The following is a 119,623-nucleotide window of genomic DNA, read 5'->3' on the forward strand; positions in this document are numbered from 1 at the left end:
TGTGTTTTATTTTTGTTCTCCTGCTTTTAAAACAAGTTTCATAATTTTATTAAATTGTAGACATAGGAGGAAAGGAGCAAATGAAATAAAAAATATTGATGCCTAGATACAGAATCCCTTGTCCTCCATCAGGCTGTTAGGGTGGGATTTGAGTCAGCCCACAGGGAATTGGACTGGTTGGGATTGTTGCTACAATTATCGATGGAGCAGCTAAGGCCCCATATTTCTCTAGGGTGCCTTGAGCTCAGTGTGGGCACTCAGATGGCATGTGGTTTTACTCAGTGTTCTCATCCCGTTTACCTTCAGCTTCCAGTCATCCCTACACACTCTGCTTCCCAGAATCTCTCCAGGCCTGTGATGGATGGCTGGTGCTTATCAATCATTGCTCCTATGGTGTGTGGGGGCAGGGCAGCACATATGTCTGTTGTTCTGGTCCAGCCTGAGTCTTAAGCATGGCCTGTGCACCTGGGCCTGGGGATGTGGACTTTCTCAGTAGGTCTGACTGTACTAGGGTTCTCAAGAAAACAGAAACAGGTGGAAAGATACCAATATCTATACCTACCTATCTCTATCTATCTCTCTATCTCTCTATGGATGTAGATATATATGTATATCTATAGATATTGGTATCTTTCCACATTTGCACTTTGTAACTGGCATCTAATCATATCCTACCTTATACTTCCACTAGCTCCTAGGAATATACACACAATAATGTGCAGTATTTATTATTGTGAATAATACCTGTGGAGTATGTATGAGTGTGAAATGTATCTGTTTATGAAATCTTTTTTTTTAATTTTGAGTATTTACTATTACTAAAAGTTTCCTCTTGGATTTGATGATTCTGTATCACAGTTTTATGGAATGTAACCTACAAAGTGGTTTCATCATATTATTTCATCATACACGAAAGCTATCAAGATGAACATTAATGTGATCATGTCAATAAAGAAACGGAACCCCTTTCGGCCCCACGTCTTGGAGCAGGTGCATAGGGATGGCTCTGAGACAGACACAAGTGCGGGGCCACGAGCCACACCCTGCTCTCTCTGCTACTCCTTCTAACACGCCCTCGCGATGTCCCAAGTAGGGCTTTTTACCCGTGGGTGTTGAAGCTGTCTTTTGATTCAAGCATACATTTCCGTATGCGAATTTAAAAGCCATAATACTTATATTTATTTTAAATCCCATTTCTATATGCAAACAAGACAGAAACAAACAACAATTGGAGGGAGTGTGTGGACACATGTGCACGAGACAATGAGAAATGAAAGAATGACGGGTTAAAGTCAGCCCCACAGTGCGTGCTCCTGAAACGCGGCCCTGGAGGCAGAGCTGGGGACAGCGGCCGTCCCCCATCCCCGCCCCCCTCCCTGCTGCCCTGCGGGTTCCCGAGTTGCAGGGCTACCGAAGGGATCCCGCATGGCTCAGAGACCCCATGTGAGCCCCGCAGGGCTGCTGAGGACCCTAAAGACGGAGATTAATGGCGGACTTCCGCCCAGCGGCACTTCACTGAGCCCAACTCACTGCAAGGGCCATCAGGGCCCTCAGGCCTCCTGACCACAGCTCACTACAACCCTGAAGTCCAACCTGCCACTCCCACTCTGGCGCCCCAGGAACTAGTGGCATGGCGGGCCCTTCTAATCCAGGTGGAACTGGGATGGCCCTAGGGGTCCCCCACCTTCTCCACGTGGAGCTGCACCCCCCTCCCGCCAACATCACCTTCCTTCCAGCCCCTGAACCCTGGGCCAGGTGAGTAGGTGCCTCCTGTTGCATCCACACCTACGGTCTAGAGCATGGCTGATTTGAAGAGAGGAGCCAACTTCCTTGAAAGTGTTTTGTCACATTCTGACAGAGCAATAAGGAAACCCTGTGGGTTTGGTTACACAACCTAAGGATGTCATCTGATTTTCTAATGATGTGGCAGTCAAGCACTTTCATGGGCTGGCCTTCCCCCATTGAACTCCATGGGACCACCATAGCAGTGGAATGTCGGGGTCTGAGGCTTTCCACCAGTGCACCTGTGGCTCCCTCTTTCTCCATTGTGTGAGACGACCTCTGGGATTTGTTTTGTTTAGTTTTGTTTAGTTTGTTTGTTTTGTTTTTTTGCATAGTAATCCATTTGAGAAGCACAATGAAGACATTCCCCAAATTTCGACTTCACTTTGGAAAGACATCAGCCATAATAAATGCTAGAAACTTGGGAACTGTGTTATTTTCACTATAGTTATTTCTCTTTTTTGGCAGTAAATTATTGTAAAGGAAATAAACCGATATTTCAGAAGTAAACATTAATATGTATGACCCTGACATCACTTTCACCGGTGATAATAAAACATCCAAGGGTCACAAAGGGCCAGATCTAGCTGGGTATGAGAGCTAGGACAGTATTAAGGAGGGTCAGTGTCTGCTTTGGTTGAATGTTTGTGTCCCCCCGCAAGTTTCATATATTGAAAATTTCGTGCCCAAGAGGATGGTTTTAGGAGCTGGGGCCTTTGGAAGGTGAGTCAGTCAAGAGGGTAGATCCCATATGAGTGAGAATTGTGCCCTTCTACAAGAGGCCCCAGAAAGCTGACTCATCCCTTCCACCATGTGAGGACACAGCCAGAAGTCAGCAGTCTGCAACCCAGAGAGGTCTCTCACCAGATCCTGACTGAAATCACATCTCCATCTTGGACCTCCAACCTCTAGAACCATGGGGAAAATTCTTCTTCTATTTATAAGTGGCCCAGTCTGTGCTTTTTTTAATTTTATTTTTTATTTTTTAATATGAAATTTATTGTCAAACTGGTTTCCATACAACACCTGGTGCTCATCCCAACATGTGCCCTCCACAATGCCCATCTCCCCCTGCGTCCCTCCCACGCCACATCAACCCTCAGTTTATTGTCAGTTTTCAAGAGTCTCTATTGGTTTGGCTCCCTCCGTCTCTAACGGTTTTTTTTTCCTTCCCCTCCCCCATGGTCTTCTGTTAAGTTTCTCAGGATCCAGATAAGAGTGAAAACATATGGTATCTATCTTTCTCTGTATGACTTATTTCACTTAGCATAACACTCTCCAGTTCAATCTGCGTTGCTACAAAAGGCCATATTTCATTCTTTCTCATTGCCAAGTAGTATTCCATTGTGTATATGAGACACAATTTCTTTATCCATTCAGCAGCTGATGGACATTTAGGCTCTTTCCATAATTTGGCTATTGTTGAAAGTGCTGGTATAAACATTGGGGTACAAGTGCCGCTATGCATCAGCACTCCTGTCCCCTTTGGGTAAATTCCTAGCAGTGCTATTGGGGGTCATAGGGTAGTTCTATTTTTAATTTTTTGAGGAACCTCCAGTTTTCCGGAGCAGCAGCACCAGTTTGCGTTCCCACCAACAGTGCAAGTGGGTTCCTGTTTCTCCACATCCTCTCCAGCATCTATAGCCTCTTGATTTGTTCATTTTAGCCATTCTGACTGGCATGAGGTGGTATCTCAGGGTGGTTTTGATCTGTATTTCCCTGATGAGGAGTGATGTTGAGCATCTTTTCATGTGCCTGTTGGCCATCTGGATGTCTTCTTTAGAGAAGTGTCTGTTCATGTTTCCTCCCCATTTCTTCACTGGATTATTTGTTTTTCAGGTGTGGAGTTTGGTGAGTTCTTTATAGATATTGGATACTAGCCATTTGTCTCATATGTCATTTGCAAACATCGTTTCCCATTCTGTTGGTTGCCTTTTAGTTTTGTTGCTTGTTTCCTTTGCAGTGCAGAAGCTTTTTATCTTCATGAGGCCCCAAAAGTTCATTTTTGCTTTTAATTCCCTTGCCTTTGGAGATGTGTCACGTAAGAAATTGCTGCGGCTGAGGTCAGAGAGGTTATTTCCTGCTTTCTCCTCTAGGGTTTTGATGGTTTCCTGTCTCACATTCCGGTCATTTATCCATTTTGAGTTTATTTTTGTGAATGGTGTACGAAAGTGGTCTCGTTTCATTCATCTGCATGTTGCTGTCCAGTTCTCCCAGCATCATTTGTTAAAGAGACTTTTTTCCATTGGATATTCTTTCCTGCTTTGTCAAAGATTAGTTGGCTATACTTTTGTGGGTCCAATTCTGGAGTCTCTATTCTATTCAATTGGTCTATGTGTCTATTTTTGGGTCAATACCATGCGGTCTTGGTGATTACAGCTTTGTAGTAGAGGCTAAAGTCTGGGATTGTGATGCCTCCCGCTTTGGTCTTCTTCTTCAATATTACTTTGGCTATTCAGGGTCTTTTGTGGTTCCATACACATTTTAGGATTGCTTGTTCTAGCTTCAAGAAGAATGCTGGTGCAATTTTGATTGGGATTGCATTGAATGTGTAGATAGCCTTGGGTAGTAATGACATTTTAACAATATTCATTCTTCCAATCCATGAGCATGGAATGTTTTTCCATTTCTTTGTATCTTCTTCAATTTCTTTCATAAGCTTTTTGTAGTTTTCAGCATCCAGATCTTACGTCTTTGGTTAGGTTTATTCCTAGGTATTTTATGCTTCTTGGTGCAATTGTGAATGGGATCAGTTTCTTTATTTGTCTTTCTGTGGCTCCATTATTTGTGTATAAGAATGCAACTGATTTCTGTACATTGATTTTGTATCCTGCGACTTTGCTGAATTCATGTATCAGTTCTAGCAGATTTTTGGTGGAATCTATCGGGTTTTCCATGTATAATATCATGTCATCTGCAAAAAGTGAAAGCTTGACTTCATCTTTGCCAGTTTTGATGCCTTTGATTTCCTTTTGTTGTCTGATTGCTGATGCTAGAACTTCCAACACCATGGTAAACACAGCGGTGAGAGTGGACATCCCTGTCATGTTCCTGATCTCAATCCCTCAGAAATACAAGCAATTCTCAGGGAATACCATGAAAAATTATATGCCAACAAATTGGACAACCTGGAAGAAATGGACAAATTCCTAAGCACCCACACACTTCCAAAACTCAAACAGGAAGAAATAAAAAATTTGATCAGTTATCAAAAATCTCCCAACAACTAAGAGTCCTGTACCACATGGTTTCTCTGGGGAATTCTACCAGACATTTAAAGCAGACATAATACCTATCCTTCTCAAGCTGTTCCAAAAAATAGAAGGGGAAGGAAAACTTCTAGACTCATCCTACGAAGCCAACGTTACTTTGATTCCTAAACCAGACAGATACCCAGCAAAAAAAAGAGAACTACAGGCCAATATCCCTGATGAATATGGATGCAAAAATTCTCAGTAAGATACTAGTAAATCAAATTCAACAGCATATAAAAAGAATTATTCACCATAATCAAGTGGGATTCATTCCTGGGCGGCAGGACTGCTTCAACATATGCAAATCAATCAGTGTGATACATCACATTAATAAAAGAAAAGAAAAGAACCATGTGATCCTGTCAATCAATGCAGAAAAACCATTTGACAAAATTCAGCATCCTTTCTTAATAAAAACCCTGGAGAAAGTTGGGATAGAAGGAACATAGTTAAACATCATAAAGGCCATTTATGAAAATCCCATAGCTAATATCATCCTCAATGGGGAAAAACTGAGAGCTTTCCCGTTGTTTTTTTTTTAATAGCAACTCAAGCTGACTAAGACAGTGGCTACGTTTTCATAAATGCTCACACACACAGAAATGTTTGCTTCCCTTTGCCATGAATCCACTTTCTACAACACACTACCAGTCATTTCACTATTTTTTCAAGAAAGAAAAATTCATCCAAACTACTAAAATGAATTAAGGACATTTGAAAGTTAACCACATTTATTTGAATAGTGTACATATAGTCAAAAGTGACGTTGAAACGCTAAAAGTCAACTTGAGCCTTTGCAAAGTCGATACAGTATCCAAGGTGTCCTGAGTCATTAAGACTCCCCGTCTGAAACTCCAGGCTTCCTTTGAAATTGGTTTTAAGTCTCCCTCAGCGCCTTGTACCCAGCCCCTTTACCCTCCAGGCTCCCCGCGTTTGGAAGGGCAGCGCCTTCAATCTGGGTCTGGGGACCCACCACGGGAAAAGCAGCAGGACAGGTAACAGTTCCCCCCCCAGGAGCTGGGGCGCCCGCCGCCACCCCTGCCGCGGGCCTCCAGCCAGCGCCGCCCCGGCCCCCGCCCCAGATCGCGGGCCGCCAGCCGCGCGGCCACCAGGCGGAGCGTGTCCTCCGGACGCGCGTGGCGCCGGTCCCACGCCAGGCCGTACACGTCGTCGGTGAAGGGCGCGCCGTCGTGCTCCAGCGCCAGCCGCTCCACCAGCGCCAGCAGCTCGCCCACCTGCGCATCGCGCTCGGCGCCCCCCGCCCGGTTGTCCAGGGCGCACACGCGGCCGCCGCACTCGGCCACCAGGGCCCGCAGCGCGCGGTTGTCGGTGGCGCGCACGTAGTCGTGCAGCGAGCCCCCCTCCAGGTCCTCCCGGCGCGTGAAGACGAGCACGGCGCGCGCCAGGACGCCGGCGCCGAACAGCTCGCGGACGCCGCGCGCCGCCTCCTCGTCCTGGGCGGTGAAGCGGCCCAGCTGCGTGACCAGCAGCAGCGCGTGCGGCCCGGGCGCCGAGAGCAGGTAGCAGTTGGCCCGCTCGGTGCAGTCCGGGTCCGCGTGCCGGCCTTGGGCGGTGAAGAGGTCGGGGGTGTCGGTGACCTCCACGCGCCACCCGGCCCAGCTCCGGCTCCCCAGGGCGCAGCTTCTGGTCACCGGGGTGGTCGCGAGCCTGGACGGGAAGAGGCTGTGGCCCAGGATGCTGTTGCCCGTGGCGCTCTTGCCCACTCCGGTCCTGCCGGCCAGGATGAGCCTGAGCCTGCGCTCCTGCGCGACCGGCTGCTGCTGGTCGTCCGGGTCCTGGGAACCTGTGAGGACAGAGTAGGCGTGGGCCGCCGGCTTGAGAGCGCGCGTCCCGCTCCACCGGGGCTCCGGGGTGCCTCCTGAGGGAGGAGGGCAAGGATGCCTCCCGCTTCTGCTTGTCCAACAGGCCTTTCCCAGGCGCTCTGGTTAGAGCTTGTGCGACTCCGGGGCATCTTTAGCCACCTTTCTTCCATCTTTGGCTCCAGTGCGTGCACCTGCCCCCCAGTCCATGCTCCGGCACCGGGTGCACACTGCTCTGGAGGGTCCCCCTCGACGGTCGCAGGCCATGACTTCAGCTGACATTACCTCTGGTCGTCCGCACCTTGCAGAGCTGCTCCGTGCTCGACGACTTCCCAGGCCTCTGCCAGACTTCTCCCAGGGGCCATCCCAGCGAGGAGATGCGGGAGGGCACAGAAGGCCTGGGAGTGAAGGGCTGTCTGGAGTCCCAGACACCCCGGGTTGGAATCACAGCCCCGCATGTGCCAGCTGTGGAACCTTGGGCGAGTTTAGTCTAAGCTTTCAACGTCTTCTGCATAATGGGAGGGGTGACAGAGAGTTGTGTCTCCCAGGGTTGCTCAGAGTATTAGATGACAGGATCTCTTTCCTTCTTCCCTTCCTCCCTTCCCCTTCTCCTCCCTCTTCTCTCTAGTAAACCTGCTTCCAGTAAGACACAGTTAACCCTCCATCCTTGTTCACGGACACAGTCTACCTGGTAAACCGTGTTCCCTCTAGTCCATGATCTCCACCCTCCACATCTTCCGTGGGGATCGAGTAGATGTATTGTCCTCATTGTACCCTTTGGGACCCAAGCCACAGTCTGGTCAAGGCACTTAATATCCTACAGTAGGTCAGGGGCAGAGGTCCAGCAAAAATGCAAAGCTGGGGCTCTAGCTGTTTCACCCCAGCATGGGGACATGTCTGGGATTTGTCTCTGCTCAGTCTTTTGTTTTTTTTTTTTTTTTAATGTTTATTTTTGAGAGAGACAGAGACAGAATGCGAGTGGGTTGGGACAGAGAGAGAGGGTGACGAATCTGAAACAGGCTCCAGGCTCTGAGCTGTCAGCACAGAGCCCAACGTGGGGCTCGAACTCACGAGCTGCGAGATCATGACCTGAGCTGAAGTCAGACGCTCAACCGACTGGGCCACCCAGGTGCCCCAATGTCTCTGTTCAGTCTTGAGTTAGCCCATGGCCTTGGGACCCAGAGCTGACGCCTAGGGGCAAGTACATACTGAGATCAGTTCTTACCATAGGCATTCTCTTCATCTCTGGCCATCTTGCGTCCTCCCATGCCCACCTGAAAGAGTTCCAAACACAACCTGTTCGTTCCTTCATTCCTTCAATCATTCATTCGTTTATCAAATAGGTATAACTACCTAAGGTGGCTCAGGCAAGGTCCAAAGAGCTGGTGACATCCCAATGAAAGGTCATGCTTCCTGCCCCTCCCTGAACATCAGAATTTGGGGAGGAACCCCGGAAGGACCTGGTTGGTGTTGGAACCAAACCATGAGAACCTTTGGTGAGCCTTGTTGGTCCTTTCAGGGACCCTGAATGCAAATGACAGAATGGAAGTGATAACCCGTCCTCTGTGTCAGTGAGTGAGCTTTAGCTGAGAATTTCCCAGGTAATTTATGTCAGTGGCATTAACTGTAGGCACAAAGTTTTCCCAGAAGATTCCACAGCCAGGGGAGACTTTGGAAAACCCTGAGAATCAGAAATTCTGCTCAGTGACTTAGGGAACCACCTTAGGGCTGTTGGCCGGGGATGGGCGGGGGTGGGGGTGGGGAGACAAGAAGAGAGTTTGCAGTTTGCTTTTGAAAATTGGGAAAGATACCTATCTCCCGTGCTGATCTGAAGAACCTGTGTTCTGCTCTCCGAAGACCAAAGAATTCGGCTTGTGTCATTTGTGTAAATATGACCTGTGTGCTGGAGAGATGGGACACTCCCTTCCGGCTCCTGGTGTTCCTGCCCCGAATCTGAGGCCTCTCAAACTAAGCGATGACCCCAAGTCCGGCAGGATTTACTACAGAGAGCCACTCAGTGATGCAGTCTGCTTGATCTCACGAGGACCTGGTCACAAGGGCGCCGCTCTGCTCTGTCTGCTTCGCCAGCCCTGTGTCCCAATCACTCCCCTTCTGGGTCAGCTGCTCTGCAGAGGACAGGTTTCAGGGCCTTTCCAGCCCACCTGTGCGCTCACCCCCATGACCACTCCTTCTCTCCCACGTTTCTGTCTGAGTCCTGTCTGTGCTCCGCCATCCATTTCAAATGCTACCTCTTCATGGCAACACCTGGCTACTGTGGGTGACCGTGCTGTGTCCCATGGGCAACACACAAGGACAAGCAAAGGGAAAGGTTGATTGATAACTTGTCTCTGACCAGTTAGATGACAGGTTTGTCTTCTGTGTAATGCCACTTTCGGCTCCCCAAAGCCCTTGGTAAAGTTGATCCCACAGGCTTCAGGTGAGTAGTGATCTTGTGTGTAAAAATTAGCAAACTCCCATAACTGACTGCACAGCAGAACTGAAGAAACGGCCAGAAGATTCAGTGCAAAGAACAAGAATTTAGCTAAAGCAAGAAGTCCTTATCGATGAGGGAACTGACCAAGTGTGCTCTAGGAAATCCACTGGACTCCTGGCCCCTATGGGACTTCCCAAAGGTTTGCGATGGTTTGGGATGGGATTTGAAAAATTCTTCCAGAGTTTCTGAGAGCTGACATCTGGGGTTTAGAGCTTGGAGTCATTGACTGATGTAGAACATGGAGACTCCTAGCATCTTAAATGCGATTGGATATTATGTAGTCCCCTGCTTCCTGAACCTGCTATCTTTTGGAGGCCTCTATGGGAGTCTTTAAAATATATATTTGACATTTTGTTTCATAGATGTGTAGTTTAATAAGAAAAAAGGGGGTGCCTTTGTGGCTCAGTCTAAGTCTCTGACTCTTAATTTTGGTTCAGCTCATGATCTCATGGTTTGTGGGTTTGAGCCCCTCATCAGGCTCTGTGCTGATAGCACAGAGCCTGCTTCGGATTCTCTCTCTTTCTTCTTCATGTGTGCCTCCCCTGCTCACATGTCTGTCTCAAAAACAAAGAAACAAACAAATAAATAAATAATAAACTTAAAAAACGGTATCTCTCCCCCTCTTCCTGAGGGATTTCTTTTAAAAAAAAATGTTTTTTTTTTTACTGTTTACTTATTTTCTTGAGAGACGGTGAGACAGCGCACGAGCAGGGAAGGGTCAGAGAGAGAGAGGGAGACGAAGAATCCAAAGCAGGCTCCAGGCATTGAACTGACAACACAGAATCCATCCCAGGGCTCAAAGCTTAATGGACCAAGCCACCGAGGCACCCTCCCCAACCCCCTGAGTGATTCTAATGCATTGGGTCCCTGCTCTGAGTTTCTGAGCTATTCATCCTGTCCAAGCCCTTCATTCATAGCCAGTGTGTGGGGATGAAGCTGGCTCCCAGTGCACAGAGCCCTGGGCAGCCAGGGTGGGGGAGGGATGTGCAAGGACACACAAGCACGTGTACTGCAGAGGTCTGAAGACCATGTTCATAACTCTTGCTGGCTCCTGCAAGTCCCTGGGGGTGCACAGGGCTGAGGAGGTGGAGGGTGTGAGTGGGGTTCGGCTCACAGACACGATTTTCCACTCTGCGATGTGTTCTGAGGTTAGACTCACTTGTTTGTCCTCAGAAATGTCTCTCTCCTTGGCTGCACATGCCCTCAGAGGGAGTGTCTGCAGCCTTCTCCAGCGTGCTCAGCCCTGGCAGTGCTTCCAGCAAACACCTTTCTGACCAGGTGAGGAGCGGGGCAGGACGAAGTACGTAGTCCCAAGTAAAAGTGTGCGCACTCCACGGCTGGAGAAGATGCTTACCATTTCTTCTTCACCTGCTTGTTTTGAAACTCAGAGCTCCCTGAAAAGCCTGCAAGGGTGAAGTTATTCTTTCTAGATCCCGCTCCCCTTCCTGGGAGGTAGCAGAATGCAGGCGCCCACTCAGTGAGCTGCAACCAGGCCCTGAATTCCTTAGAGCCCCCCTGCCCCCCTCCACTTCGTCCACTCCCCCCTGCCCCAGGTGGCTCCCTTCCTCCCCGTGTGTGCTCACCTTCCAGCAGAAGTGGTGACAGGCTCTGCTGTTGGCTGCAGAAAACCGGGACCTGGTGCTGTGCCTTGGGTTGTGAGTACAGAGGCTGTTCCTGCCAGCACAGCACAAGGAGGAAGTCTCAGAGCCCAGGGAGGGAGGGCCCAGTGGTGCCGATTTAAAGGGACAGGACATGGGCCAGGTGGGCCAGTGAGTGGTGCCTTTGGGTTCTTTTCACTGCGCAACACACCCTTTGTTTGGGACTGTGATGATGCTTTCCGAAGATCACTGTGGCACCACATCTTGTTCCCGGGAGGGGCTGTTACCTCAATGAAGGGCAGTTTAGATTTCTGAGGCCTGTTCTCAGTTTTGGCCTCTGCCCACTACTCTTATGTCCAGTTGCCTTTTGCTTTTTGGGTGTTTTCCTAGAAAATGGCCTCTTGAGAGTCTCCTTCCCCAGGAATCAGGGAGGAATCCTTGGCTGGACATCAGTGTGGACAAGGCCACCAATGTGGTCCTCTCTGCCATCTCCTCATTCCTAAAGAAAAAGAGGTCTTTTCAGCTATTAAAGGTCAGACAGCAGGAAGAGGATGGAATTTTCATAGGACTTAGTCTAGCCTCAAGTTGGTATCTCTGACCCAAGTGTCTGTTTCTCCTCTCAGGAGGTCATGAGAGGAAAATAGCCGTGAGTAAAATAGCCAGACTTTGTGTGGAGAGAAGGCTACAACAGTGTATGGTGCTATGTGCCCTGGACCTGGTTTGTTCTGGAATCAACTCTGCGATCTTGCCTAGCTCACTTACAGTTTCTGGAGTCACCTCTCCCCGTGTGTAGTGAGGGCTTTCACTTAACCTGAACCTAATACTCTGGGGCCTGATTTTTAGCCAGTCTTGCCAGTTCATTCTCTCTAGTGAAGATACCTAACCCATGGCCCTCCCCCTTATCCCCCCACACCGTATCCAGCTTTATGGAGATATAATTGAAATGTAACACTGTAATTTTAAAGGGTGCAATGTGTTGATTTGATACACTGTATATTGCAAAATAATTGCCACCATAATATTATTAGGTAACACCTGCATCACATCACATATTTACCATTACTCTTTTTTTGAGTGAGAACATTTAAGATCATCTACTCTCTTAGTAACACTTAAGGTATGATACAGTGGTAATGAGCTATAGTCACTGTGCTGCACGTTAGATCCCCACAACTTAATCATCTTATAACTGGAACTTTGTACTCTTTGACCAATGTCTCCCCATCCCCCCATCCCCAAGACCCTGGTCACCACTGTTCTACTCTCCATTTCTATCAGTTTGGCTTTTTAAAATTCCACATAAGGGTGATATCATACAGTATTTGTTTTTCTCTGTTCGACCTGTTTCGCTTACGATAATGCCCTCAAGTTCGACCCTGTTGTTGCAAATGACAAGATGTTCCTCTTTCTTTTCACAGAACAATATATATATATACCCATAGTTGGACCCTTAGGTTGCTTCCACATCTTGGGTATTGTGAGCAATGCTGCAGGGAGCTTGTGAGTACAGATCTTTCTTTGAGATCTTGCTTTCCTTTCTTTTGGATAAATACCCAGAAGTGGGATTGCCGGATCAAATGTAATGCTACCTATAATTTTTGGAGGACCGTCCATACTGTTTTCCACAGTGGCTGCACCAATTTGCGTCCCATGCACAGTGCACAAGGCTTCCCTTTTCTCCACATCCTCCCTAACACTTGTTACCTCTTGTCTTCTTGATGATAGCCATTCTAACAGGTGTGAGGGGACACCTTACTGTGGTTTTGATTTGCAATTCTCCTGATGATGGTGATACTGAGCACATATCCATGCACCTCTGTGCCACCTGTGTGTCCTCTTTGGGAAAATGCCTGTTTACTTCCTCTGTCCTTTTTAAATAAATTGCTCGGGTTTTGCTATTAATTATGTGAGTTCTGTATGTATTTTGGGTATTAACCCTTTATCAAATATACGATTTGCAAATACTTTCTCCCATTCAGTGGACTGCCTTTTTGTATTGTTGATGGTTTCCTTTGCCAGGCAGAAGCGTATTAGTTGGATGTAATCTCACTTGATCATTTTATCTTTCGCTGCCTTTGCTTTTGTGGTCAAATCCAAAAAATTATTGCCAAGACTGATGTAAAGGAGCTTACCCCCTGTTATACTCTAGGATTTCACGTCTCTTAGATTTATTGAGGCTCATTTTATGGCCTATTGGTCATATTTAGGAGAACGTTCTCTGTGTACCTGAACAGAATGCATAATCTACTTCGTTGGGTAATGTGCTGTAATGTTAGGTCTGGTTGGTTTATCTGTGGGTCACATCTTCTGTTTCTGTTTTGACCTTCTGATTAGCTGTGGTACGCGTTGGTCAACGTGGACATTGAAGTCTACAGCTTGTTGTTGAATTGTCTATTTCTCCTTGACGCCCGTTATTTTTTGCTTCCTGTGTTTTGGGGCTCAATTGTGAAGTTCATGTGTGTTTATAATTATTACATCTTCAAAATCACTGAATCTTTGTTCTAGCCATTCAAATCTATCGTTGAGCTCCACTAGTAAAATTTTCATTTCACTCATACTTTTCGCTGCAGAATTTCTATTTTGTTGTTTAAAAAAGCAATTTCTGTATTCTTATGGACACACAGACAGCAGCAAATCAAGGCCTAGAAAGGCAGAAAGGGAATCAGTATCCAGATTCACTACACGATGTTACCTAAAATACCCAGTTCTTAACAACACCTGTAAGATGTACAACGAAACAGGAAGGTGTGACCCATATACTGGAAAAACTCAGGCCACAGGAATTGCCTGGCAGAGGCCCTGGATATTGGATTCAGAGACAGGGCTTCCAAAGAGCAGTTCTAAGCATGTTGAAAGAACTGAAGGAAATCAGTGTGAAAACTCCCACCACTGGTACCATACTTGATGAAAGACTGAGAGCTTTGCCTCTGTGATCAGAAATAAGACAAGGATATCTGCTCTGGCGCTTCACTGCAACTTTGTGCAGGGGGTTTGCATGTTTGGCTGGACTCTCCTGGTGAAGCCTGCTTCCCCTGCAGGGTGAAACCTTTGGTGTCTCTCCTCAGAGGGTGCAGCCTGGGCCTGCAGAGTCCCGGGAGTTGACAGTTGTCTAGCCCCACTCTGTGCGTCTTTCCCTAACCACTCTGTCTGTCCATACTATACCCGGTGGTTAAACCCACTGACCTCCAGCTGATTCCTCCCAAGATACTGTTCTCTTGCTGGAAGGCTGAGAGGACAGGGAGCCCCAGCTTCTCAGCCACACCTCCCAGAATGCAGTTTCCTTCCAGAGAAGCTGAGTGTGTGTTGGAAGGGAGGAAGCAGCTTATGGTAAGTGTCACAGACTCACTGTTCTTACTACTATTTAGTAGACTTTTTTTTTTAAATAGGTTTCTTCGTTTGCTGAATGATCTTAGAACAACTTTAAGAGACTTTAATATATTTTTGAAAATATATACTTTGTACCACTTATGGCTGTCCCACCAGTACTAGGTCTGTAGGGTTCTTCCAGGGCATATGGAAGCCTGTCCTAGTTTTGGGTCAAAGTCTGGCCACATTGCCAACTCCCCTCTTCTTCCTTCCTGCTGGCTTCCTGGAGTTTGCCTCGTTTTGCCTTCCCCTTGTGGTGTCTTATTATAGTTAAACGAAACAGCGTCAAAAGAGAGCCAGGCAGCAGTTACCACCGTGCTACCAACAGCCGTCTTTATACGGAGTCCCGCTGTCCTACTAACTGCAGATATGGTGAACTTGCAGAGGGTGAGAGAGACGCTGGCCTCTCCCTGTATTTCCAAAGAGTCGTTTATATTCTTTCACAGCTTGGACATGAGTCATTTCAGTGCAACTTTCAAGTACTATTTCTTCCTGATAAATAAATAATAGTCAAAATAATAAGGCTGCTCGGCTGTTTGTTTGCTATTTATGTTTTGAGTGAAAATTTTTTAAAACTTGGGGGGACATGGGGGGCTCATTTGGTTGAACATCCAACTCATGGTTTCACCTCAGAACGATGATCTCACAGTTCTTGAATCAAGCCCTGCGTCGGGCTCTGTGCTGGCAGGGAGTGTGCTTGGGATCCTCTCTCTCCCTCTTTATCTGTCCTTCCCCTCCTCACTCTCTCTCTCAAAATTAATAAAAAAAACTTTAATCAATCAATCAATCATTCACTGAACAAACAACCAGTAAAAAAATTGGTCAAAATTTTGGAAAATAGCAGCATCCGTGTGCACCTGTTCTAATAAAGAGCAGAACTGACTTGTTCAGCCCATGTCAGGGTCAAAAGATCTAGCTGCTGTGCTTGCTTTGAACGGGTCCTGGTTGGAGATTCCCAGGAAGACGTCCACCTCATCCTCAGGCCAGCACCAGCCTGGGGAGAGATGGGAAAAGCTACCTGTGCAGAGGCCTGTGAGACCTCCATGGTGGGGTTCCTCCTTCGCCCCGCCTTCCTGCCCCAGTCCCTTTTGAGCACAAGAGCAGCCACAAATGAGAAGACATGAACCTGTGACCTTGCCTTTGTGGCCTGATGAGGAAGACAGACTCGGGAGAGGTGAGGCAGGAAATTGCTGGGGCTGAAGTAAGATGTATGTTTTTCTGTGCATGAGTGAATTTACGAGAAATCACCCTGTTGCCCATTTCTTGAAAATGCAAGGGACTGTGGGAAACAATAACAGAAAAACTGTGCTGTGATATGGTGCCATAAATATAACAGTCTTTCCTTTATCCCTCGTTAAAGATTTACTTACCGTGTTTATCATTTGTAATAAAGCACTCGAGACACTCCACAAAGATGTGAGTGAAGCAGTAAAAGATGTCAAGTTGAAACCAAAAGAAAAAAATGAAGGTAACAGCAGAAACTGTGCCAACTTTGTTGTAAATCCCAGAGAGGGCAGATCACTGAATGCTGTCAGCTGGTCCTGGCAGCCTGTGAGTTCTTTCCCTGACCCCCATTCTCCCAAGCCGCCTCTTCCACCATTGGTACCGAGGAATGGCTAAGAATCCAGGGGCCATCCAAGCAAAGGCTGTGGGGTTTGGAGGCGTGGGACTGGAAAGTCTAGGCGGATGAGTGAGGAAGGATGCTGTGTGTGTGGAGAGTAGCAGAGAACTTGGGTTAAAACATGCCTGTGCCTTTGCTTCTTGTGTTCATGGCTGTTGGTGCTGGCTGGTAAATAAAGGTGATGTCCATAACCATCTGTAAGTGTCCATTACTCTGATGGCCCAGGGACACCAAAGCCCTGGGGAAAGAAGGTCCATACTCATATTCACACCTGGGTCCTCCAGCCGGGAGTCTTGGGACTCGGCCCTCCTCAGGGTCTCCCTTTGGGGGCCACAGGCCCGTGTTCCACCAGGAGATTTATACCTACAGCCAACCAACACCTGAGAAATTGTGTGGGTACGTGAGCCCAGGGTCATGAATCATGCCGGGGGGGGGGGTGGGGAGAGTCCTGGGATTCGTCCTCATTGGGAGAGGCCCAGAGAGTCTCGCATGATGCTGTTCTGTAGGAGGCATTGTATTGAGACAATCTAGGACTTCTTATCCATAAAGATAGTGGGGCACATGGGGATTGTGGTTTTTTGGGGTCTGTTTGTGTATGGGTTTTCTCCAAGCCATAGATCTTGATCATGGCAGAATCAGGCGCACACACTTTTCCTCTGAATGATTTTCATATATTAAGGAGACATTTTTGCTGATTAAGAGAAAATAGTCCTTTTGTGCGGTGTTGGTATTCTGTAAGAGTGAGGGATTGATTGTTGCTGCTGGGACAGGGGCCTGCTTTTACCTCTGACCCCCCGCTCATGGTGCCCTGATAGTCTGCCTGTTTGCCTTCAGATTTCAGGAGGCCTTAACCTCACTCCCAGGCCTTAAATTCCTGTGTGTCTCTTTAAAAGAAACAATTATTAGGTTTTGTTTTGGTGTTGTATAATTGTTTCCAAAAAGAAAATTCTTCAGAGAACTGAAATCTAAGTTCTGAGAAAGCCCCAAGCTCTCTCTCATCAGGGAGTACCGGGGTCCATCTGGGCCAGAAATGTGGTGGGAATGAGGAAGAATGTAGTCTAGAAGATTTGCCCTGTTCACACTATACCACAGAAGGGGAGACCTTTGGGTTTCTCAGAGGATGGGACAAGAAAGCAGGCAGGGGCAAGGTGGAGGGGACATGCTGGATGCCTAGTACTGCACGACAGGTCGGCCAAACAACAGTTGAAACAGTTGAGACATGGATTGTGGTAGCTCCTGGAGTCCAAAGTCAAGATGCCAGCAGAGGCGTGTGCTCTCTGAAGCCTTGAGGGGAGGACCTTGCTTGCTTCTTCCTGGGCTCTGCTGGCAGCTGGCCATCTTGGTGCTCTTTGGCTGGAGATAAGCCACCACTCTCTTTCCTCACGCATTTCATTAGAAGCAGCAAGGAGACACCAGGCCACATCTTCCACATTGTTCTCGGGATTCTCCTCAGCTAAATATTCAAGTTCATCACTTACATGGTCTACTCTCCACCCAGCAGCCCACCTCAGTTTAGCCCGCCTCCCTGCCTCCTGTCATTTTATAGCAAGTGCCATCGTCCCTCCAATGTCCAGCAGCGTGGTCCCCACCTCTCTCTGGGACCTCACCAGAAAGTGACCTGGATGTTCATCCTACCACCGACATCCTCTTAGGCCTTGCTTTTTATCATGTACCTCAGAATTCTTCGAGCCTCCATGCATTACTCAATTTCAAAACGACTCCTACATTTTAAGTAATTACCAGAGCAGGACCCTGCTTCTTGGCCTTAAAATCTATATTAGTTCCCCCAGGAGCTGCTGTAACAAATGACCACAAACTGTTGCTTAAAGAGCAGAAACTTACTGTCTCATTGTTATGGCTACTGTCTCACTGGCACAGGCTACAAGTGCCAAACTGAGACGTTCCCAGGGCCATACTCTCCATGAAGTCTCTGGGGAAGGATCCTTCTTTGCTGCGTCTTAGCTTCTGGTGCTGGCTGTCGTGCTTTGTTCTTTGCCTTCTAGGTGCTTCAGTCCAATCTCTGCCTCTTTTGTCACACGGTGTTCTCTGTGTGTATCTCTGTGTAAACTTCCCTCACTCTGAATGAAACAATTCCAGGCATTGGAGTAGGGCTCAACCTTAACTTAAAGACATGACATCACAGAGACCATGCTGCAAAGAAGGTCACATTCTCAAGTACCAGAGGTTAGCCCTTCTTTAGAAGGACACAATTCAACCTACAATATGGTAAGAGAGGGACAGTGTGTGCAGTGTGAGGGTACAGTACCCCTGATCTCTTCCTCTCCAGTCCTCGTTGCAGTTACCAGGTTAAGCCCATTGGGATAGTTTTCTTAGGTCTCTGCTTCTTGGAAATCTACTGTCTAGGGCTTAGAATCCACATTCCTTGGCCTGGTATTCAACAGTCATTATAATCAGTCTCAACTCTTCTTCCAAGAATGAGATTTTTCTAGATATCATTGTTCCCATTAATATCCATTTTATACTTTTGTAAGAAACAAAGGTGATAATGATATGGAGGTCAGTGCCTGGGACGCAGTAGGCCCTCAGTAAAGGCTGGTAATGATTCCTGCACTCCAAATTGTTAGCTGTTCTCTGCCTGTGTCCAGTGTTATTTCCACCTCCAAGGCTTGGATCATGCTATTTCTCCCTCTCTTTTTATCTGCAGTTTTCAAAAAAAGCAAACTCATGACTCCTGGGTAAGGATAAACACATCAAAGATTTGGCTCAACTCATGGCTTAACTAGAGAACCAGTTTGATTCTATAATTGGTTCAAAGTTCCTTTGGGTGGCTCAATCAGTTAAGCGTCTGACTCTTGATCTCAGCTCAGGTCTTGACCTTAGGGTCTTTAGTTTGGGCTCCATGCTGGGTGTGAAACCTAGTTAAAAACAAGCAAATAAGCAATGAATAAAACAAAAAAACACACAAACAAACAGAAACACAAAGTTCATTTGAAATCAAGGGTTAATGTGTTCAAGAGAGTAGTAACATGTAATTTTTGAGTTGCATATTCCACCAGACAGAAAATTCGCTGAGTATCTCCAAGGCAGAGATGTGCAAAAATTCTCTCTGTCCTTAAAGTGTTGTAAAATATCACAGCGGATCATCAAGCACAGCACCACACAGAACAATAGAATACTCCAGTAATCTCTCTTGCCTATTTCTAAGTTTTGGATCATTTTCATAGCGTTCTCTACTTTGTGATCATAAACAGTCTCCAACAAGTATTGTTGATCCTAGAAGATTGTTTTTACTATGCATGGCCTGATTATTTATACAGATGCAGCAAGAATCTTAATTAACCGGAAAAGCCTCCTTAAGTTTGCTTGGGAAATCTAGAGCCTAATCATATGAAGCAACTATCAATTCCAAAGGATAAACTTCTTTTGAAATTTTCAAAATGAGTTTTGAATCAGACTTTTCAAAGCCCCTGCCATTCTTCTATCCTAGGAGTAGGAAACCAAGGCCCAAACACTTTCTCCAGTAAACTTTGCATGCTGTACCCATAAATATCTGTGAATTTCCCTCTTCCTGATGTCTCCAAAATTTGCCTGTGTTTCTGGACTACCTGGGAGTGGACTTCCTTACTCCCAGAGACTGAGATCCTGGAAGCCAGACATCATATTCGTTTTCTTATGAAGGTTTTGGAGACATTAGCTCCACATGTAACACCAATAATTGCTCCTTAGCAGTGGCCTGATGGTCTTTGATTAAACAACAATCACTCTCAGATATCACACTGTACATATGGCCTTGCTCCAGAATTGATTTTTCCAATGATATCTTTGTAAACAAGAGGACAGATTTTTATTAAACTTATGCACATGGTTCTATTAACATGAAAGTGAATGAAACTCAGTAGAAACATTTGTTTCTGAATTTTGAGGGTAGGTGAAGATGAGGTAATGTTTAAAGACGGTTGTTGTGGGTTTACAAACACACAGTCTACTAATTCATTTAAGGAGAAAGAAATAAGGTTTCCACAAATAGCCATATAAGTAGAACATCAAACAGAATGCCATCAATATTGCAAACAAATAACCACAATGGCACATCTTGAATCCGTTCACTCAGTCCTATGTCATTACTTCTCACTCTGCTGGATCTTGAGTCAGTCGTCTGATTTCCTGAGGTACATATGCTTCCAGCCTGAGAGTCCCAGTAGTCCTGGCTTTGCTCACTGGCACAGTCTGAGCATTGAGTCAGTGCTGCCATCTTGGAAACCTGCTCTGAAGAGTCTCTTTGAGGCAACAGTAGTTCAGAGCACGTCCTACAGTTTTTCCCCTGAAGCTCCAAGATTGTGACCTCTGGTGAAGACACAAATTCTGAGTGGTCACTTTTGGTAGATCTTCAGAGAAGCCTTAGGAGGAAGCAGAGACCTGTTTGAGAACAGGACTGAATGGTTGTGGTTCATAACGGAATATAACATCGTGGAAGACAGTAAAAGGCTCTTTGGGGGGCATGGTCTTTATTTCATGAGGGTTTGGTCAATGTTTCCTTTGAGGGATTCAGCCCCAAGTGCACTGTCACACCTAACACCTCTACCTCTTTTGTGACACGACTGCCGTGAGGCTGCAAGAGGCAGCTCTTCTTGCACATCCGTGGATCCAGAAGACCATTTCATTAAAGACATGTGAGAGCAGGGGTGTAGATAATCCATATCCCTTATCCTGGTAGACAGGCTGTGGAGGTGCTGAGTCTTCCTTTTCATGCAGTGCCCTTTGTGGGTGGAGTGAGTGGGGAGAAACAAGGAAACCTTGAGTGATGTCCACTTAAAAGAGATTGTTACAAAGTAGAAGTGACTAGTTTTATGTGGCACCAAGAGAGAAGGCACCAGAATCCCTAACCCCCAACATGATGGTATTTGGGGGTAACGTAAGTGGGTTTCCATGAGTTCATGAATCTGGGATCCTCTTGATGGGATTAGTGCCCTTGTAAGAAGAGATAGCAGAGAGTTGCTTCCTCGCTCCATCATGTATGGACACGGTGAGACAGTGCCATTTGCAAATCAGGAAGTGAGCCTTCCCCAGGGAAACAAGTTGGCTGGCCCATTGGGCTTGGGTTGCCCAGTCTCCAGAACTGTGAGAGATTAATTCCTGTTGTTCCTGCTCCCAGGCTGTGGTATTATGGCTGTCCACGCTGACTAAGACAGCATCTATAATGTGTAGATGAGCCTCAGGATGGTAATCTATGAGACTAGCATAGAGGGTTCTATTACTTCTTCTAACTAATACCTATTGATCACTATGGTTTGAGTACCACTTCATGTGCACAAATTTATCTGGTTTCACAATGACCGTCTGAAGTAAGCATTCCATTTTATTTTTTTTTTAATTTTTTTTCAATATATGAAATTTATTGTCACATTGGTTTCCATACAACACCCAGTGCTCATCCCAAAAGGTGCCCTCCTCAATGCCCATCACCCACCCTCCCTTCCCTCCCACCCCCCCATCAACCCTCAGTTTGTTCTCAGTTTTTAACAGTCTCCTATGCTTTGGCTCTCTCCCACTCTAACCTCTTTTTTTTTTTTTCCTTCCCCTCCCCCATGGGTTTCTGTTAAGTTTCTCAGGATCCACATAAGAGTGAAACCATATGGTATCTGTCTTTCTTTGTATGGCTTATTTCACTTAGCATCACACTCTCCAGTTCCATCCACGTTGCTACAAAAGGCCATATTTCATTCTTTCTCATTGCCACGTAGTATTCCATTGTGAATATATAAACCACAATTTCTTTATCCATTCATCAGTTGCTGGACATTTAGGCTCTTTCCATAATTTGGCTATTCTTGAGAGTGCTGCTATAAACATTGGGGTACAAGTGCCCCTATGCATCAGTACTCCTGTATCCCTTGGGTAAATTCCTAGCAGTGCTATTGCTGGGTCATAGGGTAGGTCTATTTTTAATTTTCTGAGGAACCTCCACACTGCTTTCCAGAGCGGCTGCACCAATTTGCATTCCCACCAACAGTGCAAGTGGGTTCCCGTTTCTCGACATCCTCCCCAGCATCTATAGCCTCCTGATTTGTTCATTTTGGCCACTCTGACTGGCGTGAGGTGATATCTGAGTGTGGTTTTGATTTGTATTTCCCTGATAAGGAGCGACGTTGAACATCTTTTCATGTGCCTGTTGGCCATCCGGATGTCTTCTTTAGAGAAGTGTCTATTCATGTTTTCTGCCCATTTCTTCACTGGGTTATTTGTTTTTCAGGTGTGGAGTTTGGTGAGCTCTTTATAGATTTTGGATACTAGACCTTTGTCCGATATGTCATTTGCAAATATCTTTTCCCATTCTGTTGGTTGCCTTTTAGTTTTGTTGGTTGTTTCCTTTGCTGTGCAGAAGCTTTTTATCTTCATAAGGTCCCAGTAATTCATTTTTGCTTTTAATTCCCTTGCCTTTGGGGATGTGCCGAGTAAGAGATTGCTACGGCTGAGGTCAGAGAGGTCTTTTCCTGCTTTCTCCTGTAAGGTTTTGATGGTTTCCTGTCTCACATTCAGGTCCTTTATCAATTTTGAGTTTATTATTGTGAATGGTGTGAGAAAGTGGTCTAGTTTCAACCTTCTGCATGTTGCTGTCCAGTTCTCCCAGCACCATTTGTTAAAGAGAGTGTCTTTTTTCCATTGGATGTTCTTTCCTGCTTTGTCAAAGATGAGTTGGCCATACGTTTGTGGGTCTAGTTCTGGGGTTTCTATTCTATTCCATTGGTCTATGTGTCTGTTTTTGTGCCAATACCATGCTGTCTTGATGATGACAGCTTTGTAGTAGAGGCTAAAGTCTGGGATTGTGATGCCTCCTGCTTTGGTCTTTTTCTTCAAAATTACTTTGGCTATTCGGGGCCTTTTGTGGTTCCATATGAATTTTAGGATGGCTTGTTCCAGTTTCGAGAAGAATGCTGTTGCAATTTTGATTGGGATTGCATTGAATGTGTAGATAGCCTTGGGTAGTATTGACATTTTGACAATATTTATTCTTCCAATCCATGAGTAGGGAATGTCTTTCCATTTCTTTATATCTTCTTCAATTACCTTCATAAGCTTTCTATAGTTTTCAGCATACAGATCTTTTACATCTTTGGTTAGATTTATTCCTAGGTATTTTATGCTTCTTGGTGCAATTGTGAATGGGATCGGTTTCTTTGTCTTTCTGTTGCTTCATTGTTAGTGTATAAGAATGCAACTGATTTCTGTACATTGATTTTGTATCCTGCAACTTTGCTGAATTCATGTATCAGTTCTAGCAGACTTTTGGTGGAGTCTGTCGGATTTTCCATGTATAATACCATGTCATCTGTAAAAAGCGAAAACTTGACTTCATCTTTGCCAATTTTGATGCCTTTGATTTCCTTTTGTTGTCTGATTGCTGATGCTAGAACTTCCAACACTATATTAAACAACAGCAGTGAGAGTGGGCATCCCTGTCGTGTTCCTGATCTCAGGGGAAAAGCTCTCAGTTTTTCCCCGTTGAGGATGATGTTAGCTGTGGGCTTTTCATAAATGGCTTTTATGATCTTTAAGTATGCTCCTTCTATCCCAACTTTCTCAAGCGTTTTTATTAAGAAAGTGTGCTGGATTTTGTCAAAGGCCTTTTCTGCATGGATTGACAGGATCATATGGTTCTTCTCTTTTTTTTTTTTTTTTTATTAATGTGATGTATCACGTTGATTGAACCAGCCCTGCATCCCAGGAATGAATCCCACTTGATCATGGTGAATAATTCTTTTTATAAGGCATTCCATTTTAAAGATTAGGGAAGTGAGTTGCAGAGAGGTTAACTCACCCAAATGTGGCAGGCTGAATGGTGGCCTCTGAAGGATGGCCACACTCTAATCCCCAGAGCCTGTGAATATTACCTTATTCCATAAGCATCTTTGCAGATGTGATTAAGTTAATGACTTTGAGATGGGGAGATTATTCCGGATTATCTGGGTGGGCCCCAGATGTAATCAGAAAGGTCCTTCTAAGGAGAGGCAAGAAGGCAATGTGATGAAGGCAGCAGAGATTGGTGTGATGTGGCCACAAGTCCAAGACAGCTGGCAGCTTCTAGAAGATGTAAGAGGAAAGGGATGGATTCTCTCCTGGAGCCTCCAGAAAGAACCAGCTCTGCAGGACCTTGATTTTATCTCCATAAGACTAATTCCATGCTCTTGTCCTCCATAACTGTAGAAGATGAAGTGTATATTGTTTTAGGGTACTAATGTTTTGGGAATTTGTTATGGAGGCAATAGGAAACGGATCCACCAAGGTTACAAAGACGATGTGTAGAAGAAACAAGACAATGGGGAATGATTCTTTTAAACTACTGTTATTATTTCTGCACTATTTTAATAAGTTGAGCTTTGAGATTATCTAGATCTGAGCAGCAGAAAACACCCTGAGCCCCACATGAAGACTCCTATAGAATTCAAAGAATGTCTCTTAATGACCCCACACCTTTTGAAAATTCGTTATATCCACATTTCTGTGTGTGTGAAATGGAAAGAATCAAAGGAAAACAAAAAAGGAAGCTGTGGCTTTGTCCACATTTATCTCTCTGCTTCTGACTATGTGGAAGGAGCAAGATCCTGGGTGGAAAGTTGTGTTTCCAGGGTTGGAGGAGGAGACAAGCGGTGGAGAGGCCTGTGGCTCACAGCATAGGTGCAAGTGGAAGGAAGCCCTCAATGATCAGGAGCGTGGCCAAGTGAACAATTCAGATATGGGGCTACACTGCTTCTATCCAGAATCTTCTAGAAGGAGATCACTCCTAACTTAGGGCTCAGGATGGGACTGATGGGGGCCACATGCTCCTTTTTGACCAATGATCACAAGGCTGTTACCATTTGAGATCCGCATCTGATTTCTTGTGGCATCCATGGATTCTGTGTCAACTAGTCTCCTGTTCCCTCTAGGGAACTTAACAGCATACCTGAGCATAATACCTGGAGAAGCAATTAGCTGACCATGAAAACATCCAAGGACTAGTTTCACTCAAGGAATATGTAGCTTGAAATGAAACTAGGAAATGGTAGAGATATTTTGAGGAAGAAATATGATTCTAGCTCTCCTCTAGACTTTTATGTATGCGGCCTCATCAAGACCAAGTTCGTGGGTATGTGACCTGTGCAGTTGCACAGGGCCCTGTACTTAGAAGGGTTTACTGTTCTATTGATGTCATCTTGAAACTCTTAATTTTTTTTTGTTTGTTTTTGACAAAGGGCCTGGCATATTCCTTTTGTGCCAGACTTTGCAAATTACATAGCTGGTCCCGGTCTGTGTCTTTATTGCAAATTGGAAAACAGCTACCTGGGGCCCTCCAAGTCATTAGCACCAATAACTGGTCTAATGATATGGACCAATAATATAGTATTAATACAATAATTTCCAAATCTAGCTGCTTCCCTCCATGGGTTGCATCCCCATTGGCCACTACTTCCTGCCATATTTAGTTCTCTTAGTACCCACCTTCAAGTGTGAGCATCAAGTAATCCCATGTCTCAATGTAGTGAACAAAAATATATAATCAAAAACATTATAATTTCATGATGATGCAACAGACAATTGGAACAGCTGGTCAACCATGAGAGGTTTGACCATCTGCCTATCATCTCAAAGTTTCCAGAGCAGGTTGGAGTGGAGGCACTGGCTAAATCTGGGAAAATCTACCTGTGCCTGGGTCTGGGGTAGAGGAAAGTAGGAAGGTTGTAGGGGAAAGTTTGATCTCCACCCTGGGTGCATCTTTTGTTGTCAGGTCATGCATATTTTGGGGCTTGAAAGAACCATATGAAGAAAACCAGAGAAGGTGTACAGTCATTGGAAGACTTTTTCCAGGCCACATCTTCCTTTTTTTCTCTTGGCTCCCAATGGTTTAGACTCTTGGCTTTGTACCTGAAGGCTGGTAAATTCTTAATGAGTAACTTGAGACCTTCATGAAAGACTATCATGAAAACCCATATGATACAATCACTGGGAAGTATCCCAGGCTCTAAATTTGGACACATCTAGCCACCTATTTGAGTTTCTTCTTCTTAGAATCACCCCAGAGTCTCCCACTCCATGCAGGGAAGATGACCCAACACCATGCCTGGCTCTGTGTGCATGATTTGTGTCATGTAATAAGGGCCTTTGGGATCCACCAGTATAACCCCAAACAACAAATATAGGTTTGTAAAATTTGGTGTGACAGCAGGCACATGGAGAAAAAGCTTACACCTTGGTAAAACTAAAGCACTCTTTCAATTATAGGGCAATATGTCTGTCTCTTTAAAGCCAAAGAGTTCCTTCACTAGCTCCACCCAATCTGAGCTTCCTGCCTCAGAGGTTTGAAGGGTGCAAACATATTTTCCTCCCAGTGAAAGCAAAAGCAGCAGCTCAAACAGATTCTTTGGAGAACAATGGGGAACTCAGCTCCTTCAAAAGAAGGTGAGCCTGGCCTTAGAGCAATGGAGCCGTGAGGGGCAGCAGGACATAGGGGTGTGCATGGGTGTGGGTTCTGGTCTGAGAGGGGACCAAGTACCGTGCCAGCAGCCCAGCAAACAGGATGCTGCCACAGGGGTCCCGGGGGAGGAAGAGTGGGAGTAAGGAGGTTGATTGCCCCATGTCCACACATCTCCTATTTAGCAGGACAAACTTGCTGAACAGCATATCTTCCATCAGTTGCTGTCATGACAGAGTGAGTGCTGCCTGACACCCCATCCATTTCCCTTAGTGGGAAACTAGTGTCCTCAAGGCAGGTCTTTAGACCTGGAAGGCAATTTAGAGACCAGTCTGTCCCAATCCCTCTTTTTCCTGAAAGAAAATCTGAATCCCAGACGGTGTGCGTGTGGTTTTATCAAATTCCCCGGGATACCCAGGCCACAAATGGCACAGGAAGTCTAGAATTCAGCCAGCTGTGTCCTTTCCAACATGTAAGAGAGAAATGGTGTGATCGACAGTGTACAGAGGAGGTAAGGAAGGGGTGCCATGGGGAGAGAATGAACTATTCTGTAGAAAACAAATGTGCGTGAAGCCCTTTGGTTTCCTTCCTTAATTCCAGGGTTGCTACCAGTTCATGTTTCTGGACAGAGAGTGAACTCCTCCCCTGGCCTCCCATGATCTATTTCTGATCCAATGTAAACAGAAATGTAGAATCAAGGATCTCAGAAGGAACCAAGAAGAGACCAGAGCGTGCAAGGGTTATGCATGAGTGTAGGGTCAGACATACTTTGCATTGGATCTTTTGTCTGCCCAAAGCCCATTAGCGCAGAGACCTTGGGCAACTTTCTCAGCATTTCTGAGCTACATCAATCTCCTCATTTCAAAAATCAGAGTGGGGGCGCCTATCTGGCTCAGGGGGAAGCGCATGGGACTCTTGATCTCAGGGCTGTGAGTTTGAGCCTCATGCTGGGTGTAGAGATTAAATACATACATACACTTTAAACATTAGAATACTAAAAAGTATTACATTACTAGAATACTAAAAATTTTATCACTTCATCAGTATTACTTACATATGTATGTCTGGAAGATAAAGGTATTAAAATACACCATGATCAGAGTTCAAAAAGCAATTAGAATTTTTAAAAAATTACCAGGTGTATTCCAATTCCCAGATCGTCTCCTAGAATTTAAAATTGAAATCACCTCCAAATACGGTTCATAAATTTCAATTCTTTCATATCTCTTAAATTTAATTTGATAAATAAGTTTTCACCTTCCTGTTTCTTTTTGTAAAATGTTTTTGGTTAAGAAATGGTTGGTCCTTTTTCCAAGAGAAGTGGACAGTGTACTTTTTGCTCATTAAATCCTCAAGACCTCATAAGACATGTTCTTCTAGTTTCTGTGTTTTGTATATATTTAAATTTAAGGACAGGCTTGATCAGACTAAGGCTTGCCTGGTTATTTGGGTGGCAATATTTCATAGGTGCAGTTGTAAACGTCCAGCAGAAGGCACCTTATATATTCTTCTGTCTCTTTCTGTAATGTAGCAGACAGTAATGATAGCCTAGAGTAACTTTGTTTCATTAAGGGTCACAAAATATAATATTATAATTCTATCATTCTTTCTTCATTTATTAGATGGCATAATCCTTTAAAAAGAAAGTTCCCCTGAATCATACCTTCATTTCCATAAGGTGTAGTTAATAAGACAAAAGGAATGCTTGATTTTTTTTTTGTCCATGTTCAGACTGATGACATCATTTCCTAGCATACCCCAAAAAGAACACTTCACTTCTTTTGTGATGATGGTATTTTTTTAAAAAAAATTTTTTAACGTTTTTTATTTATTTTTGAGACAGAGAGAGACAGAGCATGAACAGGGGAGGGGCAGAGAGAGAGGGAGACACAGAATCGGAAACAGGCTCCAGGCTCTGTGCTGACAGCTCAGAGAGCCTGACGCGGGACTCGAACTCACCAACTGCAAGATCATGACCTGAGCCGAAGTCGGCCACCTAACCGACTGAGCCACCCAGGCGCCCCATGATGATGGTATTTTTATGAATTCATGAACTTCAACATATTTGATGAATTTTAATCCATTGAAATTATTATTCTCATTGGTACTCAAATTACCCCATCTCTGTCCAGTCAGCCTCTTCAAGTTGGCCCTGTACCCCTTTCGGTAAGATCCAAACATTTTTTTTTGGAAGTAATCTCTGCACCCAATGTGGGGCTAGAACTCATGAACGTGGGATCAAGAGATGCATGCTGTATTGACAGAGCTAGCCAGGTGTCCCACGGTCTGAGTAGTTTTTGATAGAATCCTCACTTTCTAGTATGACTAGATAGTCTAGGATCCACTTGCACGTTTCTTGGCCCAGATCTGGAATCGGTACGTTCTCCTAAGATTCTTAATGTTTTTGGTGGGAAATGACATTTGAAGGGCACAGTATGGGTGCTAAGGGTGTTCATTGTCACTGGGTTTGTCCTTGGGCTTCAAAACTACACATGTGCACAAAAAGCTAAGAATAGGACAGGATTCCTGAAAGCAATTTAAGATTTTCTTGACGTTTTTTCCCCCTATTTGGCCTTACACTATATCCCATTAGGACAATAGCCAATGAAGCAACTGCATTTTCAAGTTTCTTGGACCAATTCTTTGTGTGGTTTGTCTATTACACCAAATACTATGTATTTAATTTGCTTTTGATTTTTACTAGTTATCTGAAAATATAGTTTTTGTTTATAATTATGAAGCTATTTACAGATGTTCCTCACTTTCCACAAGCAGAACGTTCCTATGAAATCTTTTATGGAACAAAATGACATAAAGGAGAGAAGCAATTACCATCAATGTACATGGAAAAAGGGTGCGCATTCCCAGATCTCCCCCAAATAACCTCCCTTATGTGTTTCTGATACTTTTAGACACAACTTGTTAACAGATGCACAAATTCAATTGAGAGAAAGCCCACGTGCTCATCTGGCTCACAGCTCTGGTGACTGGATGGTGAACCCCTGTGTGAGGTTCCCGGGGAAGGTGATTGGCAGCTGGTGTGGACAACTGCCCACTCGGCCTCTCTATTAGCTCAACTGGCTGTAAAACAAACGCGGAACGCTGTATTCATGTTCAGCTTTTTTTTTGTACAAATGAAAAATCCTCTTTGAATGTATTTCAGCTAGCAACAACAGGTACACATGTAGGTCTTCCATAAAGGAAAAGAGCTGTAATTCGAACTCTCAAAAAGAAGGAAGTACATGCTTTCAAGACAAATCTATGAAATCTAAGTATATTCAAAGTAGTTTCCAGCTTCTACCCTGTCCCCCGCCTTATTCCTCCCATCCCTCTGTCAGCAATTTCTTTGGTGGCAGTTCAGATGATCTGCCATTTCTTTACCATGTGCATGAAATATATGTTGTATTTTGTACCTACAGTTCATGTTCCTCCCCACTAGAGAAATGACAGTAAAGTAAATATTTTCTTCACTTTGCCTTTTTTTTTTTTTTTTTTTTTTGGCTTAATGAAATATCCTGGAGATCTCTCCATCCCGGCATAGAGAGGTATTTCTTATTCCTTCCTACAGTTGATTAGTACATCGCTGTGTGTATGTACCTTAGTTTATTCAACCAGACTCCTACTGGTGGGCATTTGGTAGATTTTTGGTCTTTAATTATTACAAATAGTGACGCAGAGAATAAACATATGCCTAATGTTTTCCTATGTTTTTGTCAGTGTAGCTCTGGGACATAAGGAAGGGGAAATTCTTCCTCTACCCTTCAAGGTCTTCCAGCTGCACTAAGAATTACTTTTACTTGAGGCAGATTAACAAGAGAAAAAAAAAAGCAGTGTGCACAGATGCTCAGTAATGAAACTAAAACCAAGAGAAATGACCAAGGCAGGCAGTTTTTATACTTTTTAGGCAAAGAGATGATGGATCTGTGAGGGATTGACAAAACATGGAAAACTTAACTTTGGGAGCATCTGTTAGGGAGGAATTCTAAAGAGACTTTGGGCTGGGGTAGTAAATTAGTAGAAAGTAGTGGGCTGTTTATACAGTCTTCTTGGCTCTAAATCTCCCATCCCTGGTCATAAGGGTGTCTCTTTACCTCCTGGGACAGGAAGGGCACCTTTTACACGGGAGATTTGTTTCCTGCTTGCAGGGGTGCAGAAGAGGGTCTTAGTAATTTTCCCACATAGGTTGTATCTTAAGTTACTTTTATTTAAAATAGTCAGTATGCCAGGGTGCCTGGGTGTCTCAGTCGGTTGAGCGTCCGACTTCGCTCAGTTCATGATCTCACAGTTCGTGGGTTCAAGCCCAGCGTCAGGCTCTGTGCTAACCGCTTGTTGGGAGCCTGGAGCCTGCTTCAGATTCTGTGTCTCCTTCTCTCCCTGCCCCTCCCCCGCTCATGCTTTGTCTCACTCTGTTTCTCCAAAATAAATAAATGTAAAAAAATTAAAAAAAAGAAATAGTATGCCAACATCGCACATTTAGGTGTGATCTGCCCTTGACCACTACAGGCATAAATCCTAAAATTGGGACTCAGAATCCAAGAATAAATGTATATGTAATTTGTACAATATTGCCGATTTCTCCTCTGTAGGTTTTAGACTGTTTTTCAATTTCATTAGCCATGGAGAAGAGAACCTGTTTCCTCTAAACCTTTACTGACTGATTATAGCAGCAAATTTTTGGATTATTATCAAATCAGTAAGTGGAGAAATAGTATCTCAGTGTAATTTTAATTTACTATATTTAGTTATTTTCTTTTCCTATATTGGATTTTTCTCTACTTTAAGTGAGTGTTCATATATTTTTACATAGTTGAGGAGCATTGGCATTTCTTTTTTTTCTTTGAACTGTTTATTCCTATGTCTTGCTCCATTTTCTATCGAGCTGTTGGAAATTTGTCTCTCTACTTTTAGGTATTGTTTGTATAAGAGGAGAATTAACCCTCTTTGATATAGTCTGACATTCGTATTTTAATTGTCTGTGATGTTCGTTGTCTCCCATTGTCTTTTAGGTCTTTATGCAGTCAGATGTATGAATCCTTTTCCTTACAATCTTTCAAATCTTAGAAACAGTTGCCCCGCCCCTAGGTTACAAAGGATTGGTCTGAGTTTCTTCTAGTATTTATGTGGATTGATTTTTAGTGTTATGTTTCTAATGTATTTACCATGTGAATGGCATGAAGACGTGGGTGCAGTTTTGTCTTTTTCTGTGTGGTTTTGTAGTTATCCCAATGCTGCTTATTAGTCCATCTTTCTCCCCATTGCTGTGAGACGCTGCCTTACAGACGATAAATGTAACGTACTACAATTGAACTGGATACTCATGAATATAGTAGACCAATTTGGTCTATTTCTGAATTGTCTGTTTTTGTTTTCCGTTCTGTCTCTGTTCACACACATGTCATACTGCCTTAATTATAGGGGCTAAAATATTTTACTATCTGGTAGAGATGGCCCTCCCTCATCGTTCTTCTGTTTTTTGACTCTACAGGCTAATTTTCTTTCTTCATTCATCCAAATGAAGATTATAGTCAACTATATTAGCTACAGAGAAAAAATGGTGACAAATTTGTTAAAATTTATATTTCTATAAAATCACGTGAAAGAAGTATCTATTAAAACAGCGTTGAATTTGGGGAAATGTCTGTTCTGCATCAAAGTACTTTTCTTCTTAACTCTACTAAAGAGGATGTATTGTAACAATCCATTTTCTCATATTGAACCACCCTAGTATTTCTGAAATAAATCACATTTAATTATGGGGTATTACTTTTTAGTGTCTGACAATTTATTTGGGATTTTTGCATTAGTATTCACAAATGAGACATGTCTGTAGCTTTATTTATTGGTGAAATCTTTGTTAGCGTTTGGGATCAATATCATACTTTTGGCATAGAAAGAACAGGAAAGATTTCCTTCTGTTTTAAGTCATCAGGAATAGTTTAAGAAAGTTTAAGTGAGATCCCCATGAAACCATCTGGACCTGGTACTCTTTTGTAGGGGAACTCTTTAACTACTTTATTGTTTCTTCCATGGTGAGTGAATTGTTTCATCTTTTTGTCTTTATGGGACCAACATGGATAGTACACTACTGCAGGTTTTCATGGAGAAACACAAAGGAGATAAGAGGAACGTGATGGTTTCCACTTACCTTCGTTGACTTTTTTCCTTTTCCTTCTCTTTTTTACACCCCACAGCCGCTGGTAGTGACATGGAAGACCCTCAGGACAACACTCTGAGGATTGTTTTGGTGGGGAAAACTGGAAGTGGGAAGAGCGCAACGGCAAACACCATCCTGGGGAGTAGAGTCTTTGAGTCTAAAGTTGCTCCCCATGCTGTCACTCCCAAGTGTCAAAAAGCATCCAAGGAATGGAAGGGGAGGAAACTTGTTGTTGTTGACACCCCAGGGCTCTTTGACACCAAGGAGTCTCTGGATACCACGTGCAGGGAAATCAGCCGGTGTGTCCTCTACTCCTGCCCTGGGCCCCATGCTATCGTCTTGGTCCTCCAGCTGGGCCGCTACACGGATGAAGAGCAGAAGACCGTGGCATTGATCAAGTATGTCTTTGGGGAGCCAGCCTTGAAGCACATGATCATGTTGTTCACTCGCAAAGATAACTTGGAGGGGCAGAGTCTGAGTGACTTCTTAGCAGGTGCAGATGTGAAGCTAAGAAACATCATCAGCGAATGTGGGAACCGCTACTGTGCCTTCGACAACAGAGCCTCAGAGGCCGAGAAGGAAGCTCAAGTGCAGGAGCTGGTGGAGCTGATAGAGGAGATGGTGCAGAGCAACGGAGGGGCTTACTTTACCGATGCCATTTATGAGGACACAGAGAAGAGGCTGAGGCAACGGGAAGAAGACCTGAAGAAGATCTACACCGATCAATTAAATAATGAAATTCAACTAGTAGAAAAGGAATATGCTGATAAATCACAGGAAGAACGGGAGGAAAAAATAAAATGGCTAAAGAGGATTTATGATGAACAATTAAAAAATATCAGGGAACAAGCTGAGAAGAGCATATTTGAACATGTTTTAGATGAGATTAGGAAGGTGCTTTCACAAATATGGCATATGTTTTGGTAGTAAAGACCATTTCATTTTTTCTTTTGAATTTATGATGATTTGCGATAGTGATAGATTGTAGTTTCCATAGACAGCTGTGACAGTAGCTTTTACTTATTCTTCCTATAACCTGACCCTGTTACTCCTGCCACTGACTCGTGGGGCCTGAGTCTTCTACCTTGGAACTGGGCAGATCTGGGACCATTTCAATTAATAGCAGATGGTTGAAGCAACACCTTGTGACTCTAAGGTTACATGTGAGCAATGCTTCCTTGCCCTGTTGGGGTTCTTGCCCTTGGAACTTGACTGTCATGTTGTGAGAAAGCCCAGGCTGCCTCTTGAGAGGCCCCCAGGCAGAAGGCTTGAAGTCACTGGCCCACTTCCCAGCTCACCTTTCATTTGTGACTCACACCAACTTGCCCGCCATGCAAATGAGGCAACACAGAAGCGGGCCCTCTGGCTGCCCCGCCATCTCAGACGAAGTTGCAGAAAGCAAAGATGATCCATTCCCACTGAGTCCTGCCCAATGACAGCTTTATGAGAACAAATAAATGATGGTTTTTGTTTTTAACCACTGAGCTTCAGAATGGTTTGTTATGCAGGGAGAACTAACCAGAATGAAACTGTTTCCCAGCTCTCAGTCCCCACCGCCCCCCACCTTGCCACCTGTCCCTCTTCACACAAAGTTGGCATAATCAGGCAATGGCATATAGAGTTCAAAGACTCAGGAAAATTCAAATCAGAAATCCTGCACATGTTAAGTGTCTGAACCACTGGTCACATGCGTCGTTGCACCGCATGGCCACAAGTACTATGTTAGGGAGGTATCGGGTTTCTCTGGAAAGATTGTTCTGTGGTTCATGGAGATCTGAAAGTCACAGGATTCTCTTATTGTGTTTCTCTCACTTCTTTTTTAGGGACCATCCTAACTTAAAATGTCTCCACTTGTATCTGAAAAATCCCATCTGGGCCACATAGTCTTCATTTGCCTCTGCAGAATCACACTTCACCCAGCTCTTTGCCCCCTGAGGCTGATCTAGTTGCACTACATCGGTGGGATCTCTTGCTCTCTGACTTCTGCCTGGCTGGCCAATGGGAAGTCCAAGTCAGAGGCCCTGTGGAAGTAGAAAAGCAAGGTTGGGGTGTCCATTCCCCCACCTCTATCTCTGCAAGGCCATCTCTGATTAGCTGCAGTCCTACACCAAAGGTCACTGCTCCTCCCTTGGTGGCCTTTCCACCCAACTCTTCTGCATTGCAGTCTTTGTTCACCCCTTCAGGTGGGATTTAATTTTCTTATCGATACTTTCAATGTCCCTGTGGTTTCCAAATTCCCTGTGTCCACAGTGTTTAAGGCCCCTTCCCTAACCTTTCTCCAAGCACCTAATGAGAGCAGATTATCTTTTTCCTGTGAGATTCTGATTGATAAATCTTATGGTACCCAGTTCTCTTTCAGAGCATCTTTATTGTTGTTGATGGTTTTACATTCCCTCTAGTGCTTGTTTTCTGACACCAGAAAAATCTCTCCTTAACCTTCCATGCTGTGACATTTGCAGTAAGTAGATGAAAGGTTCTGTCTTGCTAAAATAATAGAGAAATTTCAAAGTTAGATGGGTGACTGTCAGTCACTCACAAGGATTGCAGACATCCAAAATCCAAATTATTAGAATTTATTTGTCCTTTGTTTTGTCTGTGAACATGACTGATAGTATTTACCATATCAGCGACTTTTTGGGAGATGGATTAGAGATTAAGTCTGGAAAACTTAAGATTCTAAATACCCGCTCATTCTAAGATTCATCACCAGTATTCAGAACGCAGTAAAAGCAACACGGAAGAAAAATCCTCTCCTGAGAAAACATGTGTCAAAGACAAAGTGAGACCAAAGTACTCTTTGCCATCATGCAGTTCTTATGTTCAAAAGTACTTCCTTGTAAGTGACTCATCTGTGTGATGGTATCTCTAGAGAGCAAAGTATTCATGCTCTCTCCTGACTTTTTTCATTTCAGAACCATTTAAAAGATATTTTCGCTCAGAGATATGCAGAAACATTCTTAATACAATTAACCTGTGTGAGGGCTGTTTGAATGTGCAGCTTACGTGAGCTAATTTCTTTTTTCCCAACCTTAGGTTCTATTTTGGAAGGTAACACATACCCAGAGTAAAAACGAGTAAATCAAATAAATCATTATCTCTTCACTTGACAATTGAAATATTGCTCACTCACTTCTCTTAACATATTTTATGTCCCAGTTTTCCCTGAAGATGGTTCTATTTCAGTGCTGAAGACTGTGGTATTTCCAGCGCTTAATGTGTGCATGATCCCTGTTGTTGAAATATGTGATAGTCATGACTCATGATGGGGAATTTAAACAAGGATTTATAGAAGAAGACCTGAGGAAGGATTTAGGTGTGAAGTCTACTGTGAAGGATGTGTAGGATGTGTCCATGTGGGTGATGGGTAGGATGATCATACTTCTGTTCAGAAACAGGAAAGTTCAGGGTGACAGGTAAGATTTTCAGGGGAAGGGTAGAGTCAGGAGCAACAACGTTCAGTTAGGTTTGTGACAAGTTGAATATCAGATGTCAAAGGTAGGGTCCAATATAAATGACCTGCATTAGCTTGAAATCTGGGTCCGAAGGTTATGTGAAAGGCTTGGGGTAAATGTGGCAGGATGTTAACATAAATATCTCCAATTTCAGCTTAATCTTTCTAATTGCCAATACCCCACAGTCAAAAGCTATATGCCAGAATATCCACATAGGATGACCAAAGGGAGAAGCGAGAACAAGTTTTGTAAGATTTAGTCCTTCAACTAATTTGATAGATATTTGAAGGGGTCAAGAGGAAAAGACTTTTTCTTTTTAGGTTTTATTTAAGTAATCTCTACACCCAACATGGGGCTCCACCTCATGACCCTGAGATCAAGGGTCGCATGCTCTTCCAACTGAGCCAGCCAGGCACCCCAGGAGGAATGACTTTTAAAAGAGAAGGCTTCAGTTATAGGGACAATGACAAATTTGAATTGGTCAATTCTTGGGGTTCATCTGTAGAGCAATCATCCCCCCAGTGCAGAAGGTGACCCAGGTGTAACCGTGTGACTATATAAGGGAAGCCCCACAGGGACTCCTCTCTGCGTGCCATGTCCAGCGAGATGGAGGTTCCCTCTTCCCAAAAGCTAGTGAGGTGGCCTCAGGACTTTGATGCTGCCAGAGGGATGTGGGTGGTGTATGTTAAGAGACTTAATGTGTGTCCTTTGGAGTTTGGCTTTGCTGCTTGCTGGTCCCATGGGATACATGAAGGCTATTGCTGTGTTCTGTGGAGGGAGCAGGGTGCACACAGTGGTGGCTGTCTTGGAAGCAGTCAAAATTTTCACTAAGGGGCGGGGGGTGGCAAAAGCATAGGTTCTTCATATCAAATGTGGGCCACACAGTAGGGAGGCAGCTAAAGCCAGTTTGAAGGGGACTTGCCCAGGGGCCCAGCAGGGATCCCAACAGCTTCTGTATGGACCAGAGCTCTGGAAGTCCAGGCACCAGGAACAGACATGGAAGCAACCGGCGGGAGGGGAAAGAGTGGCCGTCTGTTGGACTTGTGATTGCAGATTCCCGGGAAGACTCTCTAAAGACTCATTAAAGGTCTCCTGGGCGGGGGAAGAGCCACTAAGTATGTTGCCACCATCCCCCACCTCCACCAAGGCCAGACTACACCTGACTGGTCTTTAGTGTTCCTGCCTCTTCTCCCCCAGCCCATGAGCAATCAGAGCTAAGGCAAGGACAGGAGGAGAAGGGCAGGATGGGGAGAGCTCTAAGGAGCCCTGTCTACACTGCAGGTTCTTTTCCAGGAGCAGGAATATGCCAGGAATTGTACAAAATTTACCCTTCAGTGAAACTGAATAATTTTTTAAAGTGTTTATTTATTTTTGAGAGAAAGAGAGGGAGACAGAGTATGAGTGGAGGAGCGGCAGAGAGAGAGAGACACAGAATCTGAAGCAGATATGTATTTTGCTGATTAATTTTCATTCTTTCTCTTTCTTAATACACACTGAAAGCTAAATTGTAATTTTTCATATGTTTTGAAATGCAGTAATTTAATTACACTTCATTCCAAATATTGGTCAATTTCTGTTTTTGTCTCTTTTGACCCATCAGTTATTTAAAACTGTGTTCTCCAATTGCTAAACATATGACATTTTATTTACTTTTCTTTTAATTACATTGTGGTCAGAAAATGTTGTCTATGTTATTTCAAAAATTTTAGAGCATTTCTTCATGGACAAACATAAGAACAACGTTAATAAATTTTTCCTATGTACTTGAAAACAAGTGGCTCAGAAATTTCATTAAATAGTCTACATATGCTCATTAGGTCTAACTTGTCAATCATGTGGCTTAAATCTTCTGTGTACTTTTTGATTTTTTTGTATCTGCCTGTTGTAGCAATGAGAGGTGTGTGTTAAAATCTGTCACCATACATGGAGATTTGTCTGTTTCCTCTTGTGATTTGATTATTCCCTTTATACATGTGATGCCTCCCTTTGTGGTGCATATCAATGTAAAACCGTGTTTTGTCTTGACGAGTGGGACTACTTACACTTGATAAACAGGGCAGGTGTTTCGAGACCGTGGTGTGCATTCAACTCATCTTCTCTGCTCTCCCCCCTCCTTACCCTCCCTCTGTGATTTTCCTTCTTTTACAAGGGAACATCTCATATCTTTTGTAATTTACAAATTTGTTTTTTGTTCATGTTCTGCTCCTTCAAGGACCACTAAGCGATTCAGAAAGGAAGGATCCTTACCAGCTCTCATTGCTGATGTATTCAGTTGCCCAGAACAGTGCCTGGCACATGATAAGCTCTTGAGAATTATTGAATGAAAAGTCTATGTAGTTTGATATTTTGTTCTTATTTGTTTAGAATGTGCTTGTAGGTTTACCTACACTTTTGCTTTCAAGTTTTCCCTCACTTAACGTTTTTGATTTGGATTTCTTCTTCAGTCCCCTCCAAAACTCCTTATTTTTTTAAACTGAAAACATTGGTGCATTTATCATAATTAAAACTTGTGACTTATGGGGATGCATATTTAAAGTTTTAGTCTTTGCTTTTACTTGTCCAACCTGTTCCATATTTCTTTTTCTTCCCCTTCCTCTGTGTGGTTTAACTTGAATGATTTGGATTTTTTTTCCACATTTTGTGTTTTTCTCTACTAGTTTGGAAATTACGTGTGCTTTTCCTGTAATCACCCAGTGATTACAACATACATTCTTAACTGCTTAAAATCTCGAGAAATCTGTTTTGATCTTCTTCATATACAACAAATTAGAACATTTTAATTCCATTCCCACCCTCAACCCCAATCTATATATCGTTATTGTTGAATATTTAATTTTCTCATTCTCCCCCTTTAAACCTTAGGAAGCATTAGTATTATTTTACACAGTTTGCATTTGTTTAAACTTCCTTTTTTTTTTTCACCTGTGATTTACTATCTGGATGAATTTCCTCTTGCCTCAGATACATTCTTTACAAATTCCTCTAATGAGATTGTGCTAGAGATTGTGTCAAGAAATCTCAGTCTGTGTTGCCTGAAATGGGTGTATGTATTTTGCGCTTAGTTTTGACAGCAATTTTCTCTGAGACTAGGATTTCAGGTTGACTGTCATGTTCTCTCAGCGCACTGAAAACCTACCTCCACTGTTTCCTGGCTCCTCTGTTGGGCACCTGGCTGGCTAAGTTGATATAGTGTTTAAGTCTTACTCTCAGGGTCATGGGTTTGAGCCTCATGTTGATGGGTGTAGAGCTTACTTAAAAAAATGGATGTAGAGCTTACTTAAAAAAAAAGAGGGGCACCAGGGTGGTTCAATTGGTTAAGTGTTCAGCTCTTGGTCTGGGCTCAGGTCATGATCTCACAGTTCTTGGGATCGAGTCTTACAGTGGGCTTTTCACTGAAAGCACAGAGCCTGCTTGGGCTTCTCTCTCCCCCTGCTCCCTCCTGCTCACTCTCTATCTCTCAAAATACATAAATTAAAAAAAATCAGCATAACTCCAACTATTTCTTCCTCAAAGTTCATCTCTCTGTTCTTTCTGACTCCCTTTAAGATAGTCTTTCTGCTTTGATGGGATATAATTTTACTATGTGCTAAGGTGTGAATTCTTTCTTTCTTTTTTTAAAAAATAATTTATTTATTTTTAAATTTACCTCCAAGTTAGTTAGCATATAGCGCAACAATGATTTCCGGAGTAGATTCCTTAATGTATTTTACCCATTTAGCCTATCCCCCCTCCCACACCCCTCCAGCAACCCTCTGTTTGTTCTCCATATTTAAGAGTCTCTTAGGTTTTGTCCCCCCCCCCCCGTTTTTATATTATTATTATTTTTTAGATCAATTGCATCTTTAATTTAAGCATTTTCCATTATAATAAGGGCTTTCATTTCTCTGCTTGGTTTTTTTTTTTAATTTTTTTTTTCAACGTTTTTAATTTATTTTTGGGACAGAGAGAGACAAAGCATGAACGGGGGAGGGGCAGAGAGAGAGGGAGACACAGAATCGACAAAGCATGAACGGGGGAGGGGCAGAGAGAGAGGGAGACACAGAATCGGAAACAGGCTCCAGGCTCCGAGCCATCAGCCCAGAGCCTGACGCGGGGCTCGAACTCACGGACCGCGAGATCGTGACCTGGCTGAAGTCGGACGCTTAACCGACTGCGCCACCAGGCGCCCCATTCTCTGCTTGGTTTTTAATAAAAGCCTTGTGCAGGTGTCTGCAAAGCTGGAGGCTTGGAAATCTAAAGCCATGGTCAGAGCCTATATAACTTACAAATCCAGTCAATTTTGGATCATATGGTAGGAGATTAGGCTTGAGGCTCTGGACAGTCTATGTTACTTCAAGACTAGTCTTTGGGCACTGCCTACACAGACTGGTACTAACAATTGAAAACTAGAACTTAAAACTCCAGTGCTCCATAGCACACATGCTGTGTAAAGAACCCACTGTAAAAGAAATGATAGAATTAGAAAAATCATCATTTTGCAGCCATTACAAAAAATAATAGGTAACAATTACCAGTGAATACTAAACTGGTTAGATGAAAGACCGATGGGGAACTTTCTAAGAATCCACTGGCTGTCAACACCTGAGTGGACTGTCAATTCTCACATCCCTAAAACTGGTACATGGATATTACGTGCCTGGTGTGATACAACAGGGATAGAACTTCTTACATCTACCAGTCTGTAGGAGAATGGGTGATAGAGGAAAAAAACTTTATCAATAATTTGAACACTTCATTTGTGATTTGCATGTCTTCCTTATTAAAAAAAATTTTTTTTAAAGTAATCTCTACATCCAACATGGGGCTCAAACTCATGACCTTGCGATCAAGAGTCACATGCTCCACCAACTGAGCCAACTAGGCACCCCACATGTCCTCCTTATTATAGATAACATAGTCTAATGAAATGAGATCATTTATAATGATTACATAGTAAAACGTTATAGCCAAAAATACAAAAAGTCCTCACTTTATTTTTTAAAAAGTACTTTTGAAAAATTTTATTTCACCAGGGTCTAATCCTTTGCTGATGTTCAAATTTAAACAATTTTTCTGAGTCTGTCTCATAAGCGAAAAACATGAAAAGTTGCTTCTGTGGCATTTTCTTCTAGTTTTTCAAGCCCTCATGTAGTAGCAACTGGTTCAAAATACTGGTTTGTTTCAAAGCATGCAGTTTAGATGTATCTTCACTGATGATGGTGATATTTCCATTTTGTTCCTGAGCTGTCAGGTCACTTTCACTGTCAGACAGTGTACATAGTAGAATATCGTTTTCATAGGTTGGAAAATAATACTCTGGTTGATCCCATATCTTTCTTTCAGGAAGCAGTGATGTATGTTTAGTCTCTTCCATGTGAGTCCTTAACTCTGCTTTGGACTTGAATTTCACATGGCAACTATAACATCTACATTGGTGAATTTGCCTTTGAATGAAATTGACCAATTTTACTTGCTGATAGAAATTCAATCCAAGTTCTGACTTTATTTTGAGGAGATCAAAACCATGTGCTTCCTCCATGTGGACACATAATTTCTCAATTGTTTCTGCTTGCTTTTCACAAAATAGGCAGACAGCAGAGTCAGGGCGCTCTTCCCAATCAGACCAGTCGTCTTCCTGATGGCCTAGCAACTCCCGATCATCTTCCAACTGAACTTCCTCCCACGATTTTCCAAGTTCCAAATAATTGATGACATAAAATCGGTCATATTCTCTGTTCTTAAGATTGATCCTCCGATGCTGTTTTTTCCTCATATGATCTTTAAGCGTATTTTTGTCCCTGAAGGTCTTCTCACAGTATAAGCACTGCAAGTTGTCAAGCTTTTTCTGTAATGTGCACAGAAATTCATTGCAGTTTGCAATGTCGTCTGGCTAGACAATGTTGAAAGCATGTTCTCTGGCCATGTGGTTCAAAAGAACAGATCTGTTCCTGAAAAACTCCTCATTGCAAAACATACAAATACCATGAAAATTGTTATCATTTCTTTCTTGCTGCTGTTGTTTCAGAATTTCTTTCAGTCTTTGTTTCTGAAGTTCCTCTCTAAGTACTCTATCTTCTGGTAAAACATAACATAAAAAAAAGTAATTGTCTTCTTCTTCAAGTGGAGCTGTGGATTTGATTCTTATCACATTACAAAAATCTGTAACGGGCTGTTCAGTGAACCTTTTCCTCCAATATAAAATGTACCTTTGGAAATCAGCAACCAACTTGACATCAGCTGTGACCATCTTACGTTCAATAATCATGTGCTTCAGAAGTTTGTCTTGTTCATCCATAGGAAAATGTTCTTCACAGAAAATACAAGGCACAGAAAATACAAGGTTCTCACAAGATGGAGAACCTTCTAAAGCGGTGGTGCCACCTGGACTTTCTGGCAGGGAAAGCAGCTCCAGGATACAATCCTTACCTCATAACTGACACTCCCAGATTCTCTATGGTTGCTCTTGCAGTCCTCCTCCCCTCAGGCAGCAGCCCTCTGGGTCTCGGGAGCAGCCATTACAAGGCAGAGGAGAAAAGGGAGGGCACCGTTTTTATATTATTTTTGCTTCCCTTCCATTATGTTCATCTGTTTTGTATCTTAAAGTCCTCATATGAGTGAAGTCATATGATATTTGTCTTTCTCTGACTCACTAATTTCACCTAGCGTAATGCCTTCTAGTTCCATCCATGTAGTTGCAAATGGCAAGATTTCATTCTTTTTGATCACTGAGTAATACTCCATTCTATATATATATATACACCACATCTTCTTTATCCATTCATCCATTGATGAACATTTGAACTCTTTCCATACTTTGACTATTGTTGATAGTGCTGTTATAAACATGGGGGTGCATGTGTCTCTTTGAAACAGCACACCTGTATCCCTTGGATAAATACCTACTAGTGCAATTACTGGGTCATAGGGTAGTTCTACTTTTAATTTTTTGAGGAATCTCCATACTGTTTTCCAGAGCAGCTGCACCAGTTTGCGGTGTGAATGCTTTCTTAATTATCTTCTTTGTGATTTGTTAGAGTTTGCAAATGCATGGATTGGTGAACTTAATCAGTGCAGAAACAATTCAACTATTATCATTTCGAAGATGTCCTCTGCCCCTATCCTCTTCTGATTTCTCTCTTAAAGCATCTTTGCCTCTTTAAATTGCTTTCTGCCCTTTTCTTTTTCAAACCTATCATCTGACCCCCTCAGCAGAAGCCACGGGTTTCTGAGTCACCCCTCACTGAGGGAGGGACCCAGTGGGGTTTGTGTTGAAAATCCCCCCCAGCAGACTCCCCGCTCCAATCAGATCTGGCCTTGACTCTCATTTTTATGTCAGGGTGGCTTTGAGAAGTGAAGGTTAGGTTTCGAGGTTGCTAAAATACCCTTCCGGTGCCAGCTGGCTGCTCTCCTCCCCGACTCTTCTGGGTTTCCACCTCCATTAGCCCCAGGTGTGAGACAGCGTATCTTGTTGCCTGTTCACCCATGGTTTTAAGAAAATATATGTAATACTTTTCAGTACTTTTAGTTGATTTCACTGGGAGGATTGATAATCTAGATACCTAAAAGAGAAGTTTATTTTCATGTGTTTGGTTAGTTTTGGCCTGTTTTGTTTTCTGACTTAATGTCTCTGGTAAGGGTGATTTTTTTCTGTTTGTCTCTGTCTCTTCCTGCTCCCTTTTATCTTGTAATCTTTCCTCAGGTGTCTATTCTCCCTGCTATATATTTGATGCCATATTTAAGTATAAATTGCTAGAAAAGGAGTTCCATGTAACCAGTGAGGGGTTGTAACCATAGGCTCCATCTGAGGTGACAGAGCATGGCAGGTTGTCCCTCCAAGGGGACCCTACAGGGCGGCTGGCAGAGGGCTTCCTCTAAAGATGTTCTAAGTCTTCAAGAAGAACCCTCTAATTGCACACTTGGGGAGAGATACTTTGAAGTGTGAGGTTCTTTTTAAAATTTTTTTAAAAATATCTTTTTAATGTTTTCATTTATTTTTGAGAGAGAGAGACAAAGTGTGAGCTGGGAAGAGGAAGAGAGAGAGGGAGACACAGAATCTGAAGCAGGCTCCAGGCTCTGAGCTGTCAGCACAGAGCCAGATGTGGGGCTCGAATTCGTGAACTGTGAGATAATGACCTGGGTCAAAGTGGCACACTCAACTGACTGAGCCACCTAGGTGCCCCTGTAGTGTGGGGTTCTGAATTAGGGGGAATGAAAAGATCATGGAATCACTGCACACAGCCCCGTCCACAGCAGCTGAAATTTCTGAAGCTCCACTTCCACAGGGTTTCCCTGGTGACGTTGGTGGCTGCCTCCTCTGTAGCCTACCCTGGGGTCATGTGGCCTGTGGACCCCCTGACCCAGGGCCTCTTATCAGATACATGATTTGCCAAGATTTTCTCCCATTCTGTAGGTTGGCCTTTTCATTCTGTTGAAGGATTCCTTTGCTCTGCAGGAGCTTTGTAGTTGGATGTAGTCCCCCCCTGCCTACTTTTGCTTTTGGTGTCAGATTCAAAAACTCATCACCAAGATGAATGTGAAGGAGCTCGCTGTTTGTTTTCTCCTTGGGGTTTTGTGGTTTCAGGTCTTACATTCTCTCTGCCTTCCAGAAACCTGTCGAGACCTCTCGTCACCGATGCTCATACACCCAAGCTCTCCATGACATGGATTCCTGAGGTTTTGTAGAAAGAGAGGATGTCTGTTGTCTACAGTTTCTATTAATCCATTTTTCCACAATGGTTCATGTATGGCCAGTTTGCCATCTTGACTTTGAGATACCCGATCTCTTGTTGAATAGAAATAAAATATAGTGAGAGAGAATGTGCAAACTACTTTGATGTTACTTACATGGTATCATTTGTGCCCATTCACAACTTGGAAAAAGAGAAATCCTAATTCAAATTACCAGTTGTCATTATTTCAAATAAGCAGTAATAAATGGACCTATTAAATTTTCCATAAGCAGCTTGGGCTTTTAAAAGCTCCATTGTCAGGGGGCACCTGGGTATCTCAGTCGGTTAGGCGGCCGACTTCGGCTCAGGTCACGATCTCGCGGTCCGTGAGTTCGAGCCCCACGTCGGGCTCTGTGCTGACCACTCAGAGCCTGGAGCCTGTTTCAGATTCTGTGTCTCCCTCTCTCTCTGACCCTCCCCTGTTCATGCTCTGTCTCTCTCTGTCTCAAAAATAAATAAACGTTAAAAAAAATTTAAAATCTCCATTGTCAAGACTCTGAACGTCAGAGTCAAGAGGGACAGCCCGCACTGGTCATTTTACTCAGTTCAAGCCAGTCCTTAATTAGGCTTCCATGGCAGGTCTGGGTAGGACCTTGCACTTTAGCCTTATATCCTGTGAGGTGCTCAAAACAGAAGGAGATGTGGCAGGAAATGCTTGTGGTGAAGACAAGAAAGAAGTGTGGCTGTGCACAGGTAAATTTAGAACAAACGTGCTTGTTCTGTTGAGAAGGTTCTGGGTGGGGACTTGGTAACATTAACATCGAAGGTAGACTACAGACTTTCTAAGGACTGAGCTGTGAGGTGCATAGGGATCATCTTCTCGTCTGTTTACTATGTCATTTCTAGTAGAGGGTTACAGATATTTTTAGATGCATGGGAAGGAGGACATGGGTTGAAAAAGGTGTCAAATTATAAAGCAGAAACAAGAAATGCATAAAGGAGCTCACATTGTAAAAAGGCAAACTGCAAAACCTTTGAGGCTTTGAGTTCCAAGGGCATAGACTCCATCTGTGGATGAGAAAAGACAGAAATTCTTATTGTAACAGGGCACGGACACAGGTAGTGTGACACCTTGTGGCCAGTTTTATATGATTGTAAATCATGTTGGGGCATCGGGGTGGCTCAGTGGGTTAAATGTGGAATGTTGATTTGGGCCCAGGTCATGATCTCATGGTTTGTGAGTTCAAGCCCTGTGTCAGACTCTGCACTGAGAAAACAAGTAGCAAAATATAAACTTTTCAAATAATTAAAAACTTTTTTAACGTTTATTCACTTTTTAAAGAGAGAGATGGAGTGCAAGTGGGAGAGATACAAAGAGAGAGACACACAGAATCCGAAGCAGGCTCGAGACTCTGAGCTGTCAGCACAGAGCCTGATGTGGGGCTCGAACTCAGGAACTGTGAGATCATGACCTGAACTGAAGTCAGACGCTTAACTGACTGAGCCACTCAACCACCCCACTTTAAAATTAATTAAAAAAAAAAGAAAATAAAGATACTTGGAAAACTAACATATAGAAAAAAAATAATGGGATCCGTGTCTCTAGGGAACTGGGACCCCCTCCCCCGCTTGACAATACTCTCACAGTTTACATTTTCCTGGCAGGTAGAGTCAGATGTTAATGGTTAGCCTATTGCAAATGGTCTGAACACCATCTCACAGGGTAACTTTGGACCTATCCTAATTAGTTAAGATAAGCTACCTTCTCTGGCTTCAACCAGATAATACCTTGGAAATAACAACTCTCCCCTAGTCCCAGGGAGGAAGGAGAGGACATAGTGGCTGCCTACACTGATATAGACCTAAGCAGTAGGAGCAGACGTTGGTCTGAAAGACCCCTGTTGTGCTGAGACGTGGGGTCAGGGAACACAGGCTTTTCAGAGCTGGCAGCTCTCTAGTTTTGACTCAGCAGTTTTTCCAGAATGTCACAGCATAACCCTTATTTTGTCCTTCCTGGTAGAGTCTGCATGGATGAACATGGTATCTACAAGGCAGATGTGGTTGTCTAACTTTAAATTAGTTCGAATAGAGGTGCTTGGCTGGCTCAGTCAGTGGAGTATGCAACTCTTGATCTCCGGGTTGTGAGTATGAGCCCCATATTGGGTGGAGAGATTATTTAAAAATAAAACCTTTACAAATTAATTCAGGTGAAATAAAATTAAAAATTCACTTCTGCCTTCACACTCATCACACTTCATGTTGTCAACAGCCCGTGTGGTTAATGGCTAACTTATTGTACTGCAAAAATGAAATCATTAATTACAGGAAGTTCTATCTGAGAGGCTAGATGACGAAGTGGGCAGGTCTCTTGCAAGAGCAAGTTTGTACAGCTCCTCCTCTCACATCCTCTCTCCTTTCTCTCAACTTCTTAGCTTAGCATTGTCTTCAAAGTTAGAGAAGGGAGCAGGACCCAAACTTTCCAGGTAAGAGAAAAGGGGTATTTGGGGGAGGGAACAAAGGGTAATGTGTGATTTTGATGGAGAGGGGACCTCTCCCCCGGACGTACGTTTTAAACCTCCGGGCAAACATGCTTTCAGACTGTATCTTTCTTGTTGGTTCCTTTTTCCTGTTTTTTTCTGACTTTAGGTTGTAATCTGTTTTGAGGGCTGAGCCCTACAAATCAATTGTCTTTCAGGGCTTGCTGCCCACAGAATACTTGTACAAATGTTATTCCCCTCATTATTAATAGAAAGTATAAATAAACTTGAAGTTTTCAGGGATAGAGTTGGGTGAGCAGACAGAATGAGCTCTATGGGGAGGAGCAGATGGGAGATGAAGAAGCACAGGTCACTGTCCCTTGCCCCAAAGCCAGCACCCAGGTCAGGATCAGAGGCTCTGCTACCCAGCTGTCTGCCTGCTCAGGGCTGCCCCTTTCTGAGCCTCACTCAGAGTTGGGGAAGAGGAACCTCCCCATGCCTTTAGGAGGCAAGATGAGGGAGATGCCCCTCATCTCTAGGTGACCCTCGGCAGTTGGGGAGGAGCTGGGGACCAATGGATGCCTGTTCGTTAGGCAGTAGGAGAACCCAGCCACCCAAGGTCAGCACCCCAGAAGTGTAGTCTTTTGATCTGACATCTGAGCTGGGATACATAGCCCAGAACTTCAGACTGAAGAGAGAGCCCACAAGCTAGAAGAAGGACCTTATGAAACACCGAAATACTTTTTGTTTCCCTATTTCTGTTATCCTCCCCCTCCCTAACACCCATCACCAGCACCAACGTTGTGCCCAAAAATGATTTTTAAAAATTCTGTGCTTTCTCTTCTTGCTTTACAAGAAGCTCTTTCCTATTCCCTGTCCTTAAGGGATAAAGAAAGAACTCTTCTTACAAGAGAAGGGTCTGTCTTGCTCACAGTGTTGTATATTTGTTTTGATGGCTTCCCATCAGAAGAGCTTGTCCTGAACAACGAGCATTTTCAGCCCATCCTAGTCAAAGTCTGCTCCAGTAATTTTGTTATGAAACAAAATTCAGCCAAAAAATTGGTTTTATGGAAGATTCATGAATCAGGCAGCATCCTATCCTGCAAATTGAGGGGTGCTCCACTGAACTACAGAAGAAAGGTCTTTAAAGGCAGGGAGAGGGCATTAAAAGAGAAGACAATGAAAGGAATTTATTAGCAAGGAATGCGTTGTTTAGGCAAGTCTGGCTTCTTAAGGGGAGTGGAAGGGGTCTGTCAGTAAATCCTCAGTATCCCAGGGGAAGGCCACCCTGAAGGAGTGCTAACAGACCACTGGAAGTGCATGATTGTGTGAAGAAAAGGGAACAATCTGAAGATGAGCCCAAATGTGGAGAGCAGAGAAGTCTTGGGAAATAGGGCAGGGAAACCAAGTGGCAAGTGTGCAGAAGAGAAGAAACTGTTGGCTACACGAGGTTGAGGCTTCCAGTACCACTCACCTCCCTAAAACCACACGTTCTGTTTCTCTATGGCAGGAATTCACACTGCAATGGCAACCCCCAACAGCGATCCGTGCTGCAGCCCCGGTGGCCCCAGGAGCAGCTGCGGTGAGATCGGTGATATCCTGCTTGGGTCCCCCCGGGCTGGGTGGGGGAGGACAGCGAGCAGAGGGGTTCTCTTGTGCTGACAGCCAGCCCTCATCCGGCTGGAGCAAAATGTTTCCACCCCTGTATCTATCTGATCTCCTCTTCATGTCCTCTGCTCTTTCTTTCCTGTCCACCCTGTCCACTCTCTCTGGGTAAAACGCCTTTCTGTTTCTCCTCCCGTGATTTCCCTCCTCCTTGCTAGGCAGATGCCCTCAGGCTGTCCCAAAGTTGGAGCCTTGCATAGGGATGCTAACTAAATGATAATCTGAACTCCCATCCACACGTTTCCTTTGATAATCTTAGCCATTCTGTATTCAGTGTTCTCGGTTTCTGGAAATCTACCTGTCTCAGGCCGGGATCTGGTTATCATGTGTGAACTCTGCACTGGGGATGATTTGCTAATCCTTGGAAGGAGGTGGAGACCAACTACAGATTTTGTGGAACCCAGAGCTGGAGCTTCTGCAATATCTCTCCTCTGCTCCACTGGCATTTTTAAAAGAGTATTCCAATTGACAGAGTAGATGGAAGGGGGCCAAATGGAAGCAGAGAGAACAGCTGGGAGACTCTGGAGGCCTGGATGCTGATGGTAGTGGGAGCTAGTGTGGTGGCCTTCAAAGTGGAGGGAGAAAAGTAGACAGATTTGCAGGTGGAGCTCAGAGAATGTGCTGATATGGAAAGGAAAGGGAGAGCAAGGGAAGGGAAGGGAAGGGAAGGGAAAGGAAAGGAAGGGAAGAATCAAGGGCAGTTGCTGGATTTTGGGTCTAAGGGACTGGATCAATGCTGTTGCTGTGTCTGACAAATAAAATGCTGTTTATAATAGTGTCTCTAATGTTGTGAGTATGATAACATATGCATTATGTTCAAGCAGAAAAGGATGGCCATAATACAGGATTCCCCATGCAGGAATCAGCCTCACTTAGGGTTATGCTGTCAGGGTCTGTCTCCTCAGAGGTACAGGCTTTCAAATGTGATTTCCACCTATGTTCTATAGGGTGGTGGTGGTGGTGGGGAGTTCTGTGTTTAACAAATCCTGAAGACAGAGACTGTATAGACACCATAAGGAGGTATGCAATGAATTACTGAATACAAATGCATAACAGTTGTATAGATGATTTGTTGTCTAACTGAAGTCACAGTTATTCTGAAAAATGTGAGAATTGCTGTGCTGAGCTGGTATTATCTGTCAACCTTCCTAGGAAGTAGAACGCTTAATCTAGTGAAGCTAAGAAAATATAACTCTACTGATGCTCTCAACTGTATCCATTTTTATTTCATTAAGAAATTTCTTTTATATTTATTCATTTTTGAGAGAGAGAGAGAGAGAGACAGAGAGACAGAGAGACAGAGTGGGAGCAGAGAGAGAGAGAGAGGAAGACACAGTATCTGAAGCCGGCACTGGACTCTGAGCTGTCAGCCCAGATCCTGGTGCAGGGCTTAAACTCATAGACCTCAAGAAGTCGGACGCTTAACCCACTGAGCCACCCAGGCGGCTCCCCAAAGAATTTTTTTAATGTTTATTTAGTTTTGAGAGAAAGAGAGACAGAGACAGAGACAGAGACAGAGACAGAGACAGAGACAGAGAGTGAGCAGAGGACAGGCAGAGAGAGAGGGAGACATAGAAACTGAAGCAGGCTCCAGGCTCTGAACTGTGAACAAAGAGCCCGATGGGGGGCTGGAACCCATAAATAGTGGGATCATGACTGGAGTTGAAGTCGGGCACTCAACTGACTGAACTACCCACACGCCCCTCAACTTTTTTAAGAGAGAAAGAGGGAGAGGGACAGGGGAAGAGGGAGAGATAGAGAGGAATAGAGAGAGATAATCTTAAGCAGACTCCATGCTCAGTGTACAGCCTGATGTGGGACTCAGTCCTATGACCCTGGAATCACAACCTGAGCCAATATGAAGAGTCCAATGCTCATCTGACTAAGCCACCCAGGGGCTCTGTTTCTTTTATTTTTTATGTATCAAGAGATTTTCTAATAATTTTAGAGATCTGTTGATATTTCCTGTCTATAACTCTTTAATGTCTTAATTAAGAATATGAAAACTTCACTGGACTCTAAGCTAAGGTTTTTAACCTAAGGTTTTTAACTTTAAGTGTAAATTTTATTGTTCTCTCTCGTTTCACAATCCCTGACAGAATGGTTGCACACAGGAAATAGAAAAAGACACTTTCTCTTTCCACACAAGCATCCCTTTTGTACCCTGCAAGGATGGGTTGGCTTGTGTAACCTGCCTAGCTGGCTTCTTAATGGGAGAAGCAAAGTTCCATTCTGAATATAAATGGGGAGGGGAGTCTCCCACTTAGATGCCCCAAAGTCAGATTTTGTGTTACTTGCTGCATTGCCCTTATGAGGAATAGCTACCAGCAGCAGCAGCAGCAGCTCAGAATTCTCTTTGTAAACTACAATATTTTGTTTCCTCTTCTGTGGGCTACTTAGCTACAAAAAGTAAGAGTAAGAAGCTCCAGGAAATCCTGGAAAGTACTTGGGCATTCCCCAAGTATTGCAAGAGAACTTCAGGCTTTCTATAGACTTTGAATAGGCTTCTCTAGAAGGGCCTTCTATAGAGTTCCTGGGAGTGCAGCAGTCACTTATGGGAGGGGACCCTGGGGCAACAGAGGAGGGGTGTGTGTGAGGGGAAATGGGGGGCCATGCAGGAGAAGCAGCTGGATTACCATCCTCATGCTGTGGCTTTTGTTTCCTGATGTCCCAGGGTTTAGAAACCAAGATGGCAGAGATTCACAGCTGAGACTTGTCTTAGTGGGTAAGACTGGAGCAGGGAAAAGTGCCACAGGCAACAGCATCCTCGGAGAGAAAGCGTTTCGTTCCAGCATTGCGGCAACATCAGTCACCAAGACCTGTAAGAGGGGGAGCAGCAGGTGGCAGGGAAGAGAAATTGTGGTCGTGGATACGCCTGGCATTTTTGACACCGAGGTACAGGATGCTGACACCTGCAAGGAGATTGCTCACTGCATCTTCCTGACCTCCCCAGGGCCCCATGCTCTGCTCCTGGTGGTCCCGCTGGGCCGGTACACGCACGAAGAGCAAAAGGCCACGGAGAAGATCCTGCAAATGTTTGGACTCAGAGCTAGGAGATACATGATTCTCTTATTCACCCGGAAAGATGACTTGGATGGCACCAATTTCCGTGATTACTTACAGAAAGCACCCAAAGATATCCGAGAGTTGGTGGGCAAGTTTGGTGATCGCTACTGCGTGTTCAACAATCGGGCAACAGGAGCTGAGCAGGAGGCCCAGAGGAATCAGCTGCTCACCCTGGTCCAGCGCATTGTGGCCGAGAATGAAGGAAGATGCTACACTAACAAGATGTACCAAACGGCTGACAACGAGATTCAGAAACAAATGCAAGAAATGCAAGAATTTTACGCAGCAGAGCTAGAGAGAGAGAGAGTGCTTATAAGAAAGGAGTTTGAAGACAAAATCAGAAAGCTGGAAGATAAACTGGAGCAGCAGAGACAAATGGAACAAATGGAGAGGGAATTGGCTGAGAAAGAGGCATTATATGCTGTAAAGCTGCAAAAACACACAGATGAGAATCAGTATAAGATAGTTGACTTGATCATGAAAGCTCTGCAGATGGTTTTTCCTATCTTCTCTCACCTGTTTATGGAAGATTAACCTGAATGAGAAGATCTCCTTATTTGCTACACATTTTCTGCTGGCCCTGCCAAGCCCCCACCCCAGAACTCATTCACCAACCTTGAAGCACTCTCGATTCTGTCTCTCAGACTCTTAGGACGAAGGGGTATAATCAGATTCACTGGTGGTGATTGGTAGATGTTTGATTGACTTACCAGGGGAGGGACACATTCTCAGTTTGTGGAACTCCAGAGTAGAAGGTATTGATGCTCTTCTAAGAAGATGACCCCAAAATTTCTCTATTTGTCCCGAGTGAAATCCAGATTCCTTCTAGATTGGTGGATCCTCTCCCTTTGTTGCTTCTACTCACTTATTTTTGCTTTTAGGACATGGCAATCACCTTACCCATATGGTTTGTTACAAAGATTGGTTCTTCATGTTAGGTAGTCTAATGATAGAGATGCTAATAGAATTCTTTCCAGATGAATGGAAATTTATTTAGTTACATTTTTACAGAGGGACTCAAGTTGTTCCTTATCAGCTGCCCACTGAAGAACAAAGAGTTGTCTGGAAACTAGACCTCTCAGAACTCAACTAAGTGAAATGCCAGAAAGAGCAGTTGAAAGACAAAGATTCAACACAGAAGAGAACAACGGTTTGCTGTATTCAGATATATCTACAGCAACTCTTTGACAGACTTTAATGCAACATATTTGCTGAATAACCAGTTCTCTCCTTTTCATGTGAAACTAACTGTTGCCACTTCACCTCCATCACCTCAGACCTTCATACCTTACTGCACATACCACCCTCTCCCAGCTGAACTGCTTGCTAGTTGGTATTATAATAAAAGTTTTCTGTTCCGTCATATTTCCATAAATTTGCAGTCCACTTCTTCTTGGAAAATACCTTTGATATTTATTTTTCTTTATTATTTTATTTAAAATTTATTTATTTATTTAGAGGCATGAGCAGGGGAGAGGCAGTGATAGAGACAACCCCAAGCAGGCTCCACACATCAGTGCAGAGCTTGACGCAGGGCTCAAACCCACAAACCATGAGATCATGACCTGAGCTGAAACTGAGAGTGGGATGCTCAACGGACTGAGCCACCCAGGTGCCCTACGTTTGCCACTTCTTCTAAGACTACAGGTGTGAGTTTCAGTTTTTGGTAACAGTTCAAGATGATTTCAGAGCTAGTCTTGCTCTACCCTCAACACATCTCTCCTCCTTTTCCTTGGAAATTCCCAGCCACATTCTCAACCCCTCTGCCAGTCAAACACCACCTTCTCGTTGGATTCATTCATTATGCACTGATAGAAATTATGTGTAAACAAGGCTTTAGAGACCTTTCTGGTTTTCCTGGAGCAAAAATCCCCTTTAATATATGGATAACAGTCGGAGGTGTCTCTCTTTATCTGTTTTCTACTTTTCTATTTGGTACTTCTCACGTAATCCATGCGAAGGTTTCCCAAAGCACATTTCCATGTTCTGCCAATATGTTCTGGTGGTCATATGTGACTCATGGCAACTCTCCTCACTCTGCCATCTTGACATTGGCTTGTCCATGCTCAAAGCCATTTTGCCCAAAGGGACATATACCTCTCCCAGTTTTCCTCAAACACCCATGAGTTTAGACTGTACTTTTAATTAATCTCGAGGATAAGGGAAGCACACCACAAAGAAGCTCACAATCCCTCACAATCCCTTCTCCCCAGGAGAAGGGACCAAGATGGTGGAGTAGCATGGAAGTTTTCTGCTTCTCTCATTCCTGAAATTCAGCCAGATCAGCACAAAAGCATTTTTCACACTAGAAAATTTATCTGAGGATCAACATAACCATCTGCGTAACCTGAGCCACAGAACTTGGCAGGTACACAGCACGAGAGGTGATTTGGGGGAGAGAGAAGCCATGGAGGATAGGGAGTTGTTTTTGCTTGTGGAGATAGGACAGAAACAGGGGGTAGAATACAGGAAAACACTCCCCCAAAAGGCAACTGTAGAGAAAGAGAAAGAGTGGAAACACCCAAAAGGGACTGAACAAGAAAGCAAGAAAGGAGAAAGTAGATTTTCAATACCATTAAGAAGAAGGGCCCTATAAACAAGGGAGCCCAGAGTTGGAAACTCTGTATCTCGCTACCTGGTGGTGATCTGGTGGGAAGGGTGAATCCCCAGGAGCGAGTTCCGAGGGCTCCGAGGGCCACGTGGGGAGAAGCAGTTCCCCTGCTAAGAGAACATTTGGTAGAGGTCGTGTGGCCTCCCCACAGGTAAGTGTCCCAGTGGACCCTGGAGAACAGCTGTTTGTTGGTTTTGGAACAAAGGCATTATGGGGCAGTGAAGTCTGGCACCAGATGTGTGTTGTGATTTACCACAATCCCTGAGATGCTGCTGCTACATGACTGGGCAAACGTCTTGTGGGGCACATTGGTACCTGGCTGTAGGCTCTGGGCATCTGCAGCAGGTGGTCCCATGAACGTTCTCAGGGGTGGCGAGCACCTGGCCATTGCTTGGCAAGACCCTCCCACGGAGGGTTGGAGTGGGCCAAGACTAAGGGACCTCAGAAATGAGGGGTTTGGAAACACAGCCCCTTCTGAGATGAAATTCAGAAGGGAGGTGCCACCTCATGGCTTGGTCGCAGATAGTGTAGAAGTGGGGAGTGGATGGATGCTGGAGACAAAGGAAGGTTGCATGTTTTTAATTATCAAATGTTTTCCTACTTTTTATTTCCTTTTTTCCCCCTTTCTTTCCCTTTTTTCTCTATTCTGTCAAGCTTCTTTCAACAACCAGACCAAAACACACCTAGGATCTAGCATCCTTCATTTGATTTTTTTGTGTGCTGTTTTAAATTTTTTAATTTTTTTAATAATTCCTTTTCTTCTTCCAAAATGAAGGAATTCACTCAAAAGAAAGGACAGGAGGAAATGCTTCCGACAAATAAGCAAAATGTCTGAACCAGAATTTAGAGTCCCAATAGTACGAATATTAGCTGGGTTTGAAAAAAGCATAGATTCCCTTTCTGTGGAGATAAAAGAAGTAAAATTTGCCATCATGAAATTAAAAATGCTGGAACTGGGATGCAATCTCATATGGTTGTCATGGTGGCAAGGATGGATGCAGCAGAGCAGGGAATCGATGATGCAGAGGACAAACTTATGGAGGTTAAGGAAGCAGGAAAAAAAGAGGGAAACTAAGGCAAAAGAGCATGATATAAGATTTAGAGAACATGGTGACTCATTCAAAAGGAACAACATCCGAATAATAGGGGTCTCAGAAAATGAAGACAGAGAACACAGAGAAGGTTTATGTGAGGAAATCATACCAGAACACTTTCCTACCCTGAGGAAAGACAGACATCAAAACCCAGGAAGCACAGAGAACTCCCATCAGATTCAAGGAAAACCAACTATCAACAAGTCATTTCATATTCAAATTCACAAAATAAACAGACAAGGAAAGAATTGTGAAAGCAGCAAAGGAAAAAAGCCCTTAACCTACAAGTGCAACCAGATCAGGTTCTCAGCAGACCTATCCACAGAAATTGGCAGGACAGAAAGGAGTGGCGGGATATATTCAAAGTGCTGAACTGGAAAAGTAAGCAGCCCAAAGCTCTTTATTCAGCAAGGTTGTTTGTTCAAAATAGAAAGGGAGATAAAGTGTTTCCCAGACACAGGAAAAGTATAGACGTTTGTGACCAGTAACCAGCCTGGAACGAAATTGTGGGGGGGACTCTCTCAGGGGAGAAAAGGTGAACCAAAGCAAAAAAGACAAAAGCAACAAAGACCAGAGAAGACCACCAGAAACTCAAACTCTAAAGGCAACACAATGGCAATAAATTCATATCTTTCAGAACTCACTCTAAATGTCAATGGACTAAATGCTCTAGTCAAAAGACACAGGGTAACAGAATGAATAAGAAAACAAGTTCCATCTTTAGGCTGTTTCCAAAAGACCTATTTTATTATTTTTATTTTTATTTTTTCTCTCTTGTTTTTAATATATGAAATTTATTGTCAAGTTGGTTTCCATACAACACCCAGGGCTCATCCCAAAAGATGCCCTCTTCAATACCCATCACCGAGCCTCCCCTCCCTCCCCTCCCCCATCAACCCTCAGTTTGTTCTTAGTTTTCAAGAGTCTCTTATGCTTTGGCTCTCTCCCACTCTAACCTCTTTTTTTTTCCTTCCCCTCCCCCATGGGTTTCTGTTAAGTTTCTCAGGATCCACATAAGAGTGAAAACATATGGTATCTGTCTTTCTCTGTATGGCTTATTTCACTTAGCATCACACTCTCCAGTTCCATCCACGTTGCTACACAGGGCCATATTTCATTCTTTCTCATTGGTGTGCACATTTTCTTAAGCACCAATTCTCTGATACAGATTTGTGAGAAAGGACAATGAGATAGGGAGATTTTAATTCTATTTTTCATTCCTCTTGAGTTAATAGTTGCTTTTGTAGGAAAAATGCTTTGAGCGGGCTTATGGAAATGAGTCCCTTAGACTTTAAGTCAATTGCTTCCTGTGGAGCAGTGTGGAGTATGCGGGGAACAGCCTACCCAGCAAAATTAAACATAGACGCTGCACAGCTACCTCGTTTTCACCCTCATGGTGAATTCCCTTGACAATCTCCCAACCAAATTTCCATACAATTCTTCATGCTTCTTCATTCCTCCATGAACTGAGGAAAAGACAATATATCTCTTGCTTTCTGAACCTGGAGAGGTGGAATCTGGGACACATGTCTCATTGGTTTATTCTTTCTTCCTCTCTGTTTTCTTTCCCCTAGAAGAAGACAGAGTGTTCTCAACTTCAATTATCTGGACATCTACTATATAAAATTCTATTGTGCAGCAAGGGAGCCCTGGGCTTTGTCATGCAAGTCAGACAAGTGATAGACTATAGGCAATCCCCTGTAAAGAAACACCAACCCTGGATTACAAGGCTGTCATGTTTTCACAAATCCTTTTTTTCTTTTTTAAGTCTAGAAGCTGTTTCTTCAGGTTTTTCTCTATACTGTGTGAAGCATTAGCATGTATCAGAGCTATCGGGAAGGCTTGTTAAAGTACAAAGCCTGATTCAGTAGGCTCAGGGTGGAGCTTGAGAATCTGCATTCCCTACAGGTTGTGTTGTTCGCAGGTGTTGCCCACGCTGCTCATCTGGAACCATACCTTCAGAGTGACCACCTAGTCGCAAATAATCTCACATTTGAAAGGGACAAAGTCATTTCAATCATATTCAAGGCATTTCCCTCGTTCCAAATGTTACCAGCTAGATTCAGGATACCGAAGACTCCTCCTCCCCAAGATTCTCCAGTATACATGCAAAGAACTAAATCATAAAGGCAAAATACCAGATTTCTATCCAAAGTCTAGGACTCCCTAGTAAAGAGGGAGTGGAGACCAGAGCAGGGGCCAAAACCCAAAGTTGGAAAACTTTATTCTTCTTCCTGAATGGAACAGAGCTAGTCGCACATCCTGGGGCCATCTGACAACCAGATTTACTGTCCAAGAAGGTGACTCAGCTGGGACCTGCCAGAAAGAATTTCTTTACTGTGTATACAGAATGGAATAAGGGACCAAAAGTGTGGGTCACATCTGGCCCCAGTAAGCTAAGACAGAGAAATTACCATCTGTTTCATGTTTTTAAAAAGTAAAACATAATAGGAAAAAGTGGTTTACTGAACTATCCTAAAATTCTCACATTCAGAAACACATCAGTCACTGTCTTTCATGAGGAGATCATTTATGAAGGGCTTGCAGCAGAGTTTCTGCTTCCCTGGGGTAAAGGTGGAGGGATCAGCACTTTTTCCTCTGAGCCAGAGAGAGGAGAGTCACCTCTTGTATCCTTCTCTGTGAATTTCAAAAAAAATGCTAATGAGGTGCCTGGGTGGTTCAGTTGGTCAAGCATCTGACTATTGGTTTCCTTTGCCTGAGGTCATGATCTCATGGTTTCCTGAGTTGGAACTCTGAGTAGGGGTCCATGCTGACAGTGGAAGGCCTGCTTGGGATTCTGTCTCTCCTTCTCTCTCTGCCCCTCCCCCTTTGTGCTATCTCAGGCTCTGTCAAAATAATAAACTTTACGGAAAAAAGGGAGGTGGGATTATACCAGGTGCGCCTGACCTAATCAAAAAATATTTAAAAGCAAGAGATTCTCCCACTGGAGAGAATATCCATGTTGAATATCCATATGGAGAACTGCCTATCAAGAGGGGCAGCCAGGATGACCCTGTGGGAGGAGGAACTCAGTCCTACAACCACAAGTAACTCAATGCTGCCAACAACTTGAATGAATTTGGAAAAGACCCTGAACTCCACAGAGGACACCACTGAGCAGCTGACTCCTTGACTGAAGCTTCAAGCAACTCTGAGCACAGGACCTAGTCAGGCCTTGCCTAGACTCCAGACCCCCAGAGACGGAGCCAATAAGCGTATGTTGTTTCAAGTTGCTAAGTTGGAGGTCATTTGTTAGGCACCGATAAAAAAGTAATGCACTTGTTATCTTTATAGTGAGTTTCTTTTAAATAGCATGTGGTTGGCCTTGCTTTTTAATCCAGTCCTACAGTCCCTGCTTTTTATTCCGGGGTGTTTAGACCATTTATCACAGTCTACATGGAAGTACTATTAGACCACTTCACATGTCGTTTAAGGAACTTACACTAGTGTACTTAATTTCTCCTTCCCTGGTGTTGTCATGCCTGACTTTCACATGCATTGTAGGTCCCTCAATACACTATTACTATTTTTGTTTTAGACAATTATCTTTTAGAGCTATAAAATGTAAGCTACAAAATGTCTTTTGTATTATCTTCCTTTTTGCCATTTCTGGAGCTTTTTATTTCTTTAGGTAAATGCAAATTTCTGTCTCGTATCACCTTCATTCCTTGTGGATGAGGAACTTCCTCCAATATCTGTTGTAGCACAGGTAAGTCAACAGTGAATCCGCTCAGCTTCTGTGAGGCAGCCTTTAGCTCACTTTTATATTTGAACACTATTTTTATTGCTTAGAGAATTCTGGGCTGACACTTTTGTTCTTTCAGTAATTTAAAGATGTCACTCAATTGTCTTCTGGATTGCAAGCTCTGACAAGGAATCATCTGTAATTACAATCTTTATTCCTCTAATATAATATGCCTTTTACACCCCAGTTATTTTTACGTCTTCCTCTTTATCTTTGGTTTTTAGCAGTTTGAGTATGAAGTGCCTAGATTTTTATTTGTTTGTTTCTGTATTTATCCTGCTCAAGCTTCTCTGGGACTCTTGGATCTGTGTCTTGGTGTCTTCCCTTGTTTTTACAAACGTCTGAACCATTAGCTCTTCAAATGTTTCTTCTGTTCATTTTCTTTTTTTCTCCTTCTGGTACTTCAGATACATGTGTGTTAACCTGTTTGATTTGCTTTGCAGCTCCCGGATACTCTACTCTCTTTTTCTTTTTCTCACTCATTTTTAACTTTTGTTTTCATTTGAAGAATTTCTATTCTCTCTTCTTCAAATTCACTGACTCATGTTGAGTCAACTGTGTTGATTGATGTACCTGCTAGGGAACACTTCATCTCTGATAGTGCTTTTGACTTCTACCACGTATGTTTGATTCTTATGGTTTTCATCTGTCTGTTGAAATTTCCCCATCTTTTATTTCATGTTGTCCAGTTTTTATTCAGTCCTTGTTGTTATTTTAAAATCCCTGTTCAGTTTCTGGACTTTTTGTGAGTCTACCCTGTTGATTGTGTTTTATTTTTGTTCTCCTGCTTTTAAAACAAGTTTCATAATTTTATTAAATTGTAGACATAGGAGGAAAGGAGCAAATGAAATAAAAAATATTGATGCCTAGATACAGAATCCCTTGTCCTCCATCAGGCTGTTAGGGTGGGATTTGAGTCAGCCCACAGGGAATTGGACTGGTTGGGATTGTTGCTACAATTATCGATGGAGCAGCTAAGGCCCCATATTTCTCTAGGGTGCCTTGAGCTCAGTGTGGGCACTCAGATGCCATGTGGTTTTACTCAGTGTTCTCATCCCGTTTACCTTCAGCTTCCAGTCATCCCTACACACTCTGCTTCCCTGAGTCTCTCCAGGCCCATGATGGATGGCTGGTGCTTATCAATCATTGCTCCTATGACGTGTGGGGGCAGGGCAGCACATATATCTGTTGTCCTGGTCCAGCCTGAGTCTTAAGCATGGTTTGTGCACCTGGGCCTGGGGACGTGGACTTTCTCAGTAGGTCTGACTGTACTAGGGTTCTCAAGAGAAACAGAACCAGGTGGAAAGATATCAATATCTATACCTACCTCTCTCTCTCTCTTTTTCTCTCTATCGATGTAGATATATATGTATATCTATAGATATTGGTATCTTTCCACATTTGCACTTTGTATCTGGCATCTAATCATATCCTACCTTATAGTTCCACTAGCTCCCAGGAATATACACACAATAATGTGCAGTATTTATTATTGTGAATAATAACCTGTGGAGTATGTATGAGTGTGAAATGTATCTGTTTACGAAATATTTTATTAATTTATGAGTATTTACTATTACGAAAAGTTTCCTCTTGGATTTGATGATTCTGTATCACAGTTTTATGGAATTTAACCTACAAAGTGGTTTCGTCATATTATTTCATCATACACGAAAGCTATCAAGATGAACATTAATGTGATCATGTCAATAAAGAAATGGAACCCCTTTCGGCCCCACCTCTTGGAGCAGGTGCATAGGGATGGCTCTGAGACAGACACAAGTCCGGTGCCACGTGCCACACCCTGCTCTCTCCGCTACTCCTTCTAACACGCCCTCGCGATGTCCCAAGTAGGGCTTTTTACCCGTGGGTGTCAAAACCTTCCTTTGATTTAAGCATACATTTCCGTATGCGAATTTAAAAGCCATAATACTTATATTTACTTTAAAACTCATTTCTATATGCAAACAAGACAGAAACAAACAACAATTGGAGGGAGTGTGTGGACACGTGTGCACAAGACAACGTGAAATGAAAGAATGACGGGTTAAAGTCAGCCCCACAGTGAGTGCTCATGCACACGCAGCCCTGGAGGCAGAGCTGGGGACAGCGGCCGTCCCCCCAACCCCGGCCCCCTCCCTGCTGCCCCGAGGGTTCCCGAGTTGCCGGGTTACCGAAGGGATCCCGCATGGCTCAGAGCCCCCATGTGAGCCCCGCAGGGCTGCTGAGGACGCTAAAGACGGAGATTAATGGCGGACTTCCGCCAAGCGGCACTTCACCGAGCCCAGCTCACTGCAAGGGCCACCGGGGCCCTCAGGCCTCCTGACCACAGCTCACCACAACCCCGAAGTCCAACGTGCCACCCCCACTCTGGTGCCCCAGGAGCTAGTGGCATCTAAGCACAGGAGCGTGCGGGCCCTTCTAATCCACGTGGAACTGGGATGGCCCTAGGGGTCCCCCCAACAAACACCTTCTCCACGTGGAGCTGCCCCCCACTTCCCGCCAACACCACTTTCCTCCCAGCCCCTGAACCCTGGGCCAGGTGAGTAGGTGCCTCCTGTTGCATCCACACCTACGGACTAGAGCATGGCTGATTTGAAGAGAGGAGCCAACTTCCTTGAAAATGTTTTGTCACATTCTGACAGAGCAATAAGGAAAACCTATGGGTTGGTTACACAACCTAAGGATGTCATCTGATTTTCTAATGATGTGGCGGTCAAGCACTTTCATGGGCTGGCCTTCCCCCATTAAACTCCATGGGACCACCATAGCAGTGGAATGTCGGGGTCTGAGGCTTTCCACCCGTGCACCTGTGGCTCCCACTTTCTCCATTGTGTGAGACGACCTCTGGGTTTTGTTTTCTTTTATTTTGTTTGTTTGTTTTGCTTTTTTGCATAGTAATCCATTTGAGAAGCACAATGAAGACATTCCCCAAATTTTGACTTCACTTTGGAAAGACATCAGCCATAATAAATGCTAGAAACTTGGGAACTGTGTTATTTTTCACTATAGTTATTTTTCTTTTTTTGCCAGTAAATTATTGTAAAAGAAATAAACCGATGTATCAGAAGTAAACATTAATATGTATGACCCTGACATCACTTTCACCGGTGATAATAAAACATCCAAGGGTCACAAAGGGCCAGATCTAGCTGGGTATGAGAGCTAGGACAGTATTAAGGAGGGTCAGTGTCTGCTTTGGTTGAATGTTTGTGTCCCCCCGCAAGTTTCATATATTGAAAATTTCGTGCCCAAGAGGATGGTTTTAGGAGCTGGGGCCTTTGGAAGGTGAGTCAGTCAAGAGGGTAGATCCCATATGAGTGAGAATTGTGCCCTTCTACAAGAGGCCCCAGAAAGCTGACTCATCCCTTCCACCATGTGAGGACACAGCCAGAAGTCAGCAGTCTGCAACCCAGAGTGGTCTCTCACCAGATCCTGACTGAAATCACATCTCCATCTTGGACCTCCAACCTCTAGAACCATGGGGAAAATTCTTCTTCTATTTATAAGTGGCCCAGTCTGTGCTTTTTTAAATTTTATTTTTTATTTTTTTAATATGAAATTTATTGTCAAATTGGTTTCCATACAACACCCGGTGCTCATCCCAACAGGTGCCTTCCTCAACGCCCATCACCCCCTGCGTCCCTCCCACCCACCATCAACCTTCAGTTTATTCTCAGTTTTTAAGAGTCTCTATTGGTTTGGCTCCCTCCCTCTCTAATGTTTGTTTTTTCCTTCCCCTCCCCCATGGTCATCTCTTAAGTTTCTCAGGGTCCAGATAAGAGTGAAAACATATGGTGTCTGTCTTTCTCTGTATGACTTATTTCACTTAGCATAACACTCTCCAGTGCCATCCGCGTTGCTACAAAAGGCCATATTTCATTCTTTCTCATTGCCAACTAGTGTTCCATTGTGTATATGAGCCACAATTTCTTTATCCATTCATCAGCTGATGGACATTCAGGCGCTTTCCATAATTTGGCTATTGTTGAAAGTGCTGCTATAAACATTGGGGTACAAGTGCCGCTATGCATCAGCACTCCTGTACCCCTTGGGTAAATTCCTAGCAGTGCTATTGCTGGGTCATAGGGTAGTTCTATTTTTAATTGTTTGAGGAACCTCCACAGTTTTCCGGAGCAGCTGCACCAGTTTGTGTTCCCACCAACAGTGCAAGAGGGGTCCCGTTTCTCCACATCCTCTCCAGCATCTATAGCCTCCTGATTTGTTCATTTAGCCATTCTGACTGGCGTGAGGTGGTATCTCAGGGTGGTTTTGATCTGTATTTCCCTGATGAGGAGTGATGTTGAGCATCTTTTCATGTGCCTGTTGGCCATCTGGATGTCTTCTTTAGAGAAGTGTCTGTTCATGTTTCCTGGCCATTTCTTCACTGGATTATTTGTTTTTCAGGTGTGGAGTTTGGTGAGTTCTTTATAGATTTTGGATACTAGCCCTTTGTCTTATATGTCATTTGCAAACATTGTTTCCCATTCTGTTGGTTGCCTTTTAGTTTTGTTGCTTGTTTCCTTTGCAGTGCAGAAGCTTTTTATCTTCATGAGGCCCCAAAAGTTCATTTTTGTTTTTAATTCCCTTGCCTTTGGAGATGTGTCACGTAAGAAATTGTTGCGGCTGAGGTCAGAGAGGTTTTTCCTGCTTTCTCCTCTAGGGTTTTGACGGTTTCCTGCCTCACATTTAGGTCCTTTATCCATTTTGAGTTTATTTTTGTGAATGGTGTACGAAAGTGGTCTCGTTTCATTCATCTGCATGTTGCTGTCCAGTTCTCCCAGCATCATTTGTTAAAGAGACTTTTTTCCATTGGATATTCTTTCCTGCTTTGTCAAAGATTAGTTGGCTATACTTTTGTGGGTCCAATTCTGGAGTCTCTATTCTATTCCATTGGTCTATGTGTCTATTTTTGTGTCAATACCATGCTGTCTTGATGATTACAGCTTTGTAGTAGAGGCTAAAGTCTGGGATTGTGATGCTTCCTGCTTTGGTCTTCGTCTTCAATATTACTTTGGCTATTCAGTGTCTTTTGTGGATCCATACCAATTTTAGGATTGCTTGTTCTAGCTTCAAGAAGAATGCTGGTGCAATTTTCATTGGGATTACATTGAATGTGTAGATAGCTTTGGGTAGTATTGACATTTTGACAATATTTATTCTTTCAATCCATGAGCATGGAATGTTTTTCCTTTTCTTTATGTCTTCTTCAATTTCCTTCATAAGCTTTCTATAGTTTTCAGCATCCAGATCTTTTACATCTTTGGTTAAGTTTATTCCTAGGTATTTTATGCTTCTTGGTGCAATTGTGAATGGGATCAGTTTCTTTATTTGCCTTTCTGTGGCTCCATTATTGGTGTATAAGAATGCAACTGATTTCTGTACATTGATTTTGTATCCTGTGACTTTGCTGAATTCATGTATCAGCTCTAGAAGATTTTTGGTGGAATCTATCGGGTTTTCCATGTATAATATCATGTCATCTGCAAAAAGTGAAAGCTTGACTTCATCTTTGCCAGTTTTGATGCCTTTGATTTCCTTTTGTTGTCTGATTGCTGATGCTAGAACTTCCAACACAATGGTAAACACAGCGGTGAGTGTGGACATCCCTGTCGTGATCCTGATCTCAAACCCTCAGAAATACAAGCAATTCTCAGGGAATACCATGAAAAATTATATGCCAACAAATTGGACAACCTGGAAGAAATGGACAAATTCCTAACCACCCACACACTTCCAAAACTCAAACCCGGAAGAAATAAAGAGTTTGATCAGTTATCAAAAATCTCCCAACAAATAAGAGTCCTGTACCACATGGTTTCCCTGGGGAATTCTACCAGACGTTTAAAGCAGAGATAATACCTATCCTTCTCAAGCTGTTCCAAAAAATAGAAGGGGAAGGAAAACTTCTAGACTCATCCTATGAAGCCAGCATTACTTTGATTCCTAAACCAGACAGATACCCAGCAAAAAAAAAGGGAACTACAGGCCAATATCCCTGATGAATATGGATGCAAAAATTCTCAGTAAGATACTAGCAAATGAAATTCAACAGCATATAAAAAGAGTTATTTACCATTTTCAAGTGGGATTCATTCCTGGGCTGCAGGGCTGGTTCAACATATGCAAATCAATCAAAGTGATACCTCACATTAATAAAAGAAAAGAACCATGTGATCCTGTCAATCGATGCATAAATACCATTTGACAAAATTCAGCATCCTTTCTTAATAAAAGCCATGGAGAAAGTTGGTATAGAAGGAACATACCTAAACACCATAAAGGCCATTTATGAAAAGCCCACAAGTAATATCATCCTCAATGGGGAAAAACTGAGAGCTTTCCCAGTTGTTGTTGTTGTTTTTGTTGTTTTAGCAACTCAAGCGACTAAGACAGTGTCTACGTTTTGATAAATGCTCACACACACACACAAATGTTTGTTTCTCTTTGCCATGAATCCACTTTCTATATAAAACACTACCAGTCAATGCACTATTTTTTCAAGAAGAAAAATACATCCAAACTACTAAAATGAATTAAGGACATTTGAAAGTTCACCACATTTATTTGAATAGTGTACATATAATCAAAAGTGACATTTGAATGCTAAAAGTGAACTTGAGCCTTTGCAAAGTCGATACAGTGTCCAAGGCGTCCTGAGTCATTAAGACTCCCAGTCTGAAACTCCAGGTTTCCTTTGAAATTGGGTTTAAGTTCCCCTCAGCGCCTTGACCCAGCCCCTTTACCCTCCAGGCTCCCCGCATTTGGAAGGGCAGCTCCTTCAATCTGGGCCTGGAGCCCCCCGCTGGAGAAGCAGCAGGACAAGTAACAGTGCGCCCCCCAGCAGCAGGAGCGCCAGCGGCCACCCCCGCTTCACAGCCTCCAGCCAGCGCCGCCCCCGCCCCCACTGCCGCCCCCACCCCCGCCCCAGACCGCGGGCCGCCAGCCGCGCGGCCACCAGGCGGAGCGTGTCCTCCGGACGCGCGTGGCGCCGGGCCCACGCCAGGCCGTACACGTCGTCGGTGAAGGGCGCGCCGTCGTGCTCCAGCGCCAGCCGCTCCACCAGCGCCAGCAGCTCGCCCACCTGCGCATCGCGCTCGGCGCCCGCCGCTCGGTTGTCCAGGGCGCACACGCGGCCGCCGCACTCGGCCACCAGGGCCCGCAGCGCGCGGTTGTCGGTGGCGCGCACGTAGTCGTGCAGCGAGCCCCCCTCCAGGTCCTCCCGGCGCGTGAAGACGAGCACGGCGCGCGCCAGGACGCCGGCGCCAAACAGCTCGCGGACGCCGCGCGCCGCCTCCTCGTCCTGGGCGGTGAAGCGGCCCAGCTGCGTGACCAGCAGCAGCGCGTGCGGCCCGGGCGCCGAGAGCAGGTAGCAGCTGGCCCGCTCGGTGCAGTCCGGGTCCGCGTGCCGGCCTCGGGCGGTGAAGAGGTCGGGGGTGTCGGTGACCTCCACGCGCCACCCGGCCCAGCTCCGGCTCCCCAGGGCGCAGCTTCTGGTCACCGGGGTGGCCGCGAGCCTGGACGGGAAGAGGCTGTGGCCCAGGATGCTGTTGCCCGTGGCGCTCTTGCCCACTCCGGTCCTGCCGGCCAGGATGAGCCTGAGCCTGCGCTCCTGCGCGACCGGCTGCTGGTCGTCCGAGTCTTCGGAACCTGTGAGGACAGAGTAGGCGTGAGCCGCCGGCTTGAGAGCGCGCGTCCCGCTCCACCGGGGCTCCGGGGTGCCTCCTGAACGGAGGAGGGCACCGACGCCTCCCGCTTCTGCTTGTCCAACAGGCCTTTCCCAGGCGCTCTGGTTAGAGCTTGTGCGACTCCGGGGGCATCTTTAGCCACCTTTCTTCCATCTTTGGCTCCAGTGCGTGCACCTGCCCCCCAGTCAATGCTCTGGCACCCGGTGCACACTGCTCTGGAGGGTCCCCCTCGACGGTCGCAGGCCATGACTTCAGCTGACATTACCTCTGGTCGTCAGCACCTTGCAGAGCTGCTCCGTGCTTGATGACTTCCCTGGCCTCTGCCAGACTTCTCCCAGGGGCCATCCCAGCGAGGAGATGCGGGAGAGGGCCCAGAAGGCCTGGGAGTGAAGGGCTGTCTGGAGTCCCAGACACCCTGGGTTGGAATCACAGCCCCGCATGTGCCAGCTGTGGAACCTTGGGCGAGTTTAGACTAAGCGTTCAACGTCTTCTGCATAATGGGAGGGGTGACAGAGAGTTGTGTCTTCCAGGGTTGCTCAGAGTATTAGATGACAGGATCTCTTTCCTTCTTCCCTTCCTCCACTTCCCCTCCTCCTCCCTCTTCTCTCTAGTAAACCTGCTTCCAGTAAGACACAGTTAACCCTCCATCCTTGTTCACGGACACAGTCTACCTGGTAAACCGTGGTCCCTCTAGTCCATGATCTCAACCCTCCACATCTTCCGTGGGGATCGAGTAGATGTATTGTCCTCATTGTACCCTTTGGGACCCAAGGCACTTAATATCCTACAGTAGGGCAGGGGCAGAGGTCCAGCAAAAATGCAAAGCTGGGACTCTACCTGTTTCACCACAGCATGGGGACATGTCTGGGATTTGTCTCTGTTCAGTCTTTTTTTTTTAAATGTTTATTTATTTTTGAGAGAGACAGAGACAGAATGTGAGTGGGTTGGGACAGAGAGAGAGGGAGAGGAATCTGACACAGGCTCCAGGCTCTGAGCTGTCAGCACAGAGCCCAACGTGGGGCTCGAACTCATGAGCTGCGAGATCATGACCTGAGCTGGAGTCAGACGCTCAACCGACTGAGCCACCCAGGAGCCCCAATGTCTCTGTTCAATCTTGAGTTAGCCCATGGCCTTGTGACCCAGAGCTGACGCCTAGGGGCAAGTACACACTGAGATCAGTTCTTACCATAGGCATTTTCTTCATCTCTCGCCATCTTGCGTCCTCCCATGCCCACCTGAAAGAGTTCCAAACACAACCTGTTAGTTCCTTCATTCCTTCAATCATTCATTTGTTTATCGAATAGGCATAACTACCTAAGGTGGCTCAGGCAAGGTCCAAAGAGCTGGTGACATCCCAATGAAAGGTCATGCTTCCTGCCCTTCCCTGAACATCAGAATTTGGGGAGGAACCCCAGAAGGAACTGGTTGGTGTTGGAACCAAACCATGAGAAACTTTGGTGAGCCTCGTTGGTCCTTTCAGGGACCCTGAATGCAAATGACAGACTGGAAGTGATAACCCGTCCTCCGTGTCAGTGAGTGAGCCTTAGCTGAGAATTTCCCAGGTAATTTATGTCAGTGGCATTAACTGTAGGCGCAAAGTTTTCCCAGAAGATTCCACAGCCAGGGGAGACTTTGGAAAACCCTGAGAATCCGAAATTCTGCTCAGTGACTTGGGGAGCAACCTTAGGGCGGTTGGCCGGGGATGGGCGGGGGTGGGGGTGGGGGGACAAGAAGAGAGTTTGCAGTTTGCTTTTGAAAATTGGGAAAGATACCTATCTCCCATGCTGATCTGAAGAACCTGTGATCTGCTCTCCGAAGACCAAAGAATTCGGCTTGTGTCATTTGTGTAAATATGACCTGTGTGCTGGAGAGATGGGACACTCCCTTCCGGCTCCTGGTGTTCCTGCCCCGAATCTGAGGCCTCTCAAACTAAGCGATGACCCCAAGTCTGGCAGGATTTACTACAGATAGCCACTCAGTGATGGAGTCTGCTTGATCTGACAAGGACCTGGTCACAAGGGCGCCGCTCTGCTCTGTCTGCTTCTCCAGCCCTGTGTCTCACTCACTCCCCTTCTGGGTCAGCTGCTCCGCAGAGGACAGGTTTCAGGGCCTTTCCAGCCCACCTGTGCGCTCACCCCCATGACCACTCATTCTCTCCCACGTTTCTGTCTGAGTCCTGTCTGTGCTCCGCCATCCATTTCAAATGCTACCTCTTCATGGCAACACCTGGCTACTGTGGGTGACCGTGCTGTGTCCCATGGGCAACACACAAGGACAAGCAAAGGGAAGGGTTGATTGATATCTTGTCTCTGACCAGTTAGATGACAGGTTTGTCTTCTGCGTAACGCCACTTTCGGCTCCCCAAAGCCCTTGGTAACGTTGATCCCACAGGCCTCAGGTGAGTAGTGATCTTGTGTGTAAAAATTAGCAAACTCCCATAACTGACTGCACAGCAGAACTGAAGAAGCAGCCGGAAGATTCAGTGCAAAGAACAAGAATTTAGCTAAAGCAAGAAGTCCTTATCAATGACGGAAGTGACCAAGTGTGCTCTAGGAAATCCACTGGACTCCTGGCCCTTATGGGACTTCTCAAAGGTTTGCGATGGTTTGGGATGGGATTTGAAAAATTCTTCCTGAGGTTCTGAGAGCTGACATCTGGGGTTTAGAGGCTTGGAGTCATTGACTGATGTAGAACATGGAGACTCCTAGCATCTTAAATGCGATTAGATATTATGTAATCCCCTGCGCCCTGAACCTGCTGCCTTTTGGAAGTATCTATGGGAGTCTTTAAAATATATATTTGACATTTTGTTTCATAGATCTGTACTTTAATAAGAAAAAAAGGGGTGCCTTTGTGGCTCAGTCTGTTAAATCTCTGACTCTTAATTTTGGTTCAGCTCATGATCTCATGGTTTGTGGGTTTGAGCCCCTCATCAGGCTCTGTGCTGATAGCACAGAGCCTGCTTCGGATTCTCTCTCCTTTTTCATGTGTGCCTCCCCTGCTCACATGTCTGTCTCAAAAACAAAGAAACAAACAAACAAACAAATAAATAATAAACTTAAAAAACGGTATCTCTCCCCTCCTCCTGAGGGATTTCTTTTTTAAAAAAATGTTTTTTTTTTTTTACTGTTTACTTATTTTCTTGAGAGACGGTGAGACAGAGCACGAGCAGGGAAGGGTCAGAGAGAGAGAGGGAGACAAAGAATCCAAAGCAGGCTCCAGACATTGAACTAACAGCACAGAACCCATCCCAGGGCTCAGAGCTTAATGGACCAAGCCACCGAGGCACCCTCCCCAACCTCCTGAGTGATTCTAATGCATCGGGTCCCTGCTCTGAGTTTCTGGGCCATTCATCCTGTCCAAGCTCTTCATTTAAAGCCAGTGTGTGGGGATGAAGCTGGCTCCCAGCGCACTGGGCAGCCAGGGCGGGGGAAGGGATGTGCAAGGACACACAAGCATGTATACTGCAGAGGTCTGAAGACCATGTTCATAACTGTTGCTGACTCCTACAAGTCCCTGGGGGTGCACAGGGCTGAGGAGGTGGAGGGCGTGAGTGGGGTTCGGCTCACAGACACGATTTCCACTCTGCGATGTGTTCTGAGGTTAGACCCACTTGTTTGTCCTCAGAAATGTCTCTCTCCTTGGCTGCACATGCCCTCAGAGGGAGTGTCTGCAGCCTTCTCCAGCGTGCTCAGCCCTGGCAGTGCTTCCAGCAAACACCTTTCTGACCAGGCGAGGAGCAGGGCAGGACGAAGAATGTAGTCCCAAGTAAAAGTGTGCGCACTCCACGGCTGGAGAAGATGCTTACCATTTCTTCTTCACTTGCTTGTTCTGAAACTCAGAGCTCCCTGAAAAGCCTGCAAGGGTGAAGTTATTCTTTCTAGATCCCGCTCCCCTTCCTGGGAGGTAGTAGAATGCAGGCGCCCACTCAGTGAGCTGCAACCAGGCCCTGAATTCCTTAGAGCCCCCCTACGTCCCCAATTCCTCCACTCCCCTCTGTCCCAGGTGGCTCCCTTCCTTCCCCTGTGTGCTCACCTTCCAGCAGAAGTGGTGACAGGCTCTGCTGTTGGCTGCAGAAACCCGCGACCTGGTGTTGTGCCTTGGGTTGTGAGTACAGAGGCTGTTCCTGCCAGCACAGCACAGGGAGGAAGTCTCAGAGCCCAGGGAGGGAGGGCCCAGTGGTGCCGATTTAAAGGGACAGGACATGGGCCAGGAGGGCCAGCGAGGGGTGCCTTTGCGTTCTTTCCACTGGGCAACCCACCCCCTGCTTGGGACTGTGCTGATCCTTTCCGAAGGTCGCTGTGGCACCACATCTTGTTCCCGGGAGGGGCTGTAACCTCAATGAAGGGCTGTTTAGATTTCTGAGGCCTGTTCTCAGTTTTGGCCTCTGCCCACTACTCTTATGTCCAGTTGCCTTTTGCTTTTTGGGTGTTTTCCTAGAAAATGGCCTCTTGAGAGTCTCCTTCCCCAGGAATCAGGGAGGAATCCTTGACTGGACATCAATGTGGACAAGGCCACCAATGTGGTCCTCTCTGCCATCTCCTCATTCCTAAAGAAAAAGAGGTCTTTTCAGCTATTAAAGATCAGACATGGCCAACTAATCTTTGACAAAGCAGGAAAGAACATCCAATGGAAAAAAGACAGTCTCTTTAACAAATGGTGCTGGGAGAACTGGACAGCAACATGCAGAAGGTTGAAACTAGACCACTTTCTCACACCATTCACAAAAATAAACTCAAAATGGATAAGGGACCTGAATGTGAGACAGGAAACCATCAAAGCCTTAGAGGAGAAAGCAGGAAAAGACCTCTCTGACCTCAGCCGTAGCAATCTCTTACTCGGCACATTCCCAAAGGCAAGGGAATTAAAAGCAAAAGTGAATTACTGGGACCTTATGAAGATAAAAAGCTTCTGCACAGCAAAGGAAACAACCAACAAAACTAAAAGGCAACCAACGGAATGGGAAAAGATATTTGCAAATGACATATCGGACAAAGGGCTAGTATCCAAAATCTATAAAGAGCTCATCAAACTCCACACCCGAAAAACAAATAACCCAGTGAAGAAATGGGCAGAAAACATGAATAGACACTTGTCTAAAGAAGACATCCGGATGGCCAACAGGCACATGAAAAGATGTTCAACGTCGCTCCTTATCAGGGAAATACAAATCAAAACCACACTCAGATATCACCTCACGCCAGTCAGAGTGGCCAAAATGAAGAAATCAGGAGACTATAGATGCTGGAGAGGATGTGGAGAAACAGGAACCCTCTTGCACTGTTGGTGGGAATGCAAATTGGTGCAGCCGCTCTGGAAAGCAGTGTGGAGGTTCCTCAGAAAATTAAAAATAGACCTACCCTATGACCCAGCAATAGCACTGCTGGGAATTTATCCAAGAGATACAGGAGTACTGATGCATAGGGGCACTTGTACCCCAATGTTTATAGCAGCACTCTCAACAATAGCCAAATTATGGAAAGAGCCTAAATGTCCATCAACTGATGAATGGATAAAGAAATTGTGGTTTATATACACAATGGAATACTACGTGGCAATGAGAAAAAATGAAATATGGCCTTTTGTAGCAATGTGGATGGAACTGGAGAGTGTGATGCTAAGTGAAATAAGCCATACAGAGAAAGACAGATACCATATGGTTTCACTCTTATGTGGATCCTGAGAAACGTAACAGAAACCCATGGGGGAGGGGAAGGAAAAAAAAAAAGAGGTTAGAGTGGGAGAGAGCCAAAGCATAAGAGACTGTTAAAAACTGAGAACAAACTGAGGGTTGTTGGGGGGTGGGAGGGAGCGTAGGGTGGGTGATGGGTATTGAGGAGGGCACCTTTTGGGATGAGCACTGGGTGTTGTATGGAAACCAATTTGACAGTTAATTTCATATATTAAAAAAAAAAAGAGGTCCAACTACAAGCAAAAAAAAAAAAAAAAAAAAAAAGAGTGCACATACTGAACCCAGAAAAAAAAAAATAAAGATCAGACAGCAGGAAGAGGATGGAATTTTCATAGGAGACTTAGTCTGGCCTCAAGTTGTTATCTCTGACCCAAGTGTCTGTTTCTCCTCTCAGGAGGTCATGAGAGAGGAAAATACCCGTGAGTAAAACAGCCAGACATTGTGTGGAGAGAAGGCTACAACAGCGTATGGTGCTATGTGCCCTGGACCTGGTTTGTTCTGGAATCAACTCTGCGATCTTCCCTAACTCACTTACAATTTCTGGAGTCCACTCTCCCAATGTGTAGTGAGGGCTTTCACATAATCTGAAGCTAGTGTTCTGGGGCGTGATTTTTACCCAGTCTTGCCAGTTCATTCTCTCTAGTGAAGATACCTAACCCATGCCCCTCCACCTTATCCCCCCACACCCTATCCAGCTTTATGGAGATATAATTGAAATGTAACACTGTGTAATTTTAAAGGGTGCAAGGTGTTGATTTGATACACTTCTATATTGCAAAATCATTGCCACCATAGTATTATTAGCTAACACCTGCATCACATCACATATTTACCATTACTCGTTTTGCATGAGAACATTTAAGATCATCTACTCTCTTGTAACTGTTAAGGTATGATACAGTGGGATGAGCCATAATCACTGTGCTGCACGTTAGATCCCCAGAACATATTCATCTTATAACTGGAACTTTGTACTCTTTGACCAATGTCTCCCCATCCCCCCATCCCCAAGACCCTGGTCACCACTGTTCTACTCTCCATTTCTATCAGTTTGGCTTTTTAAAATTCCACATAAAAGTGATATCATACAGTATTTGTTTTTCTCTGTTCGACCTGTTTTGCTTACGATAATGCCCTCAAGTTCGACCCTGTTGTTGCAAATGACAAGATGTTCCTCTTTCTTTTCACAGAACAATATATATATACCCATAGATGGACCTTTAGGTTGCTTTGACATCTTGGCTATTGTGAGCAATGCTGCAGGGAGCTTGTGAGTGCAGATCTTTCTTTGAGATCTTGCCTTCCTTTCTTTTGGATAAATACCCAGAAGTGGGATTGCCGGATCATGTGTAATGCTACGTATAATTTTTGGAGGACCGTCCATACTGTTTTCCACAGTGGCTGCACCAATTTGCGTCCCATGCACAGTGCACAAGGCTTCCCTTTTCTCCTCATCCTCCCTAACACTTGTTACCTCTTGTCTTCTTGATGATAGCCATTCTAACAGGTGTGAGGCGATACCTCATTGTGGTTTTGATTTGCCTTTCCCCTGATGATGGTGATACTGAGCACATCTCCATGCACCTATGTGCCACCTGTGTGTCCTCTTTGGGAAAATGCCTGTTTACTTCCTCTGTCCTTTTTAAATAAATTGCTCGGGTTTTGCTATTAAATATGTGAGTTCTGTGTGTATTTTGGGTATTAACCCTTTATCAAATATACGATTTGCAAATACTTTCTCCCATTCAGTGGGCTGCCTTTTTGTATTGTTGATGGTTTCCTTTGCCAGGTAGAAGCGTATTAGTTGGATGTAATCTCACTTGTTTATTTTATCTTTCGCTGCCTTTGCTTTTGTGGTCAAATCCAAAAAATTATTGCCAAGACTGATGTAAAGGAGCTTACCCCCTGTTATACTCTAGGATTTCACGTCTCTTAGATTTGTGGAGGCCCATTTTATGACCTATTGGTCATATTAGGAGAACGTTCTCTGTGTACCTGAACAGAATGCATAATCTACTTCGTTGGGTAATGTGCTGTAATGTTAGGTCTAGTTGGTTTATCTGTGGGTCACATCTTCTGTTTCTGTTTTGACCTTCTGATTAGCTGTGGTACGCGTTGGTCAACGTGGACATTGAAGTCTACAGCTTGTTGTTGAATTGTCTATTTCTCCTTGATGCCCGTTATTTTTTGCTTCCTGTTTTGGGGCTCAATTGTGAAGTTCATGTGTGTTTATAATTATTACATCTTCAAATTCACTGAATCTTTGTTCTAGCCATTCAAATCTATCGTTGAGCCCCACTAGTAAAATTTTCATTTCAGTCATACTTTTCCGCTCCAGGATTTCTATTTTGTTGTTTAAAAAAGCAAATTCTGTATTCTTATGGACACACAGACAGCAGCAAATCAAGGCCTAGAAAGGCAGAAAGGGAATCAGTATCCAGATTCACTACACCATGTTACCTAAAATGCCCAGTTTTTAAGAAAACCTGCAAGATGTACAGCAAAACAGGAAGGTGTGACCCATATACTGGAAAAACTCAGGCCACAGGAATTGCCTGGCAGAGGCCCTGGATATTGGATTCAGAGACAGGGCTTCCAAAGAGCAATTCTAAGCATGTTGAAAGAACTGAAGGAAATCAGTGTGAAAACTCCCACCACTGGTACCATACTTGATGAAAACCTGAGAGCTTTGCCCTTGTGATCAGAGATAAGACAAGGATATCTGCTCTGGTGCTTCACTGCAACTTTGTGCATGGGGTTTGCATGTTTGGCTGGACTCTCCTGGTGAAGTCTGCTTCCCCTGCAGGGTGAAACCTCTGGTGTCTCTCCTCAGAGGGTGCAGCCTGGGCCTGCAGAGTCCCGGGAGTTGACAGTTGTCTTAGCCCCATTGTGTGTTTCTTTCCCTAACCACTCTGTCTGTACTATACCCGGTGGTTAAACCTACTGACTTCCAGCTGATTCCTCCAAAGATACTGTTCTCTTGCTGGAAGGCTGAGGGGACAGGGAGCCCCAGCTTCTTGGCCACACCTACCAGAATGCAGTTTCCTTCCAGAGAAGCTGAGTGTGTGTTGGAAGGGAGGAAGCAGCTTATGGAATGTGTCACAGACTCACTGTTCTTACTACTATTTAGTAGACTTTTATTTTTTGAAATTGGTCTTCTTTGTTTGCTGGATCTTAGAACAACTTTAAGAGAGTTTAATATATTTTAAAAAATATATACGTTGCATCACTTATGGCTGTCCCACCAGTACTAGGTCTGTAGGGTTCCTCCAGGACATATGGAAGCCTGTCCTAGTTTTGGTTCAAAGTCTGGCCACATTGCCAACTCCCTTACCCTTGCCATTGCCATTTGCCTTACCCTTGTGGTGTCTTATTATAGGTAAATGAAACACTGTCAAAAGGGAGCCAGGCAGCAGTTACCACCGTCTTACAGACAGCCGTCTTTATACGGAGTCCCGCTGTCCTACTAACTGCAGCTATGGTGAACTTGCAGAGGGTGAGAGAGACGCTGGCCTCTCCCTGTATTTCCAAAGAGTCGTTTATATTCTTTCACAGCTTGGAGAGGAGTCATTTCAGTGCAACTTTCACGTTCTATATCTTCCTGATAAATAAATAATAGTCAAAATAATAAGGCTGCCTGGCTGTTTGTTAGCTATTTATGTTTTGAGTGAAAATTTTTTAAAAGGGAGGACCTGGGGGGCTCATTTGGTTGAACATCCAACTCATGGTTTCACCTCAGAGTGGTGATCTTGCGGTTCTTAAATCAAGCCCTGCGTCGGGCTCTGTGCTGGCAGGGAGTGTGCTTGGGATCCTCTGTCTCCCTCTTTATCTGGCCTTCCCTTCCTCACTCTCTCTCTCTCTCAAAATTAACAAATAAACTTTAATCAATCAATTAATCAATCAATCATTCAATGAACAAACAACCAGTAGAAAAATTGGTCAAAATTTTGGAAGATAGCAGCATCCGTGCGCATCTGTTCTAATAAAGAGCAGAACTGAGTTGTTCAGCCCACGTCAGGGTCAAAAGATCTAGCTGCTGTGCTTGCTTTGAACGGGTCCTGGTTGGAGATTCCCAGGAAGACGTCCACCTCATCTTCAGGCCAGCACTAGCCTGGGGAGAGGTGGGAAAAGCTACCTGTGCAGAGGCCAGTGAGACCTCCGTGGTGGGGTTCCTCCTTGGCCCCGCCTTCCTGCCCCAGTCCCTTTTGAGCACAAAAGCACCCACAAATGAGAAGACATGAACCTGTGACCTTGCCTTTGTGGCCTGATGAGGAAGACAGACTCAGGAGAGGTGAGGCAGGAAATTGCTGGGGCTGAAGTAAGATGTATGTTTTTCTGTGCATGAGTGAATTTACGAGAAATCACCCTGTTGCCCATTTCTTGAAAATGCAAGGGACTGTGGGAAACAATAACAGAAAAAACTGTGCTGTGATATGGTGCCATAAATATAACAGTCTTTCCTTTATCCCTCGTTAAAGATTTACTTACGGTGTTTATCATTTGTAATAAAGCACTCAAGACACTCCACAAAGATATGAGTGAAGCAATAAAAGATGTCAAGTTGAAACCCAAAGAAAGAAACGAAGGTAACAGCAGAAACCATGCCAACTTTGTTGTAAATCCCAGAGAGGTCAGATCACTGAATGCTGTCAGCTGGTCCTGGCAGCCTGTGAGTTCTTTCCCTGACCCCCATTCTCCCAAGCCGCCTCTTCCACCATTGGTACCGAGGAATGGCTAAGAATCCAGGGGCCATCCAAGCAAAGGCTGTGGGGTTTGGAGGCGTGGGACTGGAAAGTCTAGGCGGATGAGTGAGGAAGGATGCTGTGTGTGGAGAGTAGCAGAGAACTCGGGGTGAAACATGCCTGTGCCTTTGCTTCTTGTGTTCATGGCTGTTGGTGCTGGCTGGTAAATAAAGGTGATGTTCATGACCATCTGTAACTGTCCATTACTCTGATGGCTCTAGGGACGCCAAAGTCCTGGGGAAAGAAGGTCCATACTCGTATTCACATCTGGGTCCTCCAGCCAGGAGTCTTGGGACTCGGCCCTCCTCAGGGTCTCCCTTTGGGGGCCACAGGCCCCTGTTCCACCAGGAGATTTATACCTATAGCCAACCAACACCTGAGGAGTTGTGTAGGTACATGGTCCCAGGCTCATGAATCATGCGGGGGTCAAAGTCTTGGGATTTGTCCTCAATGGGAGAGGCCCAGAGAGTCTCGCATGATCCTGTTCTGTAGGAGGCATTGAATTGAGACAATCTAGGACTTCTTATCCATAAAGATACTGGGGCACATGGGGATTGTGGTTTTTTGGGGTCTGTTTGTGTTTGGGTTTTCTCCAAGCCATAGATCTTGATCGTGGCAGAATCAGGCCCACACACTTTTCCACTGACTGATTTTCATATATTAAGGAAACATTTTTGCTGATTAAGAGAAAATAGTCCTTTTGTGCAGTGTTGGTATTCTCTAAGAGTGAGGGATTGATTGTTGCTGCTGGGACTGGGGCCCGCTTTTACCTCAGACCCCCCAGCTCATGGCACCCTGATAGTCTGCCTGTTTGCCTTAAGAGTTCAGGAGGCCTTAACCGCACTCCCAGGCCTTAAATTCCTGTGTGTCTCTTTAAAAGAAACAATTGTTACTTTTTGTTTTGATGTTGTATATTTGTTTCCAAAAAGAGAATTCTTTAGAGTACTGAAATCTAAGTTCTGAGAAAGCCCCAAGCTCTCTCTCATCAGGGAGACCTGGGGTCCGTCTGGGCCAGAAATGTGGTGGGAATGAGGAAGAATGTAGTCTAGATGATTTGCCCGCTCACACTGTGCCACAGAAGGGGAGACCTTTGGGTTTCTCAGAGGATGGGACAAGAACGCAGGCAGGGGCAAGGTGGAGGGGACATGCTGGATGCCTAGCACTGCATGACAGGTCGGCCAAACACCAGTTGAAACAGCTGAGACATGCATTGTGTGGTAGCTCCTGGAGTCCAAAGTCAAGATGCCAGCAGAGGCGTGTGCTCTCTGAAGCCTTGAGGGGAGGACCTTGCTTGCTTCTTCCTGGGCTCTGCTGGCAGCTGGCCATCTTGGTGCTCTTTGGCTGGAGATAAGCCACCACTCTCTTTCCTCACGCATTTCATTAGAAGCAGCAAGGAGACACCAGGCCACATCTTCCACATTGTTCTTGGAATTCTCCTCAGCTAAATATTCAAGTTCATCACTTACATGGTCTACTCTCCACCCAGCAGCCCACCTCAGTTTAGCCCGCCTCCCTGCCCCCTGCCATTTTATAGCAAGTGCCATCGTCCCTCCAATGTCCAGCAGCGTGGTCCCCACCTCTCTCTGGGACCTCACCAGAAAGTAACCTTGATGTTCATCCTACCACCGACATCCTCTTAGGCCTTTCTTTTTATCATATACCTCAGAATTCCTCGAGCCTGCATGCATTACTCAATTTCGAAACGACTCCTACATTTTAGGTAATTACCAGAGCAGGACTCTACTTCTTGGCCTTAAAATCTATATTAATTCCCCCAGGAGCTGCTGTAACAAATGACCACAAACTGTTGCATCAATATTCCAAACAAATAACCACAATGGCACATCTTGAATCCGTTCACTCAGTCCTATGTCATTACTTCTCACTCTGCTGGATCTTGAGTCAGTCGTCTGATTTCCTGAGGTACATATGCTTCCAGACTGAGAGTCCCAGTAGTCCTGGCTTTGCTCACTGGCACAGTCTGAGCATTGAGTCAGTGCTGCCTTCTTGCAAACCTGCTCTGAAAGTCTCTTTGAGGCAACAGTGGTTCAGAGCACGTCCTACAGTTTTTCCCCTGAAGCTCCAAGATTGTGACCTCTGGTGAAGACACAAATTCTGAGTGGTCACTTTTGGTAGATCTTCGGAGAAGCCTTAGGAGGAAGCAGAGACCTGTTTGAGAACAGGACTGAATGGTTGTGGTTCATAACGGAATATAACATCGTGGAAGACAGTAAAAGGCTCTTTGGGGGGCATGGTCCTTATTTCATGAGGGTTTGGTCAATGTTTCCTTTGAGGGATTCAGCCTCAAGTGCACTGTCACACCTAACACCTATATCTCTTTTGTGACAAGGCTGCTATTAGCCTGCAAGAGGCAGCTCTTCTTGCACATCCGTGGAGCCAGAAGACAATTTCATTAAAGACATGTGAGTGCAGGGCTATAGATAATCCAGATCCCTTATCCTGGTAGACAGGCTGTGGAGGTGCTGAGTCTTCCTTTTCATGCAGTGCCCTTGTGGGTGGAGTGAGTGGGGAGAAACCAGGAAACCTTGAGTGATATCCACTTAAAAGAGATTGTTACAAAGGAGAAGTGACTAGTTTTATTTGGCACCAAGAGAGAAGGCTCCAGAATCCCTAACCCCCAACATAATGGTATTTGGGGGTAACGTTAGTGGGTTTCCATGTGTTCATGAATCTGGGGTCCTCTCGATGGGATTAGTGCCCTTGAAGAAGAGATAGCAGAGCGTTGCTTCCTCGCTCCATCATGTATGGACACGGTGAGACAGTGCCATTCGCAAATCAGGAAGTGAGCCTTCCCCAGGGAAACAAGTTGGCTGGCACATTGGGCTTGGGTTGCCCAGTCTCCAGAACTGTGAGAGATTAATTCCTGTTGTTCCTGCTCCCAGGCTGTGGAATTATGGCTGTCCACGCTGACTAAGACAGCATCTATGATGTGTAGATGAGCCTCAGGATGGTAATCTATGAGACTAGCATTGAGGGTTGAATTATTACTACTAACTAATACCTATTGATCACTATGGTTTGAGTACCACGTCATGTGTACAAATTTATCTGGTTTCACAATGACCGTCTGAAGTAAGTATTCCATTTTAAAGATTAGGGGAGTGAGTTGCAGAGAGGTTAACTCACCCAAATGTGGCAGGCTGAATGGTGGCCCCCGAAAGATGGCCACACTCTAATCCCCAGAGCCTGTGAATGTTACCTTATTCCATAAGCATCTTTGCAGGTGTGATTAAGTTAATGACTTTGAGATGGGGAGATTATTCCGGATTATCTGGGTGGGCCCCAGAGGTACTCAGAAAGGTCCTTCTAAGGAGAGGCATGTAGGCAATGTGATAAAGGCAGCAGAGATTGGTGTGATGTGGCCACAAGCCCAGGTCAGCTGGCAGCTTCTAGAAGATATAAGAGGCAAGGGATGGATTCTCTCCTGGAGCCTCCAGAAAGAACCAGCTCTGCAGGACCTTGATTTTATCTCCATAAGACTAATTCCATGCTCTTGTCCTCCATAACTGTAGAAGATGAAGTGTATATTGTTTTCAGCTACTAATGTTTTGGGAATTTGTTATGGAGGCAATAGGAAACGGATCCACCAAGGTTACAAAGACGATATGTAGAAGAAACAGGACAATGGGGGAACGATTCTTTTAAACTACTGTTATTATTTCTGCACTATTTTAATAAGTTGAGCTTTGAGATTATCTAGATCTGAGCATCAGAAAACACCCTGAGCCCCACAAGAAGACTCCTATAGAATTCAAAGAATGTCTCTTAATGACCCCACACCTTTTGAAAATTCATTATATCCACATTTCTGTGTGTGTGTGAAATGGAAAGAATCAAAGGAAAACAAAAAAAAGGAAGCTGTGGCTTTGTCCACATGTATCTCTCTGCTTCTATGTGGAAGGAGCAAGATCCTGGGTGGAAAGTTGTGTTTCCAGGGTTGCAGGAGGAGACAAGCGGTGGAGAGGCCTGTGGCTCACAGCATAGGTGCAAGTGGAAGGAAGCCCTCAATGTTCAGGAGCATGGCTAAGTGAACAATTCAGATATGGGGCTACACTGCTTCTATCCAGAATCTTCTAGAAGGAGATCACTCCTAACTTAGGGCTCAGGATGGGACTGATGGGGGCCACATGCTCCTTTTTGACCAATGATCACAAGGCTGTTACCATTTGAGACCCGCATCTGATTTCTTGTGGCATCCATGGATTCTGTGTCAACTAGTCTCCTGTTCCCTCTAGGGAACTTAACAGTGTACCTGAGCATAATACCTGGAGAAGCAATTAGCTGACCATGGAAACATCCAAGGACAAGTTTCACTCAAGGAATATGTAGCTTGAAATGAAACTAGGAAATGGTAGAGATATTTTGAGCAGGAAATATGATTCTAGCTTTCCTCTAGACTTTTATGTATGCAGCCTCACAAGACCAAGTTCATGGGTATGTGACCTGTGCCGTTGCACAGGGCCTTGTACTTAGAAGGATTTACTGTTCTGTTGATGTCATCTTGAAATTCTTAATTTTTTTTGTTTGTTTTTGACAAAGGGCCTGGCATATTCCTTTTGTGCCAGACTTTGCAAATTACATAGCTGGTCCCAGTCTGTGTCTTTATTGCAAGTTGGAAAACAGTTACCTGGGGCCCTCCAAGTCATTAGCACCAATAACTGGTCTAATGATATGGACCAATAATATAGTATTAATACAATAATTTCCAAATCTAGCTGCTTCCCTCCATGGGTTGCCTCCCCATTGGCCACTACTTCCTGCCACATTTAGTTCTCTTAGTACCCACCTTCAAGTGTGAGCATCAAGTAATCCCATGTCTCAATGTAGTGAACAAAAATATATAATCAAAAACATTATAATTTTATGATGATGCAACAGACAACTGGAACAGCTGGTCAACCATGAGAGGTTTGACCATCTGCCTATCATCTCAAAGTTTCCAGAGCAGGTTGGAATGGATGCACTGGCTAAATCTGGGAAAATCTACCTGTGCCTGGGTCTGGGGTAGGAGAAAGTAGGAAGGTTGTAGGGGAAAGTTTGATCTCCTCCCTGGGTGCATCTTTTCTTGTCAGGTCATGTATATTTTGGGGCTTGAAAGAACCATATGAAGAAAACCAGAGAAGGTGTACGGTCATTGGAAGACTTTTTCCAGGCCACATCTTCCTTTTTTTCTCTTGGCTCCCAATGGTTTAGACTCTTGGCTTTGTACCTGAAGGCTGGTAAATTCTTAATGAGTAACTTGAGACCTTCATGAAAGACTATCATGAAAACCCATATGATACAATCACTGGGAAGTATCTCAGGCTCTAAATTTGGACACATCTAACTATCTTCTTCCTAAAATCACCCCAGAGTCTCCCACGCCATGCAGGGAAGATGATCCAACACCATGCCTGGCTCTGTGTGCATGATTTGTGTCATGTAATAAGGGCCTTTGGGATCCACCAGTATAACCCCAAACAACCAACATAGGTTTGGAAAATTTGGTGTGAGAGCAGGCACATGGAGAAAAAGCTTACACCTTGGTAAAACTAAAGCACTCCTCCAATTATAGGGCAATATTTCTGTCTCTTTAAAGTCAAATAGTTCCTTCACTAGCTCCACCCAATCTGAGCTTCCTGCTTCAGAGGTTTAAAGGGTGCAAACACTTTTTCCTCACAGTGAAAGCAAAAGCAGCAGCTCAAACAGATTCTTTGGAGAACAATGGGGAACTTATTAGCTCCTTCAAAAGAAGGTGAGCCTGGCCTGGGAGCAATGGAGGCGTGAGGGGCAGCAGGACATAGGGGTGTGCATGGGTGTGGGTTCTGGTCCTAGAAGGGGCTGGGTACTGTGCCAACAGCCCAGCAATGAGGATGCTACCACAGGGGTCTTGGTAGAAGGCAGGGTGGGACTGAGGAGATTGAGTGGCCCATGTCCACACGTCTCCTATTTATCAGGACAAACTTGCTGAACAGCATATCTTCCATCAGTTGCTGTCATGACAGAGTGAGTGCTGCCTGACACCCCATTCATTTCCCTTAGTGGGAAACTAGTGTCCTCAAGGCAGGTCTTTAGAGCTGGAAGGCAATTTAGAGACAAGTCTGGCCCAATCCCTCTCTTACCTGAAAGAAAATCTGAATCCCAGACGGTGTGCATGTGGTATTATCAAATTCCCCGGGATACCCAGGTCACAAATGGCACAGGAAGTCTAGAATTCAGCTGGCGGTGTCCTTTCCCACATTTAAGGAGAGAAATGGTGTGATCGACAGTGTAACAGAGGAGGTAAGGAAGGGGTGCCTTGGGGATAGAATGAGCTATTCTATAGAAAACAAATGTGTGTGAAGCCCTTTGGTTGCCTTCCCTAATTCCAGGGTTGCTACTAGTTCACGTTTCTGGAGAGAGAGTGAAATACCTCCCCTGGCCTCCCATGATCTATTTCTGATCCAATGTAAACAGAAATGTAGAATCAAGGACCTGAGAAGGAACCAGGAAGAGGCCAGAGCTTGCAAGGGTTATGCATGAGCATAGGGGTCAGACATACTTTATATTGGATCCCTCCTCTGCCCAAAGCCCATTAGCGCAGTGACCTTGGGCAACTTTCTCAGCATTTCTGAGCCACATCTATTTCCTCATTTAAAAAACTAGAGTGGGGGCGCCTATCTGACTCTGTGGGAAGAGCATGGGACTCTTGATATCAGGGTTGTGAGATCGAGCCCCACGCTGGGTGTAGAGATAAATTAACTAAATAATTAATACACTTCAAACATTAGAATACTAAAAATTACTAAATTACTAGAATACTAAAAATTTTATCATTTTATCAGTAAATATTTACATATGTATGTCTGGGAGATAAAGGTCATTAAAATATACCATGATCAGACTTCAGAAAGCAACTAGAATTTTTAAACAATTACCAGGTGTATTCCAATCCCCAGATTGTCTCATAGATTTTAAAATTGAAATCAGGGGTGCCTGGGTGGCTCAGTCTGTTGTGTGTCTGACTTCGGCTCAGGTCATGATCTCACAGCTCGTGAGTTCGAGCCCCGCGTCGGTCTCTGTGCTGACAGCTCAGAGCCTGGAGCCTGCTTCTGCTTCTGGGTCTCCCTCTCTCTCTGCCCCTAACCCACTCGCATTCTGTCTCTGTCTCTCTTAAAAATAAATAAACATTAAAAAAAAATTTTTTTTAAATAAAATTGAAATCAGCTCCAAATATGGTTTATAAATTGCAATTATTTTAAGTTTAATTTGATAAATAAGTTTTCACCTTTCTGTTTCTTTTTGTAAAATGTGTCTTTTAAAGAAACGGTTGATCTTTATCCAAGAGAATTGGACAGTGTACATTTTGCTCGTTAAATCCTCAAGATGTCATATGACATGTTCTTCTAGTTTCAGTGTTTGTATAAATTTAAATTTAAGGAGAGGCTTGATCAGATTAAGGCTTGCCTGGTTATTTGGGTGGCAATATTTCATAGGTGCAGTTGTAAACGTCCATGAGAAGGCACCTTATATATTCTTCTGTCTCTTTCTGTAATGTAGCAGACAGTAATGATAGCCTAGACTAACTTTGTTTCATTAACGGTCGCAAATTATAATATTATAATTCTATCATTCTTTCTTCATTTATTGGATGGCATAATCCTTTAAAAAGAAAGTTCCCCTGAATCATACTTTCATTTCCATAAGGTGTAGTTAATAAGACAAAAGGAATGCTTGATTCTTTTTTGTCCATGTTCAGACTGATGACATCATTTCCTAGCATACCCCAAAGAGAACACTTCACTTCTTTTGCGATGTTGGTATTGTTATGAATTCATGAACTTCAACATATTTGATGAATTTTAATCCATTGAAATTATTATTCTCATTGGTACTCAAATTACCCCATCTCTGTCTGTCCAGTCAGCCTCTTCAAGTTGGCTCTGTAGTCCTTTCGGTAAGATCCAAAAATTGTTTTTTGAAAGTGATCTCTGCACCCAATGTGGGGCTAGAACTCATGAACGTGGGATCAAGAGATGCATGCTGTATTGACAGAGCTAGCTAGGCGTCCCACGGTCTGAGTAGTTTCTGATAGAATCCTCGCTTTCTAGTATGAGTAGATAGTCTAGGATCCAAGCGTACATTTCATGGCCCACATCTGGAATCGGTACCTTCTCCTAAGAGTCCTAAAGTTTTTGGTGGGAAATGGCATTTGAAGGGCACAGTATGGGTGCTAAGGGTGTTCATTGCCACTGGGTTTGTCCTTGGGCTTCAAAACTACACATGTGCACAAAAAGCTAAGTATAGGACAGGATTCCTGAAAGCAATTTAAGATTTTCTTGACGTTTTTTCCCCCTATTTGGCCTTACACTATATCCCATTAGGACATTAGCCAATGAAGCAACTGCATTTTCAAGTTTCTTGGACCAATTCTTTGTGTGGTTTGTCTATTACACCAATTACTATGTATTTAATTTGCTTTTGATTTTTACTAGTTATCTTAAAATATAGTTTTTGTTTATAATTATGAAGCTATTTACAGATGTTCCTCACTTTCCACAAGCAGAACGTTCCTATGAAATCTTTTATGAAACAAAATGACATAAAGGAGAGAAGCCATTACTATCAAAGTACATGGAAAAAGGGTGCGCATTCCCAGATCTCCCCCAAATAACCTCCCTTATGTGTTTCTGATACTTTTAGACACAACTTGTTAACAGATGCACAAATTCAATTGAGAGAAAGCCCACATACTCATCTGACTCACAGCTCTGGTGGCTGGATGGTGAACCCCTGTGTGAGGTTCCCGGGGAAGGTGATTGGCAGCTGGCGTGGACAACGGCCCACTCGGCCTCTCTATTAGCTCAACTGGCTGTAAAACAAATGCGGAACGCTGTATTGGTGTTCAGCTTTTTTTTGTACAAATGAAAACTCCTCTTTGAATGTATTTCAGCCAGCAACAGCAGGTACACATGTAGGTCTTTCATAAAGGAAAAGAGCTGTAATTCGAACTCTCAAAAAGAAGGAAGTACATGCTTTCAAGACAAATCTATGAAATCGAAGTATATTCAAAACAGTTTCCAGCTTCTACCTTGCCCCCCGCCTTATTCCTCCCATCCCTCTGTCAGTAACTTCTTTGGTGACGGTTCAGATGATCTGCCATTGCTTTTTCATGTGCATGAAATATATGTTGCACTTTGTACCTACAGTTCATGTTCCTCCCCACTAGAGAAATGACAGTAAAGTAAATATTATTTTCTTCACTTTGCCTTTTTTTTTTTTTTTTTTTTTTTGCTTAGTGAAATATCCTGGAGATCTCTCCATCCTGGCATAGAGAGGTATTTCTTATTCCTTTCTACAGTTGGATAGTACATCACTGTGTGTATATACCTTAGTTTATTCAACCAGACTCCTACTGGTGGGTATTTGGTGGATTTTTTGTCTTTAATTATTACAAATAGTGACACAGAGAATAAACATATGCCAATGTTTTCCTGTGTTTTTGTCAGTGTAGCTCTGGGACATGAGGAAGGGGAATTTCTTCCTCTACCCTTCAATGTCTTCCAGCTGCACTAAGAATTACATTCACTTGAGGCAGATTAACAAGAGAAAAAAAAAGCAGTGTGCACAAATGCTCAGTAATGAAACTAAAACCAAGAGAATTGACCAAGGCAGGACGTTTTTATACTTTTTAGGCAAAGAGACGATGGATCTGTGAGGGATTGACAAAACATGGAAAACTTAACTTTGGGAGCATCTGTTAGGGAGGAATTCTAAGGGGACTTTGGGCTGGGGTAGTAAATTAGTAGAAAGTAGTGGGCTGTTTATACAGTCTTCTTGGCTCTAAATCTCCCATCCCTGGTCATAAGGGTGTCTCTTTACCTCCTGGGACAGGAAGGGCACCTTTTACACGGGAGATTTGTTTCCTGCTTGCAGGGGGACAGAAGAGGGTCTTAGTAATCTTCCCATACAGGCTGTATCTTAAGTTACTTTTATTTAAAATAGTCAGTATGCTGGGGCCCCTGGGTGTCTCAGTCGGTTGAGCGTCCGTCTTCGCTCAGGTCATGATCTCACAGTTCGTGGGTTCCAGACCCGTGTCAGGCTCTGTGCTAACTGATTTTTGGAGCCTGGGGCCTGCTTCAGATTCAGTATCTTCTTCTCTCTCTGCCCCTCCCCCGCTCACGCTTTGTCTCACTCTGTTTCTCCAAAATAAATAAATGTAAAATTAAAAAAAAAAAAGAAATAGTCTGTATGCCAACATTGCACGTTTAGAGGTGATATGCCCTTTACCACTACAGGCATAAATCCTAAAATTGGGACTCACAATCCAAGAATAAATGTATATGTAATTTGTATGATATTGCTAATTTCTCCTCTGTAGGTTTTAGACTGTTTTTCAATTTCATTAGCCATGGAGAAGAGAACCTGTATCCTCTCAACCTTTACTGACTGATTATAGCAGCAAATTTTTGGATTTTTGCCAAATCCGTAAGTGGAGAAATAGTATCTCAGTGTAATTTTAATTAACTATATTTAGTTATTTTCTTTTCCTATGTTGAATTTATTTTTCTCTACTTTAAGGGAGTGTTCATATATTTTTATAGTTGAGGAGCATTGGCATTTCTTTTTTTTCTTTGAACTGTCTATTCCTATGTCTTGCTCCATTTTCTATCGAGCTATTGGAATTTGCCTCTCTGCTTTTAGGTATTCTTTGTGTAAGGGGAGAATTAACCCTCTTTGATATAATCTGACATTCGTATTTTAATTGTCTGTGATGTTCGTTGTCTCCCCTTGTCTTTTAGGTCTTTATGTAGTCAGATGTATGAATCCTTTTCCTTACAATCTTTCAAATCTTAGAAAGAGTTGCCCCGCCCCTAGGTTACAAAGGATTTGTCTGAGTTTCTTCTAGTATTTATGTGGATTGATTTTTAGTGTTTATATTTCTAATGTATCTGGCAAGTGAATAGCATGAAGACGTGGGTGCAGTTTTTTCTTTTTCTGTGTGGTTTCGTAGTTATCCCAATGCTGGTTATTAGTCCATCTTTCTCCCCATTGCTGTGAGATGCTGCTTTACTGAAGATAAATGTAACGTAATACATTTAACTGGATACTCATGAATATAGTAGACCAATTAGGACTATTTCTGAATTGTCTGTTTTTGTTTTCTGTTCTGTCTCTGTTCACACACATGTCATACTGCCTTAATTATAGGGGTAAAATATTTTACTATCTGGTAGAGATGGCCCTCCCTCATCGTTCTTCTCTTTTTTGACTCTACAGGCTAATTTTCTTTCTTCATTCATCCAAATGAACTTAATAGTCAACTATTTTAGCTGCAGAGAAAAAATGGTGACAAATTTGTTAAAATTTATATTTCTATAAAATCACATTAAAGAAGTATCTGTTAAAACAGCATTGAATTTGGGGAAATGTCTGTTCTGCATCAAAGTATTTTTCTTCTTAACTCTACCAAAGAGGATGTATTGTAACAATCCATTTTCTCATATTGAACCACCCTAGTATTTCTGAAATAAATCACATTTAATTATGGGGTATTACTTTTTAGTGTCTGACAATTTATTTGGGATTTTTGCATTTGTATTCGCAAATGAGACATGTCTGTAGCTTTATTTATTGGTGAAATCTTTGTTAGCCTTTGGGATCAATATCATACTTGTGGCATAGAAAGAACAGGAAAGATTTCCTTTTGTTTTAAGTCATCAGGAATAGTTTAAGAAAGGTTAAGTGAGATCCCCATGAAACCATCTGGATCTGGTACTCTTTTGTAGGGGAACTCTTTAACTACTTTGTTGTTTCTTCCATGGTGAGTGAATTGTTTCATCTTTTTGTCTTTATGGGACCAACATGGATAGTACACTACTGCAGGTTTTCATGGAGAAACACAAAGGAGATAAGAGGAATGTGATGGTTTCCACTTACCTTCGTTGACTCTTTTTCTTCTCCTTCCCTTTTTTATGACATGGCAGACCCTCAGGAAAACAGTCTGAGGATTGTTTTGGTGGGGAAAACTGGAAGTGGGAAGAGTGCAACGGCAAACACCATCCTGGGGAGTAGAGTCTTTGAGTCTAAAGTTGCTCCCAGTGCTGTCACTCCCAAGTGTCAAAAAGCATCCAAGGAATGGAAGGGGAGAAAACTTCTTGTTGTTGACACCCCAGGGCTCTTTGACACCAAGGAGACCCTGAATACCACGTGCAGGGAAATCAGCCGGTGTGTCCTCTACTCCTGCCCTGGGCCCCACGCCATCGTCTTGGTCATCCCTCTGGGCCGCTACACAGATGAAGAGCAGAAGACCGTGGCATTGATCAAGTATGTCTTTGGGAAGCCAGCCTTGAGGCACATGATCATGTTGTTCACTGGCAAAGATAACTTGGAGGGGCAGAGTCTGAGTGACTTCTTAGCAGATGCAGATGTGAAGCTAAAAAACATCATCAGAGAGTGTGGGAACCGCTGCTGTGCCTTCAACAACAGAGCCTCAGAGGCCAAGAAGGAAGCTCAAGTGCAGGAGCTGGTGGAGCTGATAGAGGAGATGGTGAAGAGAAACAGAGGGGCTTACTTTACTGATGCCATTTACGAGGACACAGAGAAGAGGCTGAGGCAACGGGAAGAAGACCTGAAGAAGATCTACACCGATCAATTAAATAATGAAATTCAACTAGTAGAAAAGGAATATGCTGATAAATCACAGGAAGAACGGGAGGAAAAAATAAAATGGCTAAAGAGGATTTATGATGAACAATTAAAAAACATCAGGGAAGAAGCTGAGAAGGGCATATTTGAACATGTTTTAGATGAGATTAGGAAGGTGCTTTCACAAATATGGCATATGTTTTGGTAGTAAAGACCATTTCATTTTTTCTTTTGAATTTATGATGATTTGCGATAGTGGTAGATTGTAGTTTCCATAGATAGCTGTGACAGTAGCTTCTACTTATTCCTCCTATAACCTGACCCTGTTACTCCTACCACTGACTTGCGGGGCCTGTGTCTTCTACCTTGGAACTGGGCAGATCTGGGACCATTTCAATTAATAGCAGATGGTTGAAGCAACACCTTGTGACTCTAAGGTTACATGTGGGCAATGCTTCCTTGCCCTGTTGGGGTTCTTGCCCTTGGAACTTGACTGTCATGTTGTGAGAAAGCCCAGATTGTCTCTTGAGAGGCCCCCATGCAGAGGGCCTGAAGTCACTGGCCCACTTCCCAGCTCACCTTTCATTTGTGACTCACACCAACTTGCCCGCCACGCAAATGAGGCAACACAGAAGCGTGCCCTCTGGCTGCCCCTCCATCTCAGGCGAAGTTGCAGAAAGCAAAGATGATCCATTCCCACTGAGTCCTGCCCAAATGGCAGCTTTATGAGAACAAATAAATGATGGTTTTTGTTTTTAACCACTGAGCTTCAGAATGGTTTGTTATGCAGCGAGAACTAACCAGAACGAAGCGTCTTTCCAGCTCTCAGTCCCCACCGCCTCCCCTTGCCACCTGTCCCTCTACACACAAAGTTGGCATAATCAGGCAATGGCATATAGAGTTCAAAGACTCAGGAAAATTCAAATCAGAAATCCTGCACATGTTAAGCATCTGAACCACTGGTCACATGCGTCGTTGCACCGCTTGGCCACAAGTACTATGTTAGGGAGGTATCGGGTTTCTCTGGAAAGATTGTTCTGTGGTTCATGGAGATCTGAAAGTCACAGGATTCTCTTACTGTGTTTCTCTCTTTTCTTTTTTTAGGGACCATCCTAACTTAAAATGTCTCCACTTGTATCTGAAAAATCCCATCTGGGCCACATAGTCTTCATTTGCCTCTGCAGAATCACACTTCACCCAGCTCTTTGCCCCCTGAGGCTGATCTAGTTGCACTACATCGGTGGGATCTCTTGCTCTCTGACTTCTGCCTGGCTGGCCAATGGGAAGTCCAAGTCAGAGGCCCTGTGGAAGTAGAAAAGCAAGGCTGGGGTGTCCATTCTCCCACCTCTATCTCTGCAGGGCCATCTCTGACTAACTGCAACCCTACGCCAAAGCTCACAGCTCCTCCCTTGGTGGCCTTTCTACCCAACTCTTCTTCTGCATTCCAGTCTTTCTTCACCCCTTCAGGTGGGACTCAATTTTCTTATCGATACTATCAACGTCACTGTGGTTTCCAAATTCCCTGTGTCCACAGTGTGTAAGAGGCCCCTTCTCTAAACTTTCTCCAAGTACCTAATGAGAGCAAACAATCTTTTTCCCGTGAGAACCTGGTTGATAAATCTTATGGTACCCAGTTCTCTTTCAGAGCATCTTTATTGTTGTTGATGGTTTTACATTCCCTCTAGTGCTTGTTTTCTGACACCAGAAAAATCTCTCCTTACCCTTCCATGCTGTGACATTTGCAGTAAGTAGATGAAAGGTTCTGTCTTGCTAAAATAATAGAGAAATTTCAAAGTTAGATTGGTGACTGTCAGTCACTCACAAGGATTGCAGACATCCCAAATCCAAATTATTAGAATTTTTATTTGTCCTTTGTTTTGTCTGTGAACATGACTGAGAGTATTTACCATATCAGTGACTTTTCAGGAGATGGATTAGAGATTAACTCTGGAAAACTTAAGAATCTAAATACCCGCTCATTCTAAGATTCATCACCAGTACTCAGAACGCAGTAAAAGCAACACGGAAGAAAAATCCTCTCCTGAGAAAACATGTGTCAAAGACAAAGTGAGACCAAAGTACTCTTTGCCATCATGCAGTTCTTATGTTCAAAAGTACTTCCTTGTAAGTGACTCATCTGTGTGATGGTATCTCTAGAGAGGTAAGTATTCATGCTCTCCTGACTTTTTTCATTTCAGAACCGTTTAAAAGATATTTTCTCTCAGAGATATGCAGAAGCATTCTTAATACAATTAACCTGTGTGAGGGCCGTTTTAATGTGCAGCTTATGTGAGCTAATTTCTTTTTTCCCAACCTTAGGTTCTATTTTGGAAGGCAACACATACCCAGAGAAAAATGAGTAAATCAGATAAATCATTATCTCTTCACTTGACAATTGAAATATTGCTCACTCACTTCTTAACATATTTTATGTCCCAGTTTTCCCTGAAGATGGTTCTATTTCAGTGCTGAAGACTGTGGTATTTCCAGCGTTTAATGTGTGCATGATCCCTGTTGTTGAAATATGTGATAGTCATGACCCATGATGGGGCATTTAAACAAGGATTTATAGAAGAAGACCTGAGGAAGGATGTAGGTGTGAAGTCTTCTGTGAAGGATGTGTAGGATGTGTCCATGTGGGTGATGGGTAGGATGATCATGCTTCTGTTCAGAAACAGGAAAGTTCAGGGTGACAGGTAAGATTTTCAGGGGAAGGGTAGAGTCAGGAGCAACAACGTTCAGTTAGGTTTGTGACAAGTTGAATATCAGATGTCAAAGGTAGGGTCCAATATAAATGACCTGCATTAACTTGAAATCTGGGTACGAAGGTTATGTGAAAGGCTTGGGGTAAATGTGGCAGGATGTTAACATAAATATCTCCAATTTCAGCTGAATCTTTCTAATTGCCAATACCCCACAGTCAAAAGCTATATGCCAGAAGATCCACATAGGATGCCCAAAGGAAGAAGCGGGAACCAGTTTTGTGAGATTTATTCCTTCAACTAATTTGATAGATATTTGAAGGGGTCAAGAGGAAAGGACTTTTTCTTTTTAGGTTTTATTTAAGTAATCTCTACACCCAACATGGGGCTCCACCTCATGACCCTGAGATCAAGTCTCTCATGGTCTTCCAAATGATCCAGCCAGGCATCCCAGGAGGAATGACTTTTAAAAGAGAACCCTTCAATTATAGGGACAATGACAAATTTGAATTGGTCAATTCTTGGGGTTCATCTGTAGAGCAATCATCCCCCCGGTGCAGAAGGTGACCCAGGTGTAACCGTGTGACTATATAAGGGAAGCCCCACAGGGACTCCTCTCTGCGTGCCATATCCAGCGAGATGGAGGTTTTCTTTTCCCGAAGGCTAGTGAGGTGGCCTCAGGACTTTGATGCTGCCAGAGGGATGTGGGTGGTGTATGTTAAGAGACTTGATGTGTGTCTTTTGGAGTTTGGCTTTGCTCCCTGCTGGTTCCATGGGATACATGAAGGTTATTGCTGTGTTCTGTGGAGGGAGCAGGGTACACACGGTGGTGGCTGTCTTGGAAGCAGTCAAAACTTTCACTAAGGAGCAGGGAGGGGGGGCAAAAGTATAGGTTCCTCATATCAAATGTGGGCCATACAGTAGGGAGGCAGCCAAAGCCAGTTTGAAGGGGACTTGCCCAGGGGCCCAGCAGGGATCCCAACAGCTTCTGTGTGGACCAGAGGTCTGGAAGTCCAGGCACCAGGAACAGACATGGAAGCAATCGGCGGGAGGGGAGAGAGTGGCCGTCTGTTGGACTTGTGATTGCAGATTCCCAGGGAAGACTCTCTAAAGACTCATTAAAGGTCTCCTGGGCGGGGGAAGAGGCACTAAGTATGCTGCCACCATCCCCCACCCCCACCAAGGCCAGACTACACCTGACTGGTCTTCAGTGTTCCTGCCTCTTCTCCCCCAGCCCATGAGCAATCAGAGCCAAGGCAAGGACAGGAGGAGAAGGGCAGGTTGGGGAGAGCTCTAAGCAGCCCTGTCTACACTGCAGGTTCTTCTCCGGGAGCAGGCATATGCCAGGGATTGTAGAAAATGTACCCTTCAGTGAAACTGAATAATTTTTTAAAGTGTTTATTTATTTTTGAGAGAAAGAGAGGGAGACAGAGTATGAGTGGAGGAGCGGCAGAGAGAGAGGGAGACACAGAATCTGAAGCAGATATGTATTTTGCTGATTAATTTTCATTCTTTCTCTTTCCTAATACACACTGAAAGCTAAATTGTAATTTTTCATAGGCTTTGAAATGCAGTAATTTAATTACACTTCATTCCAAATATTGATCAATTTCTGTTTTTGTCTCTTTTGACCCATCAGTTATTTAAAACTGTGTTCTCCAATTGCTAAACTTATGACATTTTATTTACTTTTCTTTTAATTACATTGTGGTCAGAAAATGTTGTCTATGGTATTTCAAAAATTTTAGAGCATTTCTTCATGGACAAACATAAGAACAACGTTAATAAATTTTTCCTATGTACTTGAAAACAAGTGGCTCAGAGATTTCATTAAATAGTCTACATATGCTCATTAGGTCTAACTTATCAATCATGTGTACTTTTTGATTTTTTTGTATCTGCCTGTTCTAGCAACGAGAGGTGTGTGTTAAAATCTGTCACCATACATGGAGATTTGTCTGTTTCCTCTTGTGATTTGATTATTCCCTTTATACATGTGATGCCTCCCTTTGTGGTGCATATCAATGTAAAACTGTGTTTTGTCTTGACGAGTGGGACTACTTACACCTGATGAACAGGGCAGGTGTTTCGAGACCGTGGTGTGCATTCAACTCATCTTCTCTACTCTCCCCACTCTTTACCCTCCCTCTCTGATTTTCCTTCTTTTACAAGGGAACATCTCATATCTTTTGTAATTTACGAATTTGTTTTTTGTTCATGTTCTGCTCCTTCAAGGACCACTAAACGATTCAGAAAGGCAAGGATCCTTACCAGCTCTAATTGCTGATGTATTCAGTTGCCCAGAACAGTGCCTGGCACATGATAAGCTCTCGAGAATTATTGAATGAAAAGTCTATGTAGTTTGATATTCTGTTCTTATTTATTTAGAATGTGCTTGTAGGTTTACCTACACTTTTGCTTTCAAGTTTTCCCTCACGTAACGTTTTTGACTTGGATTTCTTCTTCAGTTCCCTCCAAAACTCTTTATTTTTTTTTAACTGAAAACATTGGTGCATTTATCATAGTTAAAACTTGTGACTTATGGGGATGCATATTTAAAGTTTTAGTCTTTGCTTTTACTTGTCCAACCTGTTCCATATTTCTTTTTCTTCCCCTTCCTCTGTGTGGTTTAACTTGAATGATTTGGATTTTTTTTTCACATTTTGTGTTTTTCTCTCCTAGTTTGGAAATTATGTATGCTTTTCCTGTAATCACCCAATGATTACAACATACATTCTTAACTGTTCAAAATCTCAAGAAATCTGTTTTAATCTTCTTCATATACAACAAATTAGAACATTTTAATTCCATTCCCACCCTCAACCCCAATCTATATATTGTTATTGTTGAATATTTAATTTTCTCATTCTCCCCGATTAAACCTTAGGAAGCATTAGTATTATTTTACACAGTTTGCATTTGTTTAAACTTCCTTTTTTTTTTCACCTGTGATTTACTATCTGGATTACTTTCCTCTTGCCTCAGATACATTCTTTACAAATTCCTGTAATAAGATTGTGCTATTGTCAAGGAATGCCAGTCTGTGTTGCCTGAAATGGGTGTATGTATTTTGCCCTTAGTTTGACAGCAATTTTCTCTGAGACTAGGATTTCAGGTTGATTGTCATTTTCTCTCAGCACACTGAAAACCTACCTCCACTGTTTCCTGGCTTCCTCTGTTTTGCACCTGGCTGGCTAAGTTGATATAGTGCTTGAGTCTTACTCTCAGGGTCATGGGTTTGAGACCCATGTTGATGGGTGTAGAGCTTACTTAAAAAAAAAGAGGGGCACCAGGGTGGTTCAATTAGTTAAGCATTCAGCTCTTGGTCTGGGCTCAGGTCATGATCTCACAGTTCTTGGGATCAAGTTTCACAGTGGGCTTTTCACTGACAATTCAGAGCCTGCTTGGGGTTCTCTCTCCCCCTGCTCCCTCCTGCTCACTCTCTATCTCTCAAACTAAGGCAAAAGAGCATGATATAAGATTTAGAGAATTTGGTGACTCATTAAAAATGAACAACATCCGAATAATAAGGGTCCCAGAAAATGAAGACAGAGAACACAGAGAAGAAGGTTTATGTGAGGAAATCATACCAGAACACTTTCCTACCCTGAGGAAAGACAGACATCAAAACCCAGGAAGCACAGAGAACTCCCATCAGATTCAAGGAACACCAACTATCAACAAGTCATTTCATATTCAAATTCACAAAATAAACAGACAAGGAAAGAATTGTGAAAGCAGCAAAGGAAAAAAGCCCTTAACCTACAAGTGCAACCAGATCAGGTTCTCAGCAGACCTATCCACAGAAATTGGCAGGACAGAAAGGAGTGGCGGGATATATTCAAAGTGCTGAACTGGAAAAGTAAGCAGCCCAAAGCTCTTTATTCAGCAAGGTTGTTTGTTCAAAATAGAAAGGGAGATAAAGTGTTTCCCAGACACAGGAAAACTATAGACGTTTGTGACCAGTAACCAGCCTGGAACGAAATTGTGTGGGGGACTCTCTCAGGGGAGAAAAGGTGAACCAAAGCAAAAAAGACAAAAGCAACAAAGACCAGAGAACACCACCAGAAACTCAAACTCTAAAGGCAACACAATGGCAATAAATTCATATATTTCAGAACTCACTCTAAATGTCAATGGACTAAATGCTCTAGTCAAAAGACACAGGGTAACAGAATGAATAAGAAAACAAGTTCCATCTTTAGGCTGTTTCCAAAAGACCTATTTTATTATTTTTATTTTTATTTTTTCTCTCTTGTTTTTAATATATGAAATTTATTGTCAAGTTGGTTTCCATACAACACCCAGGGCTCATCCCAAAAGATGCCCTCTTCAATACCCATCACCGAGCCTCCCCTCCCTCCCCTCCCCCATCAACCCTCAGTTTGTTCTTAGTTTTCAAGAGTCTCTTATGCTTTGGCTCTCTCCCACTCTAACCTCTTTTTTTTTCCTTCCCCTCCCCCATGGGTTTCTGTTAAGTTTCTCAGGATCCACATAAGAGTGAAAACATATGGTATCTGTCTTTCTCTGTATGGCTTATTTCACTTAGCATCACACTCTCCAGTTCCATCCACGTTGCTACACAGGGCCATATTTCATTCTTTCTCATTGGTGTGCACATTTTCTTAAGCACCAATTCTCTGATACAGATTTGTGAGAAAGGACAATGAGATAGGGAGATTTTAATTCTATTTTTCATTCCTCTTGAGTTAATAGTTGCTTTTGTAGGAAAAATGCTTTGAGCGGGCTTATGGAAATGAGTCCCTTAGACTTTAAGTCAATTGCTTCCTGTGGAGCAGTGTGGAGTATGCGGGGAACAGCCTACCCAGCAAAATTAAACATAGACGCTGCACAGCTACCTCATTTTCACCCTCATGGTGAATTCCCTTGACAATCTCCCAACCAAATTTCCATACAATTCTTCATGCTTCTTCATTCCTCCATGAACTGAGGAAAAGACAATATACCTCTTGCTTTCTGAACCTGGAGAGGTGGAATCTGGGACACATGTCTCATTGGTTTATTCTTTCTTCCTCTCTGTTTTCTTTCCCCTAGAAGAAGACAGAGTGTTCTCAACTTCAATTATCTGGACATCTACTATATAAAATTCTATTGTGCAGCAAGGGAGCCCTGGGCTTTGTCATGCAAGTCAGACAAGTGATAGACTATAGGCAATCCCTTGTAAAGAAACACCAACCCTGGATTACAAGGCTGTCATGTTTTCACAAATCCTTTTTTTCTTTTTTAAGTCTAGAAGCTGTTTCTTCAGGTTTTTCTCTATACTGTGTGAAGCATTAGCATGTATCAGAGCCATCGGGAAGTCTTGTTAAAGTACAAAGCCTGATTCAATAGGCTCAGGGTGGAGCTTGAGAATCTGCATTCCCTACAGGTTGTGTTGTTCACAGGTGTTGCCCATGCTGCTCTTCTGGAACCATACCTTCAGAGTGACCGCCCAGTCGCAAATAATCTCACATTTGAAAGGGACAAAGTCATTTCAATCATATTCAAGGCATTTCCCTCGTTCCAAATGTTACCAGCTAGATTCAGAATACCGAAGACTCCTCCTCCCCAAGATTCTCCAGTATACATGCAAAGAACTAAATCATAAAGGCAAAATACCAGATTTCTATCCAAAGTCTAGGACTCCCTAGTAAAGAGGGAGTGGAGACCAGAGCAGGGGCCAAAACCCAAAGTTGGAAAACTTTATTCTTCTTCCTGAATGGAACAGAGCTAGTCGCACATCCTGGGGCCATCTGACAACCAGATTTACTGTCCAAGAAGGTGACTCAGCTGGGACCTGCCAGAAAGAATTTCTTTGGTGTGTATACAGAATGGAATAAGGGACCAAAAGTGTGGGTCACGTCTGGCCCCAGTAAGCTAAGACAGAGAAAGTACCATCTGTTTCATGTTTTTAAAAAGTAAAACATAATAGGAAAAAGTGGTCTACTGAACTATCCTAAAATTCTCACATTCGGAAACACATCAATCACTGTCTTTCATGAGGAGATCATTTATGAAGGGCTTGCAGCAGAGTTTCTGCTTCCCTGGGGTGAAGGTAGAGGGATCAGCACTTTCTCCTCTGAGCCAGAGAGAGGTGAGTCACCTCTTGTATCCTTCTCTGTGAATTTCAAAAAAAATGCTAATGAGGTGCCTGGGTGGCTCCAGTTGGTCAAGCATCTGACGATTGGTTTCCTTTACTTGAGGTCATAATCTCATGGTTTCCTGAGTTGGAACCCTGAGTAGGGGTCCATGCTGACAGTGGAAGGCCTGCTTGGGATTCTGTCTCTCCTTCTCTCTCTGCCCCTCCCCCTTTGTGCTATCTCAGGCTCTGTCAAAATAATAAACTTTAGGGAAAAAAGGGAGGTGGGATTATACCAGGTGCACCTGACCTAATCAAAAAATATTTAAAAGCAAGAGATTCTCCCACTGGAGAGAATATCCATGTTGAATATCCATATGGAGAACTGCCTATCAAGAGGGGCAGCCAGGATGACCCTCTGAGAGGAGGAACTCAGTCCTACAACCACAAGTAACTCAATGCTGTCATGCAACCCAGAGAGGTCTCTCACCAGATCCTGGCTGAAATCACATCTCCATCTTGGACCTCCAACTTCTAGAACCATGGGGAAAATTCTTCTGCTATTTATAAGTGGCCCAGTCTGTGCTTTTTTAATTTTATTTTTTATTTTTTTAATATGAAATTTATTGTCAAATTGGTTTCCATACGACACCAGGTGCTCATCCCAACACGCGCCCTCCTCAATGCCCATCATCCCTCGCGTCCCTCCCACCCCACATCAACCCTCAGTTTATTGTCAGTTTTTAAGAATCTCTATTGGTTTGGCTCCCTCCCTCTCTAACGTTTGTTTTTTCCTTCCCCTCCCCCATGGTCATCTGCTAAGTTTCTCAGGATCCACATAAGAGTGTAACCATATGGTATCTGTCTTTCTCTGTATGACTTATTTCACTTAGCATAACACTCTCCAGTTCCATGCGCGTTGCTACAAAAGGCCATATTTCATTCTTTCTCATTGCCAAGTAGTGTTCCATTGGGTATATAAGCCACAATTTCTTTATCCATTCATCAGCTGATGGACATTTAGGCGCTTTCCATAATTTGGCTATTGTTAAGAGTGTTGCTATAAACATTGCGGTACAAGTGCCACTATTCATCAGCACTCTTGTACCCCTTGGGTAAATTCCTAGCAGTGCTATTGCTGGGTCATAGGGTAGTTCTATTTTTAATTTTTTGAGGAACCTCCACAGATTTCCGGAGCAGCTACACCAGTTTGCGTTCCCACCAACAGTGCAAGGGGGTTCCCGTTTCTCCACATCCTCTCCAGCATCTATAGCCTCCTGATTTGTTCTTTTAGCCACTCTGACTGGCGTGAGGTGGTATCTCAGTGTGGTTTTGATCTGTATTTCCCTGATGAGGAGTGATTTTGAGCATCTTTTCATGTGCTTGTTGGCCATCTGGATGTCTTCTTTAGAGAAGTGTCTGTTCATGTTTCCTGCCCATTTCTTCACTGGATTATTTGTTTTTCAGGTGTGGAGTTTGGTGAGTTCTTTATAGATTTTGGATACTAGCCCTTTGTCTCATATGTCATTTGCAAACATCATTTCCCATTCTGTTGGTTGCCTTTTAGTTTTGTTGATTGTTTCCTTTGCAGTGCAGAACCTTTTTATCTTCATGAGGCCCCAAAAGTTCATTTTTGCTTTTAATTCCCTTGCCTTTGGAGTGTGTCACGTAAGAATTGCTGCAGCTGAGGTTAGAGAGGTTTTTTCCTGCTTTCTCCTCTAGGGTTTTGATGGTTTCCTGTCTCACATTCAGGTCCTTTATCCATTTTGAGTTTATTTTTGTGAATGGTGTACGAAAGTGGTCTTGTTTCATTCTTCTGCATGTTGCTGTCCAGTTCTCCCAGCATCATTAGTTAAAGAGACTTTTTTTCCATTGGATATTTTTCTTGCTTTGGCAAAGATTAGTTGGCCATACTTCTGTGGGTCCAATTCTGGAGTCTCTATTCTATTCCATTGGCCCATGTGTCTATTTTTGTGTCAACACCATGCTGTCTTGATGATTACAGCTTTGTAGTAGAGGCTAAAGTCTGGGATTGTGATGCCTCCCGCTTTGGTCTTCTTCTTCAATATTACTTTGGCTATTCAGGGTCTTTTGTGGTTCCATACAAATTTTAGGATCGCTTGTTCTAGCTTCAAGAAGAATGCTGGTGCAATTTTGATTGGGATTGCATTGAATGAGTAGATAGCTTTGGGTAGTATTGACATTTTAACAATATTTATTCTTCCAATCCATGAGCACGTAATGTTTTTCAATTTCTTTGTATCTTCTTCAATTTCCTTCATAAGCTTTCTATAGTTTTCAGCATCCACATCTTTTACATCTTTGGTTAGGTTTATTCCTAGGTATTTTATGCTTCTTGGTGCAATTGTGAATGGGATCAATTTCTTTATTTGTCTTTCTGTTGCTCCATTATTGGTGTGTAAGACGCAACTGATTTCTGTACATTGATTTTGTATCCTGCGACTTTACTGAATTCATGTATCAGTTCTAGCAGATTTTTGGTGGAATCTATCGGGTTTTCCATGTATAATACCATGTCATCTGCAAAAAGTGAAAGCTTGACTTCATCTTTGCCAATTTTGATGCCTTTCATATCTTTTGTTGTCTGCTGATGCTAGAACTTCCAACACTATGTTAAACACAGCGGTGAGTGTGGACATCCCTGTCATGATCCTGATCTCAATCCCTCAGAAATACAAGCAATTCTCAGGGAATACTATGAAAAATTATATGCCAACAAATTGGACAACCTGGAAGAAATGGACAAATTCCTAAGCACCCACACACTTCCAAAACTCAAACCCGGAAGAAATAAAGAGTTTGATCAGTTATCAAAAATCTCCCAACAAATAAGAGCCCTGTACCACATGGTTTCCCTGGGGAATTCTACCAGACATTTAAAGCAGAGATAATACCTATCCTTCTCAAGCTGTTCCAAAAATAGAAGGGAAGGAAAACTTCTAGACTCATCCTATGAAGCCAACATTACTTTGATTCCTAAACCAGACAGATACCCAGCAAAAAAAAAGAGAACTACAGGCCAATATCCCTGATGAATATGGATGCAAAAATTCTCAGTAGGATACTAGCAAATCAAAATCAACAGCATATAAAAAGAATTATTCACCATGATCAAGTGGGATTCATTCCTGGGCTGCAGGGCTGGTTCAACATATGCAAATCAATCAAAGTGATACCTCACATTAATAAAAGAAAAGAACCATGTGATCCTGTCAATCGATGCATAAATACCATTTGACAAAATTCAGCATCCTTTCTTAATAAAAACCATGGAGAAAGTTGGGATAGAAGGAACATACCTAAACATCATAAAGGCCATTTATGAAAAGCCCACAGCTAATATCATCCTCAATGGGGAAAAACTGAGAGCTTTCCCGTTGTTTTTTTTTAATAGCAACTCAAGCGAACTAAGGCAGTGTCTACGTTTTGATAAATGCTCACACACGCACACAAATGTTTGTTTCCCTTTGCCATGAATCCACTTTCTATATAAAACACTACCAGTCAATGCACTATTTTTTCAAGAAGGAAAAATACATCCAAACTACTAAAATGAATTAAGGACATTTGAAAGTTCACCACATTTATTTGAATAGTGTACATATAATCAAAAGTGACATTTGAATGCTAAAAGTGAACTTGAGCCTTTGCAAAGTCGATACAGTGTCCAAGGCGTCCTGAGTCATTAAGACTCCCAGTCTGAAACTCCAGGTTTCCTTTGAAATTGGGTTTAAGTTCCCCTCAGCGCCTTGACCCAGCCCCTTTACCCTCCAGGCTCCCCGCATTTGGAAGGGCAGCTCCTTCAATCTGGGCCTGGAGCCCCCCGCTGGAGAAGCAGCAGGACAAGTAACAGTGCGCCCCCCAGCAGCAGGAGCGCCAGCGGCCACCCCCGCTTCGCGGCCTCCAGCCAGCGCCGCCCCCGCCCCCACTGCCGCCCCCACCCCCGCCCCAGACCGCGGGCCGCCAGCCCCGCGGCCACCAGGCAGAGCGTGTCCTCCGGACGCGCGTGGCGCCGGGCCCACGCCAGGCCGTACACGTCGTCGGTGAAGGGCGCGCCGTCGTGCTCCAGCGCCAGCCGCTCCACCAGCGCCAGCAGCTCGCCCACCTGCGCATCGCGCTCGGCGCCCGCCGCCCGGTTGTCCAGGGCGCACACGCGGCCGCCGCACTTGGCCACCAGGGCCCGCAGCGCGCGGTTGTCGGTGGCGCGCACGTAGTCGTGCAGCGAGCCCCCCTCCAGGTCCTCCCGGCGCGTGAAGACGAGCACGGCGCGCGCCAGGACGCCGGCGCCGAACAGCTCGCGGACGCCGCGCGCCGCCTCCTCGTCCTGGGCGGTGAAGCGGCCCAGCTGCGTGACCAGCAGCAGCGCGTGCGGCCCGGGCGCCGAGAGCAGGTAGCAGTTGGCCCGCTCGGTGCAGTCCGGGTCCGCGTGCCGGCCTTGGGCGGTGAAGAGGTCGGGGGTGTCGGTGACCTCCACGCGCCACCCGGCCCAGCTCCGGCTCCCCAGGGCGCAGCTTCTGGTCACCGGGGTGGCCGCGAGCCTGGACGGGAAGAGCCTGTGGCCCAGGATGCTGTTGCCCGTGGCGCTCTTGCCCACTCCGGTCCTGCCGGCCAGGATGAGCCTGAGCCTGCGCTCCTGCGCGAGCGGCTGCTGCTGGTCGTCCGGGTCCTGGGAACCTGTGAGGACAGAGTAGGCGTGGGCCGCCGGCCTGAGAGCTCGCGTCCCGCTCCACCGGGGCTCCGGGGTGCCTCCTGAACGGAGGAGGGCACCGACGCCTCCCGCTTCTGCTTGTCCAACAGGCCTTTCCCAGGCGCTCTGGTTAGAGCTTGTGCGGCTCCGGGGGCATCTTTAGCCACCTTTCTTCCATCTTTGGCTCCAGTGCGTGCACCTGCCCCCCAGTCCATGCTCCGGCACCGGGTGCACACTGCTCTGGAGGGTCCCCCTCGATGGTCGCAGGCCATGACTTCAGCTGACATTGCCTCTGGTCGTCCGCACTTTGCAGAGCTGCTCCGTGCTCGACGACTTCCCAGGCCTCTGCCAGACTTCTCCCAGGGGCCATCCCAGCGAGGAGATGCGGGAGGGCACAGAAGGCCTGGGAGTGAAGGGCTGTCTGGAGTCCCAGACACCCCGGGTTGGAATCACAGCCCCGCATGTGCCAGCTGTGGAACCTTGGGCGAGTTTAGACTAAGCGTTCAACGTCTTCTGCATATTGGGAGGGGTGACAGAGAGTTGTTTCTCCCAGGGTTGCTCAGAGCATTAGGTGACAGGATCTCTTTCTTTCTTCCCTTCCTCCACTTCCCCTCCTCCTCCCTCTTCTCTCTAGTAAACCTGCTTCCGGTAAGACACAGTTAACCCTCCATCCTTGTTCACTGACACAGTCTACCTGGTAAACTGTGTTCCCTCCAGTCCATGATCTCAACCCTCCACATCTTCCGTGGGGATCGGAGTAGATGTATTATCCTCAGTGTACCCTTTGGACCCAAGGCACAGTCTGGTCAAGGCACTTAATATCCTACAGTAGGTCAGGAGCAGAGGTCCAGCAAAAATGCAAAGCTGGGACTCTAGCTGTTTCACCCCAGCATGGGGACATGTCTGGGATTTGTCTCTGTTCCGTCTTTTTTTTTTTTTTTAATGTTTATTTATTTTTGAGGGAGACAGAGACAGAATGCGAGTGGGTTGGGACAGAGAGAGAGGGAGACGAATCTGAAACAGGCTCCAGGCTCTGAGCTGTCAGCACAGAGCCCAACGTGGGGCTCGAACTCATGAGCTGCGAGATCATGACCTGAGCTGGAGTCAGACGCTCAACCGACTGAGCCACCCAGGTGCCCCTATGTGTCTGTTCAGTCTTGAGTTAGCCCATGGCCTTGTGACCCAGAGCTGACACCTAGGGGCAAGTACACACTGAGATCAGTTCTTACCGTAGGCATTCTCTTCATCTCTGGCCATCTTGCGTCCTCCCATGCCCACCTGAAAGAGTTCCAAACACAACCTGTTAGTTCCTTCATTCCTTCAATCATTCATTTGTTTATCGAATAGGTATAACTACCTAAGGTGGCTCAGGCAAGGTCCAAAGAGCTGGTGACATCCCAATGAAAGGTCATGCTTCCTGCCCTGCGCTGAACATCAATCAGAATTTGGGGAAGAAGCCTGGAAGGACCTGGTTGGTATTGGAACCAAACCGTGAGAACCTTTGGTGAGCCTCATTGGTTGAAAATTGGGAAAGATACCTATCTCCCGTGCTGATCTGAAGAACCTGTGTTCTGCTCTCCGAAGACCAAAGAATTCGGCTTGTGTCATTTGTGTAAATATGACCTGTGTGCTGGAGAGATGGGACACTCCCTTCCGGCTCCTGGTGTTCCTGCCCCGAATCTGAGGCCTCTCAAACTAAGCGATGACCCCAAGTCCGGCAGGATTTACTACAGATAGCCACTCAGTGATGCAGTCTGCTTGATCTCACGAGGACCTGGTCACAAGGGCGCAGCTCTGCTCTGTCTGCTTCGCCAGCCCTGTGTGCCACTCACTCCCCTTCTGGGTCAGCTGCTCCGCAGAGGACAGGTTTCAGGGCCTTTCCAGCCCACCTGTGCGCTCACCCCCATGACCACTCCTTCTCTCCCACATTTCTGTCTGAGTCCTGTCTGTGCTCCGCCATCCATTTCAAATGCTACCTCTTCATGGCAACACCTGACTAATGCAGGTGACCGTGCTGTGTCCCATGGGCAACACACAAGGACAAGCAAAGGGAAGGGTTGATTGATAACTTGTCTCTGACCAGTTAGATGACAGGTTTGTCTTCTGCGTAGCGCCCCTTTCAGCTCCCCAAAGCCCTTGGTAAAGTTGATCCCACAGGCCTCAGGTGAGTAGTGATCTTGTGTGTAAAAATTAGCAAACTCCCATAACTGACTGCACAGCAGAACGGAAGAAACAGCCAGAAGATTCAGTGCAAAGAACAAGAATTTAGCTAAAGCAAGAAGTCCTTATCAATGACGGAAGTGACCAAGTGTGCTCTAGGAAATCCACTGGACTCCTGGCCCCTATGGGACTTCCCAAAGGTTTGCGATGGTTTGGGATGGGATTTGAAAAAATTTTCCAGAGTTTCTGAGAGCTGACATCTGGGGTTTAGAGGCTTGGAGTCATTGACTGATGTAGAACATGGAGACTCATATCATCTTAAATGCGATTGGATATTATGTAGTCCCCTGCTTCCTGAACCTGCTGTCTTTGGGAAATATCTATGGGAGTCTTTAAAATATATACTTGACATTTTGTTTCATAGATCTGCACTTTAATAAGAAAAAAGGGGGTGCCTTTTTGGCTCAGTCTGTTAAGTATCTGACTCTTAATTTGGGTTCAGCTCATGATCTCATGGTTTGTGGGTTTGAGCCCCTCATCAGGCTCTGTGCTGATAGCACAGAGCCTGCTTCGGATTCTCTCTCCTTCTTCATGTGTGCCTCCCCTGCTCACATGTCTGTCTCAAAAAACAAACAAACAAACAAACAAACAAATAAATAAACGTTAAAAAAACGATATCTCTCATCCCTCTTCCTGAGGGATTTTTTTTAATAAAAAACTTTATTTTACTGTTTTCTTATTTTATTGAGAGACGGTGAGACAGAGCATGAGCAGGGGAGGGTCAGAGAGAGAGAGGGAGATGAAAAATCCAAAGCAGGCTCCAGGCATTGAACTGACAGCACAGAATCCATCCCAGGGCTCAAAGCTTAATGGACCAAGCCACCGAGGCACCCTCCCCAACCCCCTGAGTGATTCTAATGCATTGGGTCCCTGCTCTGAGTTTCTGAGCCATTCATCCTGTCCAAGCCCTTCATTTATAGCCAGTGTGTGGGGATGAAGCTGGCTCCCAGCGCACAGAGCCCTGGGCAGCTTGGGCGGGGGACGGGATGTGCAAGGACACACAAGCACGTGTACTGCAGAGGTCTGAAGACCATGTTCATAACTCTTGCTGGCTCCTGCAAGTCCCTGGGGGTGCACAGGGCTGAGGAGGTGGAAGGTGTGAGTGGGGTTCGGCTCACAGACACGATTTCCACTCTGCGATGTGTTCTGAGGTTAGACTCACTTGTTTGTCCTCAGAAATGTCTCTCTCCTTGGCTGCACATGCCCTCAGAGGGAGTGTCTGCAGCCTTCTCCAGCGTGCTCAGCCCTGGCAGTGCTTCTAGCAAACACCTTTCTGACCAGGCGAGGAGCAGGGCAGGATGAAGTCCGTAGTCCCAAGTAAAAGTGTGCGCACTCCACGGCTGAAAAAGATGCTTACCATTTCTTCTTCCCTTGCTTGTTCTGAAACTCAGAGCTCCCTGAAAAGCCTGCAAGAGTGAAGTTATTCTTCCTAGATCCCGCTCCCCTTCCTGGGAGGTAGTAGAATGCAGGCGCCCACTCAGTGAGCTGCAACCAGGCCCTGAATTCCTTAGAGCCCCCCTAACCCCCCCACTTCCTCCAGTCCCCTCTGCCCCAGGTGGCTCCCTTCCTTCCCCTGTGTGCTCACCTTCGAGCCGAAGTGGTGACAGGCTCTGCTGTTGGCTGCAGAAACCCATGACCTGGTGCTGTGCCTTGGGTTGTGAGTACAGAGGCTGTTCCTGCCAGCACAGCACAGGGAGGAAGTCTCAGAGCCCAGGGAAGGAGGGCCCAGTGGTGCCGATTTAAAGGGACAGGACGTGGGCCAGGTGGGCTAGCGCGTGGTGCCTTTGTGTTCTTTCCACTGCGAAACCCACCCCCTGCTTGGGACTGTGCTGATCCTTTCCAAAGGTCTCTGTGGCACCACATCTTGTTCCCGGGAGGGGCTGTTACCTCAATGAAGGGCAGTTTAGATTTCTGAGGCTTGTTCTCAGTGTTGGCCTCTGCCCACTACTCTTATGTCCAGTTGCCTTTTGCTTTTTGGGTGTTTTCCTAGAAAATGGCCTCTTGAGAGTCTCCTTCCCCAGGAATCAGGGAGGAATCCTTGACTGGACATCAGTGTGGACAAGGCCACCAATGTGGTCCTCTCTGCCATCTCTTCATTCCTAAAGAAAAAGAGGTCTTTTCAGCTATTAAAGATCAGACAGCAGGAAGAGGATGGAATTCATAGGAGACTTAGTCTAGCCTCAAGTTGGTATCTCTGACCCAAGTGTCTATTTCTCCTCTCAGGAGGTCATGAGAGAGTAAAATAGCCGTGAGTAAAATAGCCAGACATTGTGTGGAGAGAAGGCTACAACAGCGTATGGTGCTATGTGCCCTGGACCTGGTTTGTTCTGGAATCAACTCTGCGATCTTGCCTAACTCACTTACAGTTTCTGGAGTCACCTCTCCCCGTGTGTAGTGAGGGTTTTCACTTAACCTGAACCTAATACTCTGGGGCCTGATTTTTAGCCAGTCTTGCCAGTTCATTCTCTCTAGTGAAGATACCTAACCCATGCCCCTCCACCTTATCCCCCCACACCCTATCCAGCTTTATGGAGATATAATTGAAATGTAACACTGTGTAATTTTAAAGGGTGCAAGGTGTTGATTTGATACACTTCTATATTGCAAAATCATTGCCACCATAGTATTATTAGCTAACACCTGCATCACATCACATATTTACCATTACTCGTTTTGCGTGAGAACATTTAAGATCAACTACTCTCTTGTAACTGTTAAGGTATGATACAGTGGGATGAGCCATAATCACTGTGCTGCACGTTAGATCCCCAGAACATATTCATCTTATAACTGGAACTTTGTACTCTTTGACCAATGTCTCCCCATCCCCCCATCCCCAAGACCCTGGTCACCACTGTTCTACTCTCCATTTCTATCAGTTTGGCTTTTTAAAATTCCACATAAAAGTGATATCATACAGTATTTGTTTTTCTCTGTTCGACCTGTTTTGCTTACGATAATGCCCTCAAGTTCGACCCTGTTGTTGCAAATGACAAGATGTTCCTCTTTCTTTTCACAGAACAATATATATATACCCATAGATGGACCTTTAGGTTGCTTTGACATCTTGGCTATTGTGAGCAATGCTGCAGGGAGCTTGTGAGTGCAGATCTTTCTTTGAGATCTTGGTTGCATTTCTTTTGGATAAATACCCAGAAGTGGGATTGCTGGATCCAATGTAATTCTACCTATAATTTTTGGAGGACCGTCCATACTGTTTTCCACAGTGCCTGCACCAATTTGCGTCCCATGCACAGTGCACAAGGCTTCCCTTTTCTCCACATCCTCCCTAACACTTGTTACCTCTTGTCTTCTTGATGATAGCCATTCTCACAGGTGTGAGGCGATACCTCATTGTGGTTTTGATTTGCGTTTCCCCTGATGATGGTGATACTGAGCACATCTCCATGCACCTATGTGCCACCTGTGTGTCCTCTTTGGGAAAATGCCTGTTTACTTCCTCTGTCCTTTTTAAATAAATTGCTCGGGTTTTGCTATTAATTATGTGAGTTCTGTATGTATTTTGGGTATTAACCCTTTATCAAATATACGATTTGCAAATACTTTCTCCCATTCAGTGGGCTGCCTATTTGTATTGTTGAAGGTTTCCTTTTCCAGGCAGAAGCGTATTAGTTGGATGTAATTTCACTTGTTCATTTTATCTGTCGCTGCCTTTGCTTTTGTGGTCAAATCCAAAAAATTATTGCCAAGACTGATGTAAAGGAGCTTACCCCCTGTTATACTCTAGGATTTCAAGTCTCTTAGATTTATTGAGGCTCATTTTATGGCCTATTGGTCATATTTAGGAGAACGTTGTCTGTGTACCTGAACAGAATGTATAATCTACTTCGTTGGGTAAAGTGCTGTAATGTTAGGTCTAGTTGGTTTATCTGTGGGTCACATCTTCTGTTTCTGTTTTGACCTTCTGATTAGCTGTGGTACGCGTTGGTCAACGTGGACATTGAAGTCTACAGCTTGTTGTTGAATTGTCTATTTCTCCTTGGTGCCTGTTATTTTTTGCTTCCTGTGTTTTGGGGCTCAATTGTGAAGTTCATGTGTGTTTGTAATTATTACATCTTCAAATTCACTGAATCTTTGTTCTAGCCATTCAAATCTATCGTTGAGCTCCACTAGTCAAATTTTCATTTCAGTCATACTTTTCCGCTGCAGAATTTCTATTTTGTTGTTTAAAAAAGTGATTTCTGTATTCTTATGGACACACAGACAACAGCAAATCAAGGCCTAGAAAGGCAGAAAGGGAATCAGTATCCAGATTCACTACACCATGTTCCCTAAACCCAGTTTTGAACAAGAGCTGTAAGATGTACAACGAAACAGAAAGTTGTGACCCATATACTGGAAAAACTCAGGCCACAGGAATTGCCTGGCAGAGGCCCTGGATATTGGATTCAGAGACAGGGCTCCCAAAGAGCAATTCTAAGCATGTTGAAAGAACTGAAGGAAATCAGTGTGAAAACTCCCACCACTGGTACCATACTGGATGAAAGGCTGAGAGTTTTGCCCCTGTGATCAGAGATAAGACAAGGATATCTGCTCTGGTCGCTTCACTGCAACTTTGTGCAGGGAGTTTGCGTGTTTGGCTGGACTTTCCTGGTGAAGTCTGATCCCCTGCAGGGTGAAACCTCTGGTGTCTCTCCTCAGAGGGTGCAGCCTGGGCCTGCACAGTCCCGGGAGGTGACAGTTGTCTTAGCCCCACTCTGTGTCTTTCCGTAACCTCTCTGTCTGTCCATACTATACCCGGCGGTTAAACCTACTGACCTCTAGCTGATTCCTCTCAAGATACTGTTCTCTTGCTGGAAGGCTGAGAGGAAAGGGAGCCCCAGCTTCTCGGCCACACCTGCCAGAATGCAGTTTCCTTCCAGAGGAGCTGAGTGTGTGTTGGAAGGGAGGAAGCAGCTTATGGTCAACTGTCACAGACTCGCTGTTCTTACTACTTTTTAGTAGACTTTTTTTAAATAGGTGTTTCTTAGTTTGCTGAATGATCTTAGAACAACTTTAAGAGACTTTAATATATTTTTAAAATTATATACGTTGCACCACTTATGGCTGTCCCACCAGTACTAGGTTTGTAGGGTTCCTCCGGGTATATGGAAGCCTGTCCTAGTTTTGGGTCAAACTCTGGCCACATTGCCAACCCTCCCCTTCTTCCTTTCTGCTGGCTGCCTGGAGTTTGCCTCGTTTTGCCTTCCCCTTGTGGTGTCTTATTATAGTTAAACGAAACAGCATCAAAAGGGAGCCAGGCAGCAGTTACCACCGTCTTACCGACAGCCGTTTTTATACGGAGTCCCGCTGTCCTACTAACTGCAGCTATGGTGAACTTGCAGAGGGTGAGAGAGATGCTGGCCTTTCCCTGTATTTCCAAAGAGTCGTTTATATTCTTTCACAGCTTGGACATGAGTCATTTCAGTGCAACTTTCACGTTCTATATCTTCCTGATAAATAGGTAATAGTCAAAATAATAAGGCTGCCTGGCTGTTTGTTAGCTATTTATGTTTTGAGTGAAAATTTTTTAAAACGTGGGGGGACGTGGGTGGCTATTTGCTTGAGCATCTGACTCCTGGTTTCAGTTCAGGTCATGATCTCACTGTTTGTGAATTCAAGCCCTGCATCGGGCTCTGTGCTGGCAAGGAGTGTGTTTGGGATCCTCTCTCTCCCTCTTTATCTGTCCCTCCCCTCTTCACTCTCTCTCTCTCTCTCAAAATTAGTAAATAAACTTTAATCAATCAATCAATCAATCAATGAACAAACAACCAGTAGAAAAATTGGTCAAAATTTTGGAAGGTAGTAGCATCCGTGTGCACCTGTTCTAATAAAGAGCAGAACTGAGTTGTTCAGCCCACGTCAGGGTCAAAAGATCTAACTGCTGTGCTTTCTTTGAACGGGTCCTGGTTGGAGATTCCCAGGAAGACGTCCACCTCATCCTCAGGCCAGCACCAGCCTGGGGAGAGATGGGAAAAGTATCCTGTGCAGAGGCCAGTGAGACCTCCATGGTGGGGTTCCTCCTTGGCCCCGCCTTCCTGCCCCAGTGTCTTTTGAGCACAAGAGCAGCCACAAATGGGAAGACACGAACCTGTGTCCTCACCTTTGTGGCCTGATGAGGAAGACAGACTCAGGAGAGGTGAGGCAGGAAATTGCTGGGGCTGAAATAAGATGTATGTTTTTCTGTGCATGAGTGAATTTACGAGAAATCACCATGTTACCCATTTCTTGAAAATGCAAGGGACTGTGGGAAACAATAACAAAAAAACTGTGCTGTGATATGGTGCCATGAATATAACAGTCTTTCCTTTATCCCTCGTTAAAGATTTACTTACCGTGTTTATCATTTGTAATAAAGCACTCGAGACACTCCACAAAGATGAGAGTGAAGCAATAAAAGATGTCAAGTTGAAACCAAAAGAAAGAAATGAAGGTAACAGCAGAAACGGTGCCAACTTTGATGTAAATCCAAGAGAGGGCAGATCACTGAAGGCTGTCGGCTGGCCCTGGCAGCCTGTGAGTTCTTTCCCTGACCCCCATTCTCCCAAACCGCCTCTTCCACCATTGGTACCGAGGAATGGCTATGAATCCAGGGGCCATCGAAGCAAAGGCTGTGGGGTTTGGAGGCGTGGGACTGGAAAGTCTAGGTGGATGAGTGAGGTAGGATGCTGTGTGTGTGGAGAGTAGCAGAGAACTCAGGGAGAAACATGCCTGTGCCTTTGCTTCTTTTGTTCATGGCTGTTGGTGCTGGCTGGTAAATAAAGGTGATGTCCATGACCATCTGTAACTGTCCATTACTCGATGGCCCTGGAATGCCAAAGCCCTGGGGAAAGAAGGCCCATACTCATATTAAACCCTGGGTCCTCCAGCCAGGAGTCCTGGGACTGGGCCCTCCTCAGGGTCTCCATTTGGGGACCATAGGCCCCTGTTCCACCTGAGATTTATACCTACAGCCAACCAACACCTGAGAAGTTGTGTGGGTAAGTGGGCCCAGGCTCATGAATCATGCCGGGGGGGGGGGGAGAGTCTTGGGATTCGTCCTCATTGGGAGAGGTCCAGATAGTCTCCCATGATGCTGTTCTGTAGGAGGCATTGAATTGAGACAATCTAGGACTTCTTATCTGTAAAGATAGTGGGGCTCATGGGGATTGTGGTTTTTTAGGGTCTGTTTGTGTTTTGGTTTTCTCCAAGCCATAGATCTTGATTGTGAGAGAATCAGGCCCACACACTTTTCCACTGGCTGATTTTCATATATTAAGGAGACATTTTTGCTGATTAAGAGAAAATAGTCCTTTTGTACGGTGTTGGTATTCTGTAAGAGTGAGGGATTGATTATTGCTGCTGGGACCGGGGCCCACTTTTACCTCTGACCCCCCAGCTCATGGCGCCCTGACAATCTGCCTGTTTGCCTTCAGAGTTCAGGAGGCCTTAACCGCGCTCCCAGGCTTTAAATTCCTGTGTGTCTCTTTAAAAGAAACAATTGTTAGTTTTTGTTTTGGTGTTGTATAATTGTTTCCTAAAAGAGAATTCTTTAGAGGACTGAAATCTAAATTCTGAGAAAGCCCCAAGCTCTCTCTCATCAGGGAGTACCGGGGTCTGTCTGGGCCAGAAATGTGGCGGGAATGAGGAAGAATGAGTAGTCTAGAAGATTTGGCCTGTTCACACTATACCACAGAAGGGGAGACCTTTGGGTTTCTCAGAGGATGGGACAAGAAAGCAGGCAGGGGCAAGGTGGAGGGGACATGCTGGATGCTTAGCACTGCACGACAGGTCGGCCAAACACCAGTTGAAACAGTTGAGACATGGATTGTGTGGTAGCTCCTGGAGTCCAAAGTCAAGATGCCAGCAGAGGCATGCGCTCTCTGAAGCCTTGAGGGGAGGACCTTGCTTGCTTCTTCCTGGGCTCTTCTGGCAGCTGGCCATCTTGGTGCTCCTTGGCTGGCAGATAGGCCACCACTCTCTTTCCTCACACATTTCATTAGAAGCAGCAAGGAGAAACCAGGCCACACCTTCCACACTGTTCTAGGAATTCTCCTCAGCTAAATATTCAAGTTCATCACTTACATGGTCTACTCTCCACCCAGCAGTCCACCTCAGTTTAGCCTGCCTCCCTGCCCCCTGTCCCCTGCCCCTTTCCATTTATAGCAAGTGCCATCGTCCCTCCAATGTCCAGCAGCGTGGTCCCCACCTCTCTCTGGGACCTCACCAGAAAGTGACCTGGATGCTCATCCTACCACCGACATCCTCTAAGGGCAATCTAGGCCTTTTTTTATCAAGTACCTCAGAATTCTTCGAGCCTCCATGCATTACTCAATTTTGAAACGACTCCTACATTTTAAGTAATTACCAGAGCAGGACCCAGCTTCTTGGCCTTAAAATCTATATTAGTTCTCCCAGGAGCTGCTGTAACAAATGACCACAAACTGTTGCTTAAAGGGCAGAAAATTACTTTCTCATTGTTATGGCTACTGTCTCACTGGCACAGGCTACAAGTGCCAAACCGAGACGTTCCCAGGGCCATACTCTCCATGAAGTCTCTGGCGAAGGATCCTTCTTTGCTGCTTCTTAGCTTCTGGTGCTGGCTGGCCTGCTTTGTTCTTTGCCTTCTAGGTGCTTCACTCCACTCTCTGCCTCTTTTGTCACTTGGTGTTCTCTGTGTGTATCTGTGTGTAAACTTCCCTCACTCTGAATGAAACGATTCCAGGCATCGGAGTAGGGCTCAACCTTAACTTCATGACATGACATCACAGAGACCGTGCTCCAAAGAAGGTCACATTCTCAGGTATCAGAGTTAGGACTTCTTTAGGAGGACACAATTCAACCTAGGATGGATGGTAAGAGAGGGACAGTGTGTGCAGTGTGAGGGTACAGTACCCCTGATCTCTTCCTCTCCAGTCCTCGTTGCAGTTACCAGGTTAAGCCCATTGGGATAGTTTTCTTAGGTTCTGCTTCTTGGAAATCTTCTACTGCCTAGGGCTTAGAATCCACATTCCTTGGCCTGGTATTCAACAGTCATTATAATCAGTCTCAACTCCTCTTCCAAGAATGAGATTCTTCTAGATATCATTGTTCCCGTTAACATCTGTTTTACACTTTTGTAAGGAACGAAGGTGGTAATGATGGAGAGGCAAGTGCCAGGGACACAGTAGGCTCTCAGTAAATGCTGGTAATGATTCCTGCACTCCAAATTGTTAGCTGTTCTCTGCCTGTGTCCAGTGTTATTTCCACCTCCAAGGGTTGAATCATGCTATTTCTGCCTCTCTTTCTTATCTGCAGTTTTCAAAAAAAGCAAACTCATGACTCCTGGGCAAGTATAAACACATCAAAGACTTGGCTCAACTCATGGCTTAACTAGAGAACCAGTATGATTCTATAATTGGTTCAAAGTTCCTTTGGGTGGCTCAATCAGTTAAGCGTCTGACTCTTGATCTCAGCTCAGGTCTTGACCTTAGGGTCTTGACTTTGGGCTCCATGCTGGGTGTGAAACCTAGTTAAAAACAAACAAATAAGCAAAGAATAAAACAAAAAACACAAACAGAAACACAAACTTCATTTGAAATCAAGGGTTGATGTGTTTAAGAGGGTAGGAAAATGTAATTTTTGAGTTCTGTATTCCACCAGACAGAAAATTCGCTGAGTATCTCCAAGGCAGAGATGTGCAAAAATTCTCTCTGTCCTTAAAGTGTTGTAAAGTATCACAGCTGATCATCAAGCACAGCACCACACAGAACAATAGAACACTCCAGTAATCTCTCTTGCCTATTTCTAAATTTTGGATCATTTTCATAGCATTCTCTACTTTGTGATCATAAACAGTCTCCAACAAGTATTGTTGATCCTTGAAGATTATTTTTACCATGCATGGCCTGATTATTTATACAGATGCAGCAAGAATCTTAATTAACTGGAAAAGCCTCCTTGACTTTGCTCGTGAAATCTAGAGCCTAATCATATGAAGCAACTATCAATTCCAAAGGATAAACTTCTTTTGGAAATTTTCAAAATGAGTTTTGAATCAGACGTTTCAAAGCCCCTGCCATTCTTCTATCCTAGGAGTAGGAAACCAAGGCCCAAACACTTTCTCGAGCAAACTTTGCATGCTGTACCCATAAATCTCAATGAATTTCCCTCTTCCTGAGGTCTCCAAAATTTGCCTGGGTTTCTGGACTACCTGGGAGTGGACTTCCTTACTCCCAGAGATTGGGATCCTGGAAGCCAGACATCATATTCGTTTTCTTATGAAGGTTTTGGAGACATTAGCTCCACATGTAACAACAACAATTGCTCCTTAGCAGTGGTCTGATGGTCTTTGATGAAACAACAATCACTCTCATATATCACCCTGTACATATGGCTTTGCTGCAGAATCAATTTTTCCAGTGGTATCTTTGTAAACAAGAGGACAGAATTTTATTAAACCTATGCAAATGGTTCTATCATCATGAAAGTGAATGAAACTCAGTAGAAGCATTTGTTTCTCAATTTTGAGGGTAGGTGAAGATGAGGTAATGTTTAAAGACGGTTGTTGTGGGTTTATAGATACACAGTCTACTAATTCGTTTAAGGAGAAAGAAATAAGGTTTCCACAAATAGCCATACAAGTAGAACATCAAACAGAATGCCATCAATATTCCAAACAAATAACCACAATGGCACATCTTGAATCCGTTCACTCAGTCCTATGTCATTACTTCTCACTCTGCTGGATCTTGAGTCAGTCGTCTGATTTCCTGAGGTACATATGCTTCCAGACTGAGAGTCCCAGTAGTCCTGGCTTTGCTCACTGGCAAGAGTCTGAGCATTGAGTCAGGGCTGCCATCTTGGAAACCTGCTCTGAAGAGTCTCTTTGAGGCAACAGTAGTTCAGAGCACGTCCTACAGTTTTTCCCCTGAAGCTCCAAGATTGTGACCCTGTGGTGAAGACACAAATTCTGAGTGGTCACTTTGGTAGATCTTCGGAGAAGCCTTAGGAGGAAGCAGAGACCTGTTTGAGAACAGGACTGAATGGTTGTGGTTCATAACGGAATATAACATCGTGGAAGACAGTAAAAGGCTCTTTGGGGGGCATGGTCCTTATTTCATGAGGGTTTGGTCAATGTTTCCTTTGAGGGATTCAGCCCCAAGTGCACTGTCACACCTAACACTTCTATCTCTTTTGTGACACGACTGCCATGAGGCTGCAAGAGGCAGCTCTTCTTGCACATCCGTGGAGCCAGAAGACAATTTCATTAAAGACATGTGAGAGCAGGGGTGTAGATAATCCAGATCCCTTATCCTGGTATAGAGGCTGTGGAGGTGCTGAGTCTTCCTTTTCATGCAGTGCCCTTTGGGGGTGGAGTGAGTGGGGAGAAACCAGGAAACCTTGATTGATATCCACTTAAAAGAGGTTGATACAAAGTAGAAGTGAGTAGATTTATTTGGCACCAAGAGAGAAGGCTCCAGAATCCCTAACCCCCAACATGATGGTATTTGGGGATAAGGTAAGTGGGTTTCCATGAGTTCATGAATCTGGGGTCCTTTTGACGGGATTAGTGTCCTTGTAAGAAGAGATAGCAGAGAGTTGCTTCCTTGCTCCATCATGTATGGACACGGTGAGACGGTGCCATCCACAAATTAGGAGGTGAGCCTTCTCCAGGGAAACAAGTAGGTTGGCACATTGGGCTTGGGCTGCCCAGTCTCCAGAACTGTGAGAAATGAATTCCTGTTGTTCCTGCTCCCAGGCTGTGGTATTATGGTTGTGCAAGCTGATTAAGACAGCATCTCTGATGTGTAGGTGAGCCTTAGAAGGGTAATCTATGAGACTAGCATAGAGGGTTCTATTACTACTTCTAAATAATACCTATTGATCACTATGGTTTGAGTACCACTTCATGTGTACAAATTTATCTGGTTTCACAATGACTGTCTGAAGTAAGTATTCCATTTTAAAGATTAGGTTAACTCTAATCTTTAGAGAGGTTAACTGACCCAAATGTGGCAGGCTGAATGGTGGCCCCCGAAAGATGGCCACACTCTAATCCCCAGAGCCTGTGAATGTTACCTTATTCCATAAGCATCTTTGCAGGTGTGATTAAGTCAATGACTTTGAGATGGGGAGATTATTCCGGATTATCTGGGTGGGCCCCAGAGGTACTCAGAAAGGTCCTTCTAAGGAGAGGCATGTAGGCAATGTGACAAAGGCAGAGAGATTGGTGTGATGTGGCCCCAAGCCCAGGACATCTAGCAGCTTCTAGAAGATGTAAGAGGCAATGGATGGATTCTCTCCTGGAGCCTCCAGAAAGAACCAGCTCTGGAAGACCTTGATTTTATCTCCATAAAACTAATTCCATGCTCTTGTCCTCCATAACTGCAGAAGATGAAGTTTATATTGCTTTCAGCTACTAATGTTTTGGGAATTTGTCATGGAGGCAATAGGAAATGGATCCACCAAAGTTCCAAAGACGATATGTAGAAGAAACAGGGCAATGGGGGAACGATTCTTTTAAACTACTGTTATTATTTCTGCACTATTTTGATAAGTTGAGCTTTGAGATTATCTAGATCTGAGCATCAGAAAACACCCTGAGCCCCACAAGAAGACTCCTATAGAATTCAAAGAATGTCTCTTAATGACCCCACACCTTTTGAAAATTCATTATATCCACATTTCTGTGTGTGTGTGAAATGGAAAGAATCAAAGGAAAACATAAAAAAGGAAGCTGTGGCTTTGTCCACATTTATCATTCTGCTTCTGACTATGTGGAAGGAGCAAGATCCTGGGTGGAAAGTTGTGTTTCCAGGGTTGGAGGAGGAGACAAGCGGTGGAGAGGCCTGTGGCTCACAGCATAGGTGCAAGTGGAAGGAAGCCCTCAATGATCAGGAGCGTGGCCAAGTGAACAATTCAGATATGGGGCTACACTGCTTCTATCCAGAATCTTCTAGAAGGAGATCACTCCTAACTTAGGGCTCAGGATGGGACTGATGGGGGCCACATGCTCCTTTTTGACCAATGATCACAAGGCTGTTACCATTTGAGACCCGCATCTGATTTCTTGTGGCATCCATGGATTCTGTGTCAACTAGTCTCCTGTTCCCTCTAGGGAACTTAACAGCGTACCTGAGCATAATACCTGGAGAAGCAATTAGCTGACCATGAAAACATCCAAGGACAAGTTTCACTCAAGGAATATGTAGCTTGAAATGAAACTAGGAAATGGTAGAGATATTTTGAGCAGGAAATATGATTCTAGCTCTCCTCTAGACTTTTATGTATGCAGCCTCACAAGACCAAGTTCATGGGTATGTGACCTGTGCCGTTGCACAGGGCCCTGTACTTAGAAGGATTTACTGTTCTGTTGATGTCATCTTGAAATTCTTATTTTTTTTTTGTTTGTTTTTGACAAAGGGCCTGGCATATTCCTTTTGTGTCAGACTTTGCAAATTACATAGCTGGTCCTGGTCTGTGTCTTTATTGCAAGTTGGAAAACAGTTACCTGGGGCCCTCCAAGTCATTAGCACCAATAACTGGTCTAATGATATGGACCAATAATATAGTATTAATACAATAATTTCCAAATCTAGCTGCTTCCCTCCATGGGTTGCCTCCCCATTGGCCACTACTTCCTGCCACATTTAGTTCTCTTAGTACACACCTTCAAGTGTGAGCATCAAGTAATCCCATGTCTCAATGTAGTGAACAAAAATATATAATCAAAAACATTATAATTTTATGATGATGCAAGAGACAATTGGAACAGCTGGTCAACCATGAGAGGTTTGACCATCTGCCTATCATCTCAAAGTTTCCAGAGCAGGTTGGAATGGATGCACTGGTTAAATCTGGGAAAATCTACCAGTGCCTGGGTCTGGGGTAGAGGAAAGTAGGAAGGTTGTAGGGGAAAGTTTGATCTCCACCCTGGGTGCATCTTTTGT

General features: G+C 44.4%; 5 protein-coding genes and 1 pseudogene across 10 annotated transcripts; 3 read left to right on the plus strand and 3 right to left on the minus strand.

Annotated features, from left to right (window-relative positions):
- Window positions 1-5,736: 5,736 nt before the first annotated feature.
- On the minus strand, window positions 5,737-71,034 carry LOC122235496 (GTPase IMAP family member 1-like). Of its 4 annotated transcripts, none has more exons than XM_042975149.1 (4): window positions 10,934-11,013; window positions 10,705-10,753; window positions 8,082-8,130; window positions 5,737-6,840 (listed from the first exon to the last, which is right to left on the minus strand). In XM_042975149.1, the coding sequence occupies exons 2-4, from the start codon at window positions 10,705-10,707 to the stop codon at window positions 5,987-5,989; spliced, it is 906 nt and encodes a 301-aa protein (XP_042831083.1). In that variant the 5' UTR covers window positions 10,708-10,753; window positions 10,934-11,013; the 3' UTR covers window positions 5,737-5,986. The 4 variants fall into 4 exon arrangements, with proteins under 4 accessions (XP_042831083.1, XP_042831087.1, XP_042831092.1 ...); XM_042975153.1 differs by having other exon boundaries at window positions 10,510-10,753; XM_042975158.1 differs by lacking the exons at window positions 10,705-10,753; window positions 10,934-11,013 and adding an exon at window positions 70,979-71,034.
- LOC122235505 (GTPase IMAP family member 7-like) lies at window positions 26,228-33,974 on the plus strand. 2 transcript variants are annotated; one of them, XM_042975186.1, is made up of 3 exons: window positions 26,276-26,330; window positions 26,704-26,854; window positions 32,535-33,974. In XM_042975186.1, the coding sequence occupies exon 3, from the start codon at window positions 32,549-32,551 to the stop codon at window positions 33,422-33,424; it is 876 nt and encodes a 291-aa protein (XP_042831120.1). In that variant the 5' UTR covers window positions 26,276-26,330; window positions 26,704-26,854; window positions 32,535-32,548; the 3' UTR covers window positions 33,425-33,974. The 2 variants fall into 2 exon arrangements, with proteins under 2 accessions (XP_042831110.1, XP_042831120.1); XM_042975176.1 differs by lacking the exon at window positions 26,704-26,854 and having other exon boundaries at window positions 26,228-26,330.
- LOC122235478 lies at window positions 40,930-42,444 on the minus strand (annotated as a pseudogene).
- Window positions 46,975-53,180, plus strand: LOC102965207 (GTPase IMAP family member 4-like). Its single transcript, XM_007085941.3, has 3 exons — window positions 46,975-47,080; window positions 48,585-48,656; window positions 51,414-53,180. The coding sequence occupies exons 2-3, from the start codon at window positions 48,599-48,601 to the stop codon at window positions 52,337-52,339; spliced, it is 984 nt and encodes a 327-aa protein (XP_007086003.1). The 5' UTR covers window positions 46,975-47,080; window positions 48,585-48,598; the 3' UTR covers window positions 52,340-53,180.
- On the minus strand, window positions 65,797-107,380 carry LOC102953136. The gene is made up of 8 exons (XM_042977230.1): window positions 107,299-107,380; window positions 107,071-107,119; window positions 104,723-104,771; window positions 102,620-103,480; window positions 97,566-97,689; window positions 70,979-71,069; window positions 68,130-68,178; window positions 65,797-66,905 (listed from the first exon to the last, which is right to left on the minus strand). The coding sequence occupies exons 2-8, from the start codon at window positions 107,071-107,073 to the stop codon at window positions 66,037-66,039; spliced, it is 2,046 nt and encodes a 681-aa protein (XP_042833164.1). The 5' UTR covers window positions 107,074-107,119; window positions 107,299-107,380; the 3' UTR covers window positions 65,797-66,036.
- LOC102965699 (GTPase IMAP family member 7-like) lies at window positions 83,065-90,763 on the plus strand. 2 transcript variants are annotated; one of them, XR_006213580.1, is made up of 3 exons: window positions 83,071-83,132; window positions 83,523-83,659; window positions 89,344-89,424. XR_006213580.1 is itself a non-coding variant. In XM_042975195.1 (2 exons), the coding sequence occupies exons 1-2, from the start codon at window positions 83,102-83,104 to the stop codon at window positions 90,210-90,212; spliced, it is 900 nt and encodes a 299-aa protein (XP_042831129.1). In that variant the 5' UTR covers window positions 83,065-83,101; the 3' UTR covers window positions 90,213-90,763. The 2 variants fall into 2 exon arrangements, 1 of the variants encoding a protein (XP_042831129.1); XM_042975195.1 differs by lacking the exon at window positions 83,523-83,659 and having other exon boundaries at window positions 83,065-83,132; window positions 89,344-90,763.
- Window positions 107,381-119,623: the final 12,243 nt, after the last annotated feature.

This window comes from Panthera tigris, chromosome A2 (genome assembly GCF_018350195.1).
Source record: "Panthera tigris isolate Pti1 chromosome A2, P.tigris_Pti1_mat1.1, whole genome shotgun sequence".
Classification (NCBI taxonomy): Eukaryota; Metazoa; Chordata; class Mammalia; order Carnivora; family Felidae; genus Panthera; species Panthera tigris.

Excerpts from the sequence above, each read along its gene's own strand:
- LOC102953136 (XM_042977230.1), bottom strand. Across the intron at positions 103,481-104,722 it reads AGATGAAGAGAATGCCTACG|GTTCCCAGGACCCGGACGAC; the intron begins GTAAGAACTGAT and ends CTGTCCTCACAG. Across the intron at positions 97,690-102,619 it reads TCTCCAGCGGGGGGCTCCAG|GTTCAGAAAGCAAGAGGTAT; the intron begins GCCCAGATTGAA and ends CCACCTCTCCAG.
- LOC122235496 (XM_042975140.1), bottom strand. The coding sequence starts at position 11,104 with ATGTCCTGTCCCTTTAAATCGGCACCACTGGGCCCTCCCTCCCTGGGC. Across the intron at positions 8,131-10,933 it reads GTCACCACTTCTGCTGGAAG|GTGGGCATGGGAGGACGCAA; the intron begins GTGAGCACACAC and ends GAACTCTTTCAG. Across the intron at positions 6,841-8,081 it reads AGATGAAGAGAATGCCTATG|GTTCCCAGGACCCGGACGAC; the intron begins GTAAGAACTGAT and ends CTGTCCTCACAG.
- LOC102965699 (XM_042975195.1), top strand. The coding sequence starts at position 83,102 with ATGGGGAACTTATTAGCTCCTTCAAAAGAAG. Across the intron at positions 83,133-89,343 it reads ATTAGCTCCTTCAAAAGAAG|ACCCTCAGGAAAACAGTCTG; the intron begins GTGAGCCTGGCC and ends ATGACATGGCAG.
- LOC122235505 (XM_042975176.1), top strand. The coding sequence starts at position 26,303 with ATGGGGAACTCAGCTCCTTCAAAAGAAG. Across the intron at positions 26,331-32,534 it reads CTCAGCTCCTTCAAAAGAAG|CCGCTGGTAGTGACATGGAA; the intron begins GTGAGCCTGGCC and ends TACACCCCACAG.
- LOC102965207 (XM_007085941.3), top strand. The coding sequence starts at position 48,599 with ATGGCAACCCCCAACAGCGATCCGTGCTGCAGCCCCGGTGGCCCCAGG. Across the intron at positions 48,657-51,413 it reads TGGCCCCAGGAGCAGCTGCG|GGTTTAGAAACCAAGATGGC; the intron begins GTGAGATCGGTG and ends CTGATGTCCCAG.